Below are 144,179 nucleotides of genomic sequence, written 5' to 3' on the forward strand. Positions count from 1 at the left end.
AGACGAGCTCTCTAAACTTGGACGATAGAAGATTGGAAAAACGTGGCCTGGTCTAATGAGTCTTGAGTTCAGCTGTGAAATTCAGATGGTACGATCCGAAGTTAGTGTAAACTGTATGAAGGGATGGATCCGTCCTACCGTGTATCAACGGTTCAGGCTCGGATGGTCGTGTAATGGTGTTGGGGATTTTTTTCTTGGCGCACTTTGGAGCCCTTACTAAAAATTGGTTCTTATTTAAACAACACAGCCTGTCCGAGGTTGTTGCTGACCATGTCCATCCCGTTAAGACCACAGCGTGGCTACTTCCAGGAGGACAATGCACTGTGTCACAAAGCTCAGGTCATCTCAGACTGGCTTCTTGAACATAAACGTGACTTCAGTGTGTATTTGGAAATAGGAGGTCCAGCCCAGTACCAGAAATGTGATACGTTTCAAAAATCAATCAAAATACCACATGGATACTTGACAAAAGCTCCCCTTGCAAAGGTCTTTGCAGGTCTGTTCACAGCAGCTGGTTTAAGGTAGTGGAGTCAACATCTCAATTTCTTCCACTGCCTCCTCTGGGGGTGTGTCTCTTTTGAAATCAGTGGTTTTGTTCCACCCACACTATAGAGGTGCAGCAAATTAAACAAGATGTAAAATTTGATTCAAATAAAGATTGAGGAGCTGCAATAAATGTACTGACACGGGTCTGTGACGTCACAAGTCTGTAGCAGGGAACCCTACGCCTTAAGGTGCACCACACCACAAATATCACTACGCATCCAACAAGTGTGTCTGAGTAGCTGGACAGCGTTGTTCTCCCTTCATTCCTGCTAATTCTCCATCAGTTCAAGCTGAAAAGAGGAAAGAGAGAGCTCTGCAATGTCAGTAAAAATGACGTTTTCAACTCCGACTCATAAAAGTAAGCTCCGTTAATATGTCTGAGCTACATAAAGGAAGTAAACAAGGTCAAGGCTGCAGAAGAGAACCTGCACTGCCACCTGGTGTTTGATGGTACAATTACAGAGCAACGCAAACGTCGACGGACAAGCGCCACCAAAGACAAAGGTCTTGTACCTGGGCTGCGTGCGCGTCTTTGCTACTTAGAACCATGAATCAGAATGGCTTAAATACTTAACATCAAGTGTGGGCATGGGACTAAAGGATGTCACAGGTTGCACGGGAGGACACCCAATGTAGCATGAAAGCCGCCACCTGAAGTGGCTAGCTGGGCCAGCCATCCCAATCGTTTCCCTCCTCTAAAACAACAACCAGTCTCTGGCTCAGAGTCTGATTTCCAGGCGGCAGCACCAACAAATGGAGAAGAGTCTTCCTCCGGATGGCATTAGACCGGCGTACAACCAGTCAGAGGAACGACACACACGACCACAGAGCAACAACCAGGCGGTTCCAACCAATCACACCTTTATTTTCTCTTCTGAGACACTGAATATATAATGAAAAATGAATCGGAGAAAAAAAAAAAAAAAAAGAAGTGGAATCTGGGCTCATCTAAAATCTCAATGCCTGATTGTGAGTGATCTCTCTCAGTTCAATCCTGCTTTCTCGCCACGTCACAGCTCTGTCCTCCATGATACAAACTTCTTTAAAAAGGAGCATACTTGCCATCCATCCATCCATCCATCCATCCCTGCTTATCTGAATTCAGGTTTTGGGGGCAGCCGTCTCAGTAGACAACCTCCTTCAGCTCTTCCGGGGGAATACCGAGGTGTTCCCAGGTCAGACGAGAGATATAATATCTCCAGTGTGTCCTGGGTCTGTCTCGGGGCCTCCTCCCAGTTGGGCGTGACGGTACCGCCCCCTGAAGGAGGACACCCTCATACGATGCGAACCGAACCGCCTCAGCCGGCTCCTCTCGTTGTGGCGAAGCAGCGACTCTGCTCCGAGTCCCCGCCGGGTGAACCTGAACCTCTCACCACATCGCTAAGGGAGAACTGTCATGGTGTGTAAAATGTAAGTAAAAACAAAGTCTAATCATTTTTTACATATTATAAAGCCATACGTCATAAAACAAAGAAAACTTATGACATGTTGAAAGTGAGACGATTTACACCTCCGTTAAAAATATGAGCTCATTTTGAATTCAATTTCAGCAGAAAGTCTCCGAAAAGTTGAGCAACAAAAGGTGGGAAAGGTAGGAGCTTAAGGTTTCTTCCCTCCTAAAGGGGAGTGTTTCCTTGCCACTGTTTGGCTTAAGGTTTTTCTCCCACTAGGGGAGTTTTTACCTGCCATTGTTTATGTAATAATTGCTCGAGGGTCATGTTCTGGGTCTCTGGAAAGCGTCTAGAGACAACATCTGTTGTATTAGACGCTATACAAAAAAAAAAATTGGTATTAACCGGTAACATGTCACGGATAGATTGAGCATAAAAATATCATCTCAGAAAGTAACTCTGAAATAAAGAGGGGCAGAGCTTCACCAAACTGACTTCTCTGGATGCTCATCTGAGGTGGATTGGGGCGAACTGGAGAAAAATATATTGAAATATGAAATTATTTTGGAGAAATCATGGATGCCCCGTCTTAAAAAGAAGATGCAGGACTGTTTCCTATCAGACGGGAATGGGACGTCATGCCTCAGAAGCTGCTCTCCTGAGTTCCCAGACAGATGCTCCACAGTCATCAACATCATCTTGCCCCAATTTGTTCTGAGTTGTGCCGCTGCAGTCAAATTCAGAAGGACCTTATTTATTCTTTCTTAAGACGGTACATGTCCTCAGGTTTAAACTTTTGATATCTTTCAGTGCTCTGTCGTGAGTAAAATATCACGCCAAACTTTCAAAAACGTATTTAGGAATTGGGTAACATGGGAAGGGGTACGTTTGGCAAAATGTAGCAGAAAGACGCCTCTGCTCCTCCTTCTTTTAACTGAATTAATGTAAAAGCAGGGCTGGAGACACAAGTGTGTGTTCCTGCGCTGAAATACTGACAGCCAAAATCTTACAGACAAACACACGCGTGTTTTCTTCATTAGGTACGGTTCACATACGGAGGGCATCAGTTTCTGAAGACTTTTGTCTTTTCTTTTTTCCAACAATGTACAGATGCTCAGTCTGACTCTTATAAAATGTGCTATTATTTACATGTTCACATTTATAAATATTGTGCATCAGTCAGCAACAGCATTTCTGAGACGCGTGGCACCATGCCATCCATGAGAGTCCAGGCTCTTCCCTCACAAGTCCACGACTGCTCCGTCAGGATCGGAAAAATGAAAACCATCAGGCCGAACCGTCGGCGGCTCCCTCCGTCTCTCCCGTTTCTTTTCCAGGAAAAGGAGCAGACCAAAAGAGGATAAGCTGGCTGAAGATGATCGAGACGAAACCTGGACAGAAATCCCGTCTCTGACCAGAAACATCTTGGATCCTTCAGGAAAGCAGGAAATCCACACAAAGCACTTGATGAAGACGAGACGGGCCGAGGAAAACCGAGAGGTCCGGGAGGGGTTATGTTGTGGCTTCGTTGCTGCTAGTCTTGCTTGTTTCCACACACGAGGGGGATGATGAACACAGAGATGTCATCTCCGGAGCCTAATCTGTCGTTGGATATCCTCCAGCCTTGATCCTTCAGCACTCCCCGAGCTCTCATTATGAGGTCTTGAGCTGCCATCGTGTACCTAACCAAACAAAGGTGACACACGGTTAGGCACTGCGGTGGTCAAACCTGATTTAAATCAAGAATACACATCATTGCTAAATTGGACTTGATATTTCCTAAAGCTTTGAAATAATTCCAACTAAACAGCATTGTTCATCCTCTCCACAACAAAGACAGGGGTGAGAGGAAGTTCAGCCGTGACTAGCGGCTGCCGCTGTGCCGTGATGCGTGAACGTGCCTGTGCTGGTCATCTGGGTCGCAGTTTGCCAGGAAGCAGGTGACCGCTTCGGCCACTTCCTTGTTGGAGAGGACGTCCCACAGACCGTCGGTTCCCAGCACCAGAACGTCGTCCGCCCCGTGCTCGCATTCGGATAACGGGTAAACTCTCACCTGCAGGTCACAGGAAGAAAGGCCACTTGAGACTCAACAGTTTCTAGGAATCATTTCCACATATTTGCACGTGAACCTGACCTGACAGGTCAGACCCACACCTGGAGAAGTGTCTGAAAACGACCCATAGGGCCTCCTCACCCGAGGAGGAGCTAACCAGCGGGTTGGCGCGGCAACCGTTCAGATCAACGACCAAGGTGACGCATTCAGAGCGACGGAAACGAGTCAACGGGGGAGCGTGTTTGGGTAGAGGAGTAAATTAAACTTCTGCTGTCGTTTTCAGTTCAATTTTTAATGAAAAGGTCAGAGTGTTTAACTGTTGTTGCTCTCTACAAGAAAAAAATTGATTTGAGTGGCACCCCAAAACATTTTGGGCATTTTTAATGAGCTCCAACGGATGGTAGCTTCAGACCAACTTTAAAGGGGATCTATTATGAAAAACACCTTTTCTCTTGCTTTAACATATATAAAGTGGTGTTCCCTCAGCCTGCCAACTCAGAGGAGGAAAGCAACCAAATTCTGCAGTGTCTGTACAGCCGCCCGGATGATCCATCCAGTCTGATGTGGCTTCTACGAGCCATTCAGATTCTACTTCCGTCGTTACGTAATGAAAATGCAATTTGCATCGGTTGGCCTCCGATGCGTGAAACCACGCCCACAACTAACTCCGCCGGCCGGAACTTCCGCCATTTTTTTCGTAGCGGTGTATCGCGTCATTCAGGCAGCCAATCAGCACAGAGCCTCATTATCATAGCCTCCCCGCCCACTCAGAATCCCTCATAGATAATGAGGTTAGAGAATGGGAGGCTAAAGACATGGCTCAGAGGCTGAATTTCTCATTTATTTAGCAAAAACAATCAAAATCTTATTTTTAAGGCCTGTTTAAAATAGGTATTAGATGCCATAATAGGTCCCCTTTAAATCTGCTCGCGGTAAGTGTAGGTTTCTAGGCTAACATGAACCTCCTGTGAAGAGAAATCTTTGGTATATTACTATATTTCACTTATAAGGTAGGTTATCCTGGCAGTTAAAGCTGTTAAAAACAAACCTAAATGTTAAGAAACAGCAGCGGTTTAAAATAACATAAAACATCACTTAAAAACATGCCAGCAGTTTTTTTTCCAAAGTGTCCTGTGAAGATACAGGACGAAGAGATGGTGGTACAGAGTTGCAGAGTCTCTGTGACCGAGGCTCGACCAGCAGCCATCTCTGCTCAGAAGACCTCAGTGATGCAGAAAAGCAGGTTCAGAAGAGCTCTGAGACACACCTCAACCCTAACAGCTTTAAAAGTTCAAACAAGACATTTTAAACCTGGTCCGAGGACCTCCTGCAAGGTTTAGAGACGTAACAATGTGGTTCCTGTTCCTGGAGCTGGATTGAAGGTGTGCAGCTGCATTTTAAACAGACTGAAGACAATTAAGGGATCTGTGTTCATACAGGTGAAAAGACAATTACAGTACAAAATAAAAGCATTCATAATTCCATTACTGGCTTAAAAACAGAAGGTGGAACAAGTTATAATAGTTAACAAAATTACATTTTAGCTCAGCAGCTCCCCTAGAGGTGTGGAGGTTAAGTAGTTGTTTGGTGTCTTGCTCTCTTTTTCACTTATCATGCTCTTGGGTCTCTAAATGTCTACTAGATGCTACGAATCGCTTGGATCACACAGATCACACTACTTTTCTAGTGTAAACCACTGTGGGAAGGCAGGGTGTCCGAGCAGCAGTGCAAAATGCTGAACTTGTCCTCCCAAAGCAGACACTACAAAAAAAACAGCAAAGTCAAAAGAAAAAAAGAAAAAAGAACCCAGATGTGGCCACAACCTGAAATGTGAAAGTGAACGTCTTCAGTGCATCTGCACGAGTCCCTCTTGGCTCAGGAGTCGGGACGGGAGTCCAAAGCTACTTTAGCTGGTTTTTGCAGAAAGGAGGCACCGGAGACCGCGAGAGTGAGCGAGATAACAGCTGTTAGAAGTGATCAAGTACTCTCAGATGTGTATGTGGGACTTTAAGGTTAATGACAAAACTCTGCACTTTTCAAGGTGAATTTTGAGGTTTTAGACACCTCCGTAGACTTTAAACAGCGAGATGTTCCTGGTATTTTTATGAGTCCGTTCTTCCCTCCGACAGTGAAACGAAGAAAGAGGAGAAGATCTGCGTGAACCTTGTCCAGAGGAGCTGTTGACACCTTACGGTGGAAACTTGTATCGTGGTAAGATGAGACAGAATTCCTGGTCTTTTTTTTGGAAGAGATGTGTCCTGGACCACAGAGGAAAAGACCGTCCAGACTGTCATCAGAGGCCGCTGGCAAGTGATCGCAGGATTGCTGCAGAAAAGTAAACTGAAACTTCAGAGAGGAATACGCAGTTTTCAACAGAACAGTGTAAAACTACATCCTACACAGATTAAGAAGGCCGAGATGAAGGGTACTGGATTAGCCCCCCGCCTCCAATTAAAAAAAAATGATTGGTGAGAATGAACAGCAACAGTTGTAAAGGCTTAGCCTTTCCCAACTTTTTGAATATTGTACTACCTAAAATACAGTAATGAATGAATGACATGGAGTTGATGAGACCAAACATGGAATAATTTCATGTTGGCTACAAAGAAAATAAAAGTTAAAGTAAATATTTTTGATCAAGTTTTAATTTTCCATGTTGCCCCAACTTCTTCTGATTGGGGTTTGTAACGAGTGCATATATTTAACTGTTGACCAAACTGGTGGACCAGTTATAATCAGCCGTAAGCTTCAGATTTCACTGTCACATACCCACAGTTTCCATGGTAACCACATCCTTTATTCAAGTAGCTTCAGCTGAAATTCACAAAGGTGAAAGTGGCTGTTAAAATCAAATGTATGTATGACATTGCCCTCTTCTTACATGTCGGAAACCTACGACTGACCCCTACTGTAAATTCTCCCAAGATATTTTAAAGCAAAGACGTTCTAATATTTACTACAGCAGCATACAGTATGCGAGTCTACGCTTCAGCACGGTGGCCTTAGACTAATGTAGTTTGGTTGTGCAGTGATTCTTTTCTCTCTCTCTTTTTTTTTTTTTTTTTTTTACAATTGTCATCATTGCAGCGCCGGTGAACGGAGCTGTAAAGGCATCAGAATGACCTCTGCCGGGTTGTGGTACACCTCATGACAGAGGTTCATCTTTGTAAGAGAGAAGGTAAGTGAGTAATCAATCAGTGCATTTTTCAACAGCGTAATAAAATATCTCTGGAGGAGGAGTGATGACCCAAGCCTTTGATCTCAAACCCAGTACTCATTTGATATCTCTTTTTCCAAAGCCCTTTTTATTCACAATTTGATAGAAATAAGTAATTCTAACTTGACATGTTGCAGGAGGGGTTGCGCCATGCCTGCAGGGCATTCTCCCACACATGTTTTTATTCATGCAGATTTTTCTTTTTCTGCATTTAATATCCAACATGACCCTTAATGCTCAAGTATAACGTTTTTCATGCCAACAACAGGAAAAAGGATGCTGAACTATGATTGAACTCAGTAAACGTGAAGCCGTGAGTTCATTGTTTGCATGAGTATTGTGACTGTTGACAGCAAAAAGGGTTTTATTTTTATTCCTCTCTGAGATCTTTTTTTTTTTTAATCAGGATGTCAAGATTACAGCAGGAGTTCAAATTAAACCATTAAACCTTTGAATCTGCTGCACTGATGAAGTGGTGTGCTTTTTTTATCCTGCTTTCTTCTTCCTTTCCATCTAAGTGTTCAAGTGCAGATGACTGGTTTTTAAATTATTTTGGAACAGCAAAGGTTGGAAAACCTTTAGGGCGAAACATGAGATTTGTGTTCCTCTGGCTCAACATAACTTCACTCTTTGGACTTTAAACAGTCACACAAGTCCAAAAGAGACTCGTGCACAGACCTCTACAACAGTGCAGGCAAAGTACCTGCCACAAAAAGTACTGTAGGTTTTTGTTATTAAAGCATCAACCTTTTTATATGCAGCAACTGTAGCTAACTTGAACATCGCCACAACTTTATGACAACTAAAAACAAAAAAAACTTAAACAAACACTCAAACAAAATCACCCACAAGACCAATTTTTTATCAAACATATTTACATTAAACATACTATGAAATCCATTTCCACAACTCAGAACGGGATGAGACGGAACAAGGTTGGATGGATGGATGGATGGATGGATGGATGGATGGATGGAGCTTTTTTTAAATAGTATTTCACATAAAAATGTTATGAATGCCTATGATGTAGTTACAATACACAACTCTATGACAAGAAGGAAGTCATAAATCCATGTCAGGAACAACATTTGCTGTAAAAAAAAAAAAAGTGAAAAAAAGCATTAATCCAATTAATCCAAAAGATCTCATATACAAAAGCTCAAGTCTTTGAGCTTTTGGACATACTTGTTTTGGAAAGAACAATGAACAGTAGATTGTATGTTCAAATAAATCTTCAGGAGAAAAAACCTCAGTCCAATATTGAAGCACGGTGGTGGAGGAGTCATGGTCGGTGGCTGCTACATACTGGGCAGCTTACAGCCATCAATTCAACTCTGAAATGTGTACTGACTGAAAATATCATCATTTAGCAACTAAAGGAAGTGTGCAGAAAAAACAGGGACATTTAACCTTCTGAAGTCAACATGTACTTCTTCTCTTCACAGGAGGAACTAATTATTGAACAAGATCATTTCCCATTTTCTTGAGTTGAAGTGTATAATATTTATTTTAATACTTTTTATATTAGAGAATCAAAATGCTACTTTCTCCAGGTACGTCAAAGTAGGAAACTGTATCTTGTGCACGGTTTTTATGTGACGACCAATAAACTCTGATACTCTGAGAGGCAGTTCGACATATAAAAAGTCAAATTTATAGCAGATACAAAAGAGATTTTTCGGCCATGAACTGCATGTTTTTGACTCATGGAAGTAGTTGGAGCACCCAGGGAGAAACCTGCACGTGCACACAGAGAGCATGCATAGCCCCAACTCCACTACTGCCAGCTGGACGTTATGAAAATAAAGAAGGAACAAACCTCTGGGCAGCAGGACAGGAAGGGTTTAATGTAAATGTTGGAGTCGTGCACTTTCAGGTTGTGGTCTCCGAGACCTCTGGTGACGCCGATGGTTGCCAACACGCGGGCCTGCAACAGATCAGAGGCATGTCAGGTACGACGTCCATCCGAGTCGGACGGAGCAGCAGCACACTCAGTGGTGTTTCAGCATTTTCATATTCAGCTCATTCCTACGGTACGGGGAGTGATGCATTTGGACGTGAGCAGGGACAACTGAGAAACTGTTGATGTCTTAAAATAAACTTCTTTTATAACTTGGCTCTAATATTCAGGTCTTTGGATGTCATAACTCCTGCTAGTATAAACTGCAGATATTTGAGAACGTGATGAAATCGTTCCGACTGAAGGAATAGGGGAAGTAGAGTTATCAGGGAGTTAGGAAACGACTAAGTATTTGTTATTTTAAATCAACTACTCCAAACAAAAGCTGTGAGTTATATGTCAGTAATGTTCTTGCAAAAAACTCTTCTGCCCACCCGGGCTTTGTTTAAAGCTTTAAAACCATACGAGAAATTGCTCTTCTAGCCGTGTCACACTTCCTCTGCAATGTTCCAAGAACCTCTTGGACGATAATTTGGGCTAAAACCAAGAAAATAAGACTTAAACGAGTGAGAAGTGAAGTGATCCTGTTGCTTCGTAGTTGTGGAGTTGTGGAAGCGTTCCCGTTTTCCTGTCTGGAGACAGCTCTACTGGTGCCTGTAACGATGGATGCAGGCACAGAACTGGGAGCCCGGGTTAATTTACTGTACAGGGCCAGTGCATTCAAGGTTGGAACGAGCTTGGATCATTTTGCAGGACTTTATTTCAGCCTTTCAAAGCAACTGTACGACTCTTCCAGCAGGGAAGGGGAAACATCCTGGGATTAATTGTTGAGTGCTGGCGCCCAGCAGGCCGGGCTTTGAAGTGCGCTGGCGTTTCTCTCCCTCACACAAAGCCCCCTTGCTTCATGTCACCATCCATCTTCACAACCCACTTCAAAGAGAGCGGGCACAGATGTGGGCAAAGGCAACTTTGCAGGGGGTAAACGTGAATGTGGGGTGACGTCTGCCCTGCTCATCAGTCAAACATAAACCCAATGAAAAGCAAGCTGGAGAAGGCCAGCGTAAGGACGTATTCATATTTCTCCTCAATAATGGTCAAGTGATGCTGGGATATCATGATGCCAACGGCGGCAACGATACTAACGCCAGCAACATGCTAAGCTTTTCCTTGTGCTGCTGCAGTTAAAGTTGTTTGAAGCAGCGTAGATTGGAAGGAGATGGGTCGTCCAGAGGCAAATTTCTTTCTACCAGGTGCAAGGAAATGCTATTGAACAGATGAACATTAGTGGAACCTCATGAGGTCCCAAGAGAGGAAAAGATCTGCAGGTTTGAAGCTAGGCTACATTCATTCTGGGCTAATCTGTCCAGCCATCCTCGTTTCAGATGTCACTGCCGACTAGGGGTGGGCAAAAATATCGATATGGCAATATATCGTGATACTTTTCCAGCTGATTCAATATCGATATTCAAAATTTGAATATCGATTTTTTTTTCTCAATTTTTTTTTTTTTTTTTTTTTTATATTTTTTATCCCCGATTTTTTCCCCATTATATCACCCAGTGCTCCTACCTAAGTGACAGTCCTGGGCATTGCCACTCTCTACCAACCCTGGGAGGGCCCTGCACTGAGCTCAGGTTTTATTTCACGTTTTATTTCATTTTATAATTAATTTTTTATATAACACAATTGCCTGTCCTTAAAAAATGAAAAATAATGGACAGAGGTTTATTTATTTATGGATTTATATCTATACTGACTGATCACTGTGTCTGTCCTTGGTTTTAGTACCCATCTTTCTTGTGTTTATTATTTGCCACATAATTAAAGCAACCTCATGCTAAATTTAATGTTAATTTCATATGATGTAAATAATATGAAAAACATATACAAATATGTTGTAACTTTAGCTTGTATAGTTATAATAAAACATTGTTTTGACTCAGTTTGTCCCATGAATTGTCACTATAATCTGATGAACGTGCAACTCGGATTTTAAGATCCATCACTATCATCTGATGTACATATATACAACTTGGATTTTAAGATGTGTAATGCATTTTTTAATTTTTCGGTGAACTATGTAGAATATAATAATCGGGATATCGCATAATCGGGATATCGCAATGTGTATCGTATCGTGGCTCAAGTATCGTGATGCGTATCGTATCGTGAGGTCCTTCCCAATACCCACCCCTACTGCCGACACATCTGAAACAAAGACTGCCTTGGCCTAAATATCCGTTTCCCTCTGTTTACAAGCAAACGTGAAGACAGAGTTTTTGCAAATCTCCACTTTGGCCGGAGTTTTCAGAAATGAACGTTTTTGGTGACTGAGCTTCGTTTTCGTGTAAACAAATGGCCAAAACGCATGAAAACATCACGGTTTTCGCTACGTGTAAACGGGGCCTTACCATTGACCCCGCCCGTGTTAGCACTACATTTTATCTATGGACGGACATTAACAAAGTCCATTAGAGCAGAGATATTCTCTGTGTGATCGGTTGGCAGAGGATGTGAGTTCTGGTGGAAAATGGGAGCGAGAAGTGCTTTCCACAGGCTGGCTCCCCCGTACCGCGGCAGGAGGAGGCTGACTAATGGTGCCCTGTGAGCTTTGATTACAGGCAAGGCACTCAGGGCCGCGGGAGTAACTCAGCCAGCGGGCGGCTGCCGACTGCTTCTTACCTTCTTCCCTTCGCCGTAGATCAGGGGAAACTTCAGGTCATCGTCATCTATGGTTTTATACGCCCTGCGTGGAGGAGAGAGTACGCGTTAATGGTTTTTTTCTGTTTATGGCAAGCGCCGTGCACATGCCCCGGAGAGACATTACTCCCCAAGCCCCCTCAGGTCCTGCTGCAGCAGAGGCGGCTGGCACCGAGAGGACGAGTAATGTCAGATGGAGAAATGTTCAGAAAAATAAAAGAATAAACGACGCAGAATTTCGTATAACCCTCTCCTTTTCGTTTCTTTTTAGTGATCTTGTAAAAGTGTCATCGGTGATGACATCTATGGATACTCTTGTTTATTTTTGGTTTTCTGTGCCTGTCTGATGCAGTTATGTGAGGGCGTGTGTGTGTGTATGTGTGCGCACCTCTCATGGTCTATAAAAAGGATGTATGATGCAAGAGTACCCACATTCACAGTCTCCTGCTCTCAGAGCAATGTTTAAACTTCCCCGCCTGATGAATAATTTACCATTTTCACACTGGGCCGAGACAGAACTACTGAATGAAGAGAAAACTGGACGCAATGTGCCGTAAAGAAGAAGCAGGTCGTCTTGTGCGTGTTGGCAGCGCCACATGAGAGGAACAGCTGTGCAACGTTACTGTACCAAAATAGACCAATCAGAGACAATTTCCACGAGAGCTGTCAGAACAAAGTTTTCCATTCACATGTCGCACAAATTCAAACTCGGCTCTGATCTTGTCCCAACGTGGATCAAGTAAGAGTTAGAGATCCTGGTTTTGCTTCATTTCAGCCAAAAGAGTCTAAAAAAAAAAACGGAGGAAGATGAAAATCTGCTGCAATGGTTGCCTAAAGTGAATTCAGAATGCTCAAACAAGTCGGGAACTTGCAAATATCTTGTGACTCATCCTTATTTCAGCCACCATGAAGTGTATTAGTGGAGAACCGGATGGTTTTTGCATTACTGCTGGTTCCACTCAGAGAGGCCATATGTTTCCACCTTAGGCGAGCGGTACAATGCTGCACTCAGCATTTTGCTGCCGTGCACAGCGAGGACGATCACAGCAAACAAAATTCACAAACACTGAGACTTGGTGCTCCTGAGACTCCTCTGAGCAAAGACCGTCCTCACTAGAAACAGAAAAGAACAGAAACATCACAGCTACTGATGAGTTTCCTCATGGATGCTGTGAAAAAAAACAAAACAAAACGCAGCTCGCAGCCTGATGATGGTCGACTTAAACTGACCATTAAAGGAGCTCCTAGTGCAGTTACTTCTTCCTGGTAAATGACCACAAACTTCTATTTCAGCATTTCTGCAGAACAGATCACTACTTTTTCCATCATATTTTCAAAGAAGTTGGCATGAGCCGTCTCCTTGAGACGTGTTTACATCCAATCCAGTGTGTTTTATTTGAGGTAACGTGTGACAAAACCAGCAGTGCAAAACCAACGATTGACCAAGTCTGAGCAGTCTCACACTTGCAGGCTGTTTGGACACCGGTTACATTGCAGTGTGTGACCATCTAACTGGGTAGGATTGTGTGTGTGTGTGTGTGTGTGTGTGTGTGTGTGGTGGTGGGGGAGCTACTGGGAAGCAGGGCAGAAGGGGACTGCATCATCTCTGTAGGTGATAAAAAGTGATCTCATCTTCGCTTGGTACGAAGAGGGTTGAAAAAACATTAGCACCGTCATGATTTACAGACTGTTTGCTCAGCTCTTCAGAAGCCCAAGCAGACGCACATACCTCCTGATGGCCAGTACTCGAGTTGAGGGGGGATGAGGGGGGATGGCATCCCCCCTGAAATAAAAACAGTCAAAATCATCCCCCCCTGTAAAACTGCCATCCCCCCTTTCCATCCCTTATGTCATTTCATCAATGAATGTGGTTTTACTGCTATTTCAACATTTAGAGTCATCACCAGAAAAATTACACCAGAAAAATAACTTATTTGACTATTTTTACCTGTTTCAAGTAAATTTTCACTTGAAATAAGTAGGAAAATCTGCCAGTGGGACAAGATTTATCTTCTCATTACAAGCAAAAAAATCTTGTTTCACTGGCAGATTTTTCTACTTATTTTAAGTGAAAATCTACTTGAAGGTGAAAATTGTTGTTTTTTCCAGTGATGAGTCTTGTTTAAAGTGTAATGAGATTTTTTTACTAAAATGAGACATTTTAACTAGAAATAAGACAAATATTCTTGTTAAGATTTTGAGTTTTTGCAGTGATCCATTTTACTTATCCTGTGAAGGACAGAGTCATATTGATAAGTTCAGAAAACTGTTTTTTATTGTTGTGTTTTGATGTATTTGATGTAAGCCCAGTGGATATTTAAAGCTTACAGAAGGCTGCATTTAACTGCTGCTATGTCATTCCTGCAGTATCTCTGCAGGTGTTTTGGTCAGTGTTATTATTTGTAATAGCCTATATTATATTATTTGTAATCAGCACAAATTATCTGTCCCCATATGATAAAATCCACCATCCCCCCTGATTTTTTTTTACAACTCGAGTACTTCTGATGGCTCTTGGTTCAGACAAAACTTTTTTTGGTCAACCTTGATGGGCTTGTCATAGATTGAATGGTGCTCTCAGGAACAAGGCAAGGCCGTAATAAACGGCAGTGAGCCAGCGTCTCCCCACTTGTGAGCTTCACCCATCAGTCATACTGCAATCACGGGAGGGCAGAAAAAAAAGGTACTTGTTTTCAGCTCTATTAAGAGTTTAGATGAGTATCCATCACACAATACCATCAGACGGCTGGTGGATTCAGCTCCAAATGAGTTCTCTAGCGTCACAACGACCCCAGAGTCGCGGAGAACTAACTTCAGCTAAAAGAGGAGCCGAGTCTTGCAGCAGATGGTGGCGGCCCCCGCAGAGCCCCGATCTCAGTATCACGGAGTTCATCTGGGATTACGCGACAAGACTGAAGCAACCGAGCCGGGCTGAATCCAGAGAAGAACTGAGGCGAGTTCTCCGAGAGCCAAGTTCCTTCAAAAGTTATGTGCCCAGGAGAATCTGTGACATCGGTTAGAATTCTGTTTTTTTTTCTTCTACCTCCTGAACGTTATATGAGAATATGAAAGACATGAAGTCACTTGATGATTTTTGGGATTTTTTTTAAATCTCTTTAATCTCTTAAATCTTTGGACACGTAACAAAAGAGGGGGCTCTCGGGGAATTTTCAGGAGAGGTGATTAATCCTGCAATCCTACATCTAAAAACACCAACCAACCTTTATAACCTGATGGATACATGGAGACGAGTCCGTAGTTGTATACAACTCATATCAGAAGGGTCGAGGTTCATTAAACCTCCAATGTCCTCACTGAGCAGCTACTGTATCTACATGGGTTCCGTATTTGCTTGAAAAGCAGCTACTTGTATTTGTAGTTGCACAATTTGGACCATTAATCCATGTTTAACTGTAAAAAAAAAGTCATGTGACCTTTTTAATCTTGTTGCACTAATATTGTAGTTTAATCTGCAAATTAATCCTTAAAACAAATTCACCACTATCATGTGACGGCTCTATTCCTCTGTGTTTGATTTAAAATACCTGACGCAGGTAAGTCTGAATCACTTATCTAACATAAGGAGCCATCCGTCTCATCATACACACTAATGACGGTGCTGCCTCCATTAAAAAAAAAACAAAAAATATTTTTTACTGCATTATTTATTCACCAGGATCATTACACCAAGCAGAAACGTGCACACATGCATGTGCAGTCTGTTAATTCTTGTTGTTTCTACTCACAACTCTTGGTCAAGTCAAGGCTGTTTCATACCTCGACCGTCCATTCAACTGAAACTTCTCTCTATAGCCGCTTTATGAAGGAATACCATGAAAACATCGGCGCATGACAAAAGCATGACAAAAGCATGACAAAAGCGCTGACAATATTGTGCCTATAAGCGAGGAAGGTGTGAGCCGTCTTGTAGTGTAATTTTGGTGGACGCCATTGTGTCTGCGAACCGCAACATGAAGTAGCATTAAAGTATCAGTGCACGCCACGCCAGCTTTAAATGCCTCAGCGTTAACAGAAATCAATATATGTTCTTTATTTATTACTGTGAAAGAGTGAATGTTTTTCCTGCTTCTTCTTCATCTGTTTATCTGCCTTTGCAGCTTACATCCAACTGCTTCCTTGCTTCTTCTTTTTTTTGTGATCACATTTTTATTTATTTTTTCCATTTTCTGAAAAAACAACATGGGGCATGTATATGATATTTTAACAAAAAAAAAACAAAAAAAAAACACCGATACATAACAACAACAAATGAATAGATAATTGTAATAACAAAAAGCAAATACAAAAAAAAAAGAAAAAAAAAAAGTAATGCCCATATAATTAAGTATAACAATGCAAAATTAACACATAAATTAAGGGCAAAAAATAAATAAATATATAAATAAATAAAAATAAAATCATAACCCCAGACATTACCCACCCACCCTCTGGATCCTATTGAACAAACGCCATTAAGCAGTTTTAATTTTTGCTTATTGAGGTAAAAGGGGGATTTTAGTTATACATTTTAAGCATAACTGGATAACATGAATGTTTCACATCAGTAAAGCGATACCTAAAGAACCTTAATCACATTCAAATTATGTATGACATTATTTTATATGCAACATCTCTTCCTTGCTTCTTCTTTATTTATTTTTGCCCGACTCTGTCTTCCCTAGCCGCCCACCATCTTCCCCGTCCTTCCTCCACTTGACATATGCATCATGTTGCACATGACTCAACATCTATCTCTCTGGGTGAAGAAGACTGCCTGGCATGCCGGCCAAAACCCTCCATCACTGACGGCCAGTGCCAGCTCTCTCTCTCTGCTCCGTGTCCGAGGGAGGGGAGGCAGAGAGACCCGGGGAGGTGAAGGAGAGCGCTGGTCGGTGGGACCTCTGTGGCTTCATTAAAGCACAGCCCTGGACACGGATGCCTTCGAGGTAACTGGAAGCCAGCGTACACCCCCACACACATGCTGTACATGCACACCCACACGCGTCGACAGAAAGCTGCAGTAAGACTGATATTTTGTGTCCAGAAAGGATGTGAACGGCATCGGTGCACGATACAGATGAGGCAGCCTTGCGTACAGCGAGAGGAATGAGCCGTGCTCGCTGAAGGCAGTAATGTGAGAGCCAGACCGAGTCTGGGTGAAACTGCAGCAGAACTGGGTTACAGGGAGAAACCTGATTGAAAATACATCACAGGCCGTCTGCAGTGCGGAGACGGCAGACAAGCCGAGCGTTCTGGGCCCGGCGAGGAACGCAGCCAATGAATGACCTACATCTGCTCAACTGAGCAGAGACACAAAACACAAATGAATGGAGAGGGCGTCAGAAGAGATACCGTTCACATTTCGTCAGCCACCCACTTCGTCCTTAGCCTCCTCTCATCGTCTCTCAGCTGCTCGTGCTCTACATAAATGTATCTGAACAAGAACTGGCTGTAATCACAAACTTCTCCAGTTTCCTTTCATTATTTCTTCTCCTTTCTTTTTGCCAGCGTTGATATTTCTTAACTACAGTTAACTGTAAGTGAGAGGAGGTCATTTCGAACAGGTGACATCAGCAGGTGCTTGTAATGATGATTCGAGACAAAAACAGCTTCCACCAAGGCAGAGCGCTGAGAATCTCTAGTCTGTCAACAAACGTCTGAGAAAATATAAAATAGCATCATTTCATGAACTAGTTTGAGGACTTTGAAGGAATTTGAGTACGTAAAACGAGGGTCACCCATCCCTGAGATGGTGCTGCATCAAGTCATGCGTCATTTATTCAAGCCGATATAAACCCATACATCAGGGATTACATTGCAAAAGAAAATAAGCTTTAGTTTAAGCTTTTCAAGAGGTGGCATCAACATCTCTGGGCTCGGAGGAAACTGGGAAAGACCATCACGTAGTGGAGGAATGTTTAAATGGCCAGACCATCAGTCAGTGCGTTTACATGCACTAACAGAAAGTGGAATTGTTGCCTTAAGGCTTAATCTGACCGATATCGAATTTTTAAAAGCCATGTTCGTTAGTTGGGCTGTAGTCGAGCCGAACTGAAGCTCTTGAGATCGAGCTGTTACTGCCAGAAAATGCGTCCTAATCCGAGTTATTCTGGCATTTATGTGCTTAGCCGAGCTAGCGACTGCCCCGGGACTCCCCCTTCCGGAAGTGACGACAACGCCAAAGCCAGAATATAAACACAGTAGGAGGAGAAGAAGACGAACAACAAAGGAGGAACTGGAAGAACGCCAACGCAAAAGTGAGTGTGGCACCACCTAGCATCACAGAGTCAAACACACCTCACTCAATAATCGATTGTCTTCTCACCGGATGTTTACTTGGATTTCTCGGATACTCCAGTTTAATCCATAGCTAGATTGTTGCCAATAACTTGATTTAGATGTGCATGTAACCGCACGGAGTATCTCAAATCTTTCTTCTATTTTAGAGACAATCTCAACCTTTTCTGAATCAGTGTAAAGTACTGAACGCCCTTACTCTGACACCCCTGACCTTCTCTTTCATCTTCCCTCTGTAAGATGAAAAGCTCCTGAAGGTCTTTGCACAGAAATTCCTCAACGTGTCTCCTCACACAGAAGAAGAACTGCCAAGGACGCTTTCTGGCCTCCATCCCACGCTGACACTTTAAACAGATTTTTGTTAGGCTTCAGCACATTCCAAAAAGGGATAAAGACTACTATTATTGGGTCTTTTCATAGCTGGTGCATTGCATTAAAAAATGTATTCCTTTTTCTTTGTCCATGACACGGCCTTGAATCATTTTGAAATGGATGGCTCTTCAGTGGCTTCTTAAAGGACCCAAACGTTTTGCATCATTTATGCAAGTGTAGTGCGACATAATTTACGAGGCTGGCACAGAGAAAAACAAGTATCAAGCATCAAAATGGTGATAGAAAATAATAATTGCAAAAAAAACAACATCTAATGAGTAATGATAAGTCAACCCACCATCCTGACATGGTGAAGTCCCTGTACAGCATCTTCTTCCCAACCTCCTTCCTCTGCACTCTCCTCGGGAACTCCAGATGTGTAAACTCGTTCCCTAATAAGTGGGGCTGCATGTAGGCCTTTGATATGAAATTAACATAAAAGTAAGAAAATGAGGCTGACATGCCCAAGGGATAGGAAAAGTAATTCCAAAGTTTATTAAGCTGGCAAAAAAGAGCCATGTGAAGACACTGAGAGCTGATGTCTCAACAGGAGGTGAGGTCAGCTCTGCTAATATCTGACAGCTGTGCTCGCTAGAAAGGAGGTCAGGAAGGTTCTTTCTTACCAGGAACTGCAGTCGTTGCCTCTCCGACTCCGGTGTGAACTCTGCTGACATGGGAATGACTTCCCCGGCCCGGATAACGATAGCTCTGAGGAAGAGGAGCAGACAAAGGTCTGTTTATTCAGGGAGGGACAGGGGTTCGTCTGTTGGATAAAGGGCGTGAGGAGGTGAGAGACCGAGACGGGAAGAAAAAAAACAAAACACCCATACAGTACGTCGTGTGTGTAACAATCAGACTGTCAAGGTTACGTGCGTGAACCTTTGGAGTTAATAGCTGGTCAAACCTGCTTTGGCAGCAGGTTCTGTCAGTAGCTCTGGATCACATCTACGCAACATTTGGAAGGAATCTTGGATTATTTATCTCCAAACTTCAGCTTCAGCTCAGACACTTTAGGCTTTGGTGTGCCCCCCCCCAAAAGATCTTTAGGATCATTTTCCTGCTAATTTCCCACCAATGATGTCAAGGCAGCCACCATATGGAGCCAAATCAAGGCCAAAAGTTTTGCTAATTTGAAAATAAAATTTGAACCTGAAAATTATTTTTTTTACAGTTTCAATTATTTTTTTTTCAGTATCAGATCTTTTTTTCAGTTTCAGAACTTTTTATTTCAGTTTCAAATCTTTTTTTCCGTTTCAGATGGTTTTTTTTCAGTTTCAATTTTTTTTTCAGTTTCAGATTTTTTTTTCAGTTTCAGACTTTTGGCCCCGATCTGGCGTAAAAAGATCTGAAACTGAAAAAAAGATTTGAAACTGAAATACGGAAAATATACTGAAAAAACTGAAAAAATACTGAAAAAAAAAAGATTTAAACTGTAAAAAAGAATTTTCAGGTTCAAATTTTATTTTACCATCTTAAGAACATAGCCAGAGTCCGCCCGTTTCTCTCTCAGGCTAGTACGGAGGTGCTAATGCATGCTTTTATCTCATGTCGTTTAGATTACTGTAACGCCCTGCCCTCTGGTCTTCCCAAAAAGAACATGTACAATCTACAATTATTACAGAACTCAGCCGCACGCGTGCTGACAAGGACCAGAGGGCGGGAGCACATTACACCTGTTTTTGAAATCGCTGCATTGGCTCCCCGTGCGCTTCAGGGTTGATTTAAGGTTATTTTACTAGTTTTTAAGTGTCTTAATGGTCTTGGGCCTTCTTATTTGTCTGCACTACTTTTACCCTATCGACCCTCACGGACCCTGAGGTCCTCCGGTGCTGGCCTTTTAACCATACCAAAAGTTAGAACCAGGACACACGGGGAGGCGGCATTCAGTTTTTATGGTCCCCGATTGTGGAACAGCCTCCCGGAGAACCTCAGGGCCGCAGAGACTGTTGATGTTTTTAAAAAGAGGCTCAAGACCCATCTCTTTAATCAGGCTTTTAACTGACTCATTTAACTCTTTTAAATTGTTTTATGCTCACCCTGTTTTATATTTAGTTTATCCTTTTTTATCATAATTTATTTTCATCGTTTTATCTTAATGTTTTATCTAAATATGCGGGGGGCATTAATACATTTTATGTTTATGTTTTATGAAAAGCACTTTGTGTTACATTTTTTGTATGAAAGGTGCTTTACAAATAAAGTTTGATTTGATTTGATTTGATTTCAAATTAGCAAAACTTTTGGCCTTGTTTTGGCTCCATACCACCAGCCCTACCATGATGCTCCCCCCACCATGCCTCTGGAAGGATGACTTGATGCTGGTCCCTTTTGCATCGTACACAGTGCTGAACTATCCTTGCTGAACATTGCCACTTCCCTTTTCCCCCATCAGTCCACATGTTACTTTCAAAGCGATGCTGCGGTTTAGCATGGGGGAAAACTGTAGGCACGGCATTCTTCAGGGGAGCTGCAGTCTCCGTGTCGTCACGGTGCTCTGCTACGCACAACCTGCCTGCTGGATGAATTACTCATGGACTCGTGTGGACTCGTGGACAGAGATGTCTGCCAGGTCCAGTGATGTCTTCCAGCCTTGAGGTGTCACTCGTGGTGTTTCTTTCAAGGATTTAAAGGAACAGTGTCCAACTGTGGATTGATGGGGGGCCAAACGCTTTGATCTACAAGGCTGGCAAGGTTTCCAAAGTCATCTCAGACCTCCCTCTTTGAGGAGGATGCTTTTATGAACAGTAAACTTAAAAAGCTTGAGTCAAACTAGTACTAAACAACACATTTCATTAACTGGACTCAAGGTGTGCAAATGACTGAATTTGAACAGTCTTTTTTTTGTGTTCAGTCTATGGGTTCCCTTACTTTAGTCCTCCATCACTGTTATTGTTTAACGTGTGTATTCAATACAAACTGTTGTGCGTTGTCAGTTTATGCACGTTGCGTTTGCCTGTTATTGTGACTTGGTTCAAGATCCGATCACATTTTATGACAAATGAATATAGAGAAACAGCTAATTTCATAGGGTTCACATACTTTATCTTGCTAGCGTACACATGGCACACTCATCTTGCGTGTACGTGTGCATGAATCCCACCTGCTGTCTCCTGCGTTCCCAACGTAGAGCTTTCCTTGCAGACAGAGAACCATCAGTGCAGTGCAGCCACCTGAGATGTTGTAGGACTCCTTCTCCTTCTGTATCTGCACATCCTAAAATACAAACACAAACACACACACATGCATGAACCCCCTGGATGAGCCACCGATCCTCTGCACATGTGTTTCCATTCAACACAGCCTTCAGGTACACTTGGATCCTGATGCTGGCTACAATCATCCGTTCTTGCACCACCATGAACTTGTTTTTCACGAGTAGCCTAAGTCACAGACCTGTAAAAATAAATAAAAATAAAATAAATATAACAGAAGAGGAGGTTTGGAAGGCTGCTGGTTATTTCAGCACTTCATTATCCCGGATTAATTTCGTGTTAATGGGACCAGAATTATTTGAAGAAAACTGTGCAATCAGATCATTAATTAGATGAATAATTAACCTGCCACCGATTTAATCAAAGGGGCGGCATGCATTTGCTGCCGGGGCTATACTTTCAACCCTTCCTGTTAGCTCTCCGTGGCGTTTTTTTTCCAGTCTCGGCTCCTCTGGACCCTTGAAGAGCCAAACAAGAATTAAAGAGAGAGAGAGAGAGAGACGGCGACATCCCAGGAAAGCGGCTGACCCCCGGGGCACCTCACTCCCCTCATTCCCGTCTCTCTATCACCACCGGAAGATTGAGTGCGAAAGGGAAAATACTCGCCAACACATTTGCGGCGAGTCCAAGCAGAACACGTTTTCCCACGAGGGACGTTCTTCCCATCTGAATCGTGTTGGCCTCTGCTCCGACAACCTCCATCCGAAGGCAGCTCGGCTGAGCGTGGCGCGAGCCAACGTGCGTGCGTGTGAACGTACATACGTGTTTGTATATAGATGGGACGTGCATTAGGTGTGAATGTGAGAATATGTGAGTGTGTTTCTGTTGATTTGCACTTCTGCAGAAAACTCCTGACAAACACTAGTCCTGGTGGTAGATGCTGGGGGGGGGTGAACAAATGTCTCCTTCATGCTGGATGAATTATGAATCCATAGTGAGCCATACATATTTATCCTCGCTGTATCCAATACCTCTTGCTGCAGGCGAGTCTTTAATAATGAAAATGTCTGCATAAACATCCACACCTTTCTCCTCTCCAGCTCAGCGAGGAGGAATCCAAGCCGAGCTGAATATCCAGAGGGCAGGCAACGCTGCAATTCCCTAACATAGACGTCTCATTTTTCAAGCAGTTTTAACCCCAATTATAAAGCCAAAGTTGTTTTTAAATGGCTTAAAGTCTTTATTGTGTCCATGGTGGAATGTAAAAAAAAAACAACCCACAGACTAAGAAATCAGGACTCATCCATCAGTGATCGCCACAGCCATGAAAAAATAACTTTAAATAAAGTAATAATGAAGTAAATAAAAACATAAAGTTCTAACCTTGAAGTTCAGTGAAGCGGCGTGCAGCAAAGTACATTTTAAAAATGACATTGCATCGCCCACACCCTGGGTGGGGTTGGTGAAAGGATCTTTCTGTGGAGTTTGCATGTTCTCCCCGTGTTCCCTTGGGTAGCTAATGTGAGCTACCCTCACAAAAACATGCAACAGTCCTGGGCTACACATGCCCCCTCTGGCCAACCGGGGCGCCACATGGGGGCGGGGATCTGGCCGGAATAACGTGATCCTTCCACGCGCTACGTCCGGCCAGAGAAACCCCACCCTGTCTGGTGAAAAGATGCGGCCTGCTCACTCCTCAGGTTAAGGAGGAGACCTGAGCTCAGTGCAGGGCCTCCCGGGGTTGGTAGAGGGAGCAATGCCCAGGACTGTTACTTAGGTAGAGCACTGGGTGATAAAATGGGGAAAAAAAAATCGGGTATAAAAATATTAAAAGAAAAAAAAAAAAAAATGATATTGCAGAACACAACCACATATTTCACACAAGTAAACTACAGTCGGCTTTCAACTATGAGGTTTTATGTATCCGAGTATAATATTAAAGGCCGTTCGGGCCTCACCAGGCTCTAAATTTAACCAAATACAACCTCAAATGAGCAATGCAACAGTTAACCAAAATGCGGATGTTAAAAACAGCATTTCGTGATTCAGGAGCTTTAAAAACACATTTTAGCAGAACTTACTGAAAGTAATTATTTTCTCTATGAAGGTCTGCATGAAGGTCTGGGCCACATGATGCTGCACATCATGTCTGAACATCTCCATTTTGATCTTCTGAACAGTGCTCCAGAAGTTTTGTGGGGGTTTTTTTTAGCGCCAGTATGTTCTAGGCAACAAAGAAAATATGTGTTTGTCATGGCAACCACTCCACATATCCCGTACTAGTTCACTCTCCTTCTAAAGCCACTTTCCCAATTGGCAGTACGTTTCAGTTTGGTTGATAAAAGACTCCAAAGTTGTGCATCGCATCGTTTTATCCCCATTTCCTGCAGAATAGACCATTCTTTTCAACCAATCGGCTGACTGCAGAGTTAAGGTTGTTCCTGTTCTGAAGGTGGCAAGAACTAAATGACGTCATAACGTCCTCGTAGTCCTGGTTTGGGAGTTCTTCCATCTCGACTCGTCCAGAAATGTTAGAAATTTCCCCACACTAGTGCTTTCAGCAGTCATGTGACTGTAATTTATTTATTTTTTTGCGCGATCTGGCAACCCTGTACGTGAGCGGCACATAGGTGCTGCAGGGAGAAGGGCCGGTGGTGACTCCCAGGAGTTCTGCACCTGAGTTTCTCTTCAACTATGAAATGTTCCCGCCAAAAAGGACCTTTTCTCTTGTTCTGGCTTGTTCTTGTTTTCTTGAGAAAAAGAGTAAATCTCTGTTCTTGTGGAGGATGCAACAACGTGGTAGATTTTCGGTAGAAATGTCCTCGCGTCTGAGACTATTTTGATGCGAGGTATTGATGGCTGCACGTTTCTTTGGATGCAACCATCTCCAACGCCAGAACTAATGACCTCTTTTATGAACATAACTCTGATCTCCTCTGTCCTCATGACTCCTTGAAACAAAATCTCAAATTCACCTACAGGCCTTCTCAGTAAATTATTCATCCTTGTACACCTGTTATTTACACACACGTCCAAGCCATCATTTCCTCAACACAATCTCTCCGTTAGGCCTTCCAGCTTGATAAAACCTAAAAGCACACCACCACCTAGTGGTCGAGCTGCAGAAGCAACACACCTTACTGTGTATTTTGATTTCTTGAATGACATAGATCTGCATTGGTCTCTTACCGGGGTCGTTTCCAGGAGTGACCACAGCAAGAACACAGATTTTATGGAGGCTTGCAGACATGGATCAAACACTGAGGTGTGAGCAGTAAAAAAAGGACATGGATCTTTGTAACCATCTGAGCAAAATGATCATTAGTAACACGTTTTGAAGTAATATCAGGATACATGTTTAAGAGACTCATTCTAGGCTTGTTTTAAATAATCTAGTAATACCATTTAAATCTGTTTTTGCACTGTATCCTTTTACCACATTCTTTATGGTGCACTTTCTTAAAGGCATACTCCTAAAAACATCATTCACTCCATGTCTTAAGTCAGCCCTACCAGTTGGCTTACTAGATATAGCACTAAAGGTGTGATGATGTGTTTATCAGGTGTTTCTTTGACCAGACGGCTGCAGCCTTTGTGTGGACGCTGTGCAGATACCAACAAACACTGAACGACTGTGAGTAAAACCCCGTGGATTTAATTGCACAGCAGGACTCCTTTAAAATCCAAACGAAAACAAAAGCAACCATACACTCTTCGAAGCCCCGGATCAATCAAACTGAGACCAGTGACCCTTGACCCCTCTAAATCAGACACGCCCAAATCTTGGATTGGAAGAGTTGCCAGCACCGACTCGCAGCTCAGCCTCATGGCTATTTTTGGATGTCATCTTTGCCCGACTCTGTACTGCTGTCCAGCTTATGTCCATGGGCATTCAGATCAAGAGCAGGAGTGCTAGCCCGAACACCAGTGGGCTCCATGGAAGACCCAGGGGACGCCCGCAGGACTCCACTATTAAAGAAATCACCCGAAAGTCAGACCCTTTTGCTCAAATGCAAACTGACGAGCCACAGTCTGCTGATCAGATCTTTTTATCGAAAAGCTGCTTGCATCAACTTTTAAAAGTGACCCACATCCACTATCTGCATTTCCAGTCGACTACTGACCCAAAAGAATTTGGTGGAAAGTGAAGGAAAACAAGGGCTACAATTGCAAATGCAATTGTTAATGTTCTTTTGCACTTCATATTCTGTGTTGCCATTTGTTCAGCTTAATACTCATATTTTCATGATCATGTGTGCAGTAATTTTTTTTTATCTTTTTTTTTTTTTATTATTATTATTTTTTTTTATTATTATTTTATTTTCATTCATGTTCTACATGCAATTTTTATGATTTATTTTTATGATTTTATATCCTCCAGGATTTTGTTAAATGTTATTAGGTGGGGGCTCCTCATAAGCCTACTGGCTTGCTCGCTCCTCCCTGCACAGTTTCTTTTAACTGAACTTACTTGTGTAATGTTCTTTTTTTTATGTTATGTGCTAAATAAACTAAACTAAACTAAACTAAACTAAAGCAAAGAACACAGGTGAAATAGAAAATATTATCCTTGATATTGATCTCCCAAGTCATTCCTGCTGAGAAGGGCAGAAAAAGGGTCAAATATATTCTAAAGAAGAAGAAACTAATTAATGGCATCCACCTGTGTCCACAACATGCACTTTTCTTTACTGATGACACGTCCACCGGTCATCTCTGCTACACGGGAGGGATACAATCCTGGCAGTGTAGTGTAAATGTTAGTTTCTGAGGAAATGCCTGTTGGATAAAAAATTAGCTTTTTAGCACATTACATCAGCTCTATGTTCACAGGTGAAAGAATATGTTCAGTGAATAAATTCACCGTGTCTGGCATCCTGGAGTAAAACCTACAGCCCAGTGATGGGAAGCTCGGCCTCAGGCAGAGGTCATCAGTCCTCAGACAGGATAAAGATACAAAACACACAGCTAAATTACTCTAGTGGCTTAAAAATGAAAGAAAGTTGAAGCATAATGAACTTTTCTTGAATTCCCACTCATGAGCCCTGATCTTAACCCTGTTGAAGATCAACAGAGATGTGAAAACGGCAGTGGGGAGAAGGCAGCATTCAAAACTAAGACTGAGCGCTTTTCTCGAGAAAAATGGACTGAAACACCCGATGGCAAACGCAGAAGTCTCATTGAGGGCTACTGGGATTGCTTTTTGGCAGTGATTGCAGCTCAAGGCTGTTGAACATCAGTTTTTCCCAAAACACGTTAATTTGTTTCAGCTGAATTAAGACTGAAAGGCGAAATCTGGTTCGTTTAACAGAATAAACGATGATCCGGGGCTTTCACTTTTGTCGGTTTCTACTGATCTCAGGAGCAGTTGTGTTTTGTTTTGGTTTCTTTTCATGGAAGAATAAGCGACAAACTTTTCCATATCCATGAACATGCATGTAACTGCACAGTTTTACCAAGTTCTCTTTATTTGTAAAGGAAATATTGATATTGTCTAAAACTGCAGGTTTGTGTTGATCTGTGCTAAAACAGCACTGGGAATCCTACCAAAGGTCTTTTCATCAGCTCCTCCTTACAGAAACATCCCACTTCAAAGGAATACATCTTTAAGAAAACAGCTTTAGTTGCTTTTCAATGGTTCCAGCCCTGCATCCACCTCCACAAAAAAAACAAAAACAGGGATGGAAGCAAAAACCTTGACTGATTTTAGTTAGCGACTCCGAGCAGGAAATTCCATCAAATCTCTGGATTTACCCAAGAAACAAACAATAACTTAACGTACAATTCCTGATTTAATGGAGAGCTGAAAATGTAATCAAATGTCCTCCTTAGCTCATTTTATGAAAATCCACAGTGCACGCTGGAAAGATTTCTGAAGCCCATTTGCAAAGTTGGACAATTACAGGCCAGGAAATATTAAATATATTGCTTAACATATTACACTTAAAAAAAAAAAAAAAAGCTGATGCAAATAAAGCCGCCTTTCGCCCTTTAGGATTTTCACTCCTCTGCTCTAAGAAGCTGCTTGTAGGAGGTGGATTAGCATCTCCACTCCAACCTCCTCCCACCTTATGAAATCGGGGTCAGAACTTTGGCCCACCCACTTCTTGTTGTTGTTTGCTCTTTGTATGCTCTTATTTTGCATTATTGGATAGATTGTTATTAGATATATTTGCTTATTTTTTTCATGTAATCTTCATCTTGTTATGTTTATGTAATAATTGCTCGGGGGTTATGCTCTGGGTTTCTGGAAAGCGCCTAGAGACAACTTCTGTTGTAATAGATGCTATATAAATACAATTGAATTGAATTGAATTTAACAATTCAGAGTGAGGCTCCTCGTTTCATCACTGACTGCGTTTACATGCACTCAATAACCCTTTTAAAACCCGAATATTGGCAATAACCCGAATTTGCACGGCCATGTAAACACCAATAACCCCTTTGAATAACCCGAATTTGCTCATATTCGGGTTTTTAAATACCCGAATATGACCCCTGGGTTACTCCTTTTAAAACCAGAATATTCAGTCATGTAAACGCCAAACGGAATATCCCCATCAAACGGAACAGGAATTTGTTTTCTGCGCATGCTCTGTTCGCAAGGAATCCTGGTCTTTTGAGTCCAGGAAGTTCTTATAAACACGGCGAAACGCAAGACCACGCCACACTTTTGGAGTGAGGAGGAGACTAATCACTTCATAAATGTAATGAAGGATATGAACATTTTGGCATTTGTAGACGGTAGAAAGTACTGGGATAGCAAGATTTAAAAGAAGGTGAGCGAAAAGTTGCGTGAAGCAGCATTTGTTTTGAATTTGGATACAGGAAGAAGAAGCGGAAATGACGGGAATTGCGTCATGATGTTCTCCGCGCGTCGCTGGTTTGATCCAGATAACCCGAATGATTAATTACCATGTAAACGGAATATTCCTAATGTTTCAGTAACTGGAATATTAGCAATAACCCGAATTTTGACTGCATGTAAACGTAGTCACTGTCGATGTGTAAAGTGACGCTTTAAGGTTAATACACAGTTAATACACACAGTCCCAACATACGACCGTCACAAGAGTCCAAAGTTTCTTCAGCCATTTTTTTGCAGATTGTAGAAATGGGAGACTGCTACAACTAGACGATACACACTTAAACACTTGTCCAAGGTCTCTCAGACATTAATATGAACTGCAGGCCTCTTACCATGTCTTTGAAGGCATTCTCGATGGCCCCAATCACCAGACTCTCCTGCGAAACCTTCTTCTCCATAAAGAAGCGCGTGGGTGGCGTGCTGGGGGAACCTGGAGCGCCGGCGGCGCCCCGAAGCGACGCGGCCCTGGTGAGCGCCCGGTGAGATGTAGCGTTGAGGAGGTGATTGATAGGTTCCTCGTCCATACATGTCGGAGGCACCAGGTTGGGTGTACGGAGAATCTCCATCACCTCTTGAAGGTGCAGGGCGATGTGGTGATGGAGAAGACGGGACGCCACTACAGCCGCCCCGGAGCCGGCGTGGCCATCGAACAACGCCCAGTAGTGGAAGGTTAAGTCTTCAGAGGCATCCTGGATACAAATGAGATGAAAACACGTCAACCGCACATGTTAATGACATTTCAAATTAGTAATTTATCAGGCGTTAATTATATCTTTTAATCAGTCCAAAAAAGACGCAGATTTTCTATATTTTTATAAATTATAGAAAAGATATAGTATATTGTGATCTCATGATAAATGAACTGTAACTCGTCATCTGTAATTAATAAGATGAATCTGGAGTCTTCTTTTTATTTTCTCTCTGCAGAAAATATGCAGCAATCAGTGCACACAAGTGATAATTAAAGTGTTACAACAGAGAATACAGAGTGGAGTGCCGGTTGATTATGTAGTTGGGTGTTAGCGGCCAAAAAGAAAGTAAAAATAAATCTCTTTAATACCTCTCTGGAGCAGCTCGCCTGTGTCAGAGCTTAAATACAGCAGAGGAGTAGAAGGAGGGACCTGCGGGTCGTGTTGGTCGAGCCCATCTCCTTGGTGAGGTGTGCTTTATTTAAGTTCCTATCTGCTGTGATTATTTCATTGGGAGTGTGAGCTGTCCGTGCCTGGAGGAACCTGCTGTTCTGTGCAATTAATGTTTGCCTCCGAATGCAGTCTGCAGGTTTTAATAGGCCCAGTGTGAAGTACTGCATGTTCCAGAAACGGTAGACAATCCCCTGTTGATCTTCAAAGGTGCCACCTCCCACATAATGTTCAAACAAAGTGTCCTCTGATGCAGAAAATTCATGAAACATCTTTGATTTCACCGTCTTTACAAACTGCTGTGATCCTGTGGTACCGCTCAGTTCTTATATATTTATACACACATACACAGATTCCCAGAGAACTGACTTGGACTGGATCATTTTTTTTGCTCCATGGCACAAACTGCATTTTTGCACACACTAAACCTTTCTAAATAAATATAGACCTACTATATATAGTCTATGAGGCTCTACGCTGCACACACTGCTCTAGTGAGTCATCAGGTACTTGCATGTTTTTGTTCTGGGCTCTGGATGGGCCTGAGTAAAGTGCCGGTAGGCTGAGGAAAAAACACGTTGAGCAGGATTAGTTTATGGTAACCCAAAGAAAATGTTAGTGAGAAAAGAAGAAAATGTGACAGGGACATTGTGAACGTTGTACCACATTAGGTAAGTTGAAATAAAGCAATACATTTATTTACTATATGGAAAGGATGTGTTTCAGTCATCTTCCTGGGCCTCTTTGTTTCACCCTTTCCCAACATGTTGATGCCCAGTATGAGGAACAAGACTTATGGGTGACATCAACGTTTGTCTGTTCAGTAATGTTTAAAGTCGATGAACGGGCTTAGCTTATGCTTACTTACAATGATGCTCCCTCACAGTCCAACCAAATCTTCCTAAATATTCTTGTTTTCAATATTAGGATTTTCACTTGTCCACCCACCACCAGCTTGCTGCTGCACGGTGAATGTAACCAAAAAAATTAAAACTAGTGATGCACCGAAATGAAAATTTGTGGCCGAAACCGAAAAATAATAATAAACACTTGGCCAAATACCGAATAATACCAAACAATGGTTCTTCGGAATTTTTTATTTATTTTGCCAATTTTTTCACCATTGCACAATTGGTCTTACTGTACTTTTTTCTCATAATCCTTTTTCATTTTCTCCCGTTCAAATCCAATTAATCGGTTCGCAGTGGGGCGGGGCTGATCTCTGCAATTTGAAGCCTTGTATAATAATTGTAAAAATCTGGGTTATTTTCTTGGAGGATCTCGTCAAACATATCAGACAGTGAGAGTTCTCCACCGCATCGGTAGTACGGGCCCTTTTCTCTGCACTCTCTCCCCGATCTCCTGCGCTGTGCGTCCCGTCACTGTCTCCATCACCAAGCGGCTTTCCCAAATCCAACTCAGCCTGGATCATTTCTCGTGTCCTCTGCTTTTTCCCCACATCCAAGTAACGATCTGACATGCTGCTGACATGTTTGCTGCATTTAACACCGCACACCCCTCACTCCACGCTGTTTGCTGTTTGATTGCGTCATCACGCGCCGTTATTAATTGTTCGGTTTTTCCCCCACTTATTCCACCGAACACCGAAAGTGTTTTTTTGCCATTTTCGGCCGAACAATTTCGGTTACCAAACATTCGGTGCATCACTAATTAAAACATAAAAAAAAAAAAAGAACAAGTCCCCATAACCTCAAGAGAGGACTGATAAGTGTCATCAGTTCTAAGGACGCAGGCCAGGATCCCTCTGCTGAGAAACCAGGCCGACTTGCACGCAAGCGCCATCAACAGCCACTGTACGCTCCAGTAAACTATCGTTAAGACGGAATGAGGGGGCCGCGGGTCCCATTAACAAGACCAGGGGGCTTTTAAGGACTGCACTCAGTCTGCATATCATCAAGCATCCATCCACGCAGAATGGGATGACAGTACTTCTAGGAATAAGAAATGACGGAAAAAGGGCAGCAAATCCTTCTATGGCTCTGAATCTAATATTTCAGTTTGCCACTTTCAGTGTTGACAGAATGCATTTACAGATTTTTAGTGACAGTGGATAGGGAAGAGAAAGAAGAGATGTTGCAATGAAAGCTCTCTGTCTGACTCACTAGGTTGAGGCTCGGCCCCTCCCCGTTAGGTAGGGAAGACCTCCGGCGGGCCGAGGGGGTTCGGTTGGGGGTGGAGGTTTCTGAAGGTCTCCTCTTGATCACCAGCACCTCGCAGCAGGCCTGGTCCTCGTTCAACGTACTCTTTCCAGCATTTATCACCCTGAAGAGAAGTGGAAGCAGAAACCCAGGATGAGCGTTCATTCAGATCACCATGACAGGATACACAAGATAGACAGATATGAGAAATAAGATGTTAAAGAAAGTGTAGATACTGTATTTCAGACTTTATAATTTCTTTCATTGTCGAAGCAAATTGTGTTGATTGCTTTGTGAAATAAATATGGCTGCAGAGGACAGAAGCAGAGAAAACATTGACCTGTGTGATGATTTTAAGACCATCAACCTCTCAAAACTGCATTTTTGTCTCAGAGTTTTGGTGTGTGAGTTGGAAGTTGAAAAAGCCAAGATGTGTAACGACTTTAGACCCAACTGCATTCGGGAGGGAATGGATGCCCGCTTGGGTAGCGTTTGGAAATCAGAAGAATGCACTGAGGACTCACCACAACACCATGATTGAGGAGAAACAGCGTGTAAGGTAGGTAAATATCAACAAACAGAGACTTCTGCTTAAGACTGCTGCAACAACAAATCATCCAACTTGGTCTACTTGATACGTTTCAGTGTCTCTGAGCTAAATCCTGGGCTCAGAGTCTGTTCTGTTGCAGTTTACAAGGAGGAGGGTCTTTTTTCCCATTTTCCAAGTACAATTGAATGCAGCACAGTCATTCACCTGCTGTTTTTTATATATGCAATCAAATATGTTAAAGAAGAACAATTTTAAAAGAAAATTGTGCTTATGGAAGTTTCGAAACTTGGAGCAAAATTGGGTACATCAGTACAATAACACAATATTAAACATGAACAAATACGTGCAAATTATTCTAATTTTTGAGTTCTTCACCGTATATTACTAAATAAATTCTGCAATATCGAATGGTTAAATTCGTTTGAGTAGACATTAGAATTTAAAGGCCCCCCTAAGGATCTTCTGAACTAAACAGTGCTGTGATATAAAGAAAGTTTCATGTTAACATAAGAAACAGCTGTGACAATGTCGCCATGTCGCCGTGTAAACAATCTTTAGTGGTCATGAGGATGAGCATGGCTTTTTGTCTACAGCTAAGAAAACACTGTAAACACCATAAAAGTGAATGGATTAGATATATTAAAAAACCCACTGTGACGCCACCCGTTTGATTATGGACAGTAGATTATTTGAAGCATGTTTTTTGAAGCCTGTAGAGGACACAATGTCTGCAGAAGCTGACTCCAACCAAGCCCAGTTAATGCAAAAGTGGACTAAAAAACTAGCCTGGCTGTCAGAGGGAATAGACCCAGTTTAACTCAGTTAGACTAATGATGCTACGAAGTACGAACCCATGTTACCTTACATTCATTCTGGTTGAGTCTGTCCTGGTTTTAGATTAGAAAAACAAGGACATCCAGAGCTGAAATGATCCGCCAGCACTGCCAGGGCCTCCAGGTGGAGGACAGCTGCTTAGACTGGGTTACACTTAGCTCAGCCAGGTGGCTCAGACAGAAAAGCCATCGGCAGCAGACTGCAACCGTGACCCTCCAGGTGGATCTTAAACAACGTGGGGGTGGCGGGGACTCACTCTGAGCAGGTAGCCCAGGCAGGGACCAGCCCCACTCCAAGCAGCAAGCAAAAGCCAGCCGGTCGTTGGCAGCCACCCCCTACAAAAAGCTGGTGGCCTTTTTACCATGAACTCGAGCTCTTCAAGGCCGACAGAGCGGGTTGAAGTGGTCTGTTCGCACAATTAAAAATACATGTCATATTATCTCACTCTTACTGAGTTCTAGGTAGCTTAAATGATTACACTGAAAAAAAAACAAACGTCCCCAATTATTTGTGGCTCATATCATTTTATTTGATGAAGTACATAAAAATTCACAGTTGTCTTTAGGCTTTAAGGCTTTAAATAGCTTTACTTCTGCAACAGAGTTGGACATTTCAACATGGGGGTCAATGGACATTAACTCGCTTTTAGAAACAGTTCCTAGTGGTCGTTCAAGGAACTGCAGGTTTTTCAACTTCCATATGGGTGTCAGTCAAGCAAGCCAGATGCAGCCCTTTGGTTGTGACCTACAGTAAGCTATCAGAATGTGTTAGAAATGTAAACAAATTGTGAACTAATTGTGCAATTATACTATTGAGTAACTAAGATATATTGTGTTGCAAGTAATATCTATTTAACTCCGGATGCTTAAAACTTTGTGCATGTATACCAACACTTTAAATGCATTCATGTATGTACTTGTTTATTTGTGGACTTGTGTCCTCTCAAGTTGAACTTGTCAAGAACAAACTTGCCCATCAACTCTAAGCCAGCAAGAGAAGAAGAAAACCGGAGAAGATTTTTCTTTGCTCATTGTGATTACAAGCTCAGCCAAAGGACAGGTGGTCCAGCATTTAAATGATGATCAACTAGAATTAAGAAACCGTAAGTGCATCAAGAAAATAACCCCCACATAATTACATTTCCACTGAAATGGTGATTACAAGTCAAAAGGGATCCATGCTTTCATGTTGTCTAATTCTGATCCTTCCATCTGAATGATGAAGCACCAACCATAACTCATCAGAACTTACGATGTTTCCCAACCCTCTATTTTGGTGAGCCCATGCAAATCGCAGCCTCAGTTTCCTCTTTTTAGCTGACAGGAGCGGCACTCGATGTGGTATTCTGCCGCTGCAGCATCTGCTTTAAGGTTTGATGTGTAGTGACTTCAGAGATAGTCTATTGCACGGCGTAACTGTAAAGAGTGGTTCTATGAGTTACAGTTGCCTTTTTACAAACTACTCTTTAAGAGTTAGGCTGCCTCCCAATTCTCCCCCTCGTCCTCGTTTTCTTCACTACCCCTAACTTTTGCGCGTTCCCGTGAGGGTAGTGGTGTCCCAATTCCTCTTTTTACCTAGGGGGAGTGGGCATAACGAGGGCGAGGGGCTGAAAATAGCCCCTTTAAATAGAGTGTTTTCAGATGCTGACTTCGCGAGCGAGGGGGTTTGAAAATTTCCCAGGATGCTTTTCGTCGTCATTTGCGGACTGAATCCAAAAAAAAAACATGGCGGACATTTCTTAGTGAATAAATCAATATTTTGAGTTAGTTTCTGCATAAAAATGCATTTTGATTACATTTCTAGCGACAAATTTACTATACTTTCATAATATTCACTCAGTGAATGTACATAATCCCTTTTTTGTCCGTTGTTCGCGAAGAATCGCGCTGGAGTAAAGGCTGTTAGGTTACGCCGTAGGCTACGTAAGCTACGCCGTAGGCTACGTAACCTACGCCGTAGGCTCTGTGTCGATTTGACTCGCCGACCGAGGGCAAACATCATTTGCAGACTCGTCTCAGATTGTGACCAAGGGAGCAAGCATTTTTTTGTGGGAAATAGAGAGAAATAATCCTGTGACTCGTGTTTTTGTTTTGGATGTTTCTGATATAATAGTTTTCAGAAACCACAAAGCTGTTATCTGGGTAATTTACACACTTTCAGATAAAGCTGAAGTGAAGATAGCGGAGCTGTTTTATGGTTCCGCATTAAATCGACGCACAGCCTACGGCGTAGGTTACGCGGCGACGCGTGCCGTACGCCGTACCTTATGCCGTACCTTATGCCGTACCTTACGCCGTACCCTACGCCGTAGGCTCTGCGTCGATTTAACGCGGACCCAAGCTCCGGAGCCGGCAGGCAGAAATCTCAACATCTTCCTAAATGATTTATTTCAGCCAGCGTAATTCTCAACAGAGCTGCAGGTTTCTCTCCCGGGAGGACGGAGCAGCTTGACCCGGCGATCACGTCTGTTCTCGGGCTGTGAGCTGCTGCTGCTCCCCAGGGCTGGCGGCTCTTCTCATCTCCGAAAACGTTGAGTCAAATTTCTTAACAGGCGTTATTTGGATAAACTGAGCCCAGGTTGGGGATCTTAACGGTTACTTTTACGCCTGAAAAAATATTAAAACTTAATAAAGTGCCATATTAACAGCGCTACAGCTGAAATTAAAACAGTTTTTGGCTCTCAGCTTCCTGATCAGGGTAGGAATGAAAACGAGGGGGAGTAGGAGGCAACGCTTCTCCTCCTCCACTTTTTATTTGTGGATTCCTGGAAGACGAATGATTCAAAATGTGAATTTTTCTGTATGAGTTACAACTGAACAATATTCTGAGTTATTGTGAATGAGTTTGAAGAAAGTTCAACTTACCAGAATGTTTTGTTTTGCTTTACATATGTTTTATCATGCGCCTTATGTATGAAAATAGACCCGTTCATTGATATTGCGCCTTATAATTATAAAAATATGGTACACCCCCTTCTGATGCTCAGTTTGAATGTCAGCACATCTTCTTAACCTTGTCTACATGCCTACATTAGCAGAGCTGCTGCCAAACGTTGAGTTGAGCAAGTACACATAATGAAAGGTGTTTTGTCTTAGTTTTCTACACATTTTCTTTTTTAAATCAAGCTATGACATTTTTAACCTATGGAGAGAAAAAAAAACAGTCAGTAGTACAACAGTAATAGAAATGTTTAAGTTATGAAACATGGATGAAACAAGGTGAAACAAAACCGACAGGATATTCGTTTCAACCTTCACGTGTATCTGTGAGTGTTGAGACCAAAGCGCTGCAGGGACTGATGTTCATTTGACTCTGGAAGATCACAAGATTAACAACAATTGAGCGTTCAGGCCTTTCATCTCAGACATGAGAGGAGGAACCGTCCACACCACCCCGAGGCGTGAGCTCTGTCCAAGAGCTGGGCTGTTATATTGGGTTACAGCACCACTCCACATTCAAGACAATGGCACGTCCTTAATTATCTTGTCAGGGCTGTAATCTACAGTCTTCCTTCTTGAGCTCCAGTTACACCACAGCTGAGGATTTCTTTTTTCAAAAAGGCATTTGAACAGACCATCATGGTGTTTTTATGGATATATTTGGATTTACATACAGAAAAAAAACATCGCAAGACTTGTCTCTTCACTACACGTTAGAAAAGGACTAAGCTATTTTAATAATTTGCCGACATTTGTCAAGCGAGACATCAAAATCGTTTCATTTTTCTGCTCATGCCTGATTTATGTCGCGCCCGACTGAACTTCAGGTTTCCATCGTTGGTTCACACGGGAACACGTAATGGCTTTGACATTTTGCCGACTCTGCCAGCGTAATAGACTGTTCAAGCGGCAACAATGATGATGAGTTTAAGGTTGTGTATCCAACCTGAACAATACCTCCATGATTCCAACTGAAGAGGCAACATTTAAAAAAAGCAAATGGTTGCCCTGCTTTGATTTATTTTTGCTGTCACTTTGTTACACAACCAGAAGCACACACAAGTGACGCCAAGTTGTGGGTAAAAATAAGAAGAAGCAGAAGAAAAAAACAGACCCTGAGGCTATGAGAACAGATAATTACAGTTTCAGGTGTTTGCTACTCAGTATGCTCGTGATGGATCTTTGAGTCATTCTCATTTATATCAGCTGTCAATGCTGCAGCAAGAGTTCTGATGGGGCTTAGTGGGAGAGATCCATCCTTTTAGTGTGATCTTCCCTAGATAATGGATATCTGGGACAAGCCTACCTATGACTCCATCAATTCATCCATCACTTATACCTGCATCCTCCTATTCAGGATCACAGAAATCTGCTGAAGTCCATCCCAACCGTCAGTGGGCAAAATGCAGGTCAGGACAGTTTAAACATCTCCTCACAGGCTTTGTGTGAAATCCAGGCTTGAGTTTACATTTCCTCTCCTCTTATATAAAGCTCTTAGGGGACTAGATCCATCTTATCCTACAGGCCTAATTTTCCCACATTTGTCAGACAGCAGGCGTATTTTGGGTTTCTCGAGTAACCAGAAGTAGATTTGGAGGCAGAGCCCTCAGTTATCAGGCTCCTCTTGTGGAACCAGCGCCCACGTTGTGCTTGGTGCGTATGACCCCATCTCTTTAATTATCCTGCAACAGGCTAAGTTGCTGGGGGGGACCTCCCATGATGCTCTGGAGCCTTTCCGCTCTCTGCCCTTTGCTTTTATCTTGTAGCAATAATCCCTTCGCTAATGTCTTTGCATTTGTTGGTGTCTCTTTCCCGTCAGCTCTCCTGATGAGCTTCACCGTTAATGAGTTCTGCTGGAGTCGTGCTCCTGTTGACAGAGATGTTTCCGTCCACTGCCGCCTCGTGAATGTTACGGACAGGTGACTGAACTGAAGTTATGATTCAATGCAATCTTGCGGGTGCCTTAGATGGCTGTGTTTTATAAGCAGACATCATATAAATCTGAAGTGATTGACTTTGAATTAAATTGATTTAATTGGAATATAACTGGATTCAATTTGGTCTGAAATGGGCTGGATTTAATTGGACTGCATTGATCTCTACTTTTGTCTAGCTCTGTACTCGGTTACTTTTGTTGCAGACTGGTATACATTGAATTTAATTAAATGGAATAGTTAATCAAATGCAGCTCAAAATTAAAATAACTTCTATAATTACATTTCCAGACGAACACATTATAACTGAAAATGTGTTAATTGGATTATGATTAGATTATAATTGAGTGTTTCAGAAACATGTGCTCCTGCAAAGAATGTGGCTTTAATTTGGAAATTATGTTGAGTTGTTGTTTGGTGTATTCCCATTTAAATGGTGACTTTATGTAGTTTATTTGCATGTTAGAGGTAATTTGAAGTGATTACTTATCATTGCATACTTTATATCTGAATTAATTACTTGTCTTTGTCAGAGCTCTGTACGCATTGCAGCCACTTTTTTTTTCCCCCACAGGATCATTTCACAACATGGCAGGATATAGGTCACATTCAATATTTTTTTATTTTGTTTTAGTTACGGAACAGATTAAAGAAAGCTGGATCTGCAATGAAAACAGGATTACGCTGTTCCTTCCTCGGAACAACGTGCCATGTTTGTGTAGGCCAGCCCTGCGCTGCATCGTGTGACTGAACGCTGGGAAGCCGTGAGTTGGTCCTCGTGTCTCCTCTCCGGAGATGACCATGATGTTAACTCTACTCTTTACAAATGGAAAAATAAATAGAAAGCTGCAAATGTAAAACAACAGAGTATCTAATCTCATAGATAATAGACAGTCTTCCAACAAAAAACTGTTCAAATTTTTATCCTGGAGACGTTTCTTAAGAAATCATTACAAATCTTGGAACTGCTACTTTTTAACCTTTGCCTTCGACTGAAATGTTAACACCGACTACGTCACAGACACGTCTACAAGTACAAATGACTCCTGACCTGCAGACACAACACTGCGAAGCTGTGGCACTCGTGTTTAGGTCATAGACACGCATATTGATTAGGTATTGATCAGACAACGGCTGCACTCTCTATGGTTCTGTGGAAGTGATGAGAGGGAGGACGAAGAGGCGAGAGAAAAGGTGAACATCAGAATTACTCTGGCTCTCACAGTCCGTACTGAACTTATGCTTATGGATACGAAGAAATGTCTTCTGTGCCACTTCTGTTCATATATTTGCATAAAGCAAGTTTAACTGCATTGAGATTAACCCTGTATGTACCGGCCTGTTAAAAATGGATGGACGGACGGATGGATGGATGGATATACTTGGCCCAGATATCTGTTATCTATAGCTGATATCGACTAATCAGATTAAAAAGCCCATGTTCATATTACATACCATGTACATTTAGCTCACACTTGCGTTGGGTGGGGTACTGGGATTCCCCACTACAGTGTTTTCTTGTCTACCTGCTGCTACTTTCCATTTATCAAGTCTGTTCCATTGAATGATACTGGTTAACCAGGGCGTAAGTCTTACAGTTCAGTAAGAGTATTGGTATTCTTCAGTTATCGCAATTCTTCAAGTATAACATATCATGATTTGCAATTGAGATTTTTTGTTTTCTAAAGTAAACAACAGGCTTGGTTGAAAAAGTCAAGTCATCCACTGTTATGATTTATATGTTATTATTACAGGAGCATCATCACGTATTTTTGTTATAAAGTGCCACAACTTAAAAACCCTGAACCTTCCTGAATTTATCAGTGACAAAAATGAATGTGGAGCTGATTGGAGTTTTAAAAAATGAAACTACACAGTTATATATCAATATAGCGCCACAGAATGCTTTCTGTGATATTCCTTTTTCCTTTTTTTTGGCTTTTCAGTGTTCCAAATCTGTCACCTGGCATCCCCTCCATCCAGGTTCCAAGTGAGCTGTGATGACACCAAAAAGGCAATGCAGCAAAACCTCGGGCTACTTATTGATTATCACTGCATGTGTCATCACAGCTTTAAACACTAGACTGCTGACTGCTGATTGCAGTCTGTTGGTCTGGATGTTCAATCATCGACAGAGATAGCAACCCATTAAAAGAAAAAAAAAGGACTACTGTGGTCAGTTGAAGAGGGCCAGACGTTTCTTCATTCAGCGACCGACAACAAGATTCAATGAAGCTTTGATGGAGCAACAAGAAAAGGAAAAGCTTTGGCAGGAAGTTACTCATCTAATGGCTGCAGGCGTGCCGCTAGGGATTTTAGGCCCCCATGAAAAGAATCTTTACAGGGTCCTTAACACAGCAGCGAAATTTTTTGATGCCATTTTACATACAATTATGTATTTTAATGGTATTTTTGACTACCATTACCATATTTGTGAAAGAATGGCAACAGCACAGTTGACATGTACAGTAGGGGAACTGAGCACTCTGAGTACAGTACTAGGGCTGGGCGATATATCGAGATTTTAATATATATCAATATATTTTCAAACACGATATGGTACGAGACAATATCGTTTATATCGATTTAAAAAAAAAAAAAATTACTTTTTTTTTTTTTTTACATTTTTTTTTAAATGATTTTGATATAGCTTATTTTGTGACAAATTGACTTGAATGTTTTATTTGAGATTTGCACAAATGTTTTGTTATTTGCACAACTGTCAACCTCAGTGGAAAAGTCTGCCTGTTACTGTCTACATTGTATTAATTACAGTGTATTTTAATGTAATTGTTATGCAGGAAAGGGATATTTGTTTTATTTTATTCAAGAAGCATTTTTATTGTATATATGCAGGCAGTTTATTTTTATTTCATTTGTTTTATACATTTTGATAACCTTTCGGTGCCCCAGAAGTGCTGAATAAGGCTTCTGGCAATGTTGAGAATAATTCAGAAAAATTACCCGACCACAGGTTTTAAAGGTTTAATACACATTTATGACAACTATGAGAGCATTTTGTCTCCATGTGTCAGTTATGTTAATGAAGACAGCTGCATCAGAGAGTGAAAACTGAAAAGTCTCTAAAGAGTTGTGTCTAATTGTTTTTTTCCCCAGAGGATCAACCACAGTAGGCTTTTCAAACAAAAACTCAGGCGCAGGAGAGACAGCAGCTGCTACCACTCAGGAGCGGTTTGTTTGTCTTCCTTTATTTCCTGGACTGATAAAGTTGGTGTGACAGCATTTGTGTACATTTGAGCAGCTGTTTCAACTGTTTCTGTTTGTATGAACTCTTATACCTGCATCAAAAAAGTGATGCTACCATAGATAAGGCAAGACTAATATAAAAACAATACGACGCAAATCCACCATTGTCTTTAACAATGACGTCTGGGAAAATACTAGTTGTCAGAGGTTAAAAGCTTCTTTATAAATACCGGAAGATGTCAGTTATATTTCATTAGTTTTAACAATGAATAGTTTTTTTCAAGTGGTTAGATACATTATAACAACTCTATTAGTTGTCAATCTACCTATGGTAAATAACTCCAGAGAAAAAGCTGCAGTAACTGTAGTCTCTTTGCAGAAGTGAGGCATGTAAGCGCACTTGAAAAGACAAGGTGGCCTGAACAATAAGCACTGATCCATTCAAATGATCGTGCTCACTGATGCACACAATGCACCCACTCAGTGCATCAGAATCGTCCCCCTAAAGCAGAACTGCTCCTCCTGTCTCTACTGGGAGCACTGCAGGAAAAGAAAAAACAGGATAACCTGTTTGAGCTCAGGGAGGACTGATCACTGACGGGGATAAATGTGAGGGTGCTGAAACAGAGTTACTCTATCGACTGATATATCTACTGATAAATCACAGATCACCTTCAAAATAGTGTAAAATCTAATCAGAAGTGCCACGGTGCTGCAAATTATTGGCTCTTCATGCATTTTTTGTGCAAGTCTGTGAATAATAATCTGCTCCATCCGTAAGTGTGTAATAATACTGTATAAAGAGGGATACGGTTGGTGTAACACCACCAAGCTGAGAGATGAATTTGGTCCTCACATGCATCTGTTGAAGCCTTTTGGTTTATCTGTGATTCATCAGTATGTGACCCTTTAAACCCTCCTGACTGGATCTTCTGTAAGGATAACTGCATCTGATGAAGGCTCAAGATTGCTTGGCTGGCACAGCTATTTCACCACAACAAAGGCTGCCACCAGCCAGCTGTTTAAAAATCCCTAGAATAGATCCATCTTGGCTGATCCTACACCAAGCTGAAATGCTGTATGTCGTATTCCCTTTCACAGTATTCTAGGTTTTCAGGGTGCTGAGAATCCTTCCTTCTGCAGTTTTTTCTAAAGTAGGTTCCCTGTGAGGTCACAGATGACAACATTTCCATATATGGTCATATTCTCCAGGAATTCCGTAACTATGACATCAAAGCCTGATTTATTTATTTTAAAGTGTGAACCCTATGGCAGCCTTCTCTCTCCACATGTAACTACACATTTGCGTTGAAGCAGACTGCAAGAAATGCGATCGGTCCAGTTGGTAGCATTGTGTTTCCCTCTACTTATTTCCAGGTACTATTTTCAAGACGGACAACAAGAGAGATGGAGCAGAATGATAGGCGAGATATTGAAGAAGTCTGAAAGTATATTAATTTATACGATACATCATCTCGATGCCACGATGATAGCCAGATGTCTCCTAATTCCTGGAGGGAGATTGTGGTGAAAGTTGGTCTGGATTTAACAGACTTTATGAAGTGGAAAAACATGTGAACCAAATACATTCGCCTCAGGAAAAAAAAAACTTTCATTAAGGGTTATTATTATTACTATTTTGACAAATGAAAGGAGGGTACATGAAAGAAGTAAACAAAAAAAGCATTTCACTGCATAAAAGAAGACGTACTGCCAACTACGGCTGATTGTGTAATTACGCCAGTGATGATGTAGGGGCCCTGTGTAACCTACGTGCGTATCCTACATGTGTAGCTTTATGCAGAAGAATAAATCTTTACTATGGGCTGACATAGCAGCATCACAAAAACAGTGAACTTCTAGGGTGTCTTCATCATACCATAAACAACCAATCCCATTCCTTCCTATTCACGACAAAATAAGCCACAAGCTTTGAAGCAGTCCTACCCCATATACAATTCCAATAGCCAGCATTAGGTATGTAGCTATTTTTGACAATACTCATTACTAAGTGTATGGCTTTTGTTTCCAAAAAGTCTCCATACAAATGTTTTTGGGTTGGCCAAGCATGGCCCATGGATGCATGTTTATCTGGGCCAGCAACCAAGCAAAAGCTCAGTATGCCAGACGACTTGCAGACAGACTACAGCTGAAAGTCAGCGCTGTTCAGGCTCTAAAAGCTCACAAGTCTGAAATGCTAGTAAAAGGAAGTCTGTTCGTGTTATGTTTGGAATGGGCATGTATGAATTTAAGTGCAATCATTGTGGGTACAGTGACCATAGATGCCAAATTTCCTCCTATGTCATAAGTTAGCGAGAAAAAGAATTAACTGCGATGCATCTCAAACAAAAAAAGCAATCAGCTTCCCTGATTATCACACCAAGACAGCCTCAGCTGTTGGACAGCCTAATTAGTTAATCGACAGCCTAATTACCTTTTCTATTTCTTGGCTGCAAACATTTTTCTGACTCAGTTGGCATTTCACCACGCTTCCCACGTCTACATCTGTTACTATGGGGGTATACAGAAAATCATGCATATGTACACACACACACAGTACAACGTGCTAGTTTGTGCTGGATTGTCTCCAACGCATCTTTGTACCTTCTGCCTTTGGGGTCTTGTCAGGTGTGACCCTGGCCCCTATTGACCTTGGTTTTGAGGCCTGTTCTTGTTCTGCTGAGAGTAATGACCCTGTGCCGTCCTTCAGACCAGCCTTTTCTAGCCGCTGGTAGGATTTCTCCACCATCTCCTCTTCCTCCTCGCTGGACTTCTGCTGACTGAGACATTCACTTAGCAGTTCATCACTGAGGGCATTGCACCACCTTATGTCTCTGACCTGTTAACCTGGTATGTGCCCTCCTGACATTTCAGATGCAGAGATAGTGGCCATCTAACTATCCGCAAATCATAGTTTGTCACAAAGGCAGATCAGGCTTTTTTCATTAGAACCCCGAACAGCTGACACACGACATCACTTGATACTTTCAAATATTCTTAGTACTTTCCTTCGTCAGAAGTCCTTTGGTATTCTTGGATGAATATATTGTACATATTCTGAAAGTTGAAATGTTTTTATCGGTTGTTATTGCTGTTCTCTCACATTTCCTGTCCTCTCAACCCCCAACCTGCCAGTGGTTTCATCCTGTTAAAAGGGGTGTTTTTCTTTTCCACAGTCGCCTGGTGCTTGCTCTGGACATACGGTTATATTGAAGAAGTTTTGATGCAATCTGTTGGTTTTCTTAGCAAAGAAATAGTCTTTATTATTCTATTCACTTTGTATTAATTAGACTAATTTAAAGTTTAATTCTACTTTTTAAATCTTTATCTTTAAATCTGAATTGAATGCTTTGTTAAGCACTTTGTAAAATTGTTAAAAAAAAGTGCTATACAAAAATAGTTTCTATTTATTTATTTTTAACATTTTAGTAACATAGCAGACAACCAATGAAATAAGAGAGGACAGAAAAAACTTAAAACAAGAAAAAGAGCACAAAACAAACACCAACAATAACAACAGCAACCTAAAATACTGTCCACTAAATCAGATCAGTCCACGGTCACAGTTCACAGTCCATCCTTTGTGAATGTTATGCAAGCATGCCAAACCCTATTGTGATATTGTGCTGTCAGAGGTCCATAAGCCATCCCACATATCCTCCAGAAGTCATCCCCCTTATTCTTTATGTATGTATGGATATGGATGTATGTTCGTTGTTCCAGTCTTAAAAAGAGTTTATCTTTATTATTAGGGCCCGAGCACTTGCAGTGCGAAGGCCCTATTGTATTTGCAGGAATTTTTATTATTAATTAGGGCCCGAGCACTTGCAGTGCGAAGGCCCTATTGTATTTGCAGGAATTTTTATTATTATTAGGGCCCGAGCACTTGCAGTGCGAAGGCCCTATTGTATTTGCAGGAATTTTTATTATTATTATTATTAGGGCCCGAGCACTTGCAGTGCGAAGGCCCTATTGTATTTGCAGGAATTTTTATTATTATTATTTTTCTTCTGACAAAGTGATGGCCTTTTTGCCCCCCTTAACATGCCCAAAAAGTCACCAAATTTTGCACCCAAGTCAGGCCTGGCGAAAAATTTTATATTTAATGGTTTGCATTAATGGGCGTGGCAAAATGGCTCAACAGCGCCCCCTTGAAAACTTTGTGCCTCAAGCCCCACGATACGGTTTGACGTACATGCACGAAAATCGGTACACACCTGTATCATGGGACAACTTAAAGAAAAGTCTCTTGGCGTCATGCCCGAAACCGAACAGGAAGTCGGCCATTTTGAATTAATCGTGTCACTTTGGCGCAATTTATGCCATTCCTTCGAGAGTTAATTCAGCCCGAACCGTATCGTGAACCCAGATGTGTTATACATCAAAATGTGCGTCTCCATCCTGCGACTACACGCATTACTTTTCTCTTTCAAAAGTGTTACCGTGGCGACGCTAGACGCCAACAAGCGCACCCCCCCTTCATCTGATTGGTCCATATTTGATAGTTCCCCAAAAGGCACCAAACTTGGCATGCAAGCCAGGCCTGGCGATAAATTTGATATTTCATGGTTTGCATTAATGGGCGTGGCAAAATGGCTCAACAGCGCCCCCCGGAAAACTTTGTGCCTCAAGCCCCACAATACGGTTTGACGTACATGCACGAAAATCGCTACACACCTGTATTATGGAAAAACTTAAAGAAAAGTCTCTTGGAGCCATGGCCGAAACCGAACAGGATGTCGGCCATTTTGAATAAATTGTGTCATTTTGGCGAAATTTATGCCATTCCTTCGGCAGTTAATTCAGCCCGAACCGTAACGTGCACCCAGGTGTGTTATACATCAAAATGTGCGTCTCCATCCTGCAACACCACGCATTACTTTTCTCTTTCAAAAGCGTTACCGTGGCGACGCTAGACGCCAACAAGTGCACCCCCCCTTCATCTGATTGGTCCATATTTGATAGTTCTCCAAAAGTCACCAAATTTTGCATGCAAGCCAGACTTGGCGATAAATTTGATATTTCATGGTTTGCATTAATGGGCGTGGCCTAACGGCTCAACAGCGCCCCCTAGAATACTTTTCTCTGCCATAACTTTTGAATGGTTTGACATAGGAAGTTGTGGGTGGTGTCATGGGACTCTGTAATGAGTCCTTAAGCTTCGTTGGCCTGAATTAGCCCCGCTCCTTCTTCTGATTGGTTGTCCCTTTTTTCTGCTATAACTTTTTAATTGTTTGACATAGGAAGTTGTGGGTGGTGTCATGGGACTCTGTAATGAGTCCTTAAGCTTCGTTGGCCTTAATTAGCCCCGCCCCTTTTTCTGATTGGTTGTCCCGATTTTCTGCTATAACTTTGGAATGGTTTGACATAGAGAGTCGTGGGTGGTGTCATCAGATTCTGTATGGAGTCCTTGACCTTCATTGGCCAGAATTAGCCACGCCCCTCCTTCTGATTGGTTGTCCCTATTTTCTGCTATAACTTTTGAATGGTTTGACATAGAGAGTCGTGGGTGGTGTCATTTCTGATACGCTTATGGGGGGCGGTGGCCGTGAGTGCGAGGGCCCGTTCATCGCTGCTTGCAGCTTTAATTAGGGCCCGAGCACTTGCAGTGCGAAGGCCCTATTGTATTTGCAGGAATTTTTATTATTATTATTATTTTCCTGACAAAAGGAAGGCCTTTTTGCCCCCCTAAACGTGCCCAAAAAGTCCCCAAATTTTGCACCCAAGTCAGGCCTGGCGAAAAATTTGATATTTAATGGTTTGCATTATTGGGCGTGGCAAAATGGCTCAACAGCGCCCCCTTGAAAACTTTGTGCCTCAAGCCCCACGATACGGTTTGACGTACATGCACGAAAATCGGTACACACCTGTATCATGTCACAACTTAAAGAAAAGTCTCTTGGCGTCATGCCCGAAACCGAAAAGGAAGTCGGCCATTTTGAATTAATCGTGTCACTTTGGCGCAATTTATGCCATTCCTTCGGCAGTTAATTCAGCCCGAACCGTAACGTTCCCCCAAGTGTGTTATACATCAAAATGTGCGTCTCCCTCCTGAGACCACACGCATTACTTTTCTCTTTCAAAAGCGTTACCATGGCGACGCTAGACGCCAAAAAGCGCGCCCACCCTTCATCTGGTTGGTTCAGACAGAAAAAATTTTGCGCTTCAAGCCCCATAATACGGTTTGACGTACATGAACGAAAATTAGTACACACCTGTATCATGTCGCAACTAAAAGAAAAGTCTCTTGGCGCCATGGCCGAAACCGAAAAGGAAGTCGGCCATTTTGAACATTCTGAATTAATTGCGTAATTTTGGAGCAATATATGCCATTCCTTCGAGAGTTAATTCAGCCCGAACCGTATCGTGAAACCAGATGTGTTATACATCAAAATGTGCGTCTCCATCCTGCGACTACACGCATTACTTTTCTCTTTCAAAAGTGTTACCGTGGCGACGCTAGACGCCAACAAGCGCACCCCCCTTCATCTGATTGGTCCATATTTGATAGTTCCCCAAAAGGCACCAAATTTGGCATGCAAGCCAGGCCTGGCGATAAATTTGATATTTCATGGTTTGCATTAATGGGCGTGGCAAAATGGCTCAACAGCGCCCCCCGGAAAACTTTGTGCCTCAAGCCCCACAATACGGTTTGACGTACATGCACGGAAATCGCTACACACCTGTTTCATGGCACAACTTAAAGAAAAGTCTCTTGGAGCCATGGCCGAAACCGAACAGGATGTCGGCCATTTTGAATAAATTGTGTCATTTTGGCGAAATTTATGCCATTCCTTCGGCAGTTAATTCAGCCCGAACCGTAACGTGCACCCAGGTGTGTTATACATCAAAATGTGCGTGAACGTCCTGCGACACCACGCATTACTTTTCTCTTTCAAAAGTGTTACCGTGGCGACGCTAGACGCCAAAAGGCGCGCCACCCCTTCATGTGATTGGTCCATATTTGATAGTTCTCCAAAAGTCACCAAATTTTGCATGCAAGCCAGACTTGGCGATAAATTTGATATTTCATGGTTTGCATTAATGGGCGTGGCCTAACGGCTCAACAGCGCCCCCTAGAATACTTTTATCTGCCATAACTTTTGAATGGTTTGACATAGGAAGTTGTGGGTGGTGTCATGGGACTCTGTAATGAGTCCTTAAGCTTTGTTGGCCTTAATTAGCCCCGGCCCTTCTTCTGATTGGTTGTCTCTATTTCCTGCTATAGCATTTGAATGTTTTTACATAGAGAGTCGTGGGTGGTGTCATGGGACTCTGTAATGAGTTCTTAAGCTTCGTTGGCCTTAATTAGCCCCGCCCCTTCTTCTGATTGGTTGTCCCGATTTTCTGCTATAACTTTGGAATGATTTGACATAGAGAGTCGTGGGTGGTGTCATAAGATTCTGTATGGAGTCCTTGACCTTCATTGGCCTGAATTAGCCCCACCCCTTCTTCTGATTGGTTGTCCCTATTTTCTGCTATAACTTTTTAAGGGTTTGACATAGAGAGTCGTGGGGGCTGTCATTTCTGATATGCTTATGGGGGGCGGTGGACGTGAGTGCGAGGGCCCGTTCATCGCTGCTTGCAGCTTTAATTATTATTTTTTTTTTTCTTCTGACAAAGTGATGGCCTTTTTGCCCCCCTTAACATGCCCAAAAAGTCACCAAATTTTGCACCCAAGTCAGACCTGGCGAAAATTTTTATATTTAATGGTTTGCATTAATGAGCGTGGCAAAATGGCTCAACAGCGCCCCCTTGAAAACTTTGTGCCTCAAGCCCCACGATACGGTTTGACGTACATGCACGGAAATCGGTACACACCTGTATCATGGGACAACTTAAAGAAAAGTCTCTTGGCGTCATGCCCGAAACCGAACAGGAAGTCGGCCATTTTGAATTAATCGTGTCACTTTGGCGCAATTTATGCCATTCCTTCGAGAGTTAATTCAGCCCGAACCGTATCGTGAACCCAGATGTGTTATACATCAAAATGTGCGTCTCCATCCTGCGACTACACGCATTACTTTTCTCTTTGAAAAGTGTTACCGTGGCGACGCTAGACGCCAACAAGCGCACCCCCCCTTCATCTGATTGGTCCATATTTGATAGTTCCCCAAAAGGCACCAAATTTGGCATGCAAGCCAGGCCTGGCGATAAATTTGATATTTCATGGTTTGCATTAATGGGCGTGGCAAAATGGCTCAACAGCGCCCCCCGGAAAACTTTGTGCCTCAAGCCCCACAATACGGTTTGACGTACATGCACGAAAATCGCTACACACCTGTATTATGGCACAACTTAAAGAAAAGTCTCTTGGAGCCATGGCCGAAACCGAACAGGATGTCGGCCATTTTGAATAAATTGTGTCATTTTGGCGAAATTTATGCCATTCCTTCGGCAGTTAATTCAGCCCGAACCGTAACGTGCACCCAGGTGTGTTATACATAAAAATGTGCGTCTCCATCGTGCGACACCACGCATTACTTTTCTCTTTCAAAAGCGTTACCGTGGCGACGCTAGACGCCAACAAGTGCACCCCCCTTCATCTGATTGGTCCATATTTGATAGTTCTCCAAAAGTCACCAAATTTTGCATGCAAGCCAGACTTGGCAAAAATTTGATATTTCATGGTTTGCATTAATGGGCGTGGCCTAACGGCTCAACAACGCCCCCTAGAATACTTTTCTCTGCCATAACTTTTGAATGGTTTGACATAGGAAGTTGTGGGTGGTGTCATGGGACTCTGTAATGAGTCCTTAAGCTTCGTTGGCCTGAATTAGCCCCGCCCCTTCTTCTGATTGGTTGTCCCTTTTTTCTGCTATAACTTTTTAATTGTTTGACATAGGAAGTTGTGGGTGGTGTCATAGGACTCTGTAATGAGTCCTTAAGCTTCGTTGGCCTTAATTAGCCCCGCCCCTTTTTCTGATTGGTTGTCCCGATTTTCTGCTATAACTTTGGAATGGTTTGACATAGAGAGTCGTGGGTGGTGCCATCAGATTCTTTATGGAGTGCTTGACCTCCATTGGCCTGAATTAGCCCCGCCCCTTCTTCTGATTGGTTGTCCCTTTTTTCTGCTATAACGTTTTAATGGTTTGACATAGGAAGTCGTGGGTGGTGTCATGGGACTCTGTAATGAGTTCTTAAGCTTCGTTGGACTTCATTAGCCCCGCCCCCTCTTCTGATTGGTTGTCCCGATTTTCTGCTATAACTTTTGAATGGTTTGACATAGAAAGTCGTGGGTGGTGTCATCAGATTCTGTATGGAGTCATTGACCTTCATTGGCCTGAATTAGCCCCGCCCCTTCTTCTGATTGGTTGTCCCTTTTTTCTGCTATAACTTTTGAATGGTTTGACATAGGAAGTCGTGGGTGGTGTCATTTCTGATATGCTTATGGGGGGAGGTGGCCGTGAGTGCGAGGGCCCGTTCATCGCTGCTTGCAGCTTTAATTATTATTTTTTTTTTTCTTCTGACAAAGTGATGGCCTTTTTGCCCCCCTTAACATGCCCAAAAAGTCATCAAATTTTGCACCCAAGTCAGGCCTGGTGAAAAATTTGATATTTAATGGTTTGCATTAATGGGCGTGGTAAAATGGCTCAACAGCGCCCCCTTGAAAACTTTGTGCCTCAAGCCCCACGATACGGTTTGACGTACATGCACGAAAATTGGTACACACCTGTATCATGGGACAACTTAAAGAAAAGTCTCTTGGCGTCATGCCCGAAACCGAACAGGAAGTCAGCCATTTTGAATTAATCGTGTCACTTTGGCGCAATTTATGCCATTCCTTTGGCAGTTAATTCAGCCCGAACCGTAATGTGCACCCAGGTGTGTTCTACATCAAAATGTGTATCTCCCTCCTGCGACCACACGCATTACTTTTCTCTTTCAAAAGCGTTACCGTGGCGACGCTAGACGCCAAAAAGCGCGCCCACCCTTCATCTGGTTGGTTCAGACAGAAAAAACTTTGCGCCTCAAGCCCCATAATACGGTTTGACGTACATGAACGAAAATTGGTACACTCCTGTATCATGTCGCAACTAAAAGAAAAGTCTCTTGGCGCCATGGCCGAAACCGAACAGGAAGTCGGCCATTTTGAACATTCTGAATTAATTGCGTAATTTTGGAGCAATATATGCCATTCCTTCGAGAGTTAATTCAGCCTGAACCGTATCGTGAACCCAGGTGTGTTATACATCAAAATGTGCGTCTCCATCCTGCGACTACACGCATTACTTTTCTCTTTCAAAAGTGTTACCGTGGTGACGCTAGACGCCAACAAGCGCACCCCCCCTTCATCTGATTGGTCCATATTTGATAGTTCCCCAAAAGGCACCAAATTTTGCATGCAAGCCAGGCCTGGCGATAAATTTGATATTTCATGGTTTGCATTAATGGGCGTGGCAAAATGGCTCAACAGCGCCCCCCGGAAAACTTTGTGCCTCAAGCCCCACAATACGGTTTGACGTACATGCACGAAAATCGCTACACACCTGTATCATGGCACAACTTAAAGAAAAGTCTCTTGGAGCCATGGCTGAAACCGAACAGGATGTCGGCCATTTTGAATAAATTGTGTCATTTTGGCGAAATTTATGCCATTCCTTCGGCAGTTAATTCAGCCCGAACCGTAACGTGCACCCAGGTGTGTTATACATCAAAATGTGCGTCTACATCCTGCGACACCACGCATTACTTTTCTCTTTCAAAAGTGTTACCGTGGCGATGCTAGACGCCAAAAGGCGCGCCCCCCCTTCATGTGATTGGATTGTGATGCAAATTTTGCATGCAAGCCAGACTTGGCGATAAATTTGATATTTCATGGTTTGCATTAATGGGCGTGGCCTAACGGCTCAACAGCGCCCCCTAGAATACTTTTCTCTGCCATAACTTTTGAATGGTTTGACATAGGAAGTTGTGGGTGGTGTCATGGGACTCTGTAATGAGTCCTTAAGCTTCGTTGGCCTTAATTAGCCCCGCCCCTTCTTCTGATTGGTTGTCCCGATTTTCTGCTATAACATTGGAATGGTTTGACATAGAGAGTCCTGGGTGGTGTCATCAGATTCTTTATGGAGTCCTTGACCTTCATTGGCCAGAATTAGCCCCGCCTCTTCTTCTGATTGGTTGTCCCTTTTTTCTGCTATAACTTTTGAATGGTTTGACATAGGAAATTGTGGGTGATGTCATGGGACTCTGTAATGAGTTCTTAAGCTTCGTTGGCCTTAATTAGCCCCGCCCCTTCTTCTGATTGGTTGTCCCGATTTTCTGCTATAATTTTGGAATGGTTTGACATAGAGAGTCGTGGGTGGTGTCATCAGATTCTGTATGGAGTCCTTGACCTTCATTGGCCTGAATTAGCCCCGCCCCTTCTTCTGATTGGTTGTCCCTTTTTTCTGCTATAACTTTTGAATGGTTTGACATAGGAAGTCGTGGGTGGTGTCATTTCTGATATGCTAATGGGGGGCGGTGGCCGTGAGTGCGAGGGCCCGTTCATCGCTGCTTGCAGCTTTAATATTATTATTATTTTTCTTCTGACAAAGTGATGGCCTTTTTGCCCCCCTTAACATGCCTAAAAAGTCACCAAATTTTGCACCTAAGTCAGGCCTGGCGAAAAATTTGATATTTAATGGTTTGCATTAATGGGCGTGGTAAAATGGCTCAACAGCGCCCCCTTGAAAACTTTGTGCCTCAAGCCCCACGATACGGTTTGACGTACATGCACGAAAATCGGTACACACCTGTATCATGGCACAACTTAAAGAAAAGTCTCTTGGAGCCATGGCCGAAACCGAACAGGAAGTCGGCCATTTTGAATTAATCGTGTCATTTTGGCGAAATTTATGCCATTCCTTCGAAAGTTAATTCAGCCCGAACCGTAACGTGCCCCCAGGTGTGTTATACATCAAAATGTGCGTCTCCCTCCTGTGACCACACGCATTACTTTTCTCTTTCAAAAGCGTTACCGTGGCGACGCTAGACGCCAAAAAGCGCGCCCACCCTTCATCTCGTTGCTTCAGACAGAAAAAACTTTGCGCCTCAAGCCCCATAATACGCTTTGACGTACATGAACGAAAATCGGTACACACCTGTATCATGTCGCAACTTAAAGAAAAGTCTCTTGGCGCCATGGCCGAAACCGAACAGGAAGTCGGCCATTTTGAACATTCTGAATTAATCGCGTAATTTTGGACCAATATGAGCCATTCCTTCGAGAGTTAATTCAGCCCGAACCGTATCGTGAACCCAGATGTGTTATACATCAAAATATGTGTCTCCATCCTGCGACTACACGCATTACTTTTCTCTTTCGAAAGTGTTACCGTGGCGACGCTAGACGCCAACAAGCGCACCCCCCCTTCATCTGATTGGTCCATATTTGATAGTTCCCCAAAAGGCACCAAATTTGGCATGCAAGTCAGGCCTGGCGATAAATTTGATATTTCATGGTTTGCATTAATGGGCGTGGCAAAATGGCTCAACAGCGCCCCCCTGAAAACTTTGTGCCTCAAGCCCCACAATACGGTTTGACGTACATGCACGAAAATCGCTACACACCTGTATCATGGCACAACTTAAAGAAAAGTCTCTTGGAGCCATGGCCGAAACCGAACAGGAAGTCGGCCATTTTGAAATCTGATTGGTCCATATTTGATAGTTCTCCAAAAGTCACCAAATTTTGCATGCAAGACAGACTTGGCGATAAATTTGATATTTCATGGTTTGCATTAATGGGCGTGGCCTAACGGCTCAACAGCGCCCCCTAGAATACTTTTATCTGCCATAACTTTTGAATGGTTTGACATAGGAAGTTGTGGGTGGTGTCATGGGACTCTGTAATGAGTCCTCAAGCTTCGTTGGCCTTAATTAGCCCCGCCCCTTCTTCTGATTGGTTGTCCCGATTTTCTGCTATAACTTTGGAATGGTTTGACATAGAGAGTCGTGGGTGATGTCATCAGATTCTTTATGGAGCCCTTGACCTTCATTGGCCTGAATTAGCCCCGCCCCTTATTCTGATTGGTTGTCCCTTTTTTATGCTATAACTTTTGAATGGTTTGACATAGGAAGTCGTGGGTGGTGGCATGGGACTCTGTAATGAGTCCTTAAGCTTCGTTGGCCTTAATTAGCCCCGCCCCTTATTCTGATTGGTTGTCCCGATTTTCTGCTATAACTTTGGAATGGTTTGACATAGAGAGTCGTGGGTGGTGTCATCAGATTCTTTATGGAGCCCTTGACCTTCATTGGCCTGATTAAGCCCCGCCCCTTCTTCTGATTGGTTGTCCCTTTTTTCTGCTATAACTTTTGAATGGTTTGACATAGGAAGTTGTGGGTGGTGTCATTTCTGATATGCTTAAGGGGGGCGGTGGCCGTGAGTGCGAGGGCCCGTTCATCGCTGCTTGCAGCTTTAATTATTACTGGAACTGGATTGTGACCAATAACAGTGGTCCTACCAGAAGCACTGCGCTGCAGTTAAGAAGCATCCCATAAAAAAAAAAAACTACCTGCTCTGCTACAATTCAGAGGGACCTAAAAGGGATGTAAACCACATGCAAAGATTTTAGGTACAAGTTAAAACATTTTATTTGATAGCACCCATCCCATTTACATGTATTATAGCAGAAAGGACTGAACATGGGGAGAAATACATCCTCAGATGAGAAGATTTCTGCGTGATTCCAATGTGATTTTAAAACCTTTGGGTAAAAAACTCAAACATCCAGCCGAGCAACCGGGCTCGGATGTGCTCCACTTCTGAAACACTCCAAATAGGACCTGAGGTCATATTGAGGGCAAAGCAAAACCAAAGCAAAGCCAGAGTCCAGCGCTTCTGTGCCCAGTAGAGCCCAGGGGACAGGAAGAGAAAATAAACCTCTATGTTATGCAATATCAGGTAATGAGCATTCGCTGCCGTGGTTTGTTTGGGTCGAACATGTACGGAATGTTTTGAGCTGTCAAAGTCATTTACGTGAAATGTTTAGAGCACAACATTGATATCATGTTGACACGAAGAAATGTGTGTCTGACCAGCAACAGCAGCTGCACTCATTCATGAGCCATTAGCTCTCCCTGTGGGTCTTGGTCTTTGTTGTTCTGAAATAATCACAGGCTTTGCGAGTTCTCCTGAGTGAAGGCTATTGTTGAGGAACAAAGGGCTAACATTTGATGACTAAAAATGAGCGTAAAATGGCCTCATTAAATACTTCTTGCCTGATCCTCGAATAAAAAGGCGGGCATGTTGCATATGTATAACACACAGTATGTGAATATGAGTTAATCATGTGAATAACAGCTGATTCCAGCTCCCATCTAAATTCTGCTTCAGCACGTCACTGGTCTGTTTACGTCTTGTAAAATAGTGGGCAAAGAAAAGCCCCTGATGACCTGGAGGTTCATTTGACCATCTAAACTGCAGCACGGCTGAACTTGGATAAGGGGAGTTTCTGGGCAGAATGATCATAATTAATATCTCACATCACTGATGAAGAAATTAAACTGAAGAAAAAAGATTAAAGGGGACCTATTATGGCATTTAATGTCTATTTTAAACAGGCCTTGAATGTCTTAAAAACAAAGTTTTGATTGTTTTTTCTATATAAATTAGAAATTTAGCCTCTGGGCCATGTCTTTATCTTTACCGTTTCTAACCTCATTCTCTATGCGGGATTCTGAGTGGGCGGGGAGGCTATGATAATGAGGCACTGTGCTGATTGGCTGCCTGAATGACGTGATACACCGCTACGAAAAAATGGCGGAAGCTAAATTATGGTTCTGCGTTAAATCGACGCAGACCCTACGCCGTGTAACGCGGAACCATAAATCAGCCTTTACACCGTGTCATGCATGCGATGCGAGTGAGCGTCAGCGTCAAAATCAATTCCATTGCTTTATTTTCTATTGGACTGTCCTAACTGGCCGCAGCGACGCAGCACGACGCGGCACGCTGTTTTGAGCTGAACATTCCTGTTGTGACGTCACTACAGGAGCAGAATCTGAACGGCTCATAGAAGTCACATGACACTGGATGGCTCATCCGGGCGGCTGTACAGACCCTGCAGAATTTGGTTGCTTTCCTCCTTCTCTGAGTTGGCAGGCTGAGGGGAGACCACTTTATATATGATAAAGCAAGAAAAAACCTGTTTTTCATAATTGGAGACGGACCAAGCAACACAAAACCCAGATACTCTTCGGTTAGCTTTTGTTTAGTTTGATCCTTAGTTTAGTTTGGGCCTGGAGATGGCCGGTAGTCCTTATTTTAGGTTGTTTGCTTATTTGTTTTTAGTTAGTTGGGTTTTGAGTTAGGGAGGGGGGTCCAGCTTGGACGTCCCTATAAAAGGGTGGGCTGTGTCCCCCCTCGTCCTCCTTAGTCCAGCCGGCGTCTCCAGGTCCCCTTTTGCTTTATAGTGAGTATTATGATTTATGCTTAGTGTAATTTATTTTGGGAGGTTGCTTTAATAAAAGCTGTTAAATTTGTGCTCTTTGTTGGTGTCTTTCCTTATGTTGAGGTTTCCATTTCGAGCCATATCATTTAAATGTTATTTGTGTGGAGACCGCAACAGTCCCCTTTAAGATTAGACTTCGTTTTTTTTTTTTTAAAAGGACATACTTTACATAAGAAGATGCTTTCATCCAAAGTCACTTGCGAGTTCATCATATTCCCTTAGGGCACGTCAACACGAGGAAGGGGGAGAGCGAGTATTGAGCAACTGACCTTACAATAGATGGGAACCAGTGAAGCCACAGATCAACTCTTCTTTGTTAACTTAAGATCTTAACAACTTGTGTTTAACGCTCACTGGGCAGTCCAAATTTAAGCGGGCCTCCCCGATGCATGAAACAGAGTTGTGGAGATGGAAGAGGAGTCAGGGGGAGTCATCGAGTGCGACTGCATAGCATGACAGCCGCGCTGTCTGTTCGCTTGACCTCACTGGCTTCACCAACATTGGAAGAGCTGGCTGATGCAGCACTGGGTGCAGGAGATGGAGTGGGTGCTGGATCCATGCTACCCTGAATAGTGGTTGTTTTACTGATGAATATATTATATGTATTCTGAAAGTTGAACCTCCTCATCTCCTTATCAATAAATCCCAGTCACCTCCGACCATGATGCATCATTCTGTTTACATTAGAACTGACCCGTGATTAAGTCCACCCTCAGAGACGGGTTATTGACGGGGCCAGCTCCACACGCGACCCTGTGTCAGTTCATGTAAAAAGGACAGGTGACATGCTAAACTGGAGTAATAAAAACGGGTTATTTAGCAATGTAAAAGGAGCTTAAGAGTCCACTGAAGTGGCCCATGAAACAATGTGCACACTGATGATCGAGGCTTGAACTTGTGAGAGTCCATCAGTCTGTGGAGCTGTGACCCAAATGTCACAGACAAAAGACAACAATAAATATATTATACGTGTTGCGTCCTGTCTAAAGTAAATTCAAAGTACACAGTGACACAACACCCGGTTGTTTTAGTTACTGCAGGTATTTTAACCGGAAAAGGGACATGGCACCATGCAAATTAGGTGCTAACTCCTTGTTTTTCTCTTGTCTTACTGATGCATCGTTTGAGCAACTAAGCTTTTTATGAGCTGAATGCCGCCTCTAAACGTCTGTCTATAACACATTTATCTAAAATAAACACATCAGGCTTATTGACAGATTTGACCCGAGGATCCAGGAAGCTAAAATGAGTCTGTACTCTTAGATGCAATATCAAGGATCTTTGACTGTAAGGCCCTGAGAAGACTTCTGTTGTGGATGGGTGCTAAATAAATTCACTGAATGTAATTCAAACTGAATTATAATCAGATGATCTGTGGTAACTACACAATATTTATATTGTGTTTTTCCAGACAGCTCAAAGCACTTTTTACTCTTCAAGCAACATTCTCCCCTCAACAAACACGATCACACTCCACTCTTTTGTTATGTTCAGATGAAAGCCTAAATGTGGTTTCCGGGCGTATCTGATCAGGATCAGCTTTTCCTCACAGACCTTTGTATATACTGTATATTGCAGGTGATCGATGATGACGTTACCATAGTAACACATGGTTACTATGGTAGCCTTCACACATAGATCGGATGTAAACAAATCAAAATGGAGGGCGGTGAACGGACTTTGCTGCTTCTACAGTTACCGATGTTTACAGAACTGACGTGCAACTTTCCTGGAAGTTACAGGCGTCAGAACTGATGCTTCTGTGTAACGCCTCATTTACTCCTCATATGAGAGCAGGAAATACAGGAAAGTTGGGAGATAAACTATTTATAACAGCCTACATCAACTGTTTGTTTTCTAGCAAGCACTAGATACTAACACAGCACATATCTCCTATCTCTCAAAGATCCAGAGCACAATGTGGCACAAATAATGCTCAGAAAATCACGGGAACAAGGAGTTTCACAGCTACGTCAGAGATTACGGATGTTCCCGCAGGGACGAACAGACTAGCGGACGTGTGACACGATTGCACAGAAACAAGTAAATGAGGCGCACTGCTTTACTTCAGCATCTATCCGCGGACTGCTGTCCTTCACGTCAACTTCCCACAAGTTAAAACCATCCATCCATCCATTATCTATACCCGCTTTATCCTTTGCAGGGTCATGGGGGTCTTCTGGAGCCTATCCCAGCTAATTTTCAGGCGAGAGGCAGCGGTCCACCCTGGACAGGTCACCAGTCCATCAGAGTTCCACATATACACAAACAACCAGACAAACTCACACTCACTCAATTTAGAATCACCAATTAACCTAGTACGCATGTTTTTGGACTGTGGGATGAAGCCGGAGTAACCGGAGGGGAACCCACGCAAGCACATGGAGAACATGCAAACTCCACACAGAGAGACCCTGCCGGGCCAGGGAGTTGAACCAGGGACCTTCTTGCTGTGAGGCAACAGTGCTAACCACTAAGACACCATGCTGCCCCAAGTTAAAACCACGAGTAAAAAAAAAAAGATGTTCCAATATCAATCTGATATCCGGGCCTTGGCGATTGGCCGGTATTGAGGTCTGATTCAATAACAATGTGATTTTACATTTTAATCCAAAAAATAGATAAATAAATACAAAGAACTGATGTTTGAACACATTTGACATCCATCAGCAATCTGAAAAGACTTCTTCAAGCTAAAATTATATGCAATCATCAATCTCATATTGTTGGAAGGAGCCGTTTCGGAGACGTATTACTGTCCTGGGAAACTGTACCGCAGCCAAGTCCAACATTTCCAAACAGAATCTCGTCATCCAGGACAATGAATTGAACAGCAACCAAGTCCACTATTGCTCTGGTTTCTGGCTTTCTTTTGGGAATTTCCCTCATTTCTGAAAAACAAACTCAACCTTTGCAGCTTCTCCATCTTTCCCTGTGTCTTGATAATCTTGAGCTTTTTCAAGTGATTAATTTAAACCGTTGCTCTTGTCGTAGTTTTTCATTTTCCAGCCTAAATAATGTTGTATTATCATTTTAATGCCAAGACTACATAGTTAGCTTGGCCCAACAGCTGTTGCACCACTGCTTCTCTGCCCGTCGACATTTAGGCCAACAAAGAAGAATTGGTATTTCGTTTATAAAATGTCAGCAATGTCGGATTGCTGATATACTCGCAGAGACCCATACCTTTACTTTTAGCAGTATAGCTAAAAAATATTGCCCATACCGGTATGGGAACAATTGTAATTTAAAACATGGCAAAGACAATCATTTTCAAGCCGCAAACCCATTATTTCTGTCGCTCTCTGACACGTAGTTGTTGCTTATGTCAGAAAGCGAATGATGGAAGACTGACTGAAACTGTATTGGTGGAACCAGGTCATCAGATTGAGACAGATCTGTGAAAATCTGTTTGAAAAACACATGAAACCATACATATGTGGTTTGTATTAAATTTTGGGGGGGAAAGCCTTTCATTGTGATTTTGGGTGTTCTGACTGTTTATAAATCTGCCTAGATAATACTAAGAATCAGCTTTAGGCTGGCAGTCTGAACAGTCTTAGTTTAGAGACCTACACCTTTTCTTTTATACAAAGTCGATGCAGTCCCTTTTTTCTACCACGCACACAATCACCAGTGTTTCTGTTGGGTTTTGGGTTTATTTTCTTAGATCTTCAGGTGTGGCCTTGTTGTACATACTTTCCGCTTTATTTTGATAGTCGGTTTCCCGGCGTGTTCGGTTCTGGTTTGGCTTCCCTGTTCCAATCTTCTCTGATTTTCTGCACCTGCGTTTCATCAGCCCCCTGTCCCTATATATTGTCTTTTCTTTCCCTTCCTCCCCCCTGCCCGTTTTGTATCCTGGATGTTTGTGATTCTGCTTCGTGTGCTCCGTAGTGGTGTTCCTGGAGTGGAGGTTTTTGTGTTTGATTTTGGACTCCTGCCCAGGCAGTGCTTTTTGTTAGTATCAAAAGAACTGTTGTTTGTTACTCCTGCCGCCTCACAGTCTCCTGCCGCCGGGTCCTCCATAACTCACCACATGACAGCCCACACCAATCAATGTATTTGAGTCAATCAGGGACTCACAGTTTTGCCCAAAGACACTTGGACTCTGGGGAATCAGACCTCCACTTTCCCAAATGACCCACAGCAGCTCTGAATGCAATTGTGGAAACCTGCTATCAAGTCACAGGATGACGGTGCCTGACATAAAAAGCATGGTCAAGTTTGGGCAGATTTACTGTAATAATATATAAGGCTTATAACAATTTACTTCCGGGCTGCATGCAGGAACTGTTCAAGCCAAGACAGGGCAAACATGACCTCAGGGGAACAGCAACGTTGAAGACAACAACAGTAAGAACAAGTACAAAGGGTAGATGTATATCCGTTTTAGGAGTAAAACTGTGGAACGCATTAGACAACGACCTTAAATTAGCAAACTCAATAAAAGCATATAAGCTATTATTCAAAGCAAAGGTAATGGACACATATATGGAAGCAGAATTAGCAAACAAAGAAGGATGTCCACATGTATGCGTGTAGGTGTGTGTGTGCCTGTGTGTGGATGTGTACTGGTATGAGCATATGCATGTATATTATGTAGGATTTGATGTAGACACGATACACATGCATGAGATGAAATGACAACCTAAATTGGTTTTGTCAGTTTCTGTAGAATCTTTTCACTTTCTGTTCTCAGAGCTATGATTATTATTATTATGATTATGATTATTACAGTTATTACAGCTATTATTATTAATATTATTATTACTATTATTATTATTTTGTGTAACCTCATGATACGTCATTTGTTCTTTTTGCATATTCTATTACTGTATGTTAAAAGGTGGGCAAGATAAGCTTTATGCTTCAAGTCCCGACCTTTTCGGTCAAAATAATCACAATGTTGACCAGGGAAAAACCTGTGGATGTTTGTTATCTTGCTCGTTGATTTTTATGCTTGTGATTGACCGAAATAAATATTAACTAACTAAGATAAATGAAGGTCAGCATGGACCAAAAACAAAACAATCTTTATAATAATAAAATGGTACAATTCAAACAGGTAAGCAAGTGGGAGGTGCAGTGCACTAAAAGCTCTGGTGTCTGGTAAAATAATACCCCCTATCACATGGCTGTCAGTGACCTTATGCCACCCCTGAAATTAATGCCTCATTTACATAACAATAAAAGGCATTCTTTATAGTTCAAAGCCACTTCCAGCTTGGTAGATGTATTATTGTGCGCTGGGTGTAAACGTCCACAGAAACAGATATGGAAGGGTAATGGAGAAGGCTGAGTTGTTGTACTTTATGACATTTGAAATCACTACACTGGCTTCCAGTGAGTCAAAGGATAGAGTTTAAAATCTTACTGCTGGTCTACAAAGACCTGAATGGTCCTGGACCAAAATACATGCTGGATCTGTTAGTTCCCTATGAAGCTCCCAGACCCCTGAGGTTCATCTGGATCTGGTTTGTTGTGTGTCCCAAGAACCAGAACCAAGCAAGGTGAGGCAGCGTTCAGTTATTCTGCTCCTCACCGGTGGAACAAACTTCCTGTAGACCTGAGGTCTGCTCCAACTGTCAGCTCCTTTAAATCAGGCCTAAAAACATTACTGTTAGCGTACTCCTAAATTAAATACTTGCCTGCTGTACTCTACTGCCCTTATTCTTAACAACCTGTGCTTTTTATTATTTTACTTCTTTTCTTATCATTTTATTTCATTTATTTGTTATTTAAGCGTACTCTTAAATCAGCAACTTGTGCTTTTTATTATTTTACCTTATTTTCTCATAATGTTATTTCATTTTATTTGTAATTTATTTGTCTAATTATGTCTTGCCGCTTTTAATGTCGATGTAAACCACTTAGAATTACCTTGTGTTGAATTGTGCTATATAAATAAACTTGGCTTGCCTTACCTTATGCCAACCCTGAAATTAATGCCTAATTTACATAACAATATAAGGCATTCCTAATAGTCCAAAGCCACTTCCAGCTTGTATTATTGTGCACTGGGTGTAAACATCCACAGAAACGGATATGGAAGGGTAATGGAGAAGGCTGAGTTGTTGCACTTTATCGACTAATTCTACACACAAAGCAGGCCACGATGATGATGAAGATGATGGAAGGGTTTGTGGTCCAGGAAGGACGCGCTCACCTCCAGAAGGATGCTGCTGCTGCTGCTGCAAGAAAACATGGACGCATGCAGGTTTACTCACTCCGCATAGCCGGTGGACCACGGCAGCCGCCGGGTCTCCTTCAGGATCAGGATCGGCCTGGCGATGTGATCCGCCGAGCACTCCACCTCGTCCGGGGAAAGTCCCAGGAACTCCGCTCTGCCGTAGGGGAATTTGAGCGGCAGGTCCGAGCCGCCGGGCTGCTCCCCGCCGGAGCCGCCGGCCATCACGCCTCCCATCAGGCTGGCCACCGCGGATCTGACCCGCGTCAACATGCTCCCTGGTCCCTGGATGCGAGCAGGTGAGAGGCAGACGCGCAGCGGCGGCGCAGCAGGCTCATCGGTTCTCCTCCGTGAACGAGGAAATAAAGGCAGCGCAGAGCAGAGCAGAGCAGAGCAGACGGGGGCTGCACGCCGGTCATGTGACAGGCCGGTCCCTGCTGGCGGATTGAGGTGCAGCAGATTACTGCTGACAGGTCTGCAGGTCAAAGGTGCGTCATCTCGGAGTGAGCTGTTCTGCCAATTTCTGCTGCTTTGCCAAAAAATGCTACCTAATGGTTTTCTACCTTTGCAGAGCTACAATTTTACTGTGTTTTACTCCCTAAACCACGTCCTTTCCCCCCCCAAGTGGTCCTTGTCACTTGCCAGGCCGTTATTGTAAATAAGAATGTGTTCTTAAAAGGAACCCTGGTTATTAAGACTTGTAGTCCCTAATTAGCCACAATTGTTCTCTTATACTAAAATATGTTGTTAGAAACACATAAAATAATCTAATTGCTTTAAAAATCTACAATGTTTATCACATATTTTGACCTGCGGGAGGCGCCATGTTTTACCTGCGCAATGCATTCTGGGGGCGATGACGTAGACCGGTGGCTCTGGGAAGATAAGCCCCGTTAGTTTAACTGGGACAGGTATCTAAAACATAGATGAGCAGCACTCTCCCGGCCGTGGAGGCTGACGAGGGAGCCCATAAGACGTCTCGGTTCAGGCAAACTGGATCAAAGTTCTGTGATGCACGGGAGATCTGCAAAAATGATCAAAGTCGTGCGCATCTTACCAGTGCATTAGGCTACGGCGTCTACGCCGTAGGCTACGCCGTAGACGGCGTGGGCTACGGCGTAGGGTACGGCGTAGACTGCGTAGCCGTGGCTCTGAGCCTGCAGCGCTCCGCCATCCGCTCTCGCCGCCGCCGGGATGGAGACGCCGGTGGGCAGGACGCACGTTTGGGTGGGCATAGCCCACCCCTGCCGCCCCCCTTAAACCGGCCTCGGTGCTGGATCCACCGTTTGATGACAGACCAGAGGCTGAGGGGACTGGCCCGGGACTTTGACGAAACGGGAGGCGCAGACTTCGCGTCAAATAGGCAAAAACATCTTTATTTAATTTAATGACGCCAGATCTGGCTGGGGTTTTTATTGTAGCATCGGCTATCTGCTAGTTGAAACGTGTGGTCGGTTAGTCTATCTGAGTTTTATGGTGTTTTTATAGTTCATGCTTTATGGTGCGGTACTTTTTTTTTTTTTTTTTTTTTTTACTTTTTTGTAGGTGCGCCGTCACCTTAATGTTTAGCTGTGTTTTGATCTGTGTTTCTGGTGCGCCGTCACCTGTTTAGCTGTGTTTTCATCTGTTTCTGGGTTTCAAAACAGTGGACGGGGGCCAGCAGGAGCCACCGTCTGATGTCACTACCCAGAATGCATTGCGGTGTAAACAACAATGGCGACCTACGAGTTAAATTATATTTTCAAATTTTATAAAAACGAAGACATCAACAAGGTTTTTTATATCACATTGTTATAATTGATACCAACATTTATCTTTTAAGACCTACATGTCTTAATAGCCAGGGTTCCTTTTAATGACCTGCCTGGCTAAATAAAGGCCAATGTCTGAATGAATATCAGATAAAGCCTTAGAATTGTTGCTTTTTTTCTCTTTATCGTATAATGTTCACAAAGTGTAATGCGATTCATGTCATGGGTAGTGTATTTTGAAGGATCAAATACTCAACGTCCCATATTATCCATTTTACATCGTGCAAGAAATGATGCAAACTTTGAAAATCGACTGTGTGCATCTGCAGAAGCACAAAGTAGCATTTCTCGGCAGGTAGCAAAAATTGGCAGAACAACGGTCCTCCCTAGGGTTGCCAACTCCCTGAAAAATAAATAACGGACACCTCATCGGCAGGGCCGGTGTTCTGCCAAATTTGGCTGCTTTGCCAAAAAATGCTACCTAATGGTTTTCTACCTTTGCAGAGCTACAATTTTTACTGTGTTTTACTCCCTAAACCACGTCCTTTTCCCCCCAAGTGGTCCTTGTCACTTGCCAGGCCGTCATTGTAAATAAGAATGTGTTCTTAATGACCTGCCTGGCTAAATAAAGGCCAATGACTGAATGAATATCAAATAAAGCGATATAATTTTTTCTCTTTATCGTATAATGTTCACAGAGTGGTGTAATGCAATTCATGTCATGGGTAGTGTATTTTGAAGGATCAAATACTCAACATCTCATATTATCAATTTTACATCGTGCAAGAAATGATTGCCGTGGCAATCAAACTTTGAAAATCGACTGTGCGCATGCGCAGAAGCACAAAGTAGCATTTCTTGGCAGAGAAATTGGCAGAACAACTGTCCTCTGTAGGGTTGCCAACTCCCTGAAAAATAATAAGGGACACCTCATCGGCAGGGCCGGTGTTCTGCCAAATTTGGCTGCTTTGCCAAAAAAATGCTACCTAATGGTTTTCTACCTTTGTAGAGCTACAATTTTACTGTTTTACACCTCCTTTCCCCCAATTACTCCTGGTCGCTTGCCAGGCCATCATTGTAAATAAGAATGTGTTCTGAATGACCTGCCTGGTTAAATAAAGGCGAATAACTGAATATCAATTAAAGTGAGATAATTGTTTTTCTTTTTCTCTTTATTGTATAATGTTCACAAAGTGTAATGCAATTCATGTCATGGGTAGTGTATTTTGAAGGATCAAATACTCAACATCCCATATTATCCATTTTAAATCAATATTTGATTAATATTTGATCTCCCAATTTATCCATTTTGTAATCACTATTTTGGATTGATAATAAGTATAAAATAATAAGAAATAAAAGTAAAGGCACACAAACAAACAAATTGTCACAATTTCTCGTTTCAAAAGAAGAGTCTGCCAAGTTCAGAAAATTACGTATAATAACCCTTCCTGGCGTGGTGAATTTTTTTAGCCCCTTTTTTTTCCCTATTTGACTCAAACCTGAATTGAATTAGATGCATATTTTTGAATGCCATGAATAGATGGAAAACAAATTATTATCCAGCAATTCACTTAATACAATCAATACATAATAATCAATACAAAATAACAAAATTAACTGAATAAAATAAGAATCTTTCTTAAACAGAAACCTGTCCTGCTTAACTTAAAATTGTAAATCAATATAAAACAATAGAAAGAAAGCAGAAAATCCATTCTGTAATAGTGCACATTTTTAGTGCAATAACAAAAGTGCAAACAGAAAGTCTGTAGAAAACTTGTAGACATATTTGTGCCTCAAAGGCCATGACTGTAGGCTACAGTTGTAGTAAAACAGAAAAAAATTACTTATGAACTCAACAGCTCAATGCCATTTTCCATTGGCATTTTATGACTATTTTTTGACTCTCACAGTAATACGGGACAAAGTGCGTCCCTTTTCAGCTCAATACGGGACGCGTACTTTAGTTTATAAATACGGGACAATTCGTCCTGAAAGCTTCAAAGCTTCCTTTTAGGGTGTTTTTGAAAGCAGAAACTGAATCAAAAAGCCTATTTCCATCTCAGAGGCTTTCTATTCCTCTAATTATATTAAATGGAGAATGTGAAAAAGGTTAGGAGTCTAAAGTCCAGGAATTTGTTTTTGTACGTGTCTGAACTTGCACCTATGAAGCATTTCTAACAGCTTATAACAGCAACCAAAGTACTTGAGTTTGATGGTTGATTTGATTTCTGATCAGAAATACAAGCATATTGTATTCACCTGAGATAGATAGACAGACAGATAGATAGATAGATAGATAGATAGATAGATAGATAGATAGATAGATAGATAGATAGATAGATAGATAGATAGATAGATAGATAGATAGATAGATAGATAGATAGATAGGTAATAATAATTTGGTCTCCCTGAATTATTGACAATATTTTATTTTAAAAATCTTTCTTTTTCTGTTTTTCAGAGTTAATAATATGATTATGTTTCAGTAATTTCACTAAAAATACCAGTTTCCATTTTTTTATAGGAATATTGGCTCTCTGTAAATTTTTGTCTAGCTCCCACCATCTTCAGGAATTATTGTCAAAAACCCACCAATGCATGTAATTTTGGACTCCAGGGTCCAAAAGTACAGTTCCGTCCACTTACTCTGGAGGCTGGGCCTCTGAAAGATGTCACAGCAGATCTCGATCCAGATGAAAAATCTGTCTCAAATAGAAACGTTTTTTATTGTCACTGAGAAAACATTGTTAAAGAAACATACAAAATCTGTGCAATGCAGATTAGCACCCTGTAAGCAAACAGTGTAGCAGTGTGTGCACTTGTGAAAAGTAACAGTCAAAGTAACTCAGTGTTCATGGTGTGTTCCATTTCGCCTCAGAAGACCAAATTCAGAGTTATTTCTCACCCAAATTGGCTTCCTGATCCAAGGTCAGAATGTGAACCTTTCTCAGCGTCAGACCATTGTTCGCTTTACTAATTCACAACAACACTGTGTTTAGCACGTAGGCCAACGTAGCAACATGCCCACTGTTTTATGTACGTGTCTAACTTAATGTGAATGAAATAAAACAAAACAGTTCCAAACACTTACTGTAAATTAGCTGATTATTTACTTTGTTGAAGCAAGCAGCAGCCAGCTAGGACTTAAACCGGGAAAAGTGTACCAGTTGTTGATTGCAATGGAAAAGCTTGTCTCTAAAGGTTAAGTTGCAGGCTTAATGAGGAGGAAAATGTGTTCTGGGCAATTTGCAACAATTTTCATCAGTGTCTTACATTACTGTGCTTATTCTCTCTAATGTCCAGCTGTGTTAGTTCATGTATGTATCTGATCTTTAGACACAGCAGTTTGACAGTTCCAGCTGTAAGGGTCATCTGCAGATCCTGTGATGAAAGATTAGGGTTCTTTGAGACATCTATCATTAAATCAGTCATTCAGAGAAAAATCCTGCAGTTTTCCTGCTGGTTTTCTGTCATTCTTAATGGAAGCGTCACAGGGAACTGAGCAATTTGAGGTTTTTTTATCTGCTGTGATGAAACTGCTGTTTTAATACAATGTAACCTGCCACCACTGAACAGGTTTTCCCCACTGGCAGATTCTTAAAATGATTTGACATATGTGCATGTGATAGAGGTAAGGTTGTACTTTACATTTCACATAGCTGATGTGATTTTGTTTTCATATGTTAGGAAAATGACAGCAGAAGTCAAAATAATTTCTCTCTCCCTTTTTCATTGATAATCTCCAACATGAATTCCAAGAAGATCAAGTCTTTGCTTAGTTTTTCCTGCTCCTTTTTTACCCATAATCCTGGTTGGCTTTGCCCATCTGATGAAGGTTGAACTGCAAAACACTGCAAAAAATACCTCGACTGACCTCCATTTGTCTTTGAATGCAAAGAGGGAGTTTATGTGTATCAGTAGAAAATTTATCTCTGTCTGTCGCTCTCTCTCACAGACACACAGGAGGACAATGTGAGTCCCGTCAGATGACTTTAGCATGCTCTGTGGACCAAATCTGATAAATACAAAAAGGAAAGAAAAAAAGACTCTGGTATTCAGGAGGGGTTTGCAGTCTCCATACAGAAATAGAAACAAAATAAGCTGTTTGCACAGTATATGAAATGTGACCTGAGTTAAAATAATGACATATGGTCTGAGATCAATAGAAGCAAATAAGAATATGTAACCTGCAATCAAACACAAAATAAATAAATAAAAGCAAAAATAAAAAGTTCATGGAAAAAATAAAGTAAAATCAGCATGAAAGCTCTGAGCAAATATATTTTCTCCACAAATATATTTGATCATGGCAGCTCCTTTTTCTAAAGCGGGTTTATGTAATGTTTCAGAGTTCACAAACAGAACAGCTGCATTTTTCTCTTTATCTGTGTGAAACAAAAGCTGCATTTATTCCACATCACATGTGTCATATCTCTCCCCGATTTGCATAATTTGTATGCATCATGCTTGCTTTCTTTTCCTTTTCTTTTTGTCTCCACCAGAGCTGCATTCTGGAGAAGTAAGACGTACAAAAGGATGTGTTATGTGCCAACAACGTCTCAGTCAGCAGGCGGCCAGAGCACAGGTCCAACCCTGAGGCTGCTTTCCTTCTCACAGAGCTGAGAGGTGAACTTTAAGACCTTGTCTTAGCCTCACTAAAAGAAAAAGAAACACTCTAATAAACAGAATTTCTTGTGATTCCATCCATGCTGTCTGCATATTTATATATATATATATATATATATATATATATATATATATATATATATATATATGTTTCCAGTTTCCTGTGTCATAACCAGTCCTCTAATTGTACATTTGAATATGTCTGAAACTATTTGAAACATAGTTGCCCCGGTGATTAACCTGTCTGGTGTTCCCCGCAGCGGTAAGTTGTTCCTAGACCCCGACAGCCTCCAACCAACCCGCAGTCCCTCCCACTCACCACTTTAACCCCGCCATAGCGCAAAGTGATTTGATTTGACCTGAATGTGTTTGGGGGAAAAGGGCCATGTGAGAATAATACAGATCAAAACATGAAATCGCACCAGGCCGCACTACAAGACATGGACACAAACTCACAGTGACAAACAGAATTGCTCCTGTTTTTCACGCAATTCCCACGTGAGAGGGTGCTCATGTCACATGTATAGTAGATTGTAACACATTTCACAAGCAACTTGTACAATACCACATGTAAAAAAATGTTTTTAAATCCCTTTAAAAATATTAAAGGATGGGGAGGAGATCTTTTCAGATGCAGTTTTTTTATATTATCTGAAGTACACTCGAAACAATTTACACACCAGTAGTAAACAATGAACGAAATGCTGTCGTGGAGATGGAGAACATGAATGAGCTGAGGGCTCTAAAACACCATCCAACCATTGTGGGTCACTGCTTTGTCTGTCAAACAGTTTTTCGTCAGTAAACATGTGCAGCATGTTTGTGTGGTTTTGGAGGTGTGGCTTCAGCTCTGAAGAGAAGGAGTCCAAAATCTTGCTGACTTTTACGGGGGGTTCTTTCCCGATATTTCCTACCACACCTGTAATTTGGTAATGTATAAAATAGTATATCATGTCTCTCATGACTAGTTGTACGTGTACTTTAGATATAGAATATAGCAACATAAAATATGAATACATTTGCATAAATGCAAAAAAAAACGGAAAAACAATTACTGCTGTGGTGCTTTTTTAATTCATTTTTGATAAGTTGTGGTCATTGCTGTGGTCATCATAACTCTTCTTGAGACTTTGCAAGAAGCTCAACTCTAAATCTTTTTTATTTGTCATTGGAATTTCAAAGCCAACTCGTTTGAAGATAGTAAGACAGAGTTTGAGTTTTTAGCAGTGTACCCAGGCTCTGAGAAAGCCGGAGGTTTCAAATTTAAAATGCACTGTGTGTGTTTATGTTGACTCTAAATTAGCTTTTCCTGTAAGGGATAAAATTACTCTTTTTATCAAACAATCCAGTAAACCAGCGCATTTGTGATCCCATGAGGATTAAAGACAAACTTGTATTTCACAATCTATATTAAAGATCACTCGTTATCTTCTATCTTTAGGAGCTTACACACCCGGAAAAAAAATAAAATAATTGTGGGCGCTCACTCATTATACAGAGTGTCTCTGGTGAAAACGAATAAACTGGGATGAAAGCAGACTTGCTAAATTGGCAGACGCTGTCCAATCAATAATTCATGTGTTTTCCAGCAAAGAGTCCCAGTGACCTAATTATGCACACGAGCTCATCTGTGATCCAGGACACGGGAGACGACAAACCCCACCTTGGACTGGATACATGCCAATCTATAAAGTTCTGTAGATAATAAATCTGCAGTATGACGAGAAAATAACACTGACAAAAGGAAGGGGTGGATCTCAGTAACATCTAAGCTCTCTGAACTATTTTAACAATTTGCTGCACACTGAATCATGCACAGTATCAAATCTAAATCCCATCCAGTTTACAGAACCTTCAAGTACATTCTGTCTAAGCCTGATGGAGTTTGTTCTTCTTCTTCGTGTCTGGCCGTCCTCTATATCATGTCTTTCCAATGGGTGGCGCAGGTGAGTGCACTGAACTTTGATATCCAGGTTCATGGTACACAGTAGTTACAGAAGCCGGGATTGATTCCGTGGGTCTGCAGCTGCATGGCCAACTGACATCAGAGAGTTCACGGCCAGGGTTACGTCTCTAATCATTATCTTCTCCACATCGACTGACAGTGCCCCCCAGGCTGGAACCGACCACTGCAAAATCTCTCTGACGATGATGTGACTCTGGTCCAGATATACTTTACAGCGACCCAGGACTCTCCAGGAGAAGAGCAAAAGGTCTGAACATCTGGCTGGAGGAAAAACATAAAACTTATTACAAAGAAATGTTACCTCAGACATGTCAGCAGACTGTGCTCGATTTACATCTCCTTTACTGTAGACAGAAAGGCTGGAGACAACAAAGACACAAGGTTGCAAAATCATTCGAGGCCAGAGGTACAACTCGAGTTGTTTGAGAAGAAGCAGGAGACGGGAACAAAGTTCAGGAGGCTTAATTCCACTGAGCCCCGAGCAGTGATAAGAATAAAGACAAGTAATCTGAATACTCTAACTTGTCAGTGTGGCTTTGAAGGAAGAAAATGAGCCGAGGGCATGAACTTGTGTCTTTCCAGAAATCAGTTTAGTTCTGCAAAGCAAGTTAGAAAGGTGGAAAGCAAGATTCTGCAGGGAGAAAGATTAAATCAGCGCCTGGATTTGGTCTTGTCATGTAGGGCGATCGAGGCAAAGCAGAGTATGAGGAAGCAGCAATGTGGGTCACATGAGCCAACCATTGTCCAGGCTCCAAGGTAAAGTGAGGTTGACCTCCACGCCATAATCTATGCAAAATCTGAATTTGCTTGGACGATAGACTACAAAAAGTCTTTAGCAATGTTCAACATTTTGGTTAAGGGGGGTCCCCACGGCTCCTGGTGAGTCAAATCTTTCAGGACAAGTGGTCGTCAAGGGACCAGTGGGATCTCCCTTGGGGGGGGTGGGACATTAGTCCACTGTCAAGGATCTGGAGACACTAGACTGATGTTTTGTGTTACAGACGTGCTTGAGAGGGTTGATGGAAGCAGACAGAAGGAAACACCAACATGGCTGATCTTTGACTACTACTACTATTAGTAGTACTACTACTACTACTACCACTACTACTGCCACTACTACTACTACTACTGCTACTACTAAAACTACTACTAGTATGACTACTACCACTACTACTGCCACTACTACTACTAGTAGTACTACTAGTACTATTACCACTACTACTACTACTACTACCACCACTACCATAACTACTACCACTACTACTACCAATAGTAATACCACTACCACTACCACTACTACTACTACTACTACCACTAGTACTACTACTACTACCACTAGTACTACCACTACTACCACTAGTACTACTACTACTACTACTTCTACTACCACTAGTACTACCACTACTACTACTACTACTACTACTACTACTACTACTTCTACTACCACTAGTACTACTACTACTACCACCACTACCATAACTACTACCACTACTACTACCATTACTACTACTACTACCACTAGTACTACTACTACTACTACTACTACTACTACTACTACTACTACCACTACTACCACTAGTAATACCACTACTACTACTACTACTAGTACTACTTCTACTACCACTAGTACTACTACTACTACCACTAGTAATACTACTACCACTACCACTACTACTACTACTACAACTACTACTACTGCTACTACTAGAACTACTACTAGTATGACTACTACCATAACTACTACCACTACTACTACCACTAGTACTACTACTACTACCACTAGTACTACTACTACTACTACTACTACTACTACCACCACTACCATAACTACTACCACTAGTACTACTACTACCACTACTACCACTAGTAATACCACTACTACTACTACTACTACTACTACTACTACTTCTACTACCACTAGTACTACTACTACTACCACCACTACCATAACTACTACCACTACTACTACCACTAGTACTACTACTACCACTACTACCACTAGTAATACCACTAGTACTACTACTACTACCACTAGTAATACCACTAGTACTACTACTACTACCACTACTACTACTGCTACTACTAGAACTACTACTAGTATGACTACTACCATAACTATTACTACTACTACTACTACCACCACTACCATAACTACTACCACTACCACTACCACTACCACTACCACTACCACTACTACTACTACTACCACTAGTACTACTACCACTAGTACTACAGTACTACTACTACTACTACCACTAGTACTACTACCACTAGTACTACCACTAGTACTACTACTAGTACTACTACCACTAGTACTACTACCACTAGTACTACTACCAATACGATTCCTCACAGCGACTTGTGAAATGAGACCAACGGTTTTATCACTGATATCAACACATCTTTCAAATGCAATCAGTTCACCTAAAGTACCTATCGTAGTAATTTAATTTGGAAACTTCAACTGGTTCCTAAAATCCCCTTATCGATCAGTGTTAATTAAACACTTTACACTTTAGTATCTATCAGAGTTTGCAGTGTCACATATGTGTTTTATCTTCTCTAGAATCAGCTTTTACTACATTATACTAAATAAGAACTCTCTCTGCATGCATTTACTTTAATTCTACCGCTCACAGCTCGTTTCTATTTTTGGACCACCTTCTGTGCCTGGTCTGCCTCCAGCTCCGTGTACCGTCTTATTCTTCGTGGGATTACAACAGCGATGACAAGGTCAAGCTGGCTTGAGAGATGCGTTCGTCAGACAATCCTGCAAGTGTTTAATCAGGCCGCTGGTCCAACTGCTGACTGACTCACACAGACGCAGATGGATCCCACAAACATTTATAGAGAAGGAAGATCTGGAGGAGCTGAGCGGGTGTTATCTCAAAGGTTTGTGTTTATGGTCTCACTGAGATAACTTAATCTTAATGTCAGCACTGCACAATCTGTCCTGTAGTTCCTTCTCTGAAACGTAATACTGAGAAAACAGAGTGATTATGCCGACTCAGAGCTCGGTTGTGATCTAGGACATTGTGAGCAGTGGGAGCAGGCTACTGTGGCCATTAGTGCAGTACTTGTACCACACCACTTCTGCACCACTACTCTTAACTCACGTCAATTATGTCTCCCTGATTTATCTGTAGACTCTTTGAAAGGGACCAGGTCAAAAAGGTCAACACTAGGATAAAGTGTCTCAAAAGAGCAGCTGCTGAAAAACTGATGCAAAACTCCCAGGAGAGTCAGATACGGTAAAAGGAGATTTTAGTGTACTGTATTTTCACATAAAACAATGATAATAAATTGTCAGACATCTAAACTCTGCTGCCATCTTGTTGTCATATACCTTTAAAAAAGGAACAAAAGTGCTTTCTTGTCTCATGTGCTATTTAAGAGGATTTTTTCGGTTAGGGTATTGTTTAGAGCAATGCACGCGGCTCATCACGGAATCTTTTTGTGGCTATTTCAGTATTTGATATAACAAATTTGAACAATCAGATTTGATTGACCGAGATATTCTTGGGGAGAAACTTTAAAAGACAATATTTTGCATTTTGCTGGTATCCAGTTTTAATATTTCAAAAGTGCCTTTTAACTTGACACTGACATACGTGTTACTTGTTTGAGTACAACTGTTATACAAGTACTGGACCAGCAAGTGACCAGTAACCAAAACCACTAACTGGAGTTGAGTGAAGATTCATGATCCTCCCGTCTTAATGTTGAAGCAGCGACATCACAGCTGAACAGGGTGTCTCCAATACTCAAAATGCACGTGCTGGTACAACTAATCATTACTACTGTAAGTGCAATATGACTGAGATAACAATGATCCGTATTTGCTGATCAATGTGAAGAACAAATCACCGCCTGCTGCATGGTATAAACATGTGGAGAACATCTGGACATCCCACATTAAGCAGACTTGGTTTGAATGCAGAGGAGGATTACCGTACTCTTAACTTCAGACTACTACTACTTTTACTACTATTACTACTACTACTACGATTGGTCTTAGCTGTTACAGTATAATTGTTGCTGCAGTAGAATATTACCGAGCTAGTACTAGCAGCAAGTACTGCCATCCTACACACCACCGAATGGGTGTTCTATTTGTGTCAGAAGAGTTCTCCTTGCATACAATCTTATACAGTATGTGTTCAGAATGACATTAGTAATAAAAAGGGAGGTTAACAAAAAGGAAAAGAAAATACAGTACATAGTTTCTCCAGACTAGTAGCAGTAGAGGAGACACAGGTGTCATAAATCACAGTCACTGCTGGTCTTACTTCACTGCTGAATGATCTGAAATCAACACAGATGTGAGTTTGGTTATACTCCAAATAAATCAAAACAGACCGGATTTGTTTTGATCCCTGGCCAGCAGGTGTCAGCAGTACTCTGGAAACCTCAGAGGGGATTCTTGGCTCTGCCCTTAAAAGGAGAAACCCGTTTATCTGTTGCAGTTGTGCACAGTTTTGTGAAGGATTGCGCAGGTTTACTGGTAATTTAAGCTTATTCTGATCACACACACACACACACACACACACACACACACACACACACACACACACACACTGTGGTAGTTTTATTGGTCCTTAAAACTTTACCATGTTTGCTCCTAGTTATTTTTCTGACATGAAAATAAAACTGACTGGATTTTGTGAGGAAGACTCTTCAGCTAGAACTGCATTAGTCCAAGTTTATAGAAGGGAGAAGCAACTACAGGAACTAGTACTGGAGTACGAGCACATGCAGTTTCTTTGTCTGACAGGCGATGGCAGTAGTATACCATAAGAAGTCCAAATAAAAGTCCTGAAACGGGGTTTGGAAAGGTTTTGAGGAGGAAGTAAATTCAGCTCACTGAAGGATTTTCATATTCAGGATAAGGATGTAGATAAGCTTTTACACATTGTATTGATTGTGTTTAAGTATGAAAGCTCTTTCTTGGCCTCCGAAATCATAGTTTCATAAAACACTACCATCTCCTGTGTGTGTAATGTGTGAAATGGCTGAAAACTCCAGTCACGCAAAGTTTTGCAAATTGCCAAACTGCTGTTTTACAACGTGCATGAGAGCTGTGACAGAAGCTGCACCAACACCTCATTAGTCTTTGTCCAGACACACAATTTATACTGCTATTGATTCTCAGGCAGCAACACTGCTATGAAGATATTTTCCTGCAGTCTGTGCTCTGGTAGCTACACGGTGTGTACTTTCCCCTCAAAAAGTACAACTTATTTTTTCATTTCATTCTTCATTTGACTCAAAGACATTGTGAATCATGTGTTTGTGGGGGCAATAAAAAAAGCTGCCCGACTTTGTCATGATGCATGAGTTGTCAGGTCGCTACCGTCGGAGGCCCTGAAGTTGCATTCTTGGAATATATCAAAATATTTAAAAGTTTTCTTCTTGGCCTGCTTAGTTTTGGTAACGACTGGAAAAAGCTATCAGCACAGATTTAGATCAAGCCTGAAAAAGTTATTGTTATGGATTTTCAGATTGCTAAACCATTTTTTTAAGTTATATATATATATATATATATATATATATATATATATATATATATATATATATATATATTTATAACAGGTGTTCAAAAGCTGCCAGCACTAAGTGAGGCCCTGAATAACAGCAGCTGTTTCATGTGTTCCCGCCAGATGCTTCGCCTCAACGTCTTCACTTGGGATTGTCCAAAAAAGCATTTATCTCTAGAGGCAATGCAAAAGAGATAAAAGTATTTTTTATTCATTTTTTCTTTGGCATTTTTTTTTTTTTTTTTAGATATAATCATATCATGTTAGTTTGATGCCTCTGAGTCGTCTAAATGTAAAAAACCCTCTTTGAATTCTTTGAATATTTTGTGTAAAATAATAATACATTATTTTACATAAAATAATAATAAATGATAAAAAATCTGCTAATTACAGTGGTTCTTACTCCTACACAATAAAACCTCGAACAACAATTTATTATTTATTTATTTCTGAAACATTTGGGCACTACTAAGTACCCCCATGATTCAAGTAGATTTATCTACAGCAATAACCAGAAGTAGTTCTGTCCTCTATGACCTTGTCAGTCTCCTTTTAGGCCTTGAGATATAGAATTTGGGTTGTGTGTGTGTGTGTGTGTGTGTGTGTGTGTGTGTGTGTGTGTGTGTGTGTGTGTGTGTGTGTGTGTGTGTGTGTGTGTGTGTGTGTGTGTGTGTGTGTGTGTGTGTGTGTGTTTCATTCCACCATCTGAGGTTTGCTGGGACGTCCCCCTCCCAGGAAGTGAAGATTAGCAAATGTCTTGAATACTCTCCATTTCTGAATAATCTTTCTCACTGTAAAATGCTGAACAGCCAAGTCATGTTTTTCTTTTTTTTTTGCAAACATTTCATAAATCTTGCCAGCTTGAACTGCAACAACAATTTATGATCCAAGCCCATTGATTATGTCTTTCCCTTTTTAGTGTAGCGTTTAGCCCGAATCCAGCAACGTTTTTTTAGAGGTCTGCACTTGTGCTGACAATCAGTTGATAATAAGTACGTAGCATGTAGCTGCAAATTATCCTCTTTTTTTCCCTTTAAGGCAAATTACCCTCTTAAAGTCCTCTTAAAGCAGAAGGGGGGTCCTTAGTATTGCCTACACAATTTTTTTTCTCCATCCTTTTTGTTAAATTTATAATGGCATGGTAAAACAAAGTCTTTAGTTGCTTGTTCCTAATACAAAGACCCAGTATGATCAGATTAATTTTATTATACTTACACACACATATGAAGCATAGGATTTAGATAGAGGGCACTAACTTATGCACATAACTGTAAGTGAAACATTCACACACACATTTCTATACTCCATATACAGGTACAAAGATGAATGAGTTTTCACTCTTTACATGACTAGTTATGTCCCTTTTTATGTTTTCCAAGCAACCCAACAAAACACTTTTGTGGAAACATTTACCACCCCCCTCCCCATCAAATGCCGTCTGTCGGAGTTACAGCCCTGTTCAAATAAATTCATACAGCAACTAACCAACAGTTTCAGGTTTTTAGCAAGCAACGCACATTCCTGGTCCTTTCCTGTATCTGAAACCACCTTTCATCCATCTATTCCACCCGCTGCCGTGGGACTTCCTCGCAGCATTCGAGATCTTTGTTGACCACGGGATGTTTTGGCTGGGTTAAACTCAGTTTTTTAGGCTCACCTTAACATTGCACGGCTGTTGCAGCGCACTTCTCAGCTGCAGACTCCAGCTGAGTAACAACACGCATGTTAACAACTGTTTCAGTGTATTCAGGGCCTTATAATGTTTAAGTGGTGTGCAGAGGTGTGTTTAACAGAGATTTGCTGCTGATTGGATTAGCTTGTTGTGTGTAATAGACATCATTCTTCATGACTGCTGGTGAGGAGGTCTAGTGGTCCACTTTTCATCTGTGTTCCAGCGTCTCACATCAAAAGGTTGCTTCATGTCTTACCGCACTTATTTTTCATTTTATTTTAGTGCATAGGTGAGTCTGTTTCTCCTTTGAAGTATGAGGGAAAAAAAAGAAACGAGTGAAGAATAACCCTGCTATGATCTCTTGTTACGGTCCACTGCTCCATCTTATGAGGAACGCTGCCAAAATGACCAGAATCAAGCCCTCTGCTGCTAGGAAACAATAATTTAGAGACACTGAGCTGACCTAGGAAATATGCAGACAGTTGGGAAGGAGCATAAACAACAGACATGCAGCCCCGCGCAGCATCTGTGATGCACACCAGTTTGGGGAAATGCGTTACAGACAAGTTGACCAAACTGTAAAAACAGCAGTATTGCACAGATTCTAGTGAAGTGGCATTTTTAGTTCCGCTTGTTTTCCCACACACTGAATGACCTCCACCGTGAAGGCGATTAAACAACACAATGGTGCACGTAAGTGTGTGTTATTTTCAAAGTGGATGGCAGGGGGAACAATGAAGCAGGAAGACGGAGGCTGCGTGTTGTGGAAGCGCTGAGAGCGCATTGTCTCATCATTCTTCTTTGATCAGGGTGCTGACAGCACTGCTCAAATTGAAGCTCATGTCAGAACCCCTAATCCAGTCAAATGTCGGCTTCACCAGACCACAACTGACCGACTGCTCAGCTCAGCCAAAACACGTGCATCCCATTTTCTTGAGAATGAACGTTCCTGTCAGAACAGTAACTCTGGAAAACACTTATCTGCCTTTCCTTTTTTTTTTCTTTCTTTAGCCTGCTCAGTTTACTCTGGTCTTTCAACAACAGTTGCTGCAACGAGTTGAAGAAAGGCCAAGGTGTCAGGTGGAGGAAGGCCAGCTGTGGACACAATTTGTCCACATATTAAGACAAAAACAGGACTTGTTTCCTGTAAGGAAAGCACACTGGGAGTTGTTTACCCATTAAGAAAGGAAGCATTGATCTTCTTGACATCTGCCCCAAGCAGAGCAGAGTCTCGGCGTTGTAGTGTGTGCTGTCAAAGTATGCGTTTTCGAGAGTGTGTCCAGTGGGACGAGTTTTCATGAGAGGGTGCAGAGATTGCTAAGAGTCATCACACTGGTGCTTGAAATCGTGCTTCACACCGAAGAAATGAAGTATGATTTTTCACGTGTGAGCCAGAAAACAATGACCCTCACATTCCCGTGTTTCACATCTTTCAACCCCATCACGAGCAGAGGCCTTAGGTGACATCACCCTCAACCTGCTCTCACTCGGGGTGTCGATGCGTAAAATACGGCGAGGGATATGGACGTCTTTGTTGCTGTTAAGCTTCAGTACCCCGTCTGATCCAGTTATCCGTATTACCACATTCATCTCCTTTGACTGGATGATTGAACAAAAACCTTTTTTTTTTAGAATATGATTTACTTTGTTATCCAAGTCCAAATGGATTAATGATGTAACTGAGCGTCAGAGGTGATGCATTTTACTTCAAAGACATGAAAGTTTATTTAATGATAGTATTATGAGCAGAAAATCCAGTGATTTATGAACAGAAAAAAAAAGGCTCTTAGGTCAAAGTGGTTCATTAACTCGTCAAACTTTCCCATAATCCACAGGACCTTAAGGATCCGTTGCTAACGTCCTGGTGGAAGACACTCAGGAGACCCTCAACTGTTGTTTGTCCAGACCCCAGCCGGTCAGGGGAGGACTTGCTCAATACCCATTTTAAAACAAGGATTCTTCTGTTTTCTGGTTTGCTCGGTCGGAGTCACACTTTTAAACTCCCTGCACAGACAGACATTACCTTCTGAAGGATTTTCTCAGTTTACACTTACAATCGTAGCCCAGATCTGTTTGCACTGACAGCATTTCAGAGGCGTGCTACTTCATGATGTGCTGAGAGTAGAGCTTTAAACCCAGAAGTTCAGACGTGTCCATCACAGACTGAGCAGTCAATCCTTTCCATGAGAGCTGCAAGGTTCTAGGCGGTACTTGCGTTTGCCTGATGCTTGTTTCATGCTGCATTTTATGAACTTGCTGAAGTACGTGGCTGGCGTAATGCTCCTTTGAAGTAAAGTAGCTTTAATCTCTGTGACATCACAGTCTGAACCTTGTGTTTAAAGGTCAGATGGCCCCAGATAAACACAACCACGATGGTTTCAGTGGGTTTGGGGGTTTTAATTTATGAGAATGAGAATCTGAGAAAAACTGGACAAAAACAAGTTAATAATACAGCAAAGTATTTTCTTAATTTTTTTTTATAAGCAGGATGAAGTATTATTCCGCAACTACAGTTTCATAAGACGGGTGACACTTCAAGAAGCATGCAAGCAAGCAAGAACACTTAATCAAAAAACTCGCTGACAGTCTTTGGATACTTAAAAGCTCACAAAACATTTCAGGACAGATATATTCCTGATAAAACATTTGCAGAAATATAATTGTTTTGGCTTCCTGTAGAGATTCAAATTAAGTGTCTCGATTAATACGTAACACTGCCAAAATGAACAGCACACTGAAGTGGAACTTGCTGACACGATTTATAGGCAGAGTAATTGAACCCTGAACACTTTTTTTTTTTGGGCCACATTCAGTGTATATCTCCTCCCCCTGCGTGAGCTGCCCACCTTGTGAGTACACTGTAAAAGAAAAAACAGTCTTCATACGCAGTCCTGGCTGTGTAAACTGGAAACAGACGGGGGGGGGGGCCAAAACCATAACTATAGCTATTTGCTATCAGGCTATAACGGTTCTGAATGATTATACTAACGTGATCAAACAAGCCACTGTCTCACATGTGAAAGAACTGCAAAAGTCAGAGGGTTTTTGGTTTTTCTAACTTTTATGTTCTACATAAAAATGGCTAAAAACAATGGGATATGTATCAATATGCTTGTGCATCTTTTCTCAATGAAAAACAAACAAAGAAATTGTCATTTGACCCAACTAATTGTCACTAAGCCGGCAGCATTTGAACCTTATGCTTAATTTACTATTTAAGAGCGCCTCCAGAACCAGTAGCACTTTCCAGAGAGTTAAAGCTCAACAGTGATCCATCATGGAGCACAGCCTTCAAAGCAGGAATCCTGTTTCCAGCGAGGAATTGGAAACAGTGGTGTTTTCTACCACAGATCTGGACATTTGTAGTCCTAAAACTTGACACTTGTGACACATGGAAATGATGTACTTATGCCTCATTGTTTTTCCTTTTGTTGCATCACATATTATCTTTTATTTTGGTTTTAGAAAAAAAAGAAGAAGATCAGATTTTTGCCTACTTTCCCAATTTGGTTCTGATACCTATGGATACCCTGGTATGACTTCTGGAAAATAAATGACTAAATAACAAAAAGGACTAATAAAATAATACTAATTGTGGTCTCAAATCAGTATTTTATTTTGACAAATTATAATGTTGTGGCCAGAAATTAGAATTTCAAAACAGAATGACAATTTTGATCTCAATTTTCTCTTTTATTGTTTGCCTGTAGTAATGATTCCTTGCAACACCTGACATTTAAGAATATTATTGCAACTCAATCCCAGTCTAAAATAACCCTTTATCTCTCAATCAAATGACCTCTGTCTGATTTGAGCATATTTCCAGTGAGGCTGTGGATCATGTTCAGCCTACAGGTCAAAAATTAGTCACAAATTAGCATTAGCCTCCTATGAGCTGGCGTACACATATGTGGACATCACACGTTTTGGTGTCTATGTCATAATGTTTAATTTCTTAGGAGGTTAATATAGAGAAATGTATGACCATGAATTAAATTAATTTGTGGCCACAAAATACTAATTTGAGGCCATAACCTGCTTATCTAAAAAGAAACTATCAATTACAAGCACTGCTTTCTATAAACTTCCACTGAGACTATTAAAATAAAACCTTAAGTGTATGTTGCAATACATTTTTTTTACACTTGTCACAAAAAAAAGAATAAAATAAGATGATAATACAAAAGGATAAAACTAAAATTTAGCTTTTTTTTAAATCTAAAATGTCGCAATCAGCCCACGGCTTTAGCTTAAATCGAACACTGGAACTGAAAAGCAGCACCTTTTAAGGAAATAAAATCGTCTTACCACCAACCCAGTGGCTTTACTGACATTCTCCTGTTCTTTGTTTAATCTGTAAGATACAAACATTAATACAGCTCTCCTCTTTCAAGCAACTTTACATGAAAAAATTATTTCCAAGACATCAAAATGCAACTCGGTTCATGAAAAACATATAAAAACAAAACATGAGCTTTTACACTTCAATATTTGGACAAACTGCATTGAGCTTTAACGCTGAGGAAGTGAGAGATGAAAGTGCCAGTGCTCAGTACTCAGGTCTTTGGAAAAAAACTGTCAAATCATGTTTTGTTAAATTCTCAACTTACCAGGCCTTTTAAGGCTTCTCGTAGTGATCTCCTCTAATCTCTGCAACAAAGCAAATCATTCTGACAGAGTTCAAGTATTAATTTTCATGTTATATGTTCAGCAAAAAAATGTCTCTTCACTTCTGCTGTTCAGTGTTATCTGAAGAAATCTCAAAACCAGATCAAGTGATCACAAGTAAAAGTGAAAAAAAAAAAAAAAACTCTCTGGTCAAAAGGAAGAACTATCATTTTTATGTAATCTAATGATTTACAACTTTATTACATAACATAGTCAGTGGGATGTTTACTTTAGGAGAACCTGTTAAATTACCTTTCACTCAAAGCTATTTTTCAGTCTCTTATTGTCAAACGCCTGCTGAGAAAACTTGTTTCTCACGAAACTTCCAACTGGCGTTACTTTCAAATGAAAAGTTGCACAATCCCAGAGCTTGGCAAAGTTTAAGGGCTTAGATTGGCTTGAGATATAAGTTCAAAAGGTTGCTCAAATTACAGCAAAAATAACAGACATAACATTTCTGCAGTTGTGGAGCAACATGCGAGAAGCATAAACAATGAAATCTCCCATATAACGACGGCTAAAACAAGCAACAAAGTTATCAACATTCGGTACATCCATGTGTATATTTCAGCTACAAACAATTACAGGCAGAATCCAAGCTGAAGAGATTTACATATATTACTCATATTTACAGATATTTACGTCCCTTTAATGTATAAATACACTATACACTTTTATAGAAACAAATATAATTCCACAGTATATATATGTATATATATATATATATATATATATATATATATATAGAGAGAGAGAGAGAGAGAGAGAGAGAGAGAGAGAGAGAGAGAGAGAGAGAGAGAGAGAGAGAGAGAGAGAGAGAGAGAGAGAGAGAGTCTGTCTTTTTACAACATTTTATTTTGGAGCCGGTAAGCTTTTTAGTCCTGCAAATCACATTAATGTACAGGAAATTGTTTTTGTCTTGACTGCAAATGAGGCCAAAACACAAAGCCCCCGATGGTGCAGGATGTTGAAAAAAAAAAAATCGGGAAGTGCACTGACGTGTTTTGTGAGGAATGTGTGAGCTTCTTCCCCAACGAAAGCCATGGGAACGGCCCGTGTGAAGATGGCTGGACTCATCCAACAGTGGTCAGTTTCACCTCATCAAAGCTCCCAGCTCACCATCTGTGTGTGCGTGTTTTGCTATTTACCTCTGCTGAACCACAAATGAAAGCCATCATGTGGCGATCCACACAAAAGACTGGCCGCTGGAACATGAAACATCTCCCGGGCCAAGTTATATTGTGGATACATGCAAATGTATAACTCCAAATCCATTATTATTCTTCACTCATGTTCCTTTTCTGTTACTGGGTGTTTTGTAAGGTCAAAGCACTGGCTTGAATCCCTTTTTTTGTTTTTTATTAGCCACTAAAATGTGGTTCTAGGACATGCCCCAAAATGGAAATTCAAACACAAAAGATGAGGTGCGTGCCTTGGTTACTTGGAGACAAGTGGTCTGGAAGAGCTGATTTTATCACCGCACATCTCCAGACCGCTCCAGACCTTCACCTTTGTAAACATTCAAACAGGAAAAGGGTGTTTGTTGCCGCTGTAGGAAGAGACAACCACCAGCGAAAGTGTCAGGATTCCTGGAATTCTTTTTAAATCGCTGAGAAGAAAAACATGTTTGGTGCTTGATAAATTGTAATGGCAGCATGCTTAAACTTTCATTAATTGTGACTGAATTTAAGAAAAAGGGACATTAAATGTACATTTTCTGTCTCAACATTGAGTATATATGAAAAAAAGAGCATGTTGTCACATAAAATGTGTCCATATAGTCTCTTTTTGTTGCAAATGTTTAAGCTCCAGTGCACCTTCAGTGCATCGTGTTTTCCATGCCAAAACGTTTGATTGCTTCTACAGCTTCTAAGTTTTATGGGGGCATTGTAGATCGTGTCAGGAGTGAATGTCAAGCTGACACTCCTTGTGCATGTTGATACCACTGACTGTTTACTCTGCCTGGGCTGATATCTTGGGAGAATTATCCAGTTCTCTCCAGTTGCCAGTGCTGCCTGTCGGGCTCCGATTGGTCATTTTGGTCAGCAGCGTCGTCCTGCGGATGCTGCTGTCCGAATCCTCTTTTTTATCTGTGCTCGCTTTATAGCAGCAGGAGAAGCAATGCACGAAATCTTGGAGGAGGTGACCGCTGAAGATCATGTATATCCATGGGTTACAGCAGCTGTTGAGACTGGCAAGGAGCGCAGACAGAGTCACTGCTGTGTTCTCAGACTCTGAGGAGCGGAGAGGAAAGAGGAAAAAAATGATTAAGCTGCAAAACATCTGGCACACCAGGCTGCAGAAATGCCTCCGTAATGCAGTTGGTGTATAAATCAGGGTCGTTATTTTTCATTTAATACGAGAAAGTCTAGCAAACACACAAACTTAGAAAACCTCAGGTATAAAAATGTCTCTTGAGAAGCAAACTTGCATCATTTGTCATGTATTTGACATATTTTAACTAAAATTGTAAGTGATGTACAAGCTATATTAACTCTGGAGCCAAATTTCTGCTGTCAGGTTAAAGATAGAATATAAAAGTTCAATAGCCTACAGTTTATTAGTTTTGGAGAGAAGATAAGAAGTTATTCAAAAACAGGAGGCTGACGCATCTGAGTGAGGAGAGCCACATCCTTTAAAATCTGCGCTTTTCTGCCCTCGGCAACTTAAATATATGAATTGTCTGTACACAAAAGATAAGTGCAAACTATTTAATGGATTTCACTCAGTTTCATACACATTTTATGATTTGTGTGCCTGCGAACTGTTTGCGTAAATGCGCGCTTTCTTTTTCCTTTTACGCGTCAACTTTTCACACACAGCCTGGCTATTTGTTGGCTATAAAGTGACATCCACGCCAAAATCTCAACATTTTGTTTGGTTTTAATTTACTTTATAGTCTTGTGCCAAAAACTTACCATCCCACTGGAAGTTTTCATCCCACACGGACCACATCTGGACTGTGAAAAAAGGCGCCCAGCAAATAATATAGGCCAAAACGATGACAAAAGTCATCTTAACGGTCCTCAGTTTGGCTCTGGATATGGTCGTGACGCTGCTGACCGAGCTCTTCCCGATCAGCCCGCTCTTGCTCGCGGCCCCGGCCGTCGTTTTTCTTTTCTTGTACTTGATATTTTTCCATATGCTGTGGCAGATGAAGCCGTAGCACATCATGAGGAGGAGCACGGGCACCAGGAAGATGGCCACGGTTGTCCAGGTGATGTACGCGCGGGCGCCCCACGGCTCGATGAAGTTGGCCCAGCAGTCGTACACGTCCGAGCCGTTCTTGATCTCGCTCAGGGAGAAGATGAAGAACTGCGGGGTGCTGAGCACCAGGCTGCACATCCACGTGGACACGATCATGATGTGGGAGCGCTTGGTGGGCTGCTGGAGCGTCTTCAGAGGGTGGCAGATGGCGATGTAGCGGTCCAGAGTCATCATCACCATCATGTAGGTGGAAGCGAACATCCCCATCACCTGCAGGTGCTTCACGATCCTGCACAGAAAGTCCGGGCCGTAGAAGCGGAAGGTGATCTCCCAGCACAGCTGCGGCAACACCTGGAAGAAGGCGACGACCAGGTCGGCCAGGCTCAGGTGTTTGATGAAGAGGTGCATGCGCGACATCTTCTTCTTGGTGTTGTACATGGCCAGCAGCACGCTCACGTTCCCGATCACCGCCACCACAAAAGTAATGCTCAGGACCATGATCTCGATCTGGGCCACCTCCTCGTTTCTCGCAAATGGGTCGGATCCGTTGGGGTAGACGGTGCCGTTTCCAGACGTCCCCATCCTTAGACCCTCGGTGAGACTCAGCGTGACTGATTCTGGCCGTTGTTGGAGTTGCACATTGTCAGGATTGTACATGGCACTGCTGCGCCTCCGTGCGCCCTGGCGAACACCGTGCCAACGGCGGCTGCGAACGAAGTGCCCACTTTAAGCCGGAGTTGGAGGAAACCTGGCGCACTGAGGGAACACCGCTGCTCTCTGACTCGTGGCAGCTCTGGCTCCTTGTTTTATGGTCGAATCAAATTCCAGAGCGGATGTGCGTAAAACGCGGATGCGCAGGAGAAGAGAGAGAGAGAGAGGGGGACAACACTTGTTGTGAGGGATTTCTTTGATTATCTTTTTTGTTTTTATCCAAGAAATTCGTGCCTTCTTTTCATTAATAGGTTGTAAAATACTTGTTTTGCACTCACCCTTTCCATGAAGTTTATACAAGCCCCACATCAGAAGCTCTTCCCATTTCCATGCACATGGAAGGATACTGTTCATATCCTGTGTTTATACATATTTTATACGTATCTTTTTTGTATTTTTTATATATTTTTTATTTCTGACTTTTCAGTCTTTTTACCCCTCCCCTACATGTGTGTGCTAAGTGTACTGCTGACAACAAAATAAGTTTCCCCACTGAGGGAGAAAATAAAGGATATCTTATCTTATCTTATCTTATCTTATCTTATGTTTAGACTCAGTTTACAACCTACACTGATACAAATATCGGTAACACTTTATAATAACTACACACTATTAAGCATTAGTTAAGCATTAGTTAAGCATCAGTAAATGCTTAATTGATCATGATGAATTCATGATCAATTAATCAAATATCTTGCTTGAACTTTTTGCATGATATTATTATGTAGATCAAGAAAGACTAGTCTTTGTATAAACTACTTAATTTTTTGTATGGAAATAATACATTTTGCAAGTACAATCAACTTAATTGTGTTGAATTGACTTTACTTGCCAAAATTAGGTTGACTTTACTTGCAAATTGAATTTTGTACATACTAAAAATTAAGTAGTTTATACAAAGAATAGTCTTTCTCGATCTACATAAAAATCTCATGCGAAAAAGTTGCCTTAAAAGTAGATCAAGCAAGATATTTTTTACTGTGGTGTTCCACTTAAACAAATAACGCATGTTTCATCTAAACGTTGGTCAATCTGCCCAATAGATTACAATTGTTAAAGGAATGGTAAATACAACAACATCATTGCTTGTTGTTTGTGTGTAAATGAAAAGATTGCCTGGGATTACATAAATACTGCTTGTTAAGGAAAAAATGCACAATGTCTTGTTTTTTGAACAAATGCAGATTAAGTTCAAAACTAGATGTATTCATGTAAAGCAACAAACTTCATTTTTAAATGTTAATATCACAGATTTAAATATGTTATATTTACATCAGTTTAGATTAATTTTTTTCAGTGTATGCATTGAAAACTACATGTCTAGACTGAATCACACTATATTAAAGCAGCACAATTTATTCATTTATCATATTAAAATATAAGCTTTATTAGCATTTAAAGCTTAAATATTTGACAAGTAGCTCTCATAGTCTCATGCCCTCATTGTCAGCAAGAACCAGCCAACTATATGGCTTTATAGCTCAACCCCATCACAGAGTCACAGCTGACACATGGCAGAGGAGACATGAGGATATTTTACAAAGGGATGATGAAAGAGAAAACGTAACCAAGCAGGATGCCAAACAAGAATAACTTGCTATATGTTCACACAGCCAGCCCATAACCATTTTTTTAGCATGTCATTACCATGAAGCACGCTGATTTCTCTGATTGACCATTGCTTGTGAGCTGGTTCCCAATCTTCATGGCTGCTGTGTTAGCCCACATACACAGAATGTGTGAAAGCAAACCGAAACAGAGGGTGGTGAAGAGGCTTTGCTATACTGTTGCACATGGTTATGCAGAGAGCAGATTTTTTACAAGCTGCAAGAAACTGTCAGAGTCGGAGGAAGCCTCTGTGTGCTTCTATGCTTTGGGTACCTGTCCGTTTGTCAAGTATTGCAGTCTGCATGGTCCAAACAGGTTAGCTGTTAGCTTTCAGACAGTAATGGCTGGCGTCTGTGTATTTCTGATCGGAATCGCGTTTGAAAGCAAGTCTGTATGTTGCTTGAATGTGATTGGGAAAAATAACTTTTCTTCTGACTTTTGGCTTTAAGACAGTAAAAAAATAAATAAATAAGACAACAAATTTAAATGCAACATAGTGTCAATGTTGCAAATTGGCAAAATGAGCAGACCTGTGAAGCTGCTCGCAACACGCCTTAATTCAGTCACAGTTAGCTGTTTTGGCTTGCCTAGCTAGGTTTGTGTTCACCTATGAATGCTAATTAATATTTCTTTACAATAATTTCAATCCAAAACTTGCCAAACATCCTCATTCCAGGTGTTTCTTCGGAAATAACATCTGAAATAAGTACTGTGAGAGCTGAGACGAGGCAGAGCACCGCAGCGTCAGGCCAATTGCTCAGCCTTACGCTCGCAAGGTTTGACCCAACTAGCATGGTAGATTGATTGATTCCGGGTCCAAGCAGACTTCACTTGGAAGAGCCCTGAATTGATCAACCATGTTTTCTGGCTCCTTCAGCCGATCCAAAATCAAAGTGCTGCAAAGCCACTTCTTTGCTTGAGAGCACTATTTCAGTTGCTTTAACCATTCAGATCTGCAGGATTCTGTGACATCACAGAACCATATCAGAGGACAATTATCCAGTACCCTTTTTTTTCCTTCCATTTATTTTCACATCATGCAGCATTCACTGTACCTTTGACGTGAGCAACGCAAAGCTTCAACACCAATTTGTAAAGATTCACAAGCACCAAAAGTGAGTGTAGTGGAGTTGAGGGTCTGACTCTGCCCCCTTAAACCACCTGGAGCTGTAGAAACATGATGAAAAGTTAGTTGATATACAGTATCACTGTACTCAGAAAGAGCTCAGGAATTGTTGTCATCTGCAAAAATGGTCAAATATGTTTCGCACTATGAAAACCAAAAACACCCAAAAAAAAGGTTAAATACGTGCTTTCCCACTTACTGTAAATATGAAAGCACTGATCATCAGAGGAGAATGTTGTTTGTGTGCACCTCTGCAAAGGAAGGATTGCTGCAATGATGAACTGTTTAAATATGTTTATCTAAAGTGCGTTTCTGTAAGAAGCCCCAGCAGTTTGGTATGTTTTCAAACGTTAGGATGAATAGACATTCAAGCCTGCAAGCAATTAGTCATAATGCCGTTTAAACGGTACTTAGCTTTTTATTTGACATGTTTGCACTACAGCTATAGATGTTCAGATTGTCTGCAACAAGTTATATTTTGAACTTAATGTTCTCAGCTGAAATAAAATTTAAAAAATGTATGATGGCGTGGTGGTTAGTACTACAGTATTACCTCGCAGCAAAACGGTTCCTGCTTCAAACCCTGCTCAGGAATCGTTGTGAGTTTGCATGTTGTCCTCATGTCCTGGGGGAGGTGTTCTGTGGGTACTTATACTACTAAAACACTGGTGACCTGTTCAGAGGGTTCTCTGCTTCTCGTTTGGTGACTTCTGGGATATGATCCAGGAAATGGTTTAGAAAAAATGCGATTTCCCCCTCCATATTTTTTTTTGGGGGGGCTTCTTACATCATGCATTCTTGCAGTGGGACATTACAGACCATTTTGTCACAAGGGCTGCAGAATTGACCCTTTGTCAGCCTTCTGATTGGTCCCTGACTGACCAATCAGAAAAAGCATTGTCCGTCCCTACATCCGGGACAGAATAACAGGTTGGACAAAATAGCCGTCTCTCTCATTCACATCCATGGAAAAAACTGAGTTTTTGCTTGCCTTGTGTCGAAATTTAAATCACTGGATTATTTTTTTTTAAACTTTGAATTAGTAAAAGGAACACTTTGGAACACTGCACACAGTATAATGAGGGTGCAGCGTATTCTTTATCCCCAAACTGGCAGATATCTGATCTGTACTACCAAAACAAAGTCGGTTCGGCAGCAGGCTACAACCCATAGCTACAACCGTGGAAGCGTTTTATTTATTTATCTTAAAATGATTAAGCGTCGGGCCGCTGGGTGGCACAGTGGTTAAAGCAAGCAGCCCATGTACTGAGGCTACAGTCCCCCTGCAGCAGTCGCAGATTGGAGTCCCGGCCTGCAGCCCCTTGCTGCATGTCGTCCCCATTCTCTCTCTCTACCCCCTTCCTGTCTGCACTTCAAATAAAAGCCACTAGAGCCACAAAAAAATGGTTAAGTGTGCTTGGGGCACTTGTAAAAGTGACACCCACTACCCAGAGAGAATCACAGGAATAAATGTCATCCCTATCCCAAAGCCAACGGTAAATAACAAAAATAGCTTTGGATAAAGCTATATGCGCTACACTCGCAGTTCAACCCTTCCACCATGCTATTAGCTGCTAAACTAATCAAAACCTCAATTTTTTAAACTCACTGCACCGTGCCCTAAGTGTTCCTTTCTATTTATATCTAGTTGCTGTTGATTTTATATGGTACATTAATTAGAAATAAAGTTTGACTTATTGGTAAGATCCACCCCTCAAAGACTGATGAGCCAATGACTGTTCACCATCAGCTGCACAGGAAATGGAGCTTGGACCTTTCAGCTCCTTAGAAAACATTGAAAGATTCTGAACTCTGATCTGCTCATATTGCTCATTCATCCAAAAAAAAGGAAAACCGATGTGTCTGCAGCACTTACTTGTGATACCGTTTCCAGGTGTTCTGACAGGATGATCAGTGGAGTTTTTATTTCTCAAATCCCCCAAAATAGAGCTTAATGTCTGCTTTGGATTAAGCCGACAACTCAATGTCCAGAAAATCAACACGGATGCCTACATATGCTCTAAATTAAAGAAACAATGCTTTTAACTCTCCTAATATTACCCACAGTTATTTAATCCCAACCATTATGTAGCAACACGGCATTGTCTTCTATTTTTTTTTGTGTAAAATCATAGTAAAAATCATCTGATAATAGTGGGTATTAGACAGTAAGGACATCAGATGAACAACTAAAAATTATTTTATTCACCATGCCAATATTTATTTAACAAAATAGAGTCTACAAGAAAAAAAAACCTGCACTGCTTCAAGAGGGTTTTAGAGGGTTCATTTTAGCCCGGTGCTGTCAATATTCAGCCTCTGATGAACTGATAATCAGCAGGTGTGCAGACCTGTATAAAAGCAAATGCTTGTTCCAATGTGCAACACCAAGAGGGTAGAACATAAGCAGTGCTCATGGAGAAATGAGTGTTGCTGTTCATGAATCTGGAAAGGATTGTAGGAGCATTTCCCACCAGCCTGGAGGCCATCATTCATAAGTAAGAACATTTCTTCACAAGTGGAAAATATTATTTTATTTAGAGTAAAAACAAAACAAAAAAAAAAACTGTTGTGCATGTAGACTAAGTGACCTTTAGACATTACAATGGTTGCATAAGATGTTTCCGTTTCCTGCATGTACACATGACAGTGAAGAGCATTTTAATCTGTAGAAGTGGGAGCGCAATAACCCCAAATGATTTAAGGACACAAAAACCCTTTGATTTAAGGACGTTATCATTTTTAAACAACATTTTCAACATATACCCTGGGAAAGAATGAGCTGACTATAGAAAATGTTTGGATGGATCATCAACATCTCGCACTGCCTCCATTTTTTTTCTTTTTTCTCCGAACCATTTTGGTTCTGCTCAGTGCTCGTGCATGTTTACTGGTGTGGCATCAGTTTGCAAGTGAGCAATAATATAAATAGTATATTACATTTTCCATCCCTAGAAGCTCATGATTTTTACAACTGTCTACGGGTGTCTGGCAATAATTCAGCTCATGTGATCCATGTGCAGATAGATCGTGGTCCTTGCATTGCATCCACCCTCTAGATCTTTCTTTCTTTAATTTCAAATGGCTCACATAGTGAGTTGTTCTAACTGGAGAGTTCTTGCTATACATTCCTGGTGGCTGGTTTATGTGGTCCAGCAGTGTCGTGTTATCTTTGAAAAAAAACCCAATAAAAACGTAGGCCTATGTGTGTTCGTGTCTACTGATGCTCCAATCAAAATCACGGACAATGTGTGATACTGTGGGCTTTCATTTAGCAGCTCCATCCTCATTCCTTGGGGGTCCTGTCATGTGATCTACAGTACTTTGTTACATTACTGGCATATTTGATCGAGGGGAGGGTCCAGAACAGCGCAACAGATGTCTTCCTTCACGGTGGACTGAACCACATTTACCCGCATCTCCTGTTTTCGAACACATTCACCATGATGTCCTGTGTTGTTATTACTGCTCCAAGCTTGATTTGTCTCAGTGGCTACAGAACATGAGGATTTTGCTTACCATCCTACAACCGTGGGCCTGGAGTCCTGGCCGGGGAACCAGGGGAATAAATGTTGTGTCTCCGGTAGCCAGAGCAGCCAGTTGGAATTATTCCTGCGATGCTTCACTTTTCCTTCATGGGCTTAAGGTCTTCGAAGATCCAGTCAGACTCGAGGGATGTTTTTCTCTCTCTTCCTGATAAGTAGTAAATCTTGTATAAAGCTTAAATTTACACAATCATCCAGAATCACTGGAATTCACACGTGAAGGCTGAGACCTCAGTCGAAACGAGACAATTTTATTATTATGTTTTATTGTCTTTATCGCGAGTTCCAAAAACCTTGTCATCGGGCCAATTTAGGGCTGATAAAGTGGTGAAAGAAATAAAATAAAGATGTTACTTCAAGAAGGTGATATCAACAGGGGATTAATGATGATTTGTATCCATGAAAGACTAAATCTTTAAGGAACAAAGCCCACCAATGGAGCTCCGTTTTGGTAACAAATGTGTAATAAAATCATTGAAATTATTCAAAAAGTGTTTCCAAAATAATAATTATTGGAAGAGATTTGTATATTTCTCCTTTTACGGTATAAAATATTATTAAACAATTCAAGGAATCTGGAGGAACTTCAGGGCATGGAGGTCAAGGGTACAACCCTCGCCTGAACCCTTCTGTTCCTCAGCATGAAGAACAGTTATTCATCAGTAGCTGATATAACCACATGGGCAATGATAACTCTTGGAAACCTTTGTAAAGAACAACAGTAAGGAGATACATTCTGAAACGCAACATAAAACTTTACTGTGCAATAAAAACAAAAAAACTTATGTTAACCTTCTCCAAAGGTGACGTTTCTGGGTTAGGAGCCATCTGGTATGGATTATCACATACTGGAAACATATATTCCACATGACTTTGTGCAGAAATGAACATGATGTGCTCTGGACCCAAGATAAAAAGCACCGCTCAGTCTGTTATCGGAATCAGGTCCAAAACCCAGGCTGTGTGAAGTTCTATCGGTGCCCTTGATAAAGCTAATTTACACTCCAGTGATGGCAGATTTAATGCAGAAAATGTGCGCTGAGATTTGAGAGCAGCATATGCTGCCTTCAAGACCACCTTTTTGTCCTTTTCAACAAGACAATGAGAAACCTCAGTCTGCACAGATTATGAAAGCATGGTAGAAGGTAATGAGAGTATGGGTTTACCTTTCCCTAATACAGAACGTGTGAGGAATTTTGAAACAAAAACTTGACAATCAGATCCCTGTGCTGTTGCTTTTTGCCTTAAAGGAGCTGGGATAGACCCGGGCAGATCCCTGCAGCGGCGTAACATCATGGTGATGGGCCCCGGTCCAAATATTTTTTTGTGTCCCCACCTGCCCTAAACAAAAGCACACAGCCCATGCACACTCACATGCACAGCCACTATTGAGAACTGCTTTTGTTGACATGCAGGGTAATGTTGTGACTGGCCACACTCACCCTGCAAAGCAGGGGAAGTCTCATCCTGGACCCCCGGCGGTCGGGCTAATGCCGTTTCATTTATGGAGGTAGCTGGCAAGCTATCTTCTGGCGGGATGTTGGCTTTTTCCTCGGTTGCAGTAAAAAACGTATCTAATTTTGTCATTTTTCTTTAACATCAGCCTGGCTCTTTTTTCCTTTTCTCTTTTGTGCGCTGTTTTTTTGTTTTTCGCTTGCTAGGCAAGGTAAGGCAAGGCAAATTTATTTATATAGCACAATTCAACACAAGGTAATTCAAAGTGCTTTACATTGACATTAAAAGCGGCAAGACATAATTAGACAGTAAATAACAAATAAGATTGAAACAATTAAGAATAAGATGATAACAAAATAAGTAAAATAATCAAAAGCACAAGCTGTTAAAAATAAGGGCAGTAGAGTACAGCAGGTAAGTATTTAATTTAGGAGTACGCTTCAGTAAACAGTAATGTTTTTAACCCTGGTTTAAAGGAGCTGACAGTTGGAGCAGACCTCAGGTCTACAGGAAGTTTGTTCCACCGGTGAGGAGCAGAATAACTGAACGCTGCCTCATCTTGCTTGGTTCTGGTTCTTGGGACACACAACAAACCAGATCCAGATGAACCTCAGGGGTCTGGGAGCTTCATAGGAACTAACAGATCAACCATGTATTTTGGTCCAAGAGCATTCAGGTCTTTGTAGACCAGCAGTAAGATTTTAAACTCTATACTTTGACTCACTGGAAGACAGTGTAGTGATTTCATGACCGGTGTAATGTGGTCCAGTTTCCTGGTGTTTGTAAGGACTCTGGCAGCAGCGTTCTGGATCAGCTGCAGCTGCCTGATTGATTTCTTGTTAAGGCCTGTAAAGATGCCATTGCAATAATCCAACCTACTGAAAATGAATGCATGAATAAGTTTTTCCATGTCTTGTTCAGACAGAATCCCCTTAATTCTAGCAATGTTTTTTAGGTGGTAATAGGCAGATTTAGTGATAAACTTTAGATGGCTGTTGAAGTTCAGGTCTGAGTCAATAATTACACCAAGATTTCTGGCTTGATTTGTAGCTGTCAATGACATGGAGCCAAGGTGAGCGCTGATCTTTTCCCTTTCATTTTTAGGGCCAAAAATTATCACCTCTGTCTTTTCTGCATTTAGCTGGTGAAAATTTACAATTATTATACAAGGCTTCAAATTGCAGAGATCAGTACCGCCCCACCGCGACCCGAGTGATTGGATTTGAATGGGATTTGACAAGCTGTTTTAGGTGGTAATAGGCAGATTTAGTGATAAACTTTAGATGGCTGTTGAAGTTCAGGTCTGAGTCAATAATTACACCAAGATTTCTGGCTTGATTTGTAGCTGTCAATGACATGGAGCCAAGGTGAGCGCTGATCTTTTCCCTTTCATTTTTAGGGCCAAAAATTATCACCTCTGTCTTTTCTGCATTTAGCTGGTGAAAATTTACAATTATTATACAAGGCTTCAAATTGCAGAGATCAGTACCGCCCCACCGCGACCCGAGTGATTGGATTTGAATGGGATTTGACAAGCTGTTTTACGTACATTTAGACAGACACAAGGACAGTTTCTTCCCCCAAGCTGTTGCTCTGATGAACTCTCATAACTCATAGAGTCTCAGAGAATCAATCACCGTGCAATATGCTGTAACAACGCACCTCCCAATAATCTATATATCTACCTCATTCTGCTGCACCGCTCACTTTTTAAAAATTGTATATTTGTTATTAAGAGCTATCATTACCATGTCTATCCCAGTACTGCTGTACCTTTCACTTTTTTAATTGTATTGTATATATGTTAATAAGTGCCACATTGTTTATTTACTGTACATTTGTTATTAACTGTTGCTACTTTTAAATCTGGGTACAGTGAGCGAAATAACCAGAGTCAAATTCCTTGTCGGGCAATGTTCAAACTTGACCAATAAAGCTGATTCTGATTCTGATGTACATGTACAGTACATATTAAACCGTAATGTTATTGACACACAGGAAGTGAAGAAGCGAGACAATGAAAGGTGAGCCACGTTATAGCGAGGGATTACTGTATTACAAAATAGTAAAACCTTTACTCTTTTGACAGTTTTGGTTGTGTTGCAGTCCTGAAATATAACAAAAGATGTAAGAGAAACTGATGAAATAAAACAAAACAAAAGCATGAAATATTGCTGATGCATATTGTTTAAAAAATAATAAAAGAGTGAACCTAGGTATTTTTTTTGTTCTTTTTTCCCTTCGATATCTACCTAACCTTTTTCTGATTTGGAGTTGTAGCTCTGATGCCTGACAGCAAGTAAACTCATCAGCCACCCCATCCTCCTACTGTTGTGGCTTGTTCAAGTGCTGTTGGTTTGAACGGGTAAGAAGGACCTGTTATGCAGCAGCCTTTGTGCCTACTGGCACATATGGATGGAAAGAATGTGCGCTGATAAGCAACGAGACTTGATGCCTCAACAAAGGCAGCCAAAAATAAAAGTCAAGCCCAACCTGATGACTTTCAAGCGGCTTGTGGATCACTGGATGATCTGAAAAACCAAATAAAGAAAGAAGAAAAAGTTTATTCAGTAGTCTAATAAGCCCAAGAGGCTGAGCTGTCACAACAAAGGAGCTCAGATTAAAGCGCACATCCAAGAGTGATTCTAGTCTCTTGTTATAAAGCCAACACACATTAATATCTTCAGATTAATATCTTCACATAACAAATAATATAGTTTTACTACTATGGTAAATGCATCCTTGGAAAACATTTAAAATTTCAAAGTATGCATTTTATTTAATATACTGTACGTAGCATTTCACACACTTGCTCTGACTTTCAAAAGTAATTGAGATTTGTACCTGTCCTCAGGGCTTTCTAATTTGTATGCAACATTGACAAAGTCACCTATATCCATAAGGGTCACTGGTCAAATTGCAAAACAAATGTTAGACATTATGTTTAACTCCCAGACTTATGTAATTTGATGCATGAGGAGACAGCAGGGTAATGCAGAGCCCTGTTCTGTCTGGCTTACATCTTCAACACTTGCAGCATTATGAGTCCCTTATGGTCCATATTTGACATATTCTGTGACTAGGACTGAGGCTGACATAAAGAAAGCAGACCTATTGAAAACTAGTCTAAAAAAAGCTGCTATAAAAGGTCACAGCCACAGCTTACTGGTTCAGAGGGTCATCTTTACAAAAGCACAAATCGGTTTCTCTCCTGGACGACTGCAGTGCAAAGAAGGTCATGTCAAACAAAACATTTAATTATCTGTTTACTTCATGATTAAAGCTATAACAATGTGCATGACTGCCACAGAGAGAATTCATTATGTAAGTTTACTGTATATTTACTTTACTTTTTTATGGCATGTTCTTTTTTTGGCATTGAAGCTGCAGTTAAATCAGCACTTCAGTAAACAAGACATTCAGTTTTACAGTTATTAAATCTGGAACCAGCACACATTAGCTGTATAGCTTAAAGGGGACCTACATTATTCTTCTTGGTTTTTTCTTGCTTTAACATATATAAAGTGGTCTCCCCATAGCCTGCCAACTCAGAGAAGGAGGAAAGCAACCAAATTCTGCAGTGTCTGTACAGCCGCCTGGAGCCATCCAGTCTGATGTGGCTTCTACGAGCCGTTCAGATTCTGCTTCTGTCGTTACGTAACGAAAATGCAATTTGCATCGGTTGGCCTCCGATGCGTGAAACCACGCCCACAACTAACTCTGGCCGGAACAACAACAACTCTGCCGGACGGAGCTTCCGTCATTTTTTCGTAGCGGTGTATCGCGTCATTCAGGCAGCCAATCAACACAGCCTCATTATCATAGCCCCGCCCACTCAGAATCCTGCATAGATAATTAGGTTAGAGAATGGGAAGATAAAGAGTTTAGAGGCTGAATTTCTAATTCATTTAGCAAAAGCAATCAAAAGCTTGTTTTTAAGACATTCAAGGCCTGTTTAAAATAGGTATTAGATGCCATAATAGGTCCCCTTTAAGAAGATGTAAAAATGTGTTCCTTTCACTGGTTTCTACAGAGAAAGACAAATCAGGACACATCAAGTCATCGTTATCTAGTCATTAAAGGTATTGTGACATCATTTTTAACATGCTTTTAACACTATTAAAAGTCTTGGCCAACATCCCTCAAATGTGTCTAAAAGAGTGTAACAAGAAAAACTTCACTCTAGTACTCCATTCCTGGCTTTTTATGACAGTGTTTTTTTGCGCCGTGAAAAACGGGTCCTTTTTCCCCTTTCCTGTCAATCATTGCGCCGCTCCTCCTCCAAACCTCCTCCAACCAACCGCTACACACTTCTGCCGTCTTCACACACACGCGCGCACACCAAACCACAAACACCGACACACAGCCCAGACAGGGCGACTACAGCCCGGAGATGAAGTCCGACCGGGACCAGAGGACCGGGACCGCAGCTCCCCGCGAGCAATACGCTCACAGCGGCGTCGGAGAGTTTTTAAGCCGGGAGCGACAGGCGAAGCATGCACGGAAAAGCAGGAGGGCGAAGCAGACAGTCCACAGCAAACAATCATAATTAAAGCTGCAAGCAGCGATGAACGGGCCCTCGCACTCACGTCCACTGCCCCCCATAAGCATATCAGACCTGAGAGCACCCACGACTTCCTATGTCAAACCATTCAAAAGTTATAGCAGAAAAAAGGGACAACCAATCAGAAGTAGGGGCGGGGCTAATTTAAGCCAATGAAGGTCAAGGACTCCATACAGAGTCTGATGACACCACCCACGACTCTCTATGTCAAACCATTCAAAAGTTATAGCAGGAAATAGGGACAACCAATCAAAAGAAGGGGCGGGGCTAATTTTCACTAATTATGGTCAAGGACTCTATACCGAGTCCCATGACACCACCCACGACTCTTTATGTCAAACCATTCAAAAGTTATGGCACAGAGAAGTATTCTAGGGGGCGCTGTTGAGCCGTTAGGCCACGCCCATTAATGCAAACCATGAAATATCAAATTTATCACCAGGCCTGGCTTGCATGCAAAATTTGATGACTTTTGGAGAACTATCAAATATGGACCAATCAGATGAAGGGGGGGGCGCGCTTTTTGGCGTCTAGCGTCGCCACGGTAACACTTTTGAAAGAGAAAAGTAATGCGTGTAGTCGCAGGGTGAAGACGCACATTTTGATGTATAACACACCTGGGTGCACATTACGGTTTGGGCGGTATTAATTGCCGAAGGAATGTCATAAATTGCGCCAAAATTACACAATTAATTCAAAATGGCCGACATCCTGTTCGGTTTCGGCCATGGCGCCAAGAGACTTTTCTTTAAGTTGTGCCATGATACAGGTGTGTACCGATTTTCGTGCATGTACGTCAAACCGTATTGTGGGGCTTGAGGCACAAAGTTTTCCGGGGGGCGCTGTTGAGCCATTTTGCCACGCCCATTAATGCAAACCATGAAATATCAAAATTATCACCAGGCCTGGCTTGCATGCCAAATTTGGTGCCTTTTGGGGAACTATCAAATATGGACCAATCAGATGAAGGGGGGGCGTGCTTTTTGGCGTCTAGCGTTGCCACGGTAACACTTTTGAAAGAGAAAAGTAATGCGCGTAGTCGCAGGATGGAGACGCACATTTTGATGTATAACACATCTGGGTTCATGATACGGTTCGGGCCGTATTAATTCTCGAAGGAATGGCATATATTGCTCCAAAATTAAGTGATTCATTCAGAATGTTCAAAATGGCCGACTTCCTGTTCGGTTTCGACCATGGTGCCAAGAGACTTTTCTTTAAGTTGCAACATGATACAGGTGTGTACCGTTTTTCGTGCATGTACGTCAAACCGTATTGTGGGGCTTGAGGCACAAAGTTTTTTCTGTCTGAACCAATCAGATGAAGGGTGGGCGCGCTTTTTGGCGTCTAGCGTCGCCACGGTAACGCTTTTGAGAGAGAAAAGTAATGCGTGGTGTCGGAGGATGGAGACGCACATTTTGATGTATAACACACCGGGGTGCTCGTTACGGTTCGGGCCGTATTAACTGCCGAAGGAATGGCATAAATTTCGCCAAAATGACACGACTAATTCAAAATGGCCGACATCCTGTTCGGTTTCGGGCATGACGCCAAGAGACTTTTCTTTAAGTTACGTCATGATACAGGCGTGTACCGATTTTCGTGCATGTACGTCAAACCGTATCGTGGGGCTTGAGGCACAAAGTTTTCTAGGGGGCGCTGTTGAGCCATTTTGCCACGCCCATTAATGCAAACCATTAAATATCAAATTTTTCGCCAGGCCTGGCTTGGGTGCAAAATTTGGTGACTTTTTGGGCATGTTAAGGGGGGCAAAAAGGCCCTCCTTTCGTCAGAAAAATAATAAGAATAATAAAAAAAATACAAATTAAAGCTGCAAGCAGCGATGAACGGGCCCTCGCACTCACGGCCACCGCCCCCCATAAGCATATCAGAAACGACACCAGCCACGACTTCCTATCTCAAACCATTCAAAAGTTATAGCAGAAAAAAGGGACAACCAATCAGAAGAAGGGGGGGGGGGGGGCTAATTCAGGCCAATGAAGGTCAAGGACTCCATACAGAATCTGATGACACCACCCACGACTCTCTATGTCAAACCATTCCAAAGTTATAGCAGAAAATCGGGACAACCAATCAGAAGAAGGGGTGGGGCTAATTCAGGCCAATGAAGGTCAAGGACTCCATACAGAATCTGATGACACCACCCACGACTCTTTATGTCAAACCATTCAAAAGTTATGGCAGAGAAAAGTTTTCTAGGGGGCGCTGTTGAGCCGTTAGGCCACGCCCATTAATGTAAACCATGAAATATCAAATTTATCACCAAGTCTGGCTTGCATGCAAAATTTGGTGACTTTTTTTTTTTTTTTTTTTGGGCTCTAGTGGCCCTTTATTGGAGATGCAGACTAGAAAGGGGTAGAGAGAGAGAACGGGGAAGACACGCAGCAAAGGTGCGCGGGCTGGATTCGAACCCGCGACCGCTGCAGGAGGAGGACTGTAGCCTCAGTATATGGCCCGCTGCTTAACCCACTGCGCCACCGAGCGGCCCAAATTTGGTGACTTTTTGAGCGCTATCAAATATGGACCAATCAGATGAAGGGGACGAGCGCTTTTTCGCATCTAGCGTCGCCACGGTAACGCTTTTGAAAGAGAAAAGTAATGCGCGCAGTCGCAAGATGGAGACGCGCATTTTGATGTAAAAAAAACACAAAAATTGTTGACAAAACTTTCAGCTCCGAGCGGGGATCGAACTCACCATCTCTAGCACTAAAGACGGCAATGCTCTTGCTGAGCTATAACTCAGCTATTCCTTTCCTTTTGACTTACTGCCTTATGACAGACCAATATAGCGATAAAATGTAGCTGAGTCTGGAAATATTTTTTCCTAATTTTTTGAATATTTGTAAGGTGTAAATATTAGTAAAACACTACTATTAAATATTATTACTTTTTATGCCGGGCTGAGCACGGGACTATTTCTGACGTCACCACATTACAGGCAGCTGATTGGTCGGGGGCGGGGCCGTCATCACCCTACTCGCCACCGATTGGTCGGGGGGCGGGGCCGTCATCACCCTACTCGCCACTGATTGGTCGGGGGGCGGGGCCGTCATCACCCTACTCGCCACTGATTGGTCGGGGGGCGGGGCCGGCAGACGTTTGAATCAGGAAGCGGGAGTCAGCGCGAGAGCGACTGGCGGCTCGCGGCGATTTTATTATTAAAAAAAGGACAACCAATCAGAAGAAGGGGCGGGGCTAATTAAGGCCAACGAAGCTTGAGGACTCATTACAGAGTCCCATGACATCACCCACAACTTCCTATGTCAAACCATTCAAAAGTTATGGCAGATAAAAGTATTCTAGGGGGCGCTGTTGAGCCGTTAGGCCACGCCCATTAATGCAAACCATGAAATATCAAATTTATCGCCAAGTCTGGCTTGCATGCAAAAAATGGTGACTTTTGGAGAACTATCAAATATGGACCAATCAGATGAAGGGGAGGCGCGCTTTTTCACGTCTAGCGTCGCCACGGTAACACTTTTGAAAGAGAAAAGTAATGCGTGTAGTCGCAAGATGGAGACGCACATTTTGAGGTATAACACACCTGGGTGCACGTTACGGTTCGGGCCGTATTAATTGCCGAAGGAATGGCATAAATTGCGCCGAAATTACACAATTAATTCAAAATAGCTGACTTCCTGTTCGGTTTCGGCCATGGCTCCAAGAGACTTTTCTTTAAGTTGCGATATGATCCAGATGTGTACCGATTTTCGTGCATGTACGTCAAACCGTATTGTGGGGCTTGAGGCACAAAGTTTTCCGGGGGGCGCTGTTGAGCCGTTTTGCCACGCCCATTAATACAAACCATGAAATATCAAATTCATCGCCAGGCCTGCCTTGCATGCAAAATTTGGTGACTTTTGGGGAACTATCAAATATGGATCAATCAGATGAAGGGGGGGCGCGCCTTATGGCATCTAGCGTCGCCACGGTAACACTTTTGAAAGAGAAAAGTAATGCGCGTAGTCGCAGGATAGAGACGCACATTTTGATGTATAACACACCTGGGTGCACGTTACGGTTCGGGCCGTATTAATTCTCAAAGGAATGGCTCATATTGCTCCAAAATTACGCGATTCATTCAGAATGTTCAAAATGGCCGACTTCCTGTTCGGTTTCGGCCATGGCGCCAAGAGACTTTTCTTTAAGTAGCAAGATGATAAAGATGTGTACCGATTTTCGTGCATGTATGTCAAACCGTATTGTGGGGCTTGAGGCGCAAAGTTTTTTCTGTCTGAACCAATCAGATCAAGGGTGGGCGGGCTTTTTGGCATCTAGCGTCGCCACGGTAACGCTTTTGAAAGAGAAAAGTAATGCGTGGTGTCGGAGGATGGAGACGCACATTTTGATGTATAACACACCTGGGTGCACGTTAAGGTTCGGGCCGTATTAACTGCCGAAGGAATGGCATAAATTGCGCCAAAATGACACGACTAATTCAAAATGGCCGACATCCTGTTCGGTTTCGGGCATGACGCCAAGAGACTTTTCTTTAAGTTGTGCCATGATACAGGTGTGTACCGATTTTTGTGCATGTACGTCAAATCGTATCATGGGGCTTGAGGCACAAAGTTTTCCGGGGGGCGCTGTTGAGCCGTTTTGCCACGCCCATTAATGCAAACCATGAAATATCAAATTTTTCGCCAGGCCTGACTTGCATGCAAAATTTGGTGACTTTTTGGGCATGTTTAGGGGGGCAAAAAGGCCTTCCTTTTGTCAGAAAAATAATAATAATAAAAAAAAAAATAATACAAAGAATTCCTGCAAATACAATAGGGCCTTCGCACTGCAAGTGCTCGGGCCCTAATTAAAGCTGCAAGCAGCAATGAACGGGCCCTCGCACTCATGGCCACCGCCCCCCATAAGTATCAGAAATGACACCACCCACGACTTCCTATGTCAAACCATTGAAAAGTTATAGCAGAAAAAAGGGACAACCAATCAGAAGAAGGGGCGGGGCTAATTCAAGCCAATGAAGGTCAAGGACTCCATACAGAATCTGATGACGCCACCCACGACTCTCTATGTCAAACCATTCCAAAGTTATAGCAGAAAATCGGGACAACCAATCAGAAGAAGGGGCGGGGCTAATTAAGGCTAACGAAGCTTAAGGACTCATTACAGAGTCCCATGACACCACCCACGACTTCCTATGTCAAACCATTCAAAAGTTATAGCAGAAAAAAGGGACAACCAATCAGAAGAAGGGGCGGGGCTAATTCAGGCCAATGAAGGTCAAGGACTCCATACAGAATCTTATGACACCACCCAGGACTCTCTATGTCAAACCATTCAAAAGTTATGGCAGAGAAAAGTATTCTAGGGGGCGCTGTTGAACCGTTAGCCATGCCCATTAATTGCAAACCATGAAATATCAAATTTATCGCCAAGTCTGTCTTGCATGTAAAATTTGGTGACTTTTGGAGAACTATCAAATATGGACCAATCAGATTTCAAAATGGCCGACTTCCTGTTCGGTTTCGGCCATGGCTCCAAGAGACTTTTCTTTAAGTTGTGCCATGATACAGGTGTGTAGCGATTTTCGTGCATGTACATCAAACCGTATTGTGGGGCTTGAGGCACAAAGTTTTCCGGGGGGCGCTGTTGAGCCATTTTGCCACGCCCATTAATGCAAACCATGAAATATTAAATTTATCGCCAGGCCTGGCTTGCGTGCCAAATTTGGTGCCTTTTGGGGAACTATCAAGTATGGACCAATCAGATGAAGGGGGGGTGCGCTTGTTGGCGTCTAGCGTCGCCACGGTAACACTTTTGAAAGAGAAAAGTAATGCGTGTAGTCGCAGGATGGAGACGCACATTTTGATGTATAACACATCTGGGTGCACGTTACGGTTCGGGCCGTATTAATTCTCGAAGGAATGGCATATATTGCTCCAAAATTACGTGATTCATTCAGAATGTTCAAAATGGCCGACTTCCTGTTCGGTTTCGACCATGGTGCCAAGAGACTTTTCTGTAAGTTGCAACATCATACAAGTGTGTACCGACTTTCGTTCATGTACGTCAAACCGTATTATGGGGCTTGAGGCGCAAAGTTTTTTCTGTCTGAACCAATCAGATGAAGGGTGGGCACGCTTTTTGGCGTCTAGCGTCGCCACGGTAACGCTTTTGAGAGAGAAAAGTAATGCGTGGCGTCGCAGGATGGAGACGCACATTTTGATGTATAACACACCTGGGTGCTCATTACGGTTCGGGCCGTATTAACTGCCGAAGGAATGGCATAAATTTCGCCAAAATGACACGACTAATTCAAAATGGCCGACATCCTGTTCGGTTTCGGGCATGACGCCAAGAGACTTTTCTTTAAGTTACGTCATGATACAGGCGTGTACCCATTTTCGTGCATGTACGTCAAACCGTATCGTGGGGCTTGAGGCACAAAGTTTTCAAGGGGGCGCTGTTGAGCCATTTTGCCACGCCCATTAATGCAAAGCATTAAATATCAAATTTTTCGCCAGGCCTGGCTTGGGTGCAAAATTTGGTGACTTTTTGGGCACGTTTAGGGGGGCAAAAAGGCCCTCCTTTCGTCAGAAAAATAATAAGAACTAGAAAATTTCTGGAAATTTTGATATGGGCATGCCCTACCGCCCATTCGTCCCCTCTCGCTGCTTTGGTTTGGGGCTGTAGTGGTTGTGTTCGGGGTGGTTCTATGTCAGTTTGAGGTGTTTTTACGCTTGTATTTCATTCATTCCTGTGCTCCCAATAGTTATTAATGGGGCGCGCTTTTTGGCATCTAGCGTTGCCATGGTAACGCTTTTGACTGAGAATAGTAATGCCCATCGAGGCAAGATGGAGACGCATGTAACAATGTATGCCATGCATGAGTGCACGTTCTGGTTCAGGCTACGTTAACGGATAGGTTTTTTTTTTCACCATGGTACAAAACCCCATCCGAATGAATGGGGCCATTTGGCCTGGATTTTGACATAAAATTTCCTTAAATCCCAGCTTCACTGAGATTTGAGTATGTTGAAGTCCACAGCGTGCCGAGTCAGGGGACATTTGTACGATGTCTCTACGATAATCTGTTGCCTAGCAACAAGCGTCCAAAGTCAAATGGAAATAAAAAAGAAAAATGAAAGGTCAATATCGCAAAAATTTTAATAATTGGCATAATGAGCTTGTAGGGTCCGTTAGTGCCAATCGGGCCGAGTGTTTGAAAGTTTGAACGATGTCTCTACGATAATGTTCGACCGAGCAATAAGCGTCTGAATTTTCGCCTTTTTTTTTGCTTTTTGGCGTCTAGCGTTGCCACGGTAACACTTTTGACTGAGAAAAGTAATGCTCATCGAGGCACGATGGAGACGCATCCAACGATGTATGCCATGCATGGGTGCACATTCCGGTTCGGGCAGCATTAACAGATTGTTTATTCACATGGTCCCCCATACAAATGCATTGGTTTTTGCTGCCATAGTAACAAGCCCCATAGGATAGAATGGGACAATTTGGCTTCAATATCTCAAAAGCTGTAAACGACAGCGTAATGAGACCTCAGTATGTTGTAGTCCACATCAAGCTGAGTATTTTAACGTTGAATCAAAGTCTCTACGATATCGCGTTGCCGCGCAACAAGCGTCCAAAATTCCGTTAGCGTCAAAATGAGCAACGTGGAATATCTCAAAAACCGTAATAGCTAGCTTGACGAGACTAAAATATGTTGCAGTACAAAGCGTCCCGGGTTTGTCAATGTTGTAATGATGTCTGTACGATAAACCGTTGCCTAGCAACAAACATCCAAAATAAAAGAGATTTTTTTTTAAAATTGAAAGTTAAATATCGCAAAAACCGTAATAACTAGAATGATGTAGTTGTATGGTCCTTTAAAGACTATCGGGCCGAGTGTTTCAAAGTTTGAACGATGTCTCTACGATAAAGTTCGGCCGAGCAATAAGCGCGGGAATTTTCGCCTTTTTTTTTGCTTTTTGGCAACTAGCGTTGCCATGGTAACCCCTATTACTGAGAAAAGTAATACCCATCGAATCACGATGGAGACGCATCCAACGATGTATGCCATGCATGGGTGCACGTTGCGGTTCGGGCCGTATTAACGGACGAAAAAAAGTGCAGAATAATAAGAATAATAAAAATAACTAGAAAATTTCTGGAAATTTTGATATGGGCATGCCCTACCGCCAATTCGAGCCCTCTCGCTGCTCTGGTTTGGGGCTGCAGTGTTTGTGTTCGGGGCGGTTTTATGTCAGTTTGAGGTGTTTACGGTTGTATTTCATTCATTCCTGTGCTCCCAATAGCTATTAATGGGGCGCGCTTTTTGCCGTCTAGCGTCCCCACGGTAACGCTTTTGACTGAGAAAAGCAATGCCCATCGAGGCACGATGGAGACGCATCCAACGATGTATGCCATGCATGGGTGCACGTTCCGGTTCAGGCTACGTTAACGGATAGGTTTTTTTTCCACCATGGTTTAAAAAAACCCATCCGAATGAATGGGGCCATTTGGCATGGATTTTACATTAAACTTTCCTTAAATCACAGCTTCATGAAATTTTAATACGTTGAAGGTCACAGCGTGCCGAGTCAGGGAACATTTGTATGATGTCTCTACGATAATCTGTTGCCTAGCAACAAGCGTCCAAAGTCAAACGGAAATTAAAAAAAAAATGAAAGGTCAATATCACAAAAACTTAAAAAAAAGGCATAATGAGGTTCTAGGCTCCGTTAGTGCCAATCGGGCCGAGTGTTTGAAAGTTTGAACTATGTCTCTACGATAAAGTCCCGCCGAGCAATAAGCGTCTGAATTTTCGCCTTTTTTTTGGCTTTTTGGCATCTAGCGTTGCCACGGTAGCACTTTTGACTGAAAAAAGTAATGCCCATCGAGGCACGATGGAGACGCATCCAACGATATATGCCATGCATGGGTGCACATTCCGGTTCGGGCAGCATTAACAGATTGTTTATTCACACGGTCCCCCATACAAATGCATTGGTTTTTGTTGCCATGGTAACAAGCCCCATAGGATAGAATGGGACAATTTGGCTTTAATATCTCAAAAGCTGTAAACGACAGCGTAATGAGACTTCAGTATGTTGTAGTCCACATGAAGCTGAGTCTTTTAACGTTGGAACCAAGTCTCTGCGATACCGCGTTGCCGCGCAACAAGCATCCGAAGTTCCGTTAGCATCAAAATGAACAATGTGGAATATCTCAAAAACCGTAATAGCAAGCATGACGAGACTAAAATATGTTGCAGTACAAAGCTTCCCGGGTTGGTCAATGTTGTAATGATGTCTGTACGATAAACCGTTGCCTAGCAACAAGCGTCCAAAATAAAAGTGATTTTTTTTTTAAATTGAAAGTTAAATATCGCAAAAACCGTAATAACTAGCATGATGAAGTTGTATGGTCCTTTAAAGACTATCGGGCCGAGTGTTTCAAAGTTTGAACGATGTCTCTACGATAAAGTTCGGCCGAGCAATAAGCGCGGGAATTTTCGCCTTTTTTTTTGCTTTTTGGCAACTAGCGTTGCCACGGTAACCCCTATTACGGAGAAAAGTAATGCCCATCGAGGCAAGATGGAGACGCATCCAACGATGTATGGCATGCATGGGTGCACGTTGCGGTTCGGGCCGCATTAACGGACGAAAAAAAGTGCGGAATAAGAATAATAATAACTAGACCAAAATTCCCGGGAAATTTTGAAGTGCCACGGACTACTGCCGGATGATCGCGGGATGCACCCATGAAGGTCAAGGACTCGATACTTAGTCATTTGACACCACCCATGACTCTCTATGTCAAACCATTCAAAAGATATTGGACTATAACGTATCGGCCAATCAGAAGAAGGGGCGTGGCTAATTTGCACCAATGAGGGTCAGGGACTCCGATACTTAGTCATTTGACACCACCCATGTCTCTGTATGTCAAACCATTCAAAAGATATTGGACTTTAACGTATCAGCCAATCAGAAGAAGGTGCGTGGCTAATTTGCACCAATGAGGGTCAGGGACTCGATACTTGGTCATTTGACACCACCCATGTCTCTGTATGTCAAACCATTCAAAAGATATTGGACTATAACGTATCGGCCAATCAGAAGAAGGGGCGTGGCTAATTTGCACCAATGAGGGTCAGGGACTCCATACTTAGTCATTTGACACCACCCATGTCTCTGTATGTCAAACCATTCAAAAGATATTGGACTTTAACGTATCAGCCAATCAGAAGAAGGGGCGGGGCTAATTTGCACCAATGAGGGTCAGGGACTCGATACTTAGTCATTTGACACCACCCATGTCTCTGTATGTCAAACCATTCAAAATATATTGGACTTTAACGTATCAGCCAATCAGAAGAAGGGGCGTGGCTAATTTGCACCAATGAGGGTCAGGGACTCGATACTTAGTCATTTGACACCACCCATGTCTCTGTATGTCAAACCATTCAAAAGATATTGGACTATAACGTATCGGCCAATCAGAAGAAGGGGCGTGGCTAATTTGCACCAATGAGGGTCAGGGACTCGATACTTAGTCATTTGACACCACCCATGTCTCTGTATGTCAAACCATTCAAAAGATATTGGACTTTAACGTATCAGCCAATCAGAAGAAGGGGCGGGGCTAATTTGCACCAATGAGGGTCAGGGACTCGATACTTAGTCATTTGACACCACCCATGTCTCTGTATGTCAAACCATTCAAAATATATTGGACTTTAACGTATCAGCCAATCAGAAGAAGGGGCGTGGCTAATTTGCACCAATGAGGGTCAGGGACTCGATACTTAGTCATTTGACACCACCCATGTCTCTGTATGTCAAACCATTCAAAAGATATTGGACTTTAACGTATCAGCCAATCAGAAGAAGGGGCGTGGCTAATTTGCACCAATGAGGGTCAGGGACTCGATACTTAGTCATTTGACACCACCCATGTCTCTGTATGTCAAACCATTCAAAAGATATTGGACTTTAACGTATCAGCCAATCAGAAGAAGGGGCGGGGCTAATTTGCACCAATGAGGGTCAGGGGCTCGATACTTAGTCATTTGATACCACCCGTGAGTCTCTATGTCAAACCATTCAAAAGATATTGGACTATAACGTATCGGCCAATCAGAAGAAGGGGCGGGGCTAATATGTATATATAATATACAAATGTAAATATTTATATGTATAATAATAATAATAATATACATATATATCCCATGAACCTGTCCCCAGCAGGACTGGGGATCATGTAAGGTCAAAAGGTCAGGGTTCAGATTCCTCCATTATCCAAGGTAAAGTATTATGAAGTCTGCATTGAGTGGGTCATGTGACTAGTTCTGGGTCACATGACCCGGAAGTATGGTAGTGTATATTGTATTGGAATGACTCAGCTAGTTCTTCGGATTTGACAAGCCTCAAATAACTTCACCTTGTAATCAAACTGTAGCTCCTAGCAGAAAAACAAAGACATCGTGAGAGAGACAGAACCCGGAAGATTCTCACAATCTTAATTTTATTCAGATATTCCTTAAAATGTGTTAGTAACGGCAATTCGAAAACAAAAATGAGATTTTTTTGAAGAAATTTTTATTTAACATTGCAGTGAATGGAGAGAGAGACAGGAATTGGCATGGCTCTTAGTCTCCCCGTTTAAATTTTGTGCACACCACGCCTGTCAAAGTCACATTTTAAGAATACCAAAATGTATGTCTACATTCTGACCAAAAATTATCTGTCCAGCTTTTACGGTTCGGCCGTGAGGTCGAGTTACAAATAAAAATTATGGTCATTTTTTCAGGGTTCTGCTCACTCTGATCAATTACAACCTCCACTCTAGATTTGAAAAAGGGGGTTTTTTAGTCCTCGCTTGAAGGCTCATATCTTGAAAAGTGTACATTTTAGGAAAAAACAGTCCGGGGTTTAGAGAGAGAAGAGAAGTTTTCCTCCGTTTTGAAGTTTGAATGACGTTTCTACGTGCAAGTATGAGAAAGATAGGTGACTCAGAAAAAAGGTGATTTTTTTTTTTTTTTTTAACCTTCACCGGACATTTCACACCCACAGTGTGAAATGCTGCCCCATACAAATACATGGGAAAATCTTCCCCATTAGTTTGGAAATTTGGAAATGTTTTTGCACTTCGTGCAAAAACTATTCGTGCCATCGTTCTGAAAATCCACGGGACTGTAGTTAAATTCAGGGCCTACAACTTTCTAAATCGGTTCATAATTTTTCGAGTAACGGTGTGCGAGTGGTGAGGCCCCAAAGTTCACGCAATGCGTTCCGGATGGGGCGAAAAGCGCACGTTTGTGCACGTTGCGCAAAAACGTGCACGCCAATCGCTAATAAAAGTCATACCCATCGATTCCCGATTAAGTCGCACGTTTCTACGTTTTTACTTTTCGCGTTTTCTCAAAGCTGTGGGACTAGTTACCGGACAAAGTTTTTACGGAAGAATATATAATAACTAGACAAAATTCCCGGGAAATTTTGAAGTGCCACGGACTACTGCCGGATGATCGCGGGGCTCGATACTGATTAATATACTGATTAATATGACATCATCCATGACTCTGTATGTCATACCATTCAAAAGATATTTGACTATAACGTATCAGCCAATCAGAAGAAGGGGCGGGGCTAATTTGCACCAATGAGGGTCAGGGACTCGATACTTAGTCATTTGACACCACCCATGTCTCTGTATGTCAAACCATTCAAAAGATATTGGACTTTAACGTATCAGCCAATCAGAAGAAGGGGCGTGGCTAATTTGCACCAATGAGGGTCAGGGACTCGATACTTAGTCATTTGACACCACCCATGTCTCTGTATGTCAAACCATTCAAAAGATATTGGACTATAACGTATCGGCCAATCAGAAGAAGGGGCGTGGCTAATTTGCACCAATGAGGGTCAGGGACTCCATACTTAGTCATTTGACACCACCCATGTCTCTGTATGTCAAACCATTCAAAAGATATTGGACTTTAACGTATCAGCCAATCAGAAGAAGGGGCGGGGCTAATTTGCACCAATGAGGGTCAGGGACTCGATACTTAGTCATTTGACACCACCCATGTCTCTGTATGTCAAACCATTCAAAAGATATTGGACTTTAACGTATCAGCCAATCAGAAGAAGGGGCGTGGCTAATTTGCACCAATGAGGGTCAGGGACTCGATACTTAGTCATTTGACACCACCCATGTCTCTGTATGTCAAACCATTCAAAAGATATTGGACTATAACGTATCGGCCAATCAGAAGAAGGGGCGTGGCTAATTTGCACTAATGAGGGTCAGGGACTCCATACTTAGTCATTTGACACCACCCATGTCTCTGTATGTCAAACCATTCAAAAGATATTGGACTTTAACGTATCAGCCAATCAGAAGAAGGGGCGGGGCTAATTTGCACCAATGAGGGTCAGGGACTCGATACTTGGTCATTTGACACCACCCATGTCTCTGTATGTCAAACCATTCAAAAGATATTGGACTATAACGTATCGGCCAATCAGAAGAAGGGGCGGGGCTAATATGTATATATAATATACAAATGTAAATATTTATATGTATAATAATAATAATATACATATATATCCCATGAACCTGTCCCCAGCAGGACTGGGGATCATGTAAGGTCAGGGTTCAGATTCCTCCATTATCCAAGGTAAAGTATTATGAAGTCTGCATTGAGTGGGTCATGTGACTAGTTCTGGGTCACATGACCCGGAAGTATGGTAGTGTATATTGTATTGGAATGACTCAGCTAGTTCTTCGGATTTGACAAGCCTCAAATAACTTCACCTTGTAATCAAACTGTAGCTCCTAGCAGAAAAACAAAGACATCGTGAGAGAGACAGAACCCCGAAGATTCTGACAATCTTAATTTTATTCAGATATTCCTTAAAATGTGTTAGTAACGGCAATTCGAAAACAAAAATGAGATTTTTTTGAAGAAATGTTTTTTTAACATTGCAGTGAATGGAGAGAGAGACAGGAATTGGCATGGCTCTTAGTCTCCCCGTTTAAATTTTGTGCACACCACGCCTGTCAAAGTCACATTTTAAGAATACCAAAATGTATGTCTACATTCTGACCAAAAATTATCTGTCCAGCTTTTATGGTTCGGCCGTGAGGTCGAGTTACAAATAAAAATTATGGTCATTTTTTCAGGGTTCTGCTCACTCTGATCAATTAAAACCTCCACTCTAGATTTGAAAAAGGGGGTTTTTTAGTCCTCGCTTGAAGGCTCATATCTTGAAAAGTGTACATTTTAGGAAAAAACAGTCCGGGGTTTAGAGAGAGAAGAGAAGTTTTCCTCCGTTTTGAAGTTTGAATGACGTTTCTACGTGCAAGTATGAGAAAGATAGGTGACTCGGAAAAAAGGTGATTTTTTTTTTTTTTTAACCTTCACCGGACATTTCACACCCACAGTGTGAAATGCTGCCCCATACAAATACATGGGAAAATCTTCCCCATTAGTTTGGAAATTTGGAAATGTTTTTGCACTTCGTGCAAAAACTATTCGTGCCATCGTTCTGAAAATCCACAGGACTGTAGTTAAATTCAGGGCCTACAACTTTCTAAATCGGTTCATAATTTTTCGAATAACGGTGTGCGAGTGTTGAGGCCCCAAAGTTCACGCAATGCGTTCACGATGGGGCAAAAAGCGCACGTTTGTGCACGTTGCGCAAAAACGTGCACGCCAATCGCTAATAAAAGTCATTCCCATGAAGTCCCGATTAAGTCGCACGTTTCTACGTTTTTACTTTTTGAGTTTTCTCAAAGCTGCGCAACTAGTTACGCGCCGAAGTTTATACGGAAGAATATATAATAATAATAATAAATAAATAAGCCTGAGCAATAGTATGAGTGCCTCGTGCTGCGCACGAGGCACTCCTCCTCCATTGAGCTTGCGCATCTCAATGGAGGAGGAGTGCCACGTGGCGCAGCCGTGGCACTAACTAGACAAAATTCCCGGGAAATTTTGAAGTGCCACGGACTACTGCCGGATGATCGCGGGATGCACCCATGAAGGTCAAGGACTCGATACTTGGTCATTTGACACCACCCATGACTCTCTATGTCAAACCATTCAAAAGATATTGGACTATAACGTATCGGCCAATCAGAAGAAGGGGCGGGGCTAATTTGCACCAATGAGGGTCAGGGACTCGATACTTAGTCATTTGACACCACCCATGTCTCTGTATGTCAAACCATTCAAAAGATATTGGACTTTAACGTATCAGCCAATCAGAAGAAGGGGCGTGGCTAATTTGCACCAATGAGGGTCAGGGACTCGATACTTGGTCATTTGACACCACCCATGTCTCTGTATGTCAAACCATTCAAAAGATATTGGACTATAACGTATCGGCCAATCAGAAGAAGGGGCGTGGCTAATTTGCACCAATGAGGGTGAGGGACTCCATACTTAGTCATTTGACACCACCCATGTCTCTGTATGTCAAACCATTCAAAAGATATTGGACTTTAACGTATCAGCCAATCAGAAGAAGGGGCGGGGCTAATTTGCACCAATGAGGGTCAGGGACTCGATACTTAGTCATTTGACACCACCCATGTCTCTGTATGTCAAACCATTCAAAAGATATTGGACTTTAACGTATCAGCCAATCAGAAGAAGGGGCGTGGCTAATTTGCACCAATGAGGGTCAGGGACTCGATACTTAGTCATTTGACACCACCCATGTCTCTGTATGTCAAACCATTCAAAAGATATTGGACTATAACGTATCGGCCAATCAGAAGAAGGGGCGTGGCTAATTTGCACCAATGAGGGTCAGGGACTCGATACTTAGTCATTTGACACCACCCATGTCTCTGTATGTCAAACCATTCAAAAGATATTGGACTTTAACGTATCAGCCAATCAGAAGAAGGGGCGGGGCTAATTTGCACCAATGAGGGTCAGGGGCTCGATACTTAGTCATTTGATACCACCCGTGAGTCTCTATGTCAAACCATTCAAAAGATATTGGACTATAACGTATCGGCCAATCAGAAGAAGGGGCGGGGCTAATATGTATATATAATATACAAATGTAAATATTTATATGTATAATAATAATAATATACATATATATCCCATGAACCTGTCCCCAGCAGGACTGGGGATCATGTAAGGTCAAAAGGTCAGGGTTCAGATTCCTCCATTATCCAAGGTAAAGTATTATGAAGTCTGCATTGAGTGGGTCATGTGACTAGTTCTGGGTCACATGACCCGGAAGTATGGTAGTGTATATTGTATTGGAATGACTCAGCTAGTTCTTCGGATTTGACAAGCCTCAAATAACTTCACCTTGTAATCAAACTGTAGCTCCTAGCAGAAAAACAAAGACATCGTGAGAGAGACAGAACCCGGAAGATTCTGACAATCTTAATTTTATTCAGATATTCCTTAAAATGTGTTAGTAACGGCAATTCGAAAACAAAAATGAGATTTTTTTGAAGAAAACGTTATTTATTATGGGAGTCAATGGAGAGAAAGACAGGATTTGGCATGGCTGTTAGTCTCCCCGTTCAAATTTTGTGCACACCACACCTGTCAAAGTCACATTTTATGAATCACAAAACCTATGTCTATATTCTGACCAAAAATGATCTGTCTACCTTTTACGGTTTGGCCGTGAGGTCGAGTTACAAATAAAAATTATGATCATTTTTTTAAAGTCTCTCGCACTCTGATCAATTAGAACCGCACTGAAGATTTGACAAAAAAGTGATTTCCAGTCCTCGCTTGAGCGCTCATATCTTGAAAAGTGTACATTTTAGGAAAAAACAGTCCGGGGTTTAGAGAGAGAAGAGAAGTTTTCCTCCGTTTTGAAGTTTGAATGACCTTTCTACGTGCAAGTATGAGAAAGATAGGTGACTCAGAAAAAAGGTGATTTTTTTTTTTTTAACCTCATCCCACACACAGTGTGAAATGCTGCCCCATACAAATACATGGTCCCCATTAGTTTGGAAATTTGGAAATGTTTTTGCACTTCGTGCAAAAACTATTCGTGCCATCGTTCTGAAAATCCACAGGAATGTAGTTAAATTCAGGGCCTACAACTTTCTAAATCGGTTCATAATTTTTCGAGTAACGGTGTGCGAGTGGTGAGGCCCCAAAGTTGACGCAATGCGTTCCGGATGGGGCAAAAAGTGCACGTTTGTGCACGTTGCGCAAAAACGTGCACGCCAATCGCTAATAAAAGTCATACCAATCGATTCCCGATTAAGGCGCACGTTTCTACGTTTTTACTTTTTGAGTTTTCTCAAAGCTGCGCAACTAGTTACGCGCCGAAGTTTATACGGAAGAATATGGAATAATAACTAGACAAAATTCCCGGGAAATTTTGAAGTGCCACGGACTACTGCCGGATGATCGCGGGATGCACCCATGAAGGTCAAGGACTCGATACTTGGTCATTTGACACCACCCATGACTCTCTATGTCAAACCATTCAAAAGATATTGGACTATAACGTATTGGCCAATCAGAAGAAGGGGCGGGGCTAATTTGCACCAATGAGGGTCAGGGACTCGATACTTAGTCATTTGACACCACCCATGTGTCTGTATGTCAAACCATTCAAAAGATATTGGACTTTAACGTATCGGCCAATCAGAAGAAGGGGCGGGGCTAATTTGCACCGAGAGGGTCAGGGACTCGATACTTAGTCATTTGACACCACCCATGTCTCTGTATGTCAAACCATTCAAAATATATTGGACTATAACGTATCGGCCAATCAGAAGAAGGGGCGGGGCTAATTTGCACCAATGAGGGTCAGGGACTCGATACTTAGTCATTTGACACCACCCATGTCTCTGTATGTCAAACCATTCAAAAGATATTGGACTATAACGTATCGGCCAATCAGAAGAAGGGGCGTGGCTAATTTGCACCAATGAGGGTCAGGGACTCGATACTTAGTCATTTGACACCACCCATGTCTCTGTATGTCAAACCATTCAAAAGATATTGGACTTTAACGTATCAGCCAATCAGAAGAAGGGGCGGGGCTAATTTGCACCAATGAGGGTCAGGGGCTCGATACTTAGTCATTTGACACCACCCATGTCTCTGTATGTCAAACCATTCAAAAGATATTGGACTTTAACGTATCAGCCAATCAGAAGAAGGGGCGGGGCTAATTTGCACCAATGAGGGTCAGGGGCTCGATACTTATTCATTTGATACCACCCGTGACACTCTATGTCAAACCATTCAAAAGATATTGGACTATAACGTATCGGCCAATCAGAAGAAGGGGCGGGGCTAATTTGCACCAATGAGGGTCAGGGGCTCGATACTTAGTCATTTGACACCACCCATGTCTCTGTATGTCAAACCATTCAAAAGATATTGGACTTTAACGTATCAGCCAATCAGAAGAAGGGGCGGGGCTAATTTGCAGCAATGAGGGTCAGGGGCTCGATACTTAGTCATTTGATACCACCCGTGACACTCTATGTCAAACCATTCAAAAGATATTGGACTATAACGTATCGGCCAATCAGAAGAAGGGGCGGGGCTAATTTGCACCAATGAGGGTCAGGGGCTCGATACTTAGTCATTTGACACCACCCATGTCTCTGTATGTCAAACCATTCAAAAGATATTGGACTATAACGTATCGGCCAATCAGAAGAAGGGGCGGGGCTAATTTGTATATATAATATTCAAATGTAAATATTTATATGTATAATAATAATAATATACATATATATCCAATGAACCTGTTCCCAGCAGGACTGGGGATCATGTAAGGTCAAAAGGTCAGGGTTCAGATTCCTCCATTTTCCAGGTTATATTACATGAAGTCTGTAATGACTGTGTCATGTGACCAGGTCTGGGTCAGTCTAATCAGCACAGCTGTGGTCTGGTTGTTAGGGGCAACAAGAACCTGATACAGAGGGAGCGGGAATGACAGCTAGATTTCGGTTGTGACAAACCTCAAATCACTCCACTTTGCGGTCAAACCGTAGCTCTTAGCAGAAAAATGAAAACATCGTGAGAGACGGAGAACCCAGAACATTCTGTCAATCTTATTTTCATTCAGATATTCCTTAAAATGTGTTAGTAACGGCAATTCGAAAACAAAAATGAGATTTTTTTGAAGAAAACGTTATTTAACATGGGAGTCAATGGAGAGAAAGACAGGATTTGGCGTGTCTGTTGGGCCCCCCGGTCAAATTGTGTGCACACCACGCCTGTCAAAGTCACATTTTATGAATCACAACACCTATGTCTATATTCTGACCAAAAATGATCTGTCTACCTTTTACGGTTTGGCCGTGAGGTCGAGTTACAAATAAAAATTATGATCATTTTTTTAAAGTCTCTCGCACTCTGATCAATTAGAACCGCACTGTAGATTTGACAAAAAAGTGATTTCCAGTCCTCGCTTGAGCGCTCATATCTTGAAAAGTGTACATTTTAGGAAAAAACAGTCCGGGGTTTGGAGAGAGAAGAGAAGTTTTCCTCCGTTTTGAAGTTTGAATGACGTTTCTACGTCCAAGTATGAGAAAGATACGTGACTCGGAAAAAAGGTGAATTTTGTCTTTTTTTTCTCAACATTTTCCCATCCGCTTATAATGGCGCCATTGAAATGCATGGGAAAATCTTCCCCATTAGTTTGGAAATTTGGAAATGTTTTTGCACTTCGTGCAAAAACTATTCTTGCCATCGTTCTGAAAATCCACAGGACTGTAGTTAAATTCAGGGCCTACAACTTTCTAAATCGGTTCAGAATTTTTCGAGTAACGGTGTGCGAGTGGTGAGGCCCCAAAGTTCACGCAATGCGTTCCGGATGGGGCAAAAAGCGCACGTTTGTGCACGTTGCGCAAAAACGTGCACGCCAATCGCTAATAAAAGTCATACCAATCGATTCCCGATTAAGTCGCACGTTTCTACGTTTTTACTTTTCGCGTTTTCTCAAAGCTGCGCAACTAGTTACGCGCCGAAGTTTATACGGAAGAATATGGAATAATAAATAAATAACTAGACAAAATTCCCGGGAAATTTTGAAGTGCCACGGACTACTGCCGGATGATCGCGGGATGCACCCATGAAGGTCAAGGACTCGATACTTTGTCATTTGACACCACCCATGTCTCTGTATGTCAAACCATTCAAAAGATATTGGACTTTAACGTATCAGCCAATCAGAAGAAGGGGCGTGGCTAATTTGCACCAATGAGGGTCAGGGACTCGATACTTAGTCATTTGACACCACCCATGTCTCTGTATGTTAAACCATTCAAAAGATATTGGACTATAACGTATCGGCCAATCAGAAGAAGGGGCGTGGCTAATTTGCACCAATGAGGGTCAGGGACTCGATACTTAGTCATTTGACACCACCCATGTCTCTGTATGTCAAACCATTCAAAAGATATTGGACTTTAACGTATCGGCCAATCAGAAGAAGGGGCGGGGCTAATTTGCACCAATGAGGGTCAGGGACTCGATACTTAGTCATTTGACACCACCCATGTCTCTGTATGTCAAACCATTCAAAAGATATTGGACTTTAACGTATCAGCCAATCAGAAGAAGGGGCGGGGCTAATTTGCACCAATGAGGGTCAGGGACTCGATACTTAGTCATTTGACACCACCCATGTCTCTGTATGTCAAACCATTCAAAAGATATTGGACTTTAACGTATCAGCCAATCAGAAGAAGGGGCGTGGCTAATTTGCACCAATGAGGGTCAGGGACTCCATACTTAGTCATTTTACACCACCCATGTCTCTGTATGTCAAACCATTCAAAAGATATTGTACTTTAATGTATCAGCCAATCAGAAGAAGGGGCGTGGCTAATTTTCACCAATGAGGGTCAGGGACTCGATACTTAGTCATTTGACACCACCCATGTCTCTGTATGTCAAACCATTCAAAAGATATTGGACTTTAACGTATCAGCCAATCAGAAGAAGGGGCGGGGCTAATTTGCACCAATGAGGGTCAGGGGCTCGATACTTAGTCATTTGATACCACCCGTGAGTCTCTATGTCAAACCATTCAAAAGATATTGGACTATAACGTATCGGCCAATCAGAAGAAGGGGCGGGGCTAATATGTATATATAATATACAAATGTAAATATTTATATGTATAATAATAATAATATACATATATATCCCATGAACCTGTCCCCAGCAGGACTGGGGATCATGTAAGGTCAAAAGGTCAGGGTTCAGATTCCTCCATTATCCAAGGTAAAGTATTATGAAGTCTGCATTGAGTGGGTCATGTGACTAGTTCTGGGTCACATGACCCGGAAGTATGGTAGTGTATATTGTATTGGAATGACTCAGCTAGTTCTTCGGATTTGACAAGCCTCAAATAACTTCACCTTGTAATCAAACTGTAGCTCCTAGCAGAAAAACAAAGACATCGTGAGAGAGACAGAACCCGGAAGATTCTGACAATCTTAATTTTATTCAGATATTCCTTAAAATGTGTTAGTAACGGCAATTCGAAAACAAAAATGAGATTTTTTTGAAGAAAACGTTATTTAACATGGGAGTCAATGGAGACAGAGGCAGGATTTGGCGTGACTCTTGGCTCCCCCGTTCAAATTTTGTGCACACCACGCCTGTCAAAGTCATATTATTTGAATCTCAACATCTATGTCTACATTCTGACCAAAGATTATCTTTCTAGCTTTTACGGTTCGGCCGTGAGCTCGAGTTACAAATAAAAATTATGGTCATTTTTTCAAAGTCTCTCGCACTCTGATCAATTAGAACCGCACTGAAGATTTGACAAAAAAGTGATTTCCAGTCCTCGCTTGAGCGCTCATATCTTGAAAAGTGTACATTTTAGGAAAAAACAGTCCGGGGTTTGGAGAGAGAAGAGAAGTTTTCCTCCGTTTTGAAGTTTGAATGACGTTTCTACGTGCAAGTATGAGAAAGATACGTGACTCGGAAAAAAGGTGATTTTTTTTTTTTTTTAACCTTCACCGGACATTTCACACCCACAGTGTGAAATGCTGCCCCATACAAATACATGGGAAAATCTTCCCCATTAGTTTGGAAATTTGGAAATGTTTTTGCACTTCGTGCAAAAACTATTCGTGCCATCGTTCTGAAAATCCACAGGACTGTAGTTAAATTCAGGGCCTACAACTTTCTAAATCGGTTCAGAATTTTTCGAGTAACGGTGTGCGAGTGGTGAGGCCCCAAACTTCTCGCAATGCGTTCCGGATGGGGCAAAAAGCGCACGTTTGTGCACGTTGCGCAAAAACGTGCACGCCAATCGCTAATAAAAGTCATACCAATTGATTCCCGATTAAGTCGCACGTTTCTACGTTTTTACTTTTTGAGTTTTCTCAAAGCTGCGCAACTAGTTACGCGCCGAAGTTTATACGGAAGAATATGGAATAATAATAATAAACTAGACCAAAATTCCCGGGAAATTTTGAAGTGCCACGGACTACTGCCGGATGATCGCGGGATGCACCCATGAAGGTCAAGGACTCGATACTTGGTCATTTGACACCACCCATGACTCTCTATGTCAAACCATTCAAAAGATATTGGACTATAACGTATCGGCCAATCAGAAGAAGGGGCGGGGCTAATTTGCACCAATGAGGGTCAGGGACTCGATACTTAGTCATTTGACACCACCCATGTCTCTGTATGTCAAACCATTCAAAAGATATTGGACTTTAACGTATCAGCCAATCAGAAGAAGGGGCGTGGCTAATTTGCACCAATGAGTGTCAGGGACTCGATACTTGGTCATTTGACACCACCCATGTCTCTGTATGTCAAACCATTCAAAAGATATTGGACTATAACGTATCGGCCAATCAGAGGAAGGGGCGTGGCTAATTTGCACCAATGAGGGTCAGGGACTCCATACTTAGTCATTTGACACCACCCATGTCTCTGTATGTCAAACCATTCAAAAGATATTGGACTTTAACGTATCAGCCAATCAGAAGAAGGGGCGGGGCTAATTTGCACCAATGAGGGTCAGGGACTCGATACTTAGTCATTTGACACCACCCATGTCTCTGTATGTCAAACCATTCAAAAGATATTGGACTTTAACGTATCAGCCAATCAGAAGAAGGGGCGTGGCTAATTTGCACCAATGAGGGTCAGGGACTCGATACTTAGTCATTTGACACCACCCATGTCTCTGTATGTCAAACCATTCAAAAGATATTGGACTATAACGTATCGGCCAATCAGAAGAAGGGGCGGGGCTAATTTGCACCAATGAGGGTCAGGGACTCGATACTTAGTCATTTGACACCACCCATGTCTCTGTATGTCAAACCATTCAAAAGATATTGGACTTTAACGTATCAGCCAATCAGAAGAAGGGGCGGGGCTAATTTGCACCAATGAGGGTCAGGGGCTCGATACTTAGTCATTTGATACCACCCGTGAGTCTCTATGTCAAACCATTCAAAAGATATTGGACTATAACGTATCGGCCAATCAGAAGAAGGGGCGGGGCTAATATGTATATATAATATACAAATGTAAATATTTATATGTATAATAATAATAATATACATATATATCCCATGAACCTGTCCCCAGCAGGACTGGGGATCATGTAAGGTCAAAAGGTCAGGGTTCAGATTCCTCCATTATCCAAGGTAAAGTATTATGAAGTCTGCATTGAGTGGGTCATGTGACTAGTTCTGGGTCACATGACCCGGAAGTATGGTAGTGTATATTGTATTGGAATGACTCAGCTAGTTCTTCGGATTTGACAAGCCTCAAATAACTTCACCTTGTAATCAAACTGTAGCTCCTAGCAGAAAAACAAAGACATCGTGAGAGAGACAGAACCCGGAAGATTCTGACAATCTTAATTTTATTCAGATATTCCTTAAAATGTGTTAGTAACGGCAATTCGAAAACAAAAATGAGATTTTTTTGAAGAAATTTTTTTTTAACATTGCAGTGAATGAAGAGAGAGACAGGAATTGGCATGGCTCTTAGTCTCCCCGTTTACATTTTGTGCACACCACGCCTGTCAAAGTCACATTTTAAGAATACCAAAATGTATGTCTACATTCTGACCAAAAATTATCTGTCCAGCTTTTACGGTTCGGCCGTGAGGTCGAGTTACAAATAAAAATTATGGTCATTTTTTCAGGGTTCTGCTCACTCTGATCAATTAAAACCTCCACTCTAGATTTGAAAAAGGGGGTTTTTTAGTCCTCGCTTGAAGGCTCATATCTTGAAAAGTGTACATTTTAGGAAAAAACAGTCCGGGGTTTAGAGAGAGAAGAGAAGTTTTCCTCCGTTTTGAAGTTTGAATGACGTTTCTACGTGCAAGTATGAGAAAGATACGTGACTTGGAAAAAAGGTGAATTTTGTCTTTTTTTTCTCAACATTTTCCCATCCGCTTTGAATGGCGCCATTGAAATGCATGGGAAAACAGTTCCCCATTAGTTTGGAAATTTGGAAATGTTTTTGCACTTCGTGCAAAAACTATTCGTGCCATCGTTCTGAAAATCAAGAGGACTGTAGTTAAATTCAGGGCCTACAACTTTCTAAATCGGTTCAGAATTTTTCGAGTAACGGTATGCGAGTGGTGAGGCCCCAAAGTTCACGCAATGCGTTCCGGATGGGGCAAAAAGCGCACGTTTGTGCACGTTGCGCAAAAACGTGCACGCCAATCGCTTATAAAAGTCATACCAATTGATTCCCGATTAAGTCGCACGTTTCTACGTTTTTACTTTTTGAGTTTTCTCAAAGCTGTGCGACTAGTTACGCGCCGAAGTTTATACGGAAGAATATGGAATAAATAATAATAAATAATAAGCCTGAGCAATAGTATTAGTGCCTCGTGCTGCGCACGAGGCACTCCTCCTCCATTGAGCTTGCGCATCTCAATGGAGGAGGCGTGCCACGTGGCGCAGCCGTGGCACTAATAATAAGCCTGAGCAATAGTATGAGTGCCTCGTGCTGCGCACGAGGCACTCCTCCTCCATTGAGCTTGCGCATCTCAATGGAGGAGGAGTGCCACGTGGCGCAGCCGTGGCACTAATAATAAACTAGACAAAATTCCCGGGAAATTTTGAAGTGCCACGGACTACTGCCGGATGATCGCGGGGCTCGATACTGATTAATATACTGATTAATATGACATCATCCATGACTCTGTATGTCATACCATTCAAAAGATATTGGACTATAACGTATCGGCCAATCAGAAGAAGGGGCGGGGCTAATTTGCACCAATGAGGGTCAGGGACTCCATACTTAGTCATTCGACACCACCCATGTCTCTGTATGTCAAACCATTCAAAAGATATTGGACTTTAACGTATCAGCCAATCAGAAGAAGGGGCGTGGCTAATTTGCACCAATGAGGGTCAGGGACTCGATACTTAGTCATTTGACACCACCCATGTCTCTGTATGTCAAACCATTCAAAAGATATTGGACTATAACGTATCGGCCAATCAGAAGAAGGGGCGGGGCTAATTTGCACCAATGAGGGTCAGGGACTCCATACTTAGTCATTTGACACCACCCATATCTCTGTATGTCAAACCATTCAAAAGATATTGGACTATAACGTATCGGCCAATCAGAAGAAGGGGCGTGGCTAATTTGCACCAATGAGGGTCAGGGACTCGATACTTAGTCATTTGACACCACCCATGTCTCTGTATGTCAAACCATTCAAAAGATATTGGACTTTAACGTATCAGCCAATCAGAAGAAGGGGCGGGGCTAATTTGCACCAATGAGGGTCAGGGGCTCGATACTTAGTCATTTGATACCACCCGTGATTCTCTATGTCAAACCATTCAAAAGATATTGGACTATAACGTATCGGCCAATCAGAAGAAGGGGCGGGGCTAATATGTATATATAATATACAAATGTAAATATTTATATGTATAATAATAATAATATACATATATATCCCATGAACCTGTCCCCAGCAGGACTGGGGATCATGTAAGGTCAGGGTTCAGATTCCTCCATTATCCAAGGTAAAGTATTATGAAGTCTGCATTGAGTGGGTCATGTGACTAGTTCTGGGTCACATGACCCGGAAGTATGGTAGTGTATATTGTATTGGAATGACTCAGCTAGTTCTTCGGATTTGACAAGCCTCAAATAACTTCACCTTGTAATCAAACTGTAGCTCCTAGCAGAAAAACAAAGACATCGTGAGAGAGACAGAACCCGGAAGATTCTGACAATCTTAATTTTATTCAGATATTCCTTAAAATGTGTTAGTAACGGCAATTCGAAAACAAAAATGAGATTTTTTTGAAGAAAACGTTATTTATTATGGGAGTCAATGGAGAGAAAGACAGGATTTGGCATGGCTGTTAGTCTCCCCGTTCAAATTTTGTGCACACCACGCCTGTCAAAGTCACATTTTATGAATCACAAAACCTATGTCTATATTCTGACCAAAAATGATCTGTCTACCTTTTACGGTTTGGCCGTGAGGTCGAGTTACAAATAAAAATTATGATCATTTTTTTAAAGTCTCTCGCACTCTGATCAATTAGAACCGCACTGAAGATTTGACAAAAAAGTGATTTCCAGTCCTCGCTTGAGCGCTCATATCTTGAAAAGTGTACATTTTAGGAAAAAACAGTCCGGGGTTTAGAGAGAGAAGAGAAGTTTTCCTCCGTTTTGAAGTTTGAATGACCTTTCTACGTGCAAGTATGAGAAAGATAGGTGACTCAGAAAAAAGGTGATTTTTTTTTTTTTAACCTCATCCCACACACAGTGTGAAATGCTGCCCCATACAAATACATGGTCCCCATTAGTTTGGAAATTTGGAAATGTTTTTGCACTTCGTGCAAAAACTATTCGTGCCATCGTTCTGAAAATCCACAGGAATGTAGTTAAATTCAGGGCCTACAACTTTCTAAATCGGTTCAGAATTTTTCGAGTAACGGTATGCGAGTGGTGAGGCCCCAAAGTTCACGCAATGCGTTCCGGATGGGGCAAAAAGCGCACGTTTGTGCACGTTGCGCAAAAACGTGCACGCCAATCGCTTATAAAAGTCATACCAATTGATTCCCGATTAAGGCGCACGTTTCTACGTTTTTACTTTTTGAGTTTTCTCAAAGCTGCGCAACTAGTTACGCGCCGAAGTTTATACGGAAGAATATGGAATAATAAATAAATAAGCCTGAGCAATAGTATTAGTGCCTCGTGCTGCGCACGAGGCACTCCTCCTCCATTGAGCTTGCGCATCTCAATGGAGGAGGCGTGCCACGTGGCGCAGCCGTGGCACTAATAAGCCTGAGCAATAGTATTAGTGCCTCGTGCTGCGCACGAGGCACTCCTCCTCCATTGAGCTTGCGCATCTCAATGGAGGAGGCGTGCCACGTGGCGCAGCCGTGGCACTAACTAGACAAAATTCCCGGGAAATTTTGAAGTGCCACGGACTACTGCCGGATGATCGCGGGATGCACCCATGAAGGTCAAGGACTCGATACTTTGTCATTTGACACCATCCATGACTCTGTATGTCAAACCATTCAAAAGATATTGGACTATAACGTATCGGCCAATCAGAAGAAGGGGCGTGGCTAATTTGCACCAATGAGGGTCAGGGACTCCATACTTAGTCATTTGACACCACCCATGTCTCTGTATGTCAAACCATTCAAAAGATATTGGACTTTAACGTATCAGCCAATCAGAAGAAGGGGCGGGGCTAATTTGCACCAATGAGGGTCAGGGACTCGATACTTAGTCATTTGACACCACCCATGTCTCTGTATGTCAAACCATTCAAAAGATATTGGACTATAACGTATCGGCCAATCAGAAGAAGGGGCGTGGCTAATTTGCACCAATGAGGGTCAGGGACTCGATACTTAGTCATTTGACACCACCCATGTCTCTGTATGTCAAACCATTCCAAAGATATTGGACTATAACGTATCGGCCAATCAGAAGAAGGGGCGTGGCTAATTTGCACCAATGAGGGTCAGGGACTCGATACTTAGTCATTTGACACCACCCATGTCTCTGTATGTCAAACCATTCAAAAGATATTGGACTTTGACGTATCAGCCAATCAGAAGAAGGGGCGGGGCTAATTTGCACCAATGAGGGTCAGGGGCTCGATACTTAGTCATTTGATACCACCCGTGAGTCTCTATGTCAAACCATTCAAAAGATATTGGACTATAACGTATCGGCCAATCAGAAGAAGGGGCGGGGCTAATATGTATATATAATATACAAATGTAAATATTTATATGTATAATAATAATAATATACATATATATCCCATGAACCTGTCCCCAGCAGGACTGGGGATCATGTAAGGTCAAAAGGTCAGGGTTCAGATTCCTCCATTATCCAAGGTAAAGTATTATGAAGTCTGCATTGAGTGGGTCATGTGACCAGTTCTGGGTCACATGACCCGGAAGTATGGTAGTGTATATTGTATTGGAATGACTCAGCTAGTTCTTCGGATTTGACAAGCCTCAAATAACTTCACCTTGTAATCAAACTGTAGCTCCTAGCAGAAAAACAAAGACATCGTGAGAGAGACAGAACCCGGAAGATTCTGACAATCTTAATTTTATTCAGATATTCCTTAAAATGTGTTAGTAACGGCAATTCGAAAACAAAAATGAGATTTTTTTGAAGAAAACTTCATTTAACATTAGAGTCAATGGAGACAGAGGCAGGATTTGGCGTGACTCTTGGCTCCCCCGTTAAAATTTTGTGCACACCACGCCTGTCAAAGTCACATTTTAAGAATACCAAAATGTATGTCTACATTCTGACCAAAAATGATCTTTCTAGCTTTTACGGTTTGCCCGTGAGCTCGAGTTACAAATAAAAATTATGTTCATTTTTTGAAAGTCTCTCGCACTCTGATCAATTAGAACCGCACTGAAGATTTGACAAAAAAGTGATTTCCAGTCCTCGCTTGAGGGCTCATATCTTGAAAAGTGTACATTTTAGGAAAAAACAGTCCGGGGTTTGGAGAGAGAAGAGAAGTTTTCCTCCGTTTTGAAGTTTGAATGACGTTTCTACGTCCAAGTATGAGAAAGATACGTGACTCGGAAAAAAGGTGAATTTTGTCTTTTTTTTCTCAACATTTTCCCATCCGCTTTGAATGGCGCCATTGAAATGCATGGGAAAACAGTTCCCCATTAGTTTGGAAATTTGGAAATGTTTTTGCACTTCGTGCAAAAACTATTCGTGCCATCGTTCTGAAAATCCAGAGGACTGTAGTTAAATTCAGGGCCTACAACTTTCTAAATCGGTTCAGAATTTTTCGAGTAACGGTATGCGAGTGGTGAGGCCCCAAAGTTCACGCAATGCGTTCCGGATGGGGCAAAAAGCGCACGTTTGTGCACGTTGCGCAAAAACGTGCACGCCAATCGCTTATAAAAGTCATACCAATTGATTCCCGATTAAGTCGCACGTTTCTACGTTTTTACTTTTTGAGTTTTCTCAAAGCTGCGCAACTAGTTACGCGCCGAAGTTTATACGGAAGAATATGGAATAATAATAAATAAACTAGACCAAAATTCCCGGGAAATTTTGAAGTGCCACGGACTACTGCCGGATGATCGCGGGATGCACCCATGAAGGTCAAGGACTTGATACTTAGTCATTTGACACCACCCATGTCTCTGTATGTCAAACCATTCAAAAGATATTGGACTTTAACGTATCAGCCAATCAGAAGAAGGGGCGTGGCTAATTTGCACCAATGAGGGTCAGGGACTCGATACTTGGTCATTTGACACCACCCATGTCTCTGTATGTCAAACCATTCAAAAGATATTGGACTATAACGTATCGGCCAATCAGAAGAAGGGGCGTGGCTAATTTGCACCAATGAGGGTCAGGGACTCGATACTTAGTCATTTGACACCACCCATGTCTCTGTATGTCAAACCATTCAAAAGATATTGGACTATAACGTATCGGCCAATCAGAAGAAGGGGCGTGGCTAATTTGCACCAATGAGGGTCAGGGGCTCGATACTTAGTCATTTGATACCACCCGTGAGTCTCTATGTCAAACCATTCAAAAGATATTGGACTATAACGTATCGGCCAATCAGAAGAAGGGGCGGGGCTAATTTGCACCAATGAGGGTCAGGGACTCGATACTTAATCATTTGACACCACCCATGTCTCTGTATGTCAAACCATTCAAAAGATATTGGACTATAACGTATCGGCCAATCAGAAGAAGGGGCGTGGCTAATTTGCACCAATGAGGGTCAGGGACTCGATACTTAGTCATTTGACACCACCCATGTCTCTGTATGTCAAACCATTCAAAAGATATTGGACTTTAACGTATCAGCCAATCAGAAGAAGGGGCGGGGCTAATTTGCACCAATGAGGGTCAGGGGCTCGATACTTAGTCATTTGACACCACCCATGTCTCTGTATGTCAAACCATTCAAAAGATATTGGACTATAACGTATCGGCCAATCACAAGAAGGGGCGGGGCTAACAAATGTAAATATTTATATGTATAATAATAATAATAATAATATACATATATATCCCATGAACCTGTCCCCAGCAGGACTGGGGATCATGTAAGGTCAGGGTTCAGATTCCTCCATTATCCAAGGTAAAGTATTATGAAGTCTGCATTGAGTGGGTCATGTGACTAGTTCTGGGTCACATGACCCGGAAGTATGGTAGTGTATATTGTATTGGAATGACTCAGCTACTTTTTCGGATTTGACAAGCCTCAAATAACTTCACCTTGTAATCAAACTGTAGCTCCTAGCAGAAAAACAAAGACATCGTGAGAGAGACAGAACCCGGAAGATTCTGACAATCTTAATTTCATTCAGATATTCCTTAAAATGTGTTAGTAACGGCAATTCGAAAACAAAAATGAGATTTTTTTGAAGAAATTTTTTTTTAACATTGCAGTGAATGGAGAAGGAGACAGGAATTGGCATGGCTTTTAGTCTCCCCGTTTAAATTTTGTGCACACCACGCCTGTCAAAGTCACATTTTAAGAATACCAAAATGTATGTCTACATTCTGACCAAAAATTATCTGTCCAGCTTTTACGGTTTGCCCGTGAGCTCAAGTTACAAATAAAAATTATGATCATTTTTTCAAGGTTCTGCTCACTCTGATCAATTAGAACGTCCACTCTAGATTTGACAAAGAGTGATTTTCAGTCCTCGCTTGAGGGCTCATATCTTGAAAAGTGTACATTTTAGGAAAAAACAGTCCGGGGTTTAGAGAGAGAAGAGAAGTTTTCCTCCGTTTTGAAGTTTGAATGACGTTTCTACGTGCAAGTATGAGAAAGATAGGTGACTCAGAAAAAAGGTGATTTTTTTTTTTTTTAACCTCCTCCCACCCACAGTGTGAAATGCTGCCCCATACAAATACATGGTCCCCATTAGTTTGGAAATTTGGAAATGTTTTTGCACTTCGTGCAAAAACTATTCTTGCCATCGTTTTGAAAATCCACAGGACTGTAGTTAAATTCAGGGCCTACAACTTTCTAAATCGGTTCATAATTTTTCGAGTAACGGTGTGCGAGTGGTGAGGCCCCAAAGTTGACGCAATGCGTTCCGGATGGGGCAAAAAGCGCACGTTTGTGCACGTTGCGCAAAAACGTGCACGCCAATCGCTAATAAAAGTCATACCAATCGATTCCCGATTAAGGCGCACGTTTCTACGTTTTTACTTTTTGCGTTTTCTCAAAGCTGTGGGACTAGTTACGCGCCAAAGTTTATACGGAAGAATATGGAATAATAAATAAATAACTAGACCAAAATTCCCGGGAAATTTTGAAGTGCCACGGACTACTGCCGGATGATCGCGGGATGCACCCATGAAGGTCAAGGACTCGATACTTGGTCATTTGACACCACCCATGACTCTCTATGTCAAACCATTCAAAAGATATTGGACTTTAACGTATCAGCCAATCAGAAGAAGGGGCGTGGCTAATTTGCACCAATGAGGGTCAGGGACTCGATACTTGGTCATTTGACACCACCCATGTCTCTGTATGTCAAACCATTCAAAAGATATTGGACTATAACGTATCGGCCAATCAGAAGAAGGGGCGTGGCTAATTTGCACCAATGAGGGTCAGGGACTCCATACTTAGTCATTTGACACCACCCATGTCTCTGTATGTCAAACCATTCAAAAGATATTGGACTTTAACGTATCGGCCAATCAGAAGAAGGGGCGTGGCTAATTTGCACCAATGAGGGTCGGGGACTCGATACTTAGTCATTTGACACCACCCATGTCTCTGTATGTCAAACCATTCAAAAGATATTGGACTATAACGTATCGGCCAATCAGAAGAAGGGGCGTGGCTAATTTGCACCAATGAGGGTCAGGGACTCGATACTTAGTCATTTGACACCACCCATGTCTCTGTATGTCAAACCATTCAAAAGATATTGGACTATAACGTATCGGCCAATCAGAAGAAGGGGCGTGGCTAATTTGCACCAATGAGGGTCAGGGGCTCGATACTTAGTCATTTGATACCACCCGTGAGTCTCTATGTCAAACCATTCAAAAGATATTGGACTATAACGTATCGGCCAATCAGAAGAAGGGGCGGGGCTAATATGTATATATAATATACAAATGTAAATATTTATATGTATAATAATAATAATATACATATATATCCCATGAACCTGTCCCCAGCAGGACTGGGGATCATGTAAGGTCAGGGTTCAGATTCCTCCATTATCCAAGGTAAAGTATTATGAAGTCTGCATTGAGTGGGTCATGTGACCAGTTCTGGGTCACATGACCCGGAAGTATGGTAGTGTATATTGTATTGGAATGACTCAGCTAGTTCTTCGGATTTGACAAGCCTCAAATAACTTCACCTTGTAATCAAACTGTAGCTCCTAGCAGAAAAACAAAGACATCGTGAGAGAGACAGAACCCGGAAGATTCTGACAATCTTAATTTTATTCAGATATTCCTTAAAATGTGTTAGTAACGGCAATTCGAAAACAAAAATGAGATTTTTTTGAAGAAAACTTCATTTAACATTAGAGTCAATGGAGACAGAGGCAGGATTTGGCGTGACTCTTGGCTCCCCCGTTAAAATTTTGTGCACACCACGCCTGTCAAAGTCACATTTTAAGAATACCAAAATGTATGTCTACATTCTGACCAAAAATGATCTTTCTAGCTTTTACGGTTTGCCCGTGAGCTCGAGTTACAAATAAAAATTATGTTCATTTTTTGAAAGTCTCTCGCACTCTGATCAATTAGAACCGCACTGAAGATTTGACAAAAAAGTGATTTCCAGTCCTCGCTTGAGGGCTCATATCTTGAAAAGTGTACATTTTAGGAAAAAACAGTCCGGGGTTTGGAGAGAGAAGAGAAGTTTTCCTCCGTTTTGAAGTTTGAATGACGTTTCTACGTCCAAGTATGAGAAAGATACGTGACTCGGAAAAAAGGTGATTTTTTTCTTTTTTTTCTCAACATTTTCCCATCCGCTTTGAATGGCGCCATTGAAATGCATGGGAAAACAGTTCCCCATTAGTTTGGAAATTTGGAAATGTTTTTGCACTTCGTGCAAAAACTATTCGTGCCATCGTTCTGAAAATCCAGAGGACTGTAGTTAAATTCAGGGCCTACAACTTTCTAAATCGGTTCAGAATTTTTCGAGTAACGGTATGCGAGTGGTGAGGCCCCAAAGTTCACGCAATGCGTTCCGGATGGGGCAAAAAGCGCACGTTTGTGCACGTTGCGCAAAAACGTGCACGCCAATCGCTTATAAAAGTCATACCAATTGATTCCCGATTAAGTCGCACGTTTCTACGTTTTTACTTTTTGAGTTTTCTCAAAGCTGTGCGACTAGTTACGCGCCGAAGTTTATACGGAAGAATATGGAATAATAAATAATAAACTAGACAAAATTCCCGGGAAATTTTGAAGTGCCACGGACTACTGCCGGATGATCGCGGGATGCACCCATGAAGGTCAAGGACTCGATACTTGGTCATTTGACACCACCCATGACTCTCTATGTCAAACCATTCAAAAGATATTGGACTATAACGTATCGGCCAATCAGAAGAAGGGGCGTGGCTAATTTGCACCAATGAGGGTCAGGGACTCGATACTTAGTCATTTGACACCACCCATGTCTCTGTATGTCAAACCATTCAAAAGATATTGGACTTTAACGTATCAGCCAATCAGAAGAAGGGGCGTGGCTAATTTGCACCAATGAGGGTCAGGGACTCGATACTTGGTCATTTGACACCACCCATGTCTCTGTATGTCAAACCATTCAAAAGATATTGGACTATAACGTATCGGCCAATCAGAAGAAGGGGCGTGGCTAATTTGCACCAATGAGGGTGAGGGACTCCATACTTAGTCATTTGACACCACCCATGTATCTGTATGTCAAACCATTCAAAAGATATTGGACTTTAACGTATCAGCCAATCAGAAGAAGGGGCGGGGCTAATTTGCACCAATGAGGGTCAGGGACTCGATACTTAGTCATTTGACACCACCCATGTCTCTGTATGTCAAACCATTCAAAAGATATTGGACTTTAACGTATCAGCCAATCAGAAGAAGGGGCGTGGCTAATTTGCACCAATGAGGGTCAGGGACTCGATACTTAGTCATTTGACACCACCCATGTCTCTGTATGTCAAACCATTCAAAAGATATTGGACTTTAACGTATCAGCCAATCAGAAGAAGGGGCGGGGCTAATTTGCACCAATGAGTGTCAGGGGCTCGATACTTAGTCATTTGATACCACCCGTGAGTCTCTATGTCAAACCATTCAAAAGATATTGGACTATAACGTATCGGCCAATCACAAGAAGGGGCGGGGCTAATATGTATATATAATATACAAATGTAAATATTTATATGTATAATAATAATAATATACATATATATCCCATGAACCTGTCCCCAGCAGGACTGGGGATCATGTAAGGTCAAAAGGTCAGGGTTCAGATTCCTCCATTATCCAAGGTAAAGTATTATGAAGTCTGCATTGAGTGGGTCATGTGACTAGTTCTGGGTCACATGACCCGGAAGTATGGTAGTGTATATTGTATTGGAATGACTCAGCTAGTTCTTCGGATTTGACAAGCCTCAAATAACTTCACCTTGTAATCAAACTGTAGCTCCTAGCAGAAAAACAAAGACATCGTGAGAGAGACAGAACCCGGAAGATTCTGACAATCTTAATTTTATTCAGATATTCCTTAAAATGTGTTAGTAACGGCAATTCGAAAACAAAAATGAGATTTTTTTGAAGAAAACTTATTTTAACATTAGAGTCAATGGAGACAGAGGCAGGATTTGGCGTGACTCTTGGCTCCCCCGTTCAAATTTTGTGCACACCACGCCTGTCAAAGTCACATTATTTGAATCTCAACATCTATGTCTACATTCTGACCAAAGATTATCTTTCTAGCTTTTACGGTTCGGCCGTGAGCTCAAGTTACAAATAAAAATTATGGTCATTTTTTCAAAGTCTCTCGCACTCTGATCAATTAGAACCGCACTGAAGATTTGACAAAAAAGTGATTTCCAGTCCTCGCTTGAGGGCTCATATCTTGAAAAGTGTACATTTTAGGAAAAAACAGTCTGGGGTTTAGAGAGAGAAGAGAAGTTTTCCTCCGTTTTGAAGTTTGAATGACGTTTCTACGTGCAAGTATGAGAAAGATAGGTGACTCAGAAAAAAGGTGATTTTTTTTTTTTTAACCTCATCCCACACACAGTGTGAAATGCTGCCCCATACAAATACATGGTCCCCATTAGTTTGGAAATTTGGAAATGTTTTTGCACTTCGTGCAAAAACTATTCGTGCCATCGTTCTGAAAATCCACAGGACTGTAGTTAAATTCAGGGCCTACAACTTTCTAAATCGGTTCATAATTTTTCGAGTAACGGTGTGCGAGTAGTGAGGCCCCAAAGTTGACGCAATGCGTTCCGGATGGGGCAAAAAGTGCACGTTTGTGCACGTTGCGCAAAAACGTGCACGCCAATCGCTAATAAAAGTCATACCAATCGATTCCCGATTAAGGCGCACGTTTCTACGTTTTTACTTTTTGAGTTTTCTCAAAGCTGCGCAACTAGTTACGCGCCGAAGTTTATACGGAAGAATATGGAATAATAATAAATAATAAGCCTGAGCAATAGTATTAGTGCCTCGTGCTGCGCACGAGGCACTCCTCCTCCATTGAGCTTGCGCATCTCAATGGAGGAGGAGTGCCACGTGGCGCAGCCGTGGCACTAATAATAAGCCTGAGCAATAGTATTAGTGCCTCGTGCTGCGCACGAGGCACTCCTCCTCCATTGAGCTTGCGCATCTCAATGGAGGAGGCGTGCCACGTGGCGCAGCCGTGGCACTAACTAGACCAAAATTCCCGGGAAATTTTGAAGTGCCACGGACTACTGCCGGATGATCGCGGGATGCACCCATGAAGGTCAAGGACTTGATACTTAGTCATTTGACACCACCCATGTCTCTGTATGTCAAACCATTCAAAAGATATTGGACTTTAACGTATCAGCCAATCAGAAGAAGGGGCGTGGCTAATTTGCACCAATGAGGGTCAGGGACTCGATACTTGGTCATTTGACACCACCCATGTCTCTGTATGTCAAACCATTCAAAAGATATTGGACTATAACGTATCGGCCAATCAGAAGAAGGGGCGTGGCTAATTTGCACCAATGAGGGTCAGGGACTCGATACTTAGTCATTTGACACCACCCATGTCTCTGTATGTCAAACCATTCAAAAGATATTGGACTATAACGTATCGGCCAATCAGAAGAAGGGGCGTGGCTAATTTGCACCAATGAGGGTCAGGGGCTCGATACTTAGTCATTTGATACCACCCGTGAGTCTCTATGTCAAACCATTCAAAAGATATTGGACTATAACGTATCGGCCAATCAGAAGAAGGGGCGGGGCTAATTTGCACCAATGAGGGTCAGGGACTCGATACTTAATCATTTGACACCACCCATGTCTCTGTATGTCAAACCATTCAAAAGATATTGGACTATAACGTATCGGCCAATCAGAAGAAGGGGCGTGGCTAATTTGCACCAATGAGGGTCAGGGACTCGATACTTAGTCATTTGACACCACCCATGTCTCTGTATGTCAAACCATTCAAAAGATATTGGACTTTAACGTATCAGCCAATCAGAAGAAGGGGCGGGGCTAATTTGCACCAATGAGGGTCAGGGGCTCGATACTTAGTCATTTGACACCACCCATGTCTCTGTATGTCAAACCATTCAAAAGATATTGGACTATAACGTATCGGCCAATCACAAGAAGGGGCGGGGCTAACAAATGTAAATATTTATATGTATAATAATAATAATAATAATATACATATATATCCCATGAACCTGTCCCCAGCAGGACTGGGGATCATGTAAGGTCAGGGTTCAGATTCCTCCATTATCCAAGGTAAAGTATTATGAAGTCTGCATTGAGTGGGTCATGTGACTAGTTCTGGGTCACATGACCCGGAAGTATGGTAGTGTATATTGTATTGGAATGACTCAGCTACTTTTTCGGATTTGACAAGCCTCAAATAACTTCACCTTGTAATCAAACTGTAGCTCCTAGCAGAAAAACAAAGACATCGTGAGAGAGACAGAACCCGGAAGATTCTGACAATCTTAATTTCATTCAGATATTCCTTAAAATGTGTTAGTAACGGCAATTCGAAAACAAAAATGAGATTTTTTTGAAGAAATTTTTTTTTAACATTGCAGTGAATGGAGAAGGAGACAGGAATTGGCATGGCTTTTAGTCTCCCCGTTTAAATTTTGTGCACACCACGCCTGTCAAAGTCACATTTTAAGAATACCAAAATGTATGTCTACATTCTGACCAAAAATTATCTGTCCAGCTTTTACGGTTTGCCCGTGAGCTCAAGTTACAAATAAAAATTATGATCATTTTTTCAAGGTTCTGCTCACTCTGATCAATTAGAACGTCCACTCTAGATTTGACAAAGAGTGATTTTCAGTCCTCGCTTGAGGGCTCATATCTTGAAAAGTGTACATTTTAGGAAAAAACAGTCCGGGGTTTAGAGAGAGAAGAGAAGTTTTCCTCCGTTTTGAAGTTTGAATGACGTTTCTACGTGCAAGTATGAGAAAGATAGGTGACTCAGAAAAAAGGTGATTTTTTTTTTTTTTAACCTCCTCCCACCCACAGTGTGAAATGCTGCCCCATACAAATACATGGTCCCCATTAGTTTGGAAATTTGGAAATGTTTTTGCACTTCGTGCAAAAACTATTCTTGCCATCGTTTTGAAAATCCACAGGACTGTAGTTAAATTCAGGGCCTACAACTTTCTAAATCGGTTCATAATTTTTCGAGTAACGGTGTGCGAGTGGTGAGGCCCCAAAGTTGACGCAATGCGTTCCGGATGGGGCAAAAAGCGCACGTTTGTGCACGTTGCGCAAAAACGTGCACGCCAATCGCTAATAAAAGTCATACCAATCGATTCCCGATTAAGGCGCACGTTTCTACGTTTTTACTTTTTGCGTTTTCTCAAAGCTGTGGGACTAGTTACGCGCCAAAGTTTATACGGAAGAATATGGAATAATAAATAAATAACTAGACCAAAATTCCCGGGAAATTTTGAAGTGCCACGGACTACTGCCGGATGATCGCGGGATGCACCTATGAAGGTCAAGGACTTGATACTTAGTCATTTGACACCACCCATGTCTCTGTATGTCAAACCATTCAAAAGATATTGGACTTTAACGTATCAGCCAATCAGAAGAAGGGGCGTGGCTAATTTGCACCAATGAGGGTCAGGGACTCGATACTTGGTCATTTGACACCACCCATGTCTCTGTATGTCAAACCATTCAAAAGATATTGGACTATAACGTATCGGCCAATCAGAAGAAGGGGCGTGGCTAATTTGCACCAATGAGGGTCAGGGACTCCATACTTAGTCATTTGACACCACCCATGTCTCTGTATGTCAAACCATTCAAAAGATATTGGACTTTAACGTATCGGCCAATCAGAAGAAGGGGCGTGGCTAATTTGCACCAATGAGGGTCGGGGACTCGATACTTAGTCATTTGACACCACCCATGTCTCTGTATGTCAAACCATTCAAAAGATATTGGACTATAACGTATCGGCCAATCAGAAGAAGGGGCGTGGCTAATTTGCACCAATGAGGGTCAGGGACTCGATACTTAGTCATTTGACACCACCCATGTCTCTGTATGTCAAACCATTCAAAAGATATTGGATTATAACGTATCGGCCAATCAGAAGAAGGGGCGTGGCTAATTTGCACCAATGAGGGTCAGGGGCTCGATACTTAGTCATTTGATACCACCCGTGAGTCTCTATGTCAAACCATTCAAAAGATATTGGACTATAACGTATCGGCCAATCAGAAGAAGGGGCGGGGCTAATATGTATATATAATATACAAATGTAAATATTTATATGTATAATAATAATAATATACATATATATCCCATGAACCTGTCCCCAGCAGGACTGGGGATCATGTAAGGTCAAAAGGTCAGGGTTCAGATTCCTCCATTATCCAAGGTAAAGTATTATGAAGTCTGCATTGAGTGGGTCATGTGACCAGTTCTGGGTCACATGACCCGGAAGTATGGTAGTGTATATTGTATTGGAATGACTCAGCTAGTTCTTCGGATTTGACAAGCCTCAAATAACTTCACCTTGTAATCAAACTGTAGCTCCTAGCAGAAAAACAAAGACATCGTGAGAGAGACAGAACCCGGAAGATTCTGACAATCTTAATTTTATTCAGATATTCCTTAAAATGTGTTAGTAACGGCAATTCGAAAACAAAAATGAGATTTTTTTGAAGAAAACGTTATTTAACATGGGAGTCAATGGAGAGAAAGACAGGATTTGGCATGGCTGTTAGTCTCCCCGTTCAAATTTTGTGCACACCACGCCTGTCAAAGTCACATTTTATGAATCACAAAACCTATGTCTATATTCTGACCAAAAATGATCTGTCTACCTTTTACGGTTTGGCCGTGAGGTCGAGTTACAAATAAAAATTATGATCATTTTTTTAAAGTCTCTCGCACTCTGATCAATTAGAACCGCACTGAAGATTTGACAAAAAAGTGATTTCCAGTCCTCGCTTGAGCGCTCATATCTTGAAAAGTGTACATTTTAGGAAAAAACAGTCCGGGGTTTAGAGAGAGAAGAGAAGTTTTCCTCCGTTTTGAAGTTTGAATGACCTTTCTACGTGCAAGTATGAGAAAGATAGGTGACTCAGAAAAAAGGTGATTTTTTTTTTTTTAACCTCATCCCACACACAGTGTGAAATGCTGCCCCATACAAATACATGGTCCCCATTAGTTTGGAAATTTGGAAATGTTTTTGCACTTCGTGCAAAAACTATTCGTGCCATCGTTCTGAAAATCCAGAGGACTGTAGTTAAATTCAGGGCCTACAACTTTCTAAATCGGTTCAGAATTTTTCGAGTAACGGTATGCGAGTGGTGAGGCCCCAAAGTTCACGCAATGCGTTCCGGATGGGGCAAAAAGCGCACGTTTGTGCACGTTGCGCAAAAACGTGCACGCCAATCGCTTATAAAAGTCATACCAATTGATTCCCGATTAAGTCGCACGTTTCTACGTTTTTACTTTTTGAGTTTTCTCAAAGCTGTGCGACTAGTTACGCGCCGAAGTTTATACGGAAGAATATGGAATAAATAATAAATAAATAATAATAAGCCTGAGCAATAGTATTAGTGCCTCGTGCTGCGCACGAGGCACTCCTCCTCCATTGAGCTTGCGCATCTCAATGGAGGAGGCGTGCCACGTGGCGCAGCCGTGGCACTAATAATAATAAGCCTGAGCAATAGTATGAGTGCCTCGTGCTGCGCACGAGGCACTCCTCCTCCATTGAGCTTGCGCATCTCAATGGAGGAGGAGTGCCACGTGGCGCAGCCGTGGCACTAATAATAATAAGCCTGAGCAATAGTATGAGTGCCTCGTGCTGCGCACGAGGCACTCCTCCTCCATTGAGCTTGCGCATCTCAATGGAGGAGGAGTGCCACGTGGCGCAGCCGTGGCACTAATAATAAGCCTGAGCAATAGTATGAGTGCCTCGTGCTGCGCACGAGGCACTCCTCCTCCATTGAGCTTGCGCATCTCAATGGAGGAGGAGTGCCACGTGGCGCAGCCGTGGCACTAACTAGACAAAATTCCCGGGAAATTTTGAAGTGCCACGGACTACTGCCGGATGATCGCGGGATGCACCCATGAAGGTCAAGGACTCGATACTTGGTCATTTGACACCACCCATGACTCTCTATGTCAAACCATTCAAAAGATATTGGACTATAACGTATCGGCCAATCAGAAGAAGGGGCGTGGCTAATTTGCACCAATGAGGGTCAGGGACTCGATACTTAGTCATTTGACACCACCCATGTCTCTGTATGTCAAACCATTCAAAAGATATTGGACTTTAACGTATCGGCCAATCAGAAGAAGGGGCGTGGCTAATTTGCACCAATGAGGGTCAGGGACTCGATACTTGGTCATTTGACACCACCCATGTCTCTGTATGTCAAACCATTCAAAAGATATTGGACTATAACGTATCGGCCAATCAGAAGAAGGGGCGTGGCTAATTTGCACCAATGAGGGTGAGGGACTCCATACTTAGTCATTTGACACCACCCATGTCTCTGTATGTCAAACCATTCAAAAGATATTGGACTTTAACGTATCAGCCAATCAGAAGAAGGGGAGGGGCTAATTTGCACCAATGAGGGTCAGGGACTCGATACTTAGTCATTTGACACCACCCATGTCTCTGTATGTCAAACCATTCAAAAGATATTGGACTTTAACGTATCAGCCAATCAGAAGAAGGGGCGTGGCTAATTTGCACCAATGAGGGTCAGGGACTCGATACTTAGTCATTTGACACCACCCATGTCTCTGTATGTCAAACCATTCAAAAGATATTGGACTATAACGTATCGGCCAATCAGAAGAAGGGGCGGGGCTAATTTGCACCAATGAGGGTCAGGGACTCGATACTTAGTCATTTGACACCACCCATGTCTCTGTATGTCAAACCATTCAAAAGATATTGGACTTTAACGTATCAGCCAATCAGAAGAAGGGGCGGGGCTAATTTGCACCAATGAGTGTCAGGGGCTCGATACTTAGTCATTTGATACCACCCGTGAGTCTCTATGTCAAACCATTCAAAAGATATTGGACTATAACGTATCGGCCAATCAGAAGAAGGGGCGGGGCTAATATGTATATATAATATACAAATGTAAATATTTATATGTATAATAATAATAATATACATATATATCCCATGAACCTGTCCCCAGCAGGACTGGGGATCATGTAAGGTCAAAAGGTCAGGGTTCAGATTCCTCCATTATCCAAGGTAAAGTATTATGAAGTCTGCATTGAGTGGGTCATGTGACTAGTTCTGGGTCACATGACCCGGAAGTATGGTAGTGTATATTGTATTGGAATGACTCAGCTAGTTCTTCGGATTTGACAAGCCTCAAATAACTTCACCTTGTAATCAAACTGTAGCTCCTAGCAGAAAAACAAAGACATCGTGAGAGAGACAGAACCCGGAAGATTCTGACAATCTTAATTTTATTCAGATATTCCTTAAAATGTGTTAGTAACGGCAATTCGAAAACAAAAATGAGATTTTTTTGAAGAAAACGTTATTTATTATGGGAGTCAATGGAGAGAAAGACAGGATTTGGCATGGCTGTTAGTCTCCCCGTTCAAATTTTGTGCACACCACACCTGTCAAAGTCACATTTTATGAATCACAAAACCTATGTCTATATTCTGACCAAAAATGATCTGTCTACCTTTTACGGTTTGGCCGTGAGGTCGAGTTACAAATAAAAATTATGATCATTTTTTTAAAGTCTCTCGCACTCTGATCAATTAGAACCGCACTGAAGATTTGACAAAAAAGTGATTTCCAGTCCTCGCTTGAGCGCTCATATCTTGAAAAGTGTACATTTTAGGAAAAAACAGTCCGGGGTTTAGAGAGAGAAGAGAAGTTTTCCTCCGTTTTGAAGTTTGAATGACCTTTCTACGTGCAAGTATGAGAAAGATAGGTGACTCAGAAAAAAGGTGATTTTTTTTTTTTTAACCTCATCCCACACACAGTGTGAAATGCTGCCCCATACAAATACATGGTCCCCATTAGTTTGGAAATTTGGAAATGTTTTTGCACTTCGTGCAAAAACTATTCGTGCCATCGTTCTGAAAATCCACAGGAATGTAGTTAAATTCAGGGCCTACAACTTTCTAAATCGGTTCATAATTTTTCGAGTAACGGTGTGCGAGTGGTGAGGCCCCAAAGTTGACGCAATGCGTTCCGGATGGGGCAAAAAGTGCACGTTTGTGCACGTTGCGCAAAAACGTGCACGCCAATCGCTAATAAAAGTCATACCAATCGATTCCCGATTAAGGCGCACGTTTCTACGTTTTTACTTTTTGAGTTTTCTCAAAGCTGCGCAACTAGTTACGCGCCGAAGTTTATACGGAAGAATATGGAATAATAATAATAAACTAGACCAAAATTCCCGGGAAATTTTGAAGTGCCACGGACTACTGCCGGATGATCGCGGGATGCACCCATGAAGGTCAAGGACTCGATACTTGGTCATTTGACACCACCCATGACTGTCTATGTCAAACCATTCAAAAGATATTGGACTATAACGTATCGGCCAATCAGAAGAAGGGGCGTGGCTAATTTGCACCAATGAAGGTCAGGGACTCGATACTTAGTCATTTGACACCACCCATGTCTCTGTATGTCAAACCATTCAAAAGATATTGGACTTTAACGTATCAGCCAATCAGAAGAAGGGGCGTGGCTAATTTGCACCAATGAGGGTCAGGGACTCGATACTTGGTCATTTGACACCACCCATGTCTCTGTATGTCAAACCATTCAAAAGATATTGGACTATAACGTATCGGCCAATCAGAAGAAGGGGCGTGGCTAATTTGCACCAATGAGGGTGAGGGACTCCATACTTAGTCATTTGACACCACCCATGTCTCTGTATGTCAAACCATTCAAAAGATATTGGACTTTAACGTATCAGCCAATCAGAAGAAGGGGCGGGGCTAATTTGCACCAATGAGGGTCAGGGACTCGATACTTAGTCATTTGACACCACCCATGTCTCTGTATGTCAAACCATTCAAAAGATATTGGACTTTAACGTATCAGCCAATCAGAAGAAGGGGCGTGGCTAATTTGCACCAATGAGGGTCAGGGACTCGATACTTAGTCATTTGACACCACCCATGTCTCTGTATGTCAAACCATTCAAAAGATATTGGACTTTAACGTATCAGCCAATCAGAAGAAGGGGCGGGGCTAATTTGCACCAATGAGGGTCAGGGGCTCGATACTTAGTCATTTGATACCACCTGTGAGTCTCTATGTCAAACCATTCAAAAGATATTGGACTATAACGTATCGGCCAATCAGAAGAAGGGGCGGGGCTAATATGTATATATAATATACAAATGTAAATATTTATATGTATAATAATAATAATATACATATATATCCCATGAACCTGTCCCCAGCAGGACTGGGGATCATGTAAGGTCAAAAGGTCAGGGTTCAGATTCCTCCATTATCCAAGGTAAAATATTATGAAGTCTGCATTGAGTGGGTCATGTGACTAGTTCTGGGTCACATGACCCGGAAGTATGGTAGTGTATATTGTATTGGAGTGACTCAGCTAGTTCTTCGGATTTGACAAGCCTCAAATAACTTCACCTTGTAATCAAA

The 144,179-nt window shown here is 41.9% G+C and overlaps 2 protein-coding genes across 2 annotated transcripts; both read right to left on the reverse strand.

The window, feature by feature from the left end:
• Positions 1 to 2,272: 2,272 nt before the first annotated feature.
• ppm1h (protein phosphatase, Mg2+/Mn2+ dependent, 1H) lies at positions 2,273 to 63,287 on the reverse strand. Its single transcript, XM_061721122.1, has 10 exons — positions 62,920 to 63,287; positions 31,759 to 31,918; positions 28,829 to 29,185; positions 21,577 to 21,689; positions 19,100 to 19,184; positions 18,775 to 18,893; positions 11,790 to 11,853; positions 9,027 to 9,134; positions 3,839 to 3,990; positions 2,273 to 3,619 (listed from the first exon to the last, which is right to left on the reverse strand). The coding sequence occupies exons 1-10, from the start codon at positions 63,150 to 63,152 to the stop codon at positions 3,472 to 3,474; spliced, it is 1,539 nt and encodes a 512-aa protein (XP_061577106.1). The 5' UTR covers positions 63,153 to 63,287; the 3' UTR covers positions 2,273 to 3,471.
• Positions 63,288 to 83,869: 20,582 nt separating this feature from the next.
• On the reverse strand, positions 83,870 to 87,078 carry avpr1aa (arginine vasopressin receptor 1Aa). Its single transcript, XM_061721123.1, has 2 exons — positions 86,024 to 87,078; positions 83,870 to 85,339 (listed from the first exon to the last, which is right to left on the reverse strand). The coding sequence occupies exons 1-2, from the start codon at positions 86,967 to 86,969 to the stop codon at positions 85,059 to 85,061; spliced, it is 1,227 nt and encodes a 408-aa protein (XP_061577107.1). The 5' UTR covers positions 86,970 to 87,078; the 3' UTR covers positions 83,870 to 85,058.
• Positions 87,079 to 144,179: the final 57,101 nt, after the last annotated feature.

The sequence above is a fragment of the Cololabis saira genome, chromosome 5 (assembly GCF_033807715.1).
Source record: "Cololabis saira isolate AMF1-May2022 chromosome 5, fColSai1.1, whole genome shotgun sequence".
Taxonomy (NCBI): Eukaryota; Metazoa; Chordata; class Actinopteri; order Beloniformes; family Belonidae; genus Cololabis; species Cololabis saira.

What these genes read in the sequence shown, in the direction of transcription:
- avpr1aa (XM_061721123.1), bottom strand. Translation starts at nt 86,969, where the DNA reads ATGTACAATCCTGACAATGTGCAACTCCAACAACGGCCAGAATCAGTC. An exon ending in TGAAAACTTCCAGTGGGATG is followed by an intron (nt 85,340 to 86,023) that starts GTAAGTTTTTGG and finishes TCCGCTCCTCAG; the next exon opens with AGTCTGAGAACACAGCAGTG.
- ppm1h (XM_061721122.1), bottom strand. Translation starts at nt 63,152, where the DNA reads ATGTTGACGCGGGTCAGATCCGCGGTGGCCAGCCTGATGGGAGGCGTG. An exon ending in TGGTCCACCGGCTATGCGGA is followed by an intron (nt 31,919 to 62,919) that starts GTGAGTAAACCT and finishes ACTTCTCTTCAG; the next exon opens with GGTGATAAATGCTGGAAAGA. An exon ending in AGAATGCCTTCAAAGACATG is followed by an intron (nt 21,690 to 28,828) that starts GTAAGAGGCCTG and finishes TTTGTATTTTAG; the next exon opens with GATGTGCAGATACAGAAGGA.